Source organism: Saccostrea cucullata, unplaced genomic scaffold (assembly GCF_032062105.1).
Source record: "Saccostrea cucullata isolate Sc308-1 unplaced genomic scaffold, CSIRO_AGI_Scuc_v1 ctg1949, whole genome shotgun sequence".
Lineage (NCBI taxonomy): Eukaryota > Metazoa > Mollusca > Bivalvia > Ostreida > Ostreidae > Saccostrea > Saccostrea cuccullata.
Window position 1 is genome coordinate 1 of NW_026941305.1, and position 130,865 is coordinate 130,865.

A 130,865-nucleotide genomic window follows, 5' to 3' on the forward strand; every position below is an offset into this window, starting at 1 on the left:
GTAACTTCACACAAACTAGAATCAATTTTAATTCCGGGCCTTTTGGGACAAACATACAAATAATCTTTGACTTGATGAATTTTGCCTTTATAAAAAGCAAAAAAGTTAAAACAACAGAAATACCAGACTTTATTGACACTTTTCTTGAATATTTGCATCTATTAATAGGAACTTAGAACTATAATTTGATATGTCACAAAATGAAAGGTTCATTTTTACGTTCTAACTTATGTGCCCCCCCCCACTTTCTTCCTAACCTTACTTATACTATAAGAAATGTTTACTGAAAACCTGGTTGGCCCCCAACATTTAGACTTTTAGGGATGTATTGAAAATATAAGTATTAGAATTGGTACTAAAAATCGTTGACACTGAGAAAAAGTTAACCTACCCCCCCCCCCCACGAAATATGATTTTCGATTTAGGCAAACTTTTCCCCTTTTTCTTGGTTGTTAACATTTTCAGGAAAGAAAAAATCTATTTCTATGGCTGCCCCCACCCCACTTTAAAAAACGATGATACGTCACTGCCAATATTATTTTTCATTCACATATTACATGCTAAGAATTTCCAATTTTTTTTTTGTTTAGTAGTAAGTGATCCATCATATAAAAGCAAACTCTCTACCCGTGCTTAAAATCTCTCGAATGAAATGTCTGTTGTATGTGATTAAACTATGATACATGTACATGTTTATTGGTAATGATTTTGTAAGCTTCAGCATTTATATCAATAAAGCTGAAAAATCATAATACTAGTACTTGTAGCTTCATATTAGAGATTTTCATACTTGTTCACAGATTAAAATCTATACACAGATTCCCTTCATTTTGATGGGGATAAGTTTGATTTTATATGATATGCGTAATAAAATAACTTTGTATGTGTGTGTGTGTGGGGGGGGGGGGGGGGGGTGAGGATGAGATGGTGTGTGTGTGTTTCGAGGAAGTTTGGTTGTACATTTTACACGTAAAAGAATGTGTCATTCTAAACATATAAAAACTTTGCAGTTGCAACACTTAATGAAATTTCTATCTTCAAGTGGATTTTAATATTTTCGGATGTACCAAAATTTCTACATGTATATGCCTTTATGATAAAAAGTATTAAATTAAAATAAATGTGGTATTTGAAATTTTAACATTTTATATGCAATGGCAGTGGAATCCTAAAGATATTTCAAACAATATATTTATATATAGATGCCAGAATGTCATACAATGGGTTTGAATTTGTGGTGGATTCCTGTCCTTTAAGTCAGGAGAAGACAACTGAGGCAGCTACCAGACTGAACTGTAGTGAAGATGAATATGGACGGAGTCGTTATGTCTGTGTCCCAAACCAAAACCTCACAGCCTTAATAGAGTTCTGTTATACGAAAACAATTGTTGGAATTTACCAGAAAGGTAGTCAGTTCTTCAGATATAATCTTGGATTTTAGATCTATGGACATAAACTATTATATTACAAACTGATACGTTTACTTTTTTTATCCTTGAGTCATACATGTAGATTTGTTTTTTTTTTTTTACTTTGCTTTGATATCATAATGGGCGATGTTTGTATCAGCGTTTGAATCTAGTGGTCATTTTAATTTGTTCTCGTTGAAATACGGTGGTTTAAGGTTAATATTCCTTTTTATGGTTGTCCATTGTCATTCTTTAAGATTCTGGCTGAGATCCTACATGTTCGAGTGTTTAGTTCTACAAAGGTGTTTAGAGCAAATAAATTCCATTTTGTTCCTTTAAAGTAATATACGCTATAATGTGCGCCATTTTAAAATACGGCTTGAAATTTATATATTTTGTTTACCAATAAAAGTTACGACAATCCTGAAAATTACACCATTTAAATAAAATTCGTAATAAAGTTATCAAATTATAATTATTTATTATCCTGCAAGGAGAAGAATGTCTATTTTTAAGTGAATCCACCACGTGACGCCGTCGCTACTTTTAGATTGATAAACAAACACGGCGTCAAGAAAACGAGGTAAGCCCTTTGAGATACAACTCACTTTTTGACGTAGATGGCGAGTTACTATTAATATAACTTATCTTTAAATGTAATCAGTATCAACCATCTATACTCTGTTATGACGCATATAAACCTTTTATTAGTAATCGTTGTCAAAATGCAACGTGCTTCGTTGTCTATAATTTCCCGTGGACAAACGTGTCTATATTTAGACCTACTATTTACGCACTTCCTTTATCAATATTCATGAAAAGACTGAATTCTTGATTGCAGATATTGCTTTATTGTTCTGTTATTACAACGAGTTTTATAGTTAAATTTTGTGGAAATATTATTTTTTCATTACACTTTATGTGTTTCAAATCATTTAATCATTTTGTTTCACATACAAATCGCATCCATACGGCGTATATTACTTTAACATATATATATGTTGATACTTCAAGTTTATGATGTTGATCAGTATTATGATGAGAGTATAGTATTATGTACATTTAAATTACCTTCTACATCTGTTCACTGTACATTTTAATTTCTCCACACCATTTTCCTGTCCTGGAGTTCCAATATTTTTTAACAATAAGTGAATCGGTATTTGTAGTATACTTCCCCATAATCATCTACCCAACATATCATCAATTTCAGTAATGTTTCCAATTAAATAAGGGTTTTTCGCCAAAAGTTACGCTCAGCGTAAGCGATAATCGGCCTTGCTGTGTGAATGGTCAACGCATTTTGTCAACATTAACACAGAAGTAGTTGTTTGCACAAATAACCCTTTAGGAGTACAAAGGAAATTCCATTCATGTAGCTTAAATGACCTAAGTAAGCGTGTATTATTTACTTTGAGCGCAGTTGTCATCATGGTCTTTGACGCAATGCAAAAAAACATTCTTATACTATATTAATTAGATGTATATATGCAAAGAATCTTTGTTTTTGCAATCTTGAAATTATCAAAAACCATTAACTTTATATTTTCTACTCAGGTCACTGTCTGAGATCGATAGGGAATGGATTTCTAGACCAGATTAGCTGCACTAACTTTACAGAGGGATGTCCTAAACAGTATTTCAGAAGCATTGACCTGTATAAATGTAAGGATTGATAAAATTATTTAATCCACAAATATTTTAGTATATATATATATATATATATATATATATATATATATATATATATATATATATATATATATATATATATATATATATATATATATATATATATATATATATATATATATATATATATATATATATATATATATATATATATATGTATATATATATATATACGAGGGTCATTCAAAAAGTTCGTAGGTTCGTAGACTTTTGTCAAAACTTCTTTATTTAACGTTATATTTAAACCAAAATTGTTACATATATTTTAACAACAGATTCAAAATATTTTTAGCAAAGAAATTGGAATATATCTTTATGTTTGTCAAAATTATCAAAGATTTAAGACAGCAAAAATGGGGTCACGGAGCAGGGTCAAAATTGAGTTATTGACTGATTATTCACTTTTCATATCTGAAGCCATAACTCTTGAAAATTGTCCTTAAATGAAATAAAATTTACGTGCTTAAATTAAAAATTGTTTCATTTCTTCAAAAGCAAAAAGTTAATGTAATACATTACTTTGTTTAAAAGATATCCATTTCTACAGACAGATAGTCTTGATTTAAAAAAGCAAAAAATCATGACGTTGAAGGATGTCACAGAACAGCGAGTAGCAATAATTTTGTTTTGCATTTGGAAACTCTTAAAACAAACTCCAAAAATGCTGGAGAGACGAGGAAAAATACATAAAATGAGCCGTGTATCTGTATTTTAATGGAACAGACAATTTTTGATGGGTAAAGACTTTAAATTTGGCGATGGGCTTTCTGCAAAAAACAGATTATAGTTCTAAATCTTTTCAAAAGAGTTAGTAACGTCATGAAACGTGACATGCACTTCACTGTTGCGGAACCTGTAAGAGCAGAATTTCATGGTAAAGGATTTAAAAACATTGACAATCTTATTTAAATTATATTCAAATTATTGATAGCATACTAGGTGTAAAGTGTTGTGGAAAGGTTTTAATGAATGAGGAATACGATACAAACCATGTATAAAATGAAAAGGGACTGTGAGTTGAGAAATGTTCTTTAACGTTCTTTTTGACATACACTGTTTTTGACCGTGCTCCGTGGTGACAAAACATCTTACATTTAAAATTGTCTAGTATGAGTTCCGTTTAATCAAATAGCATGAAACTTCAGAAATCTATAAAATATATCTTTTTATATTTAAAAATGTACTAAAATTAAGATTTGTAAAAATAATGTGATGATAAGGAACATTGTCTACGTATTTTTTGAATGACCCTCGTATATATATATACTTATTACCCGAGGACATCAATTCATATATTTTTTTTTTCTAAAAAGATCCAGCTTGTCTTCATCTTAACACAGAAGAAAGATGTTTTATTGCAGAAAGCTCGTGCAATGCGTAAGTTGTGATATATTACACTCCATATGAAAATTAGAATTGTTTCTTGAAAGATTTCTTGAAAGAATTAAAAGAATTAGAAGACATTTAAATTATCAATACCTTTACAATTTATCTTAGTTTCATGAAACCGATTGATTTGCTCATAACTGTTTTCATACAATCTATATCTACAGAAATATAAGTGTCCAAAAATTTATATTGACAGACCGAGGTATTACAGTGATTCATTTAGAAAAATATGTATATGACTTGTATCAAATAAAGTCAAACTCGATTGAGAATCATTATCTGAAGGAGTTCAAAGCTTGATTTCAGAACAGTTATTAGGCATCTATCCCATACTCTCGTAGTTAAGATGTGCACACAGCCCGCTTGACCGATTGATCGTGCCAGCCAAAACGTCGGTAAAAGCATGTGTAATACATGTATTTGACTCTCTCGATTTCAGATCAAAGAGAGGGTTTTTAACAATTGATAATTTTTGGTAGAAGTTGGAAAAGATTGTGTATCAAACATTATATTAAGGAACGCACTGTAGTCAATATTTCCAGTTGATAGAATATACGAATAGCAGTGACCTTCTTGTGTGCAATAATATACACACTTTTTTTAATGAGTAACAATGACCCCAATCGAATAACGACCAAACAACAAAAAATGACACCCCCCCATTCCCGTAGAAAAAAAATCATATTATGTAGTAAATGTGTCCTAGAGGTCATTATTTTATATGCTAGTCTTATAAAAAATTGACCCCCATTGAAAAATGACTCCTTTTTAAGTGAAAAAAGATTCTTTAATTGTCAAGTAAATAAAATTTCTTTTAAATATTTTTCCTTATAGTGTTTGCTTAAAGAATGATATTCAACTTGTTTTTATAAATCAAACCATGCAACAATCAGGTTCCAATTTTCTTTATTAAAAAATAATTTTTCCCTTCATTTCAACTTTTAGCTGGTATAAGTTTGGTAATCCCCATTTGACAATGAGAGAATAGGAAATTTTTACCCCCCCCCCACCCCCAAAATAATAAAAAAACAAAAAAAAAAACAAAAAAAAATTACGTTAAATTAAAACCAACAAAAATAAAATGAAAAGCAAAAATATAAATAAAACTCTATACCTTTCAATAATACTGAAAGCTGAAAGAGGCTCTAGATAAAATATTGAAATGAAGTTAAGCCTTCACACAAGTTCAATCATGATCATTTAGAACCTAAAATGTTGTTGGTGGTATACTTGAAAGTATTGTGGCAGAGTGACAATTGAAAATTAATAGAAAAGTAGATTGTTATTAAGCTTATTCTTTGCCCCCCCCCCCCCCCCCTTATAGAAAAATAAAGGTAGGGTTTTTTTGTTATTGTTGTTGCTTTTCTTGATAATCAACTTACTCCTAGGTGGGGTTGGAATAACACCTAAAATATGCTCTGTAAAGCTATAGGCTAGTGTAAAACACACATTTTAAAGCAAAAACTATACAGTCATGCAGACATAAACTTTTGATTTGGCACACAGTATTCATTACATTTCTTAATTCTTGTTTTACTCCACTATTTTACCCAGTTCTGAGTATATTTTTCAGAGAATTTAATATGAAAATCAGAACAAACATTTTCATTTTTGTCCGTCTGTATGTCTGTCTGTCTATCTGCCGGTCTATTTCTCCGCAAAAACTTTAACCTCTACCATAAGTTTTCATTTATTGTAGCTTTGTCTTTAATTTTCAATATGTGTACATGTGAACATTCCTTGTGAAAAGACCTTACTCTGGGTACCACCAAATTTGACCTTTTGACGTCTACCTTGGAGTTTGTCCCATTTTACACAAAAATGCCAAAGTTTTAATTAATTTACTTTTGGCTATAACTTAGATTTTATAACTTTAAACGATAGATACTAGAACTCTCATACTTCAAAAAGGTTATCCTTGTTACATTAAACCTTTTCTTAAGAAACCATCAACTTTGATCCTTTGACCTTTGAGTTTGACCTACCACTCAAATACGTATTCTTAGCCATTAATTGTGAACAAGTGGTGCAAGGGCTTTCATGTTTGCTATTGTATTTCCTGTAAGAAGACCCTGCTTTTGGTCCCATTTTATTAAATTGCCTTTAAGGAAAGTTTAATTTTCGCTATGTTGCCATACAGGGGCATAGCTGTTTTACAAATACATCTTTTATGTATAAGAGGAGTTGCGGATAACAGATGGATACCCTAAAGCGTAACAGACGAACGGACATCCCAATCACTATATACATGTACCCTCCCGCTTTTCAAGCAGAGGATAAAATAATATATGATACTGCTGATTTTTTTCTGTCGGTAAGATGATTTCCACCATCGAAAAACAATGTTCACCTAACCCTTTAGGCTCGATAATTCTTTTACTCCTTTGGATTCTGAATCATTGCATTGACCTTAAAATATAGCTATAATCGTATGTTATGAGATCAACATATCATCAATTTATAAAAAAAATAAGCTCAGGTGAGCATTTTGGCCAATATGCTTCTTTGTCTAATTTTCTCTTTTGCCCCTACACATTTCAGCTTTAATCAACATGGAGTCATAATTCTACGGGGGTCATTTTTCTTCACGTGGTTTCTGCAAATCTTTAGGGTGGTGACATTTTTTCTATGGCAAAAAGGGTCATTTTTCTACGTCGAATAATGACCGGGGGTCATTTTTGGCTGTCGAAAAATGACCCTGGTCATTATTCGATGGGGGTCTTTATTCGTCTTTACAAGTGGCACTGTACTTTTCAGGTCATCCATTTTATTTTGAAGACCAATTGCAATTCCAATTCTGAAGCTAAAAATTAAATTGTTTTGATTTAAGGTCCAAAATAGTAGAAGCATCAACAAACATACTGGGAGCCTTGAATATGACAACTGACTACACTAGCTCTTTTAATACAACAAGAACAACTGTAAATGATGAACCTGTAAACGTAGGAGAAATAGCTGGAATCGGAGTCACTGTTTCTCTTTTCTTCCTGATTATATTAGCCATTATGGTAATTTGGAGATACAAACGACGTCAAGGTATCTCAAATTTGTACACTTATGCAAAATTATACTGTATTTAAATTAACATTATATTTGAAGAATATGGTATTTTGTCTTTTGAGTAGATATTTTGTACAAAAAATCATTCCATTTCTATAGAAAATCTGGTGAGCATTTACATGTATCAACCGAATCTTTTGGTTCGAAGGCAATAAAAGCGCACTTTCAGAAGAAGTAGTCTACCATGCTAAATTGGCATTTTTACGTAAAACCATTTGACAGTTTTAAAAAGCATAAGTTTTAGATTTACAATCATAGATTCTTTAGTTCACACTATTTTCCTTATCCTTTCATTTCTTAAATTTAAAATAAAATATTTTAGTATGTTTAAGTATTGTAAATAATATCTGATGTTATATTTTGTGAATTTGATAAGTTTGTGAGTGTTTTCGTTACTGAGGGCATTATTAGAATATTTATTTCATGGTATCCGAGAAATATAGTAATTCATAAAGTATTTTTATTTGGAAATTAGATATAAACAAAAATGAAACCCGATCGACATGAATTTAAAAATGCAATTTATACTCAACAAAAAAAGAAACGCATATTGTTTTACTCGTCAAAGAAATTTTTAAAATGTACATGAAACAACTATTTTTTATATCATTGGATACCTGTGACCTATTTAAAGGACAACATGGGGTTTTAAAACCCAAGTGTTGAATTATCTCCCTTGATTAAACATGTTTATGAAAGTAGTGTTTTTCATGATTTCTTCTAAATCAAATGTCTATTTTCATTGATATTGTGGATTTAGAGAAACTTTTAACACTTCTATTAAACTCATATTTAAGGTTTGATTGCAATGTTAATACTGCAATGCCACGCCCTAACAAAGATAAATACGACCAGGCTAACGATGATACTAAATGGAGCTACGCAACAGGAAGTTGCAACTGTATTTGAAATAGATCAATGGGCTTTGCAAACTTAAAACTAACGTCTGAAGACCACTATCTGGCCATCCGCAGATAATCACAACCAGGCAGGACCGTCAGACACCCCCCCCCCCTTCATAACCTCATGCCACTCAGAATTGGCCGTAAAAACTGCTGCTACAATTGCTGGATGGAAAAATCAGCATAAAAATGCATACATTGTTCGCCTGAGACTAAAATGAGATGATATTCCCCCACGATATCGTACATTGGAAATCCACTAACACTGAGACTTTGCACAGTCAATATTGTTATGCCCCTTGAATTTGGGGGCAATGAAAATGACATCAACTTGACTTTTCAATTTGCAACATTGATTTTTATCACAACACACTTTAAAATCGCTTAATAATACAAGGTTTAAACTGAAATCTTAGAAGTTCAAATTATTCTGATTATGCGTTTCTTTTTTTGTTCAGTATATATACTCTTGAAATTAAAGTAGAGAAGAGAAGATCTATTAAAATGTTGGAATGAACACAATAACAAAATGTCTTGTTCTCTTTCAAGTGTATCAATATTTCAATATTATATTTTAAATGTGATATTTTTGATTGTTACATATAACATTTTGCTATTATATGCTGATAGTTTCCACTTAAAATTTTTGTTATATAATTTAAGCAAAATGATTGCAAACAATTATAAATGCTGTCTCTCTTCCCTGAAACTGTTCAATCTCCATTGCAAAACATAATATTAAGTATCTATAAGGAAGAATTATTGACTCTACGTCTTCTTATTCTCTTTCTCTATTGTAAAACCTTTGTAAAGCAGTAAGCTTACTAGGTTAATTATAATATTGTATAATGTAATGGGACCTTAACCATTTTAGCTTACCTGAGCCAAAGGTTCAAGTGAGTTTTCAAAACCAAAATTTGTTCCTTCTCTGCCGTCGTCGTTGTTGGCCTTGCTACCGAAAACATATCAAATGTTCATCATTCTTCTCCTCAGAAACTATTTGAACAGATTCAACCTTTATTGACAGTTTAAAATCTTTTGTATATATACCATTATGTAGCGAGCAATTTATATGGAATTTTTGTTTATATACAATGGAAATGTAAATAAAAAAAAAAAAACCTTTATTGACATAATGAGCACACAGCCATGACACCTTATCCCACCTCTGGTGTTTCGGAAGGATTTGTTTGTTCAAATAATGATCTCTAGGAGTAGCTTGGAGAACTGTAGGAGATTAAAGTTTTATATGGGAATACTATTCATTATCTCTACACATGTATATCTACACATAATATCTTTTAATGTATAGAAATTCAACTTCCTAGATTTAAATGTCCAGGCCCAGAAAAAAAAGGCATCATTTGAAAATATTTTCAAGAACCGCCTGTCTAGGGTAGATAAAACTCATGTTGAATCATTATCAGCAAAAGTAGATTCAAGTTTGATTAAATAGTGACATATGGGTATAGGATAGGACTACAATGACCGATCACAGTTTAACATTGGAATGTTAAGGAAAAATCTTTGATAAGAACGACTTGATCAGAAAAGATGAAACTATAGTAGCATTATCACTAGGCAGTGATGATTTTACTCTGTTAAAATCTTGACCCCAGGGTACTGTTGAACATCAATGGATCATCAAACATTTACTAAACAAAATAGAGGAAACATCTTTAAAACTCATTTTTCTTGAGAACGACCTTACGAGTAATGGTTTAGAAAACTCAAGGATGGTATATATGACTTTGTTCAAATGATGATCTCTAGGAGTAGCTTGGAGAACTGTAGGAGATTAAAGTTTTATATGGGAATACTAGCTGCTAAAGACAAAAGTATTTTTAAAAAAATTTTTCAAGAATACGAGGGATAATCAAAAAGTTCGCCAACTAATTGAATAACTTCCTAAGAAGAAAGGATCTAAGGTTTCAGTGTTGAAAATATTTTAAAGTCCCTCTGATCTAAATGCGCATCTCAGCAACCATATGCATGCTGCCCATTTGCGGATCAAGTGATATTGGTGGTCACGTGACCTGCTCCTCAGCGTTCTGTCATAGAAGCTTAATTTTTTTCTAACTCATATTTGTTACCATGCAAGTAATTTTTTGGATCAAAATCGGTCTTGTTGTAAGAAATGGCCTAATCTCGCCAATAGTATGAGTGGATAATGATATCCTTTGGCAGAATGAGCAAAGTGACTATCAAAACCCAAGTCCTCAATCTTTTTAGCGTCGTTAATTCATGTGGATAAATTATGGGTGCCTTCACTTTATCATATCTGATACGTTTAAAGTCTAAAGTAAGCGATATTTTAGGAATTTGACAATTATATTATTTTAAAGATTTTTATCTATTTTTCTAACTTAAAGTTAATGACATTTCCTTTCATTTTTTTTCAAAAGACGCATCTCTCTGTCAGTATGCTTTGACTGTACAACAGAACAAACGTAGTTTTTAAACATCTTCCTCAATTACTTAAAGAATCAATCCAATTAGTGACTTTTGTTTTCGTTAACCGTAAACAAATTATTAAAAACTTCTACAAAGGAGTTTCCAAAATAAACCTTTAATTTTACAGCCGTCCATTACTCGCGTACGACTGAGTCAACCTTTTTTGTCATGAGTGACTTATTTTATTACGTCATTTTCACATCGTGACGTCACAAACAAGGGAAAAGACGTTCAATTACATTTTCTATTTATAGAACACATTAATGACTTTATGTGTAACTAATTGCGTTCTAATCTTTTTTGTGGTCTTGTAAATATAGAGATCGGACGCAAACTTTTTGATCACCCATTGTACCTAAGTAATGATTTTTGATATCTATATTGAAAACATCCTCGGATAGTGGAAAAATCAAATTTGTTTAAATCATAAATCCTGGTAAAGAAAAATCCTTAAGTTAAAACACAAAAGCTACGTTTACTAATTCTTAAATATAGGTATCCTCAAGTTATCCAAAAAATGACCTTTTCGGGGTATTGAGTGGCCACATTGAAGATGAAAATTTTACAAAGTAATATCTAGCAACGAAATCTTTAATAATATTTTTTTCTCATAAACAGTAAAGTTTTAGGGGATATTAGCATGGTAAAGTGCAAGTCCAGCCTTTAAACCTCTAGTACACTTGATTGCTTTGTTTTCTTAGCCGATGTATCCAGTAGAGCCATTGGCCTCTTTTTTTATCATACATCACGGTTGCCTTGAATTGGTTTTACTAAGGGTAAAATTTATTACTCGAATATGTGTAAAAACATGATTTTTGTTTAAAAATTTTAGCGTTTTTGCTGCTAAACTTTTAGTAGGTGATTTTGTTTGCGTAAATAAAATGAAGAATTTCTTTGTCAAAAATCTGATATTCTTACCCAGTTAGTGTATGATTCAGATAAAAAAAAAATGGTACATTGTAAATATCAAAAATCCATTTTATAAATTATAATCACTTTCCCTTTAAGAAAAATCCAGTGTTAAAATTGTATGATTTTTACGAATCAATGTAAAAGCGTTTACAATATAGTAAATCGTAAAAGGCAATAGGTCGATCAAATACAGACCAATACAGCCTATAATGAAATAGCATAGCTTTTTTGACAAATTACAGCAAAAGTACACTGTAGTAATGTTAAATGTTCATGTACATTCATTACAACAACAAATTCCATAAGCAAGCAAACAAAACAAATAAATAAAAAATATGTTTTCAGATTTCCTATAAACATTATTAACACACTAATCAAAAAATGTCCTCTGTATACTGTATATCGATAATGTAATACTGTAAAAATAAGAGTGGATGCAATATATATCATATATATTTATTGATTTTCATTTGAATTACAGGATTAAAAAGGAACACTGGTTCTTCTGAAGAAATGAAGCCTTTAATCAATCAAGGTAAGAAATTTATATCAGAGTATTCAGAAAATAAGATAAAATAAGATCAAGAGATAAAGAAAACACATCTATAAAATTCTTTCTGTTAAAGTATGGAGAAATTGATAATACAATGAATCGTTAAATAATATTGCTGAGTAGCATCACAACCTCTAGATCTTCCTAAAGTACAAAATTCATTCAGGATATGTTCTAGGCAAAGCCTGTGAATTTTCTAATTATTGCTCTTTTTGTGGTGGATAAATAAAAAAGCTAAATTTGCGACATTTATGATCTATATGTACATGTATACTTATGGATGTATGTTTTTGGTTCTAACATTGGGCTAAGTTGTTTATCAAAGGAATATACTAGTAATTAAAGTTTACTTGAAAAGGATAAATCATTTTTATGAGCCCTGGTTTTCACGGGTTGTAACTCCATTCATGAATACAATAAGTAATTAACTATTAACCAAATCTAAAAAAAGCTCTGGACTCATGTGACGGTACATCTTGTTGTTTTGTTTATAAATTTGTCACTGATTAAAAAAGGTAGCAACCAGCATAGCACATATTGTCGTCCATCGGTACATATCGTCGCCAGCTGGAAGTTACAAATGCATACATCTACACTGTAGCCTGCGACACTATTTTCCTTACATGCTCCCTCACTTAAAGTACTTCTTTTATCTGTAACCCCCCCCCCCCCCCCCGCCCTATTACACACATACGAACATGCGCGACCATGCAGTAAATGATTTAAATGCATATTAGGACTGTGCTTATTGCACAGAAAAAGTTGAATCTTGAATCTTCCTACAAAGTAACATCCACAAATCAATCTACGCTATATTACATTATATGACTATATACAAAACTACCAATTTGAGAAAGGGTATTTAATATCCTTTCATATCTCTAATTTAAAAAAATATGTTATTGAATTGTAAAGATAAACTGTTCAACAATCTTATTATAATTTTAGAATTTTTAATCACTGCATGTTATTTAGATTCCTTTCAAATGTTCAAGGGTATGTCATAACTTTGATTCAAGGTCATTTGTGCAAGGTTAAGGACACTGACAGAAAAAAAATTCATAATTAAACTTTTTTTATGGATAATTGTGGTTCTTACTTAACGAAGATTGTTCAAGACCTAAAGGCGTGTCATGACCTCGACCCAAGGTCATTTCAGGAAGTTCTCGGGCACTGGAAGATAAATTTCATAATTCGTGTATGGATCATATCTTTCTTATGGATACCTGTAAAAGGTAGGACCCTTTTCACACAAAGATTCCTCATGACCTAAGGGTGTATTATGCCGTTGAACCAAGGTTATTTTGGGAAGTTCAAGGTCACGGAAAGAGGAATATTATAATATGTGTTCGGTCCATATCTTTCTTAAGCACAAACTTAGTAAGATCTATTTCAAACAAAAGTTACAAATAAAATACGGATGAATTTAGACCTTGACCAAAGGTGATCAAGTTGAAGGTAACCAAAATCATAACTCATGTTTTGTACATAACTTTCTTAAAACTTTCATTTACTACTTTACACAAAGATTGCTTATGATCTGAGGATGAGTTTCTGTCCTGAGCTGAGGTCATGTAAGTTCAAGGTCAATGAAAAAAAAATCATCATTCATGTCTGGTCCATATCTTTCTTAAGGATACAATTTATAAGTTCCTGTTTGAAACAAAGATTGCTTAATAAATGCATTGACCCTAGTCCTAGATTATTTGTGCAAGTTTAAGGTCATTAAAAGAATTAAGTTTTTTTTTATAATTTGTGCCTGGTCCATTCTTATGAATAAACTTTGAGGGTCCCTGTTTTACACAAAGATTGTAACATGTGGGTACTTCATGAAATTGGCTCAAGGTGATTTATACAAGGTCAAGGACACCGAAACAAAAAAAAATCATAATTCATTTTTGGTACACAATTTTTTTTATGAATAAACGTTGTGAGTTCCCATTTTATACAGATTACTTATAACCTGAGAGTGTGTCATGACTTAGAACCAAGGTTATTAATGCAAGTTCAAGGTCACTGACAGAAAAAAAAATCATAATACGTGCATGGTCTGTACCTTTAGTATTTATTCTTTTCTATTAGCCTGCACTTTCCTTTCATTCATAAAAAATATAATGAGCCACTATATTTGCACTTAAAATGTTTTAACATTTCTCTTTTCTCTAAGATCTTTAAATTCTTATTTCACCTCTATTATTTTTTTGATTTATATTTTAATGAGGATTGTTTTATATCTCATATATTTCTGCTTTTGATACGAGGGTTGATCCAAATGTAATGTCAAAACTTCAATAAAATTGCTACCAGTCGACGTAAAACAACAAAATTATTAGTGATGAAAGTTACATTTAATTCAAATCAAACCTGAAAATTTCAACGCAACATGATTTATACTTTTTAAAATATCGGATTATATACAACGTGCGATTATGTTAGTCGCCGCACCTAAATTACGTCATTCGCCGTCATACACTTAAACGCTTCCTTTCGTTTCATTAAAAATTATTTGAGATTCACGAACGCGTTCACAAATTTAACTTTTCTACATAAAACATGGTATCCATCGTACATCCACTCTTTTCATGATTAATTCCTATGTCAAAATTCCTTGAACAATAGTATAAGACCAACTTACATTTATTTGCCGCTCTAACCGTCTGTCTTTTTTGACAAGGTCACAGACCATTGAACGTTTCCGTCCACTCTCCTATTTCTCGGTCTTCTTGTCAACTACTTAGCATTCAATGATCCGTCACCAAATCAAAATCTCTGAAACCATCCAAATAAGTCTCTTATTTGCATTTTTGCCCCTGTGATTCTGATGAATCAACGTAACTTTCTCTACAACGATTTCTCCATTTTGAAGCAAAAATGCATTACAGTTTGTAGAGGCGTTTTTTTTTTAAAACCATTTTGACATTTTCCTTTTTCAATGTAACTGAGTAAAACAGCGATATTTTTTTTATAAAAAAAATAACAATGATGTCATGAATAATTTTCAATTTATGTCTAGAAAATAATGTAAATGTTTGTCTTTTCAAATATTGGGCGATTAGGCGCTTTTAAAAGATGCTTTTAATTTTTTTGACTTTTAATATAAAATAGTAAACTTTATGACGTTCGGTTGTGACGCGGCGACACCCCCTTTGTTCTATGTTTTAAACATCTGTAAAATAAATTAAATAAGTTCAGTTAAACATTATGAAATGAAAAATTCAAGTTTAATTAGATTTATATTTTTGCATATTCTGGTATATTATATTTGATAATATGACATAAATGTAAAAGAAATGGACACAGTGACATTACTTTAGGATTAACCCTCGTATCATGATATTGTTCCTGAAATAAAAGTAGATAAGTTTTTTTTTATTTTAAATGTGAAACTTAAAGCAATTGCTAATATGTTTTATTCACCTTAAATTGATGAAAATAGATAGGAACAAAATGTACACAAGAACTTGATTGTTGTTTTTAAACTAAAATGAAATCATATGATATAATGCAGTTGACATCTTCTTTGTGCATCTTTGATGTATCTTGCAAATAAAAAAAACTAAACAAATTAAATTTCATCATGTGACCGGTCGGCAGGGGATGATCACTCCTCCATGGCACCTAATCCCACCTCTGATGTTTCGGAGGTCCGTGTTTGCTCTGCTCTGATTTTGTATATTGTTTAATGGACTTTGAAATTGAATACTGTTCGTTATCTCCATATCCTTCTTCATACTAAGGGAACGGGGCAAAAGAAAACCTTTTTGTTCTAAATTCTTTGTATATCAATATGTATATCTCCCAGTTTTTTGATTTATGCTAAACCCTTATAAAAACAATGAATATTTTCATATCGATAATATTTTTATACAAGAATGAATAAGTTGTCCGATATCGAAAGATATTTGTCTTTTATATTTAATATGTTTAACAGTGTTCAATGACATTTATAAAAAATAAACTGCGCTGTGTAGTTATGAAACTGTTGTAAATTTCTTGAGTCTGTAGCATTAGGGTCACTCAGTATCATATAGAGTCATAACAAGTTGATGTCCTTTATTGAAAGACTGCAATACGTGGACCATAATCAGGGTTTTCTAACTGAAATTCATTTTAAGAAAATTTTTTAGTGTATTGAATAATCATGTAGGTTCCTTCACGTTTTCTACAATGATCTGCCTACGTATGACTGATTGTAGTTTCAAAGAAAAATTGTTAAAATTTATCTCCGAATAGTCTTTACTTTTTTCAATAAAAAAAACGGGTTATTTTATACATGTAACCCATGATGGCTGAGACTTCGTGTTCTGGATTTATATGGAAAAAATCTATCATGAGAAAATAAATCTCATGGTACACGTGTAGCACAGCTCTGAAGTACAGCTCTGAAGCAACAAACAGTACACATAACCTACATGTGTCTGCAAATCCAGTTAGCATTGGTCTACACATGTGCAATTTATTAAACGCATCTAGTGACCTCGGAAAAACACGTTTTGTTTTGCCGAAAAGATACGATTGCAGAGAAGAATTTTTTTTTCTAAATAAGAACACATTTATACGAATTCTGAATAATAATAAATATACAATCCCTGCTAAACTATTGTACTCATTATATTTTGTTTTAACATTTGCATCTGCAACAAACATTTTCTATCCACAGATGTTGTTCGCGCTTCACTTAAACATACACACACACACGAGCAGAATACGGCCAGGGATTGAAAATACCGTCATAAAACATTTAGTAATGCACAAACGCAACTGAATATGTTTTCTCTAAGAAGAAACTATATGATAATTAACGAGCAATTAACAGGAACTTAATAAAACTGTTAAAATAGTACTAGTATTATAAATTCATCGGTGAAAAAACATCAATCGAAGAATGACCTAGATATTCTCTGTTATTGTTACAGGGGTGGTTATATACATGATTAAATTACAAGCAAACTCCTTTCCAATGGTTCATATACGTTTAATATAATTACATGTATAGATGTTCAGAAAATAAATGAATGGCCCTATATTTAAAATAAAACAACAATGAGTAATACATGAAAAATAACAAATGTACACATGTGTTTTATTTAACTTATCTTAATGAACAAAAGATAAATTTATCAGTTAAATGTTATCTCTCCTAATTTAAATATTTAACATACATATAAATTACTGTATAGTTAATTTTTACACGTATATTTTACAATCACATTTCAATAAATATAATGATATGATATTATTACTTTGAAATACATGTGACTCTCGATCTCTCGAAGTTCAAGGGACCGCAAGAAAAGTTCGAGAGATCGAGGGGTTCGAGAGATAGAAAGTAAATAAAATCAAGAATTTTCAGTTTCGATCATCGAAGTTCTACTTTTATAGATACCAGAAGTACAGTACCGACCGAACACAACCTAACAGAAAGCGAACCCGTAGCGGACCCCGGGTTCGCTCTCTGGGTCCGCTCTGGGTTCGCTCGGGGTCCGCTAGGGCTGACCCCGAGCGATCCGGAACGGACCCAAAGCGAACCCGTAGCAGACCCCGAGCAAACCCGAGGCGGACCCAGAGAGCGAACCCCAAATTCAGTAGCGGTCCCAGCGAGCGAACGCGGGTTCGGTATTTCTTTACGGAGCTGTCAATCAGGATTAGCGATTAACCAATCAGCGCATCAACCAATCAAAATAGCATATTGATCTGTCGATTGGGATATAAGATCGAACGTGTTGATTTAATTTGATATAAATCCAAACACTACATACAAGCAAACCGTGTTAATGTGCTGTGTAAATCTATTATGATGATTAAAATACGATTTGATATTATCTATTTTAATTCTCCGGGATGTATTTTATATTCATATATTTACTTCCTTTATTTTATTAAAGCAATTAATTAATTATATGTTTTAATTTTTTCCACGTAGAATTATACATGAATTGTACATTGTTTCATTCTCTGAAAATGGCGTAACTATACTTGACAAAGAATAATCAGATAAAAATAATATAGAAAGGATATTTTAACATATGAATTATGATCTATTATATATTTTAAAATGTTTTAGGACTAATTATTGGGGAAAAATAATTAATAAAGGCGTAAGCAACATAGTTATGTGGGTTGTTCGAGAGTTGGCAACGCAAAGTAACTGTAGAGTTACACTTAATTGCAAGCATATTCTTGTTAAGTATCATCAGGCATTGGGTCTAATTCGCGTTCATTTTTAGCTCACCTGAGCCGAAGGCTCAAGTGAGCTTTTCTGATCACATTGTGTCCGTCGTCCGTCCGTCCGTCCGTGTTTACGAGAGTGCATTTATTGGGTATTTTTCATGCCAAGATTGTACTTATTGGGTACTTTTTGCTTATTGGGTATACCCAATAAGAAGTGTCGCTGAATATGCTTAAAACACCCTAATTGGGTATTTGCAGGTTAGTACCCAACAAAACTTGGACACGACGATTTGTCCAAAAAAGTGTCCAAAAAAGTTGCTTTCACGGACGCACCGTGTTTTGTTGTTTCAGTTTTACATTCGGAACTCTAAATTCTTGAGAGTTCCGAAAATCAACTTCCGTTGATCCTGATCATGACAACGTTTGTTTTCATGGAAAAAAAATATGGCGACTAAGAAACAGTTAATGTCAACAAGATTTTCTGATTGACAAGAGAAAAGGTAAGTTTATTCGATTAATATTTATCTATTGCTGGGTTCTTGTTTAAGGAAAATAGATTTTAATGTAATTTTGAAAACAACTGTGCACAAAATTAAAATAGATATATCGGAACAATTAATCCTAAGTTGCACTTGTTTGTATTTTGAATTTTCTCTGTCTTTTTAACTCTCTTGAGGGCGAGAAGTATTTAGTAAATGATCGTTTATTGTTAGATAATCTTTAATAAATCGAAAGTGTTTATTATTTAATTTTATATCATAACCAACTAAGTATGTTCTGACAATGTATATTGGAAAGGGAAATGAAAATTTTAACAATCGTGTGTTCATAAATCAGCTGTAAATTATCGGTTCATGTGGACAGTATTACAATCGCAAAGTGAGCTGAGATGATGATAAATAGGATAATTGACAACAACTAAATAATTGTATGTAAGTTTATCTCATCTGATATGTAACTTAAGAGATTCATTGTATTACTGAAAAACTTTCAGTCAAAACAGTGCTTCTTTCTGTCTTTGATTTTGACTGAGTGTCTGCTTTATTTTGATTTTTTTTAAAATTATTGTTTTTGTCATTTGTTTTAATTAATTTAAAACAATACTGAAATTGATATAGGGCTACTATAACTATTTCACATGATGGGTGTGTAATTAGCATCGCGCTACACCCGGGGCTTCCATTTTTGAGGATGGGGCTAGTGGTTTTCTGCACTGAGGAATCCCCTTTGGCTATTAAGAATTTTAAAATACACATGTAATGCATGAAAAGCACCACTGGTATTTTCACTCTTTTTTGCTATTAAATTCCCTAATATGGAAATATTCCAGACAGCATGCTCATATTATCCATAAATCTCCACAACTGCATCCATTTTGCAGTACTACAAGACTGATTTACTTAAAAATGATCTTTTATTTCCTAATTTTAATTCCCCCCATTTCCTTCGTTTTATATAGCAATATTTGCTTGTACATATATGCCTCACAGATATCTCATTATTAAATTATATACATTTACTCAATCAGCTTAATGATAAGTGTCATGCAATTATGTAGCGTTTTTTTAAAGCCATATATGGCCTAACTGATCAAAAAATATATTTTTGAAAAATACAAAATTAAGTAAAGAAATATAGTTAATACAATTAAATTAAAGCTTTTCATACAATTCGGAGCACGGAGAACACCTCGTTTTATCTAATAATACGCTTTTATCTTTTCTGTAATATGTTATTCAAATCTTTTGTATTTTCTTCCAAGTCGGAGAAAATTCCGAGAATCCAAATTAAATTTTGATATCTTTATAACGCAATTGACTTAGATTTTGTAATTTACGGAAAATTTCTATCTTTATCATGTTTATATAAAGTAATGATACAGATAATAAGTTCTTATAATTTTAGTCTAATAATTTTCATTGTACATACGCCATATATATAGGGAGCCAATCAAAGCGCGTTTTGACCAATATTTGGGGGCGGTTTTGTAGCATCATTTTACTGTAAAATTCTATAGAGGGCGCTTTGACCAAGATCAGGGGACGCTTTGACCAGAATCAAGGGACGCTTTGACCGGGACGGTTTTATAGGGGGCGCTTTGACTGGATTTCATAATTATATATATGGCTTTAAATGATTCAAGATGAAAACAAAATGATTTTTGCTTCGTTTTAATTAGACGAACTAGTGAATGACCAGAAAAGGAATATTTAAAATCTTTTTTTCATTTTTTTAAATCATTAATTTATATATGATTAAATTTTACCAGCGAAAATTAAATTAAACTTTAATTTTAAAAAGAATCATCTGTAGTTAATACCCTGGGGCCCGTTTCATCAAAGGTCGTACGCCCAGTCGTAGCGCTACGCCGGCGTAAAGTCGGGACTAGCACGAATATTTGCATTTCATTAAAGAGCGTATCGTTACGCCTGACTAAATTTAGGCCAAAATTTTACGTCTACTCATGGGTAGGCGTAAGTTAGGGCGTAAAGTTAAAATAAGGCCTTTTTATTAATTTTACTGAGTTCTAAAGAAAAAGTAAGGTTCTAAGAAGAATTTAAAATACAAACAATGCATTATTTAATTATACATATTATGAAGAGGGGGAGGGGGGGGGGTGTTGTTACAACTACTTGGGGACGTAGTTGATTTGAGTAATAATGTACTCAAATAATATTTTGATAAATTTCTGCTGAGAAGAAAAGATTGTCTTATTAGAGATTTCTTACGTTTTGACAATGCATTCATACACATTTGATTGTGGTATTGTATGTCTAAGGTATTGTAAATCAATTTACATATATAACTGTATTTCTACACCCCGCTTGAAAAGCGGGACGGTACATGTATATGTACATGTATATACTTTTTAGTAATCGGGATGTCCGTCCGTCCATCTGTTACGCTTTGGGGGTACCCATCTCTATCCGCAACTCCTTTCATATCACTGATTGAAATTTGGTGAAATTTTCACAGAATCTTTATTATATATTGCCATTGTGCCTTATTGTACTTTTCACAGAATTTTTATTATATATTGTCATTGTGCCTTATTGTACTTTTTGATCCGATACATATTTTGGGTTTCCCACAGCAAAACATGGACACTGCCATTATATTTATATGGAAGGCGGGGGGATATCTTTTATTGAACTCATTGCTTACGGTACCTCTAGTTTCTTTTGCATTTACTAAAAAGAGACCCATTAAAATTGTCTATTTTGAAAAATATTTTCCAACAGCATATTTTCTGAAAAACAAAAATTACAACAAAAAAAAAAAAAACAAACAAAAAAAAAAAAAAAAAAAAAAATCGGTTTCAAAAGCATAGTTATCATCTTTCATGTAATTTTCTACATTTAAGAAAAAAAAATCAAAAAAATAACCCATCTTAAAACCAAATAGTTTTTGTCATGTTTGAAGAGTCCATTTCTTATTAACTTCTCGTCCACATGCGTGGATCCAGAGGGGGTCGGAGAGAGAGTTCAGAATCTCCCGAATTTGCAGATTAATTAACATTGAATGTACAGATTACTTAGTTAAGGACGAAGGTAATCATTTTCCTAGGTATCTGGGACAAGTGATGTTCCCGGCGAATCATAGACCCCAACCCAGGGAGGGGGTTGGGGTCTCATAGACAATAAGAGATTTTTGAAAGTGGTAATAAATTATTGCTTTTATAATATCGATGTACACTGTAAGACGGTGATAATTACACAGTTAAGTTCAAGAATGAATTATTCCTAAAAATTTTTTCTCAGACAAACATTGATGCAGAAGACATCTTTAATGTTCATAATTTTGTTTAAAAGAGCAAATCTTACATAGTATAAGATAATGTGAGCGCATATAAAGCACATATAAGATGAAAATATACATGTTTTTGATTTCCTGCATTACTTACATTTTAATGAAAACAAAATAAAGAGTAGCTGTAACTAAATTTTAAAGACACAGACCACACAAGCAGAGAATTTTTGTAAGAATATCTTTGTAGTCATTTTTTCTCTCTCTCTCTCTCTCTCTCTCTCTCTCTCTCTGCGTACTTTTAATTGGTACATCACATTTAATCTGCAGATAGTAAAGAATTTTTTTCTATAACTGAACAATTATGAATCAATTGAATTGACAAAAAATTAATAAATATAGTGAGGATTATCTTACATGTACCATAGTAGTAAACGTGTAAAATTTATTTCTTGACTCAAAATGTGTTCATATATATTTACATCCGCTGAATATATTCTCCTTTATTTCTTAAGAAAACCTATTGCGTTTATCACTGCATGAACTACAGTCGGCATGTCGCTTGTACAGATTTCTTGATCAGTGGGTGTTCCATCAATGAAACGTATAAAGACGTTCGCATCATTAATACAATAATTAATCTTTTTAATCCTACTTTAAATAATTATTTAAACAGATATAAATATAAACAATAAAATGTCTTTCTTTGATTGTTATTACTGGAATGAACGGTCGCAGCTATTGCAGAAAAAATTTACATAACCCGCTTACGCGGGTTATGTATTTTTTCTGCAACAGCTGTTTCCGTTCATTCCAGTAATAACAAACAAAGAAAGCATTTTATTGTTTAAGTAAACCGTTTGCATTTTGTTTTCATTATTTTTGCTTGCATATACATTTCTTATTAAAATTTTTAAAAATCTTATTCTGTCTCAAACTTAATTATTAGTATTTGTCAGTAGAATCAGTATTTATCGAATCATGAAATTTATTATCAAAGGCGAAGTTATTAACCTGTATCAATTTCGGGAAGAGGGGATATGGCTGTAATTAAATTTCCAAAATGAATAGTTTTGCTTAATTCCGAAATACAAGACTAGTACATGTACTGTCCTTTTCATTCTTTCAATTTATTAGACTTTTATTATTGAAATATTGTAAAAAACTAAAATTGGTTTCTTAAAAGATGCATGTCTCTTACATAACACTATAAACCCATGCATGTTTCAATTAGTGCAAGTATTAATTTATCTATAACTTGTGTTATTCTGTACTTTGACGTGCTACAATTTATACATGTTTGTACGCTTTGGGCAATGTTTATGTTCTTGCGCCTGCGCAATGCAACGTTGTCAAGGACATAGTCCTGTGACTAAGCGTATCTTTTACGACTAGACTTACGCCACTTGGTGAAACGCAAATTACGCCCGACTAAATTTTGGCGTAATCCCCGGAAGTACGCCTAAGTTAAGGATTAACTTGACGACTTTTGATGAAACGGGCCCCTGACTTTTTTCACGATGAACTTTTTTTCAATGTTACTTTTTAATTTTTGCCTCTATATTTGGGCTTGTCACTTTTTACTCGGGGATAGTAACTTTATTGCTACAAAGCTGTGGATTAGTACTTGATTTCCTTTATTGCACAGCGATGACTATGATTTAATAGCACAAAAAGCTAATGGGTTTACGTATGTGAATTTATATGATTAATGCTTACTTGTGATAGGATAACTGGAGATAATGATTCCTTTTTTCCATTGATATTACATAAATATTTTCCTTACAATAAATTGGTTTAGATTTTTTTAAATAAAAGTAATCAATAATTACAATGGAAATTAAAACCATAATCATGTTCATTGAGGATTTTCAATATGTAACAGGTCAAACAGCAACTTCAATTGTGAACATTGCAGAGAACACACCCATCAGAAGATGACCCTCAGAAACAGGACAATTGTAAGTAATCAGTAAAATGAACAGGAATACTTCATGCCAACCATAAGATTTTTAGAGACATTTTCGCTTCTTAAATTTAGAAGAGATAGAGGGAAAAACTTGTACATACTACATAACTACTAGGCAACCAACCTTTAACTGCAGGAAAGCCTTTGGTATGTGCAATACAGCTACATAAAACCTCTTTAGTATTCATGTTAAGTTAAAGTTAGTATTTTTTTCTAGTGTTTGCCAACATTTTCATGCACATTGTTTGCTTGTTTGTACTATCATTTTATTTTAAATTCTTCAGATGCCCTTTACCTTTGCCAGTTTAGAATCATTTGTTTTAAGGGCATCTGAGGGTTGGTTCCAGAACTTAATTAAATTGTAAAGTACGGTCATAGGTTATGTTAATACATGTATAACATTTTGTTCTGATAGAGGTGGCATACAGGAAAAGAAACAATACTAGATATCACTTCAAAGGAATAAAACAGCTTCATCTTGTAGGTGTATTTTATTTAAGGATCACTATTTCATGTCTGATGTGCTGAAAGTTATTCATAATCTGTTTGACTGTAATTTTTCATATTTTCAACTTCTATCCAGCTTAGTCAATTTTAATTAAATTTTGTGCAAAGCATACCCCAGGAAGGGGGGATGGAGTGTCAAGTGTGTCTCTGTCCCTGTCAATATAATTTCAAAGCAGTTAGTAAGGTTTGGGTCAATTTTAAATCCTCTTTAGCAGAACCATTGGGCTAAAAACAATACTAATGTGAAAGCTTTATCATTAAGTGTAGAGATGTTTTTGAAGATTATGTACCCCAAATGTACTGATAGTGTTACATTAGAAGTCTAAAATTTGCAAGGAATAGGTGTAAAATCTTTTTGAAATCTACTTCTTAACACTCAGAAACTAACATACTGTCTAATTAATATGCAACATCGTTTTGTGTGTTGAATGATGATTCCATTTTGATAAACTTATGGCGGATGGGGGGTATGATGAAGATGCAGTTAGACATAGAAGAAAAAAAAAGAGTTGATAGAATTTAGTTTTTCTTCCATTTTATTTATCAATACATATTTCTGAATAAGAAATATACTTCTACTTCTTGGTTGGGTTTGATCAACATAAAGGGTGATCTTGCTGTAGTCAAGAAAAACATGTTTTATACGGCAAAGAAATGCCTTTATCTAATTGCAGAATGAATAAAATGGACAGAGGCAGAACTGAAGGAGATGCATGAAATGAGGAATATTTCAAAGATTGCCTGAGCATAACCACTGCTACTGGATAAACACATGGCAATATAAAAGAGCAGGGTCAATGGAGGTATCATACAGTATAGGCCATGAGAGACCCTGAAGAAGAAAGTATTGAACAGAAACAAAAATAAAACCATTTTGACATTTATTGAAATATAGGATCAAAGTCTTACATGTAAAATTTGGGCATGTAATGACTTTTCTCTAGCTCTAAGACTTATAACAGTGATGATTTGATTTAATATCTTTATCCCGATTTGTCGAGAAGATTTGGACATAGTGCATCAATTATTTTAAAGTTTTGATACAACGAATTCATTCATTGTACTTGTAACTGAGTTTTCTGGTGCGACACTGTTTTATCGGCTTCAAAACTAAGTTTGTGATTTCCAAACCAGATTAATGAGATCATGTAAAATCTTTTAACATCGGTGACTGTTTAATCCATTCTTTTACATCCCAGAAGTATTTTTATTATTACAGGGAAAATATGTGTTGTACATGTATCTGTAATAAACAGGATTATAGAAATTTTCCATATAATACAACACAATCTTAGCAACTGAAGGCAAATATTTTATCAAGGGTGTGATCTATTTATCAATATGGTTTTCAGCATCTTGCTCTACCTGTAATGACTTGCTCCAAGTTCCAATATTTAAATTTAAATTTTGCAAACATGGTTATAAAATTCTTTAAAAGCCAAATAGTTTAGGCACAAAATGCTTATATATTTCCTATCATTTGTAAAGTGTACACTGAATGAGATGTGGAATGTTAGAATTAAAGTATTAAATATGTTTTGGACTTATGTATGCTTATGCAGATAACTTTGAATTCAACTAGGGAAGGTAAATGTCATACTTATTGGGTTTGCAATCTAATGCAAGAGTATAAACATCCAAGACAAATTTGACAATTTTAATGAAGGGTATAAGTAACCCAAGAAGAATTGGACAGGTAAACATCACCTGTTGGGTTTTATTCTAATGTTGGAATGTAATATCCAAGAAGAGTTGAACCAATGTCCAATACCTATTGGGTTTTCTTTCTTATGAAAAAAAATTTGAGTAACCCAAGAAGAATGTCCAATACCTTTTAGTTTATATACTATTGAAGGGATGAAGATATCCAAGAGGAATTGGACAGGTGTCCATTACATGTTGGGTAGTATTCTGATGAGGGGATTCTCAAGAAACCCAAGAATTAGACAAGTGTCCATTGCCTGTTGGGTGGGATGTAGATATCCAAGAGGAGTTGGACGGAGGTCCATTACCTGTTGGATGGTATTCTGGTGAAACAATTCAAGAAACCCAAGAAGAATTGGACAAGTGTCCATTAACTGTTGGGTGGGATGTAGATATCCAAGAGGAGTTGGACAGGTGTCCATTACCTGTTGGGTTGTATTTTGATGATGCAATTCAAGAAACCCAAGAATTAGACAAGTGTCCATTGTCTGTTGGGTGGGATGTAGATATCCAAGAGGAGTTGGACAGATGTCCATTACCTGTTGGGTGGTATTCTGATGAAACAATTCAAGAAACCCAAGAAGAATTAGACAAGTGTCCATTACCTGTTGGGTGGGATGTAGATATCCAAGAGGAGTTGGACAGATGTCCATTACCTGTTGGGTGGTATTCTGATGAAACAATTCAAGAAACCCAAGAAGAATTGGACAAGTGTCCATTAACTGTTGGGTGGGATGTAGATATCCAAGAGGAGTTGGACAGGTGTCCATTACCTGTTGGGTTGTATTTTATGAGGAGATTCAAGAAACCCAAGAATTAGACAAGTGTCCATTGCCTGTTGGGTGGGATGTAGATATCCAAGAGGAGTTGGACGGATGTCCATTACCTGTTGAGTGGTATTCTGATGAAACAATTCAAGAAACCCAAGAAGAATTGGACAAGTGTCCATTAACTGTTGGGTGGGATGTAGATATCCAAGAGGAGTTGGACAGGTGTCCATTACCTGTTGGGTTGTATTTTGATGAGGAGATTCAAGAAACCCAAATAGAATTGGACAATGTACACATGTTCAATTGTTCTTGGGTAGTTTAATCCCTTCGTCAAAATACAACCCAACAGGTATAGGACACCTGTCCAATGCCTGTTGGATACCTTCATTCTGTCCAACATGTAATGGGCATTTGCTAATTATTAATTGGTCATGACTCAAAAAGGTTTCTCCTTAAATACTTAATTTTGTTATTCAAGAAAGGTTGAACAGAGTCTGAGATGTGTTGAGTTGTGTTTTTTTTGCACTTAGGTATTCATATATTTTAATATTAGTTATTTTGAAATATACAGGTGTATATCCTTATTGCTAAGAACAAATTAGTTAGGTGTTACAATAAAAGAGCTATATCACAGAAATTGACAAAAATATGGGTTCAAAACCAAAGGTTTTCAGTCTTGTCTGAATTTACCAGCAAATATTAAATATATAATAAATTTGAAATGAATAAAAATCAATAAGAAAAAACCCAATAAAATATGGACACGAGGATTAATATCCAATAAGATTTGAACAGTAACTATCCAAATAATGCTCTCTCGTGTGTACACTTTTTTTGTATCCAATAAGCAGTATCCAATAGGACTTGGACTTGATGTACCCAATATATAACCAAATGTGTGTCCGTCCGTCTGTCCGTCCGTAAACTTTTCACATTTTCGACTTCTTCTCAAGAACCATTGGGCCAATTTTGACCAAACTTGGTGCAAAGCATCCTTGGGTAAAGGGGAATTTAAATTATTAAAATAAAGGGACATATCCCCTCGCAAGGGGAAATAATCAAGAAAAGACAAAAATAGGGTGGGGTCATTAAAAAATCTTCTTCTCAAGAACCACTGGGCCAGAAAAGCTGAAACTTATGTGGAAACATCATAGGGTAGTGTAGTTTCTAAATTGTTCAAATCATAACCCCCGGGGATTGGGCGGGGCCACAATGGGAAATCAAAGTTTTACATAGAAATATATAGGAAACATCTTTGAAAAACTTCTTTTCAAGAACCACTGGGCCAGAAAAGCTGAAACTTATGTGGAAGCATCCTGGGGTAGTGTAAATTCTAAATTGTTCAAATCATAACCCCCGGGGATTGGGTGGGGCCACAATGGGGAATCAAAGTTTTACATAGAAATAAATAGGAAAAATCTTTGAAAATCTTCTTCTCAAGAACCACTGTGCCAGAAAAGCTGAAACTTATGTGGAAGCATCTTTGGATAGTGTAGATTCTAAATTGTTCAAATCATAACCCCCGGGGATTGGGCGGGGCCATAATTGGGAATCAAAGTTTTACACAGAAATATATAGGAAAAAAACTTTTAAAACCTTCTTCTAAAGAACCACTGTGCCAGAAAAGCTGAAACTTATGTGGAAGCATCTTTGGTTAGTGTAGATTCTAAATTGTTCAAATCATAACCCCCGGGGATCGGGCAGGGCTACAATGGGGAATCAAAGTTTTACATAGAAATATATAGGAAACATCTTTGAAAATCTTCTTCTCAAGAACCACTGTGCCAGAACAGCTGAAACTTATATGGAAGCATCCTGGGATAGTGAAGATTTTAAATTATACAAATCATGACCCCCGGGGATTGGGCGGGGCCACAATGGGGAATCAAAGTTTTACATAGAAATATATAGGAAAAATCTTTGAAAATCTTCTTCTTTAGCAAATGGGCCAGAAAAGCTGAAACTTATATGGAAGCATCCTGGGGTAGTGTACATATCAAATTGTCTAAATTATGATCAGTGGGGTAGGGTGGGGTCACAATATGTATTACAAGGGGTAAATCTTGTAAAGGACAGAATTGTCAAAGCTTCTCAGGTGAGCGATGTGGCCCATGGGCCATTTGTTTTTTTACGAACTTTTAATGTGTAACTACAATAACAATAACTGAAATGTAAATATACCAGATGTACACAAGGTTACATGTAATTTATAGATGCGATATTATAATTCAGGTGTTAAGCAAACATTTAAACTACGATTTAGTAAAACGTAAGGAATAACAAATGATTTTTTTAACTTTGTTAGCATGAATTAAAAGGTAATTAGTTAGTCAGTTTCACTTGTACACTATTCGATACTGAAAATCAATTCAACACTCTTTTTTGTTTTCTCATTACAACTTAAGAAAAATAAATGCCTTATAACCCGCTGTTAAATAGTTTGAATTTCTCGGGATCGAGAAATCAATAAAATCAATTATTCATGTACATGTAAATCTATGTCAAAATGTACAGTTGAATTTAAGAAAAAATATCAATGTTCTCCATTATATCGCTGTTTACATGTTCAGTGTACATGTCCGCATCGTCGCATAAACAACAATGATCGATCAACAATACCATTACTGTATTGGGATATACAAGGGGCGGGGCTTACTGGCGGTAAGATTAAAGCGGGTCCGCTTCACGCATCAGAGCGTAAAGCGGTCCCAGGAAGCGAACGCCGGGTTCGCTATAGCGGACCCAGAGCTGACCCCGAGCGAGCACGAACCCGGAGCGAACCCGGAGCGCACCCAAAGCGCACCCGGAGCGGTCCCAAAATTTCTGAAAGCGAACCCGAAGCGGACCCCGAGCGAACCCGGGAAGCGAACCCGGGGTCCGCTCCGGGTTCGCTCTGGTGTTAGGTTGTGTCCGGTCGGTACTGTATATGTAAATAAAGTCATAGCATGTTTTCAATCGTATTTTACATGTTATTTACTTGATATCAACAACAATGATCGTATTTCTAATAAATAAAACGAATTCCTAAAGTTTCAATATTTATTTGTCATTATTTCATGATTACATGAAACCCGAATAGCAATTGTTGGTTTGGCTATTTCGCGGCTTGATCGGGCCCTTCACCAGTGTTTACCAGACTTTTGTTAATCGGTATATTCAGTCCTTGAGAAAAGAATTTCTTGTGCAATATTTGTCATACTGGGATTATGTAGACTATAAATAATCATAATGAAAGTTCATACTCAATGGAACTTACTGAAACGAACATCTATAAATTAATATCTAAGAATAATTGTCTCGGATTCATTTCAAAATGGGTTGTGATTTTGTTTATAATTTACCTTGTGAATAATAACCAATTCATTATATCAACACATGGACGACCCAGGAGGTGTAGTGTCATCTATGTAAACACCCAATTAACACCTCCATACCAGCCCAAGCCGTTCAATGTTTCCAGGTAAGTCCAGGCTGAATTAATTACACGCTTGATTGGCGTGTATGTAATCAAAAGTTCGAGAGATAGACAGTAAAATTCAATGAAATATGTGTCACGGGGCCCAGGTTTTGGTTCGAGAGATAGAGAACTTCGAGAGATAGAAGTTCGAGAGATCAGGAGTAAAGTTGCTTAGTTATATAGAGAAAAAAAACGGGACCGGAGGTTCACTTCGAAAGATCGACAACTTCGAGAGATCGGAGTTCGAGCCATCGAGAGTCATCTGTATTAAAAGGTAACATATGCTTATAACCTCTCTTTGGGACAAGGTCCTTTCCATAAAACACCAAAAAGAACGGGATGTTTCAGCTTACAGGTCTAATATGAAATACTTTCAAACAGTCATATTCACTAAATAAAGTATTAAAAAGATATAGGATATTAATAAAGTTAATAATTACTGCCAGGTCTGGTCTTAAGGTCTCAAGACATAAAAGTCTTTAAATTTTTGCCTATAAATTCTGTAAATTTTAACACACTGCCAACCTGGCCAAAACCTCTGGGTAGTCTCTCTGAGAACAACGCAACGGTAAATTACTTAAAATCATTCGTAATATGTATCAGGGTATGAAGTCATGTGTGCGGTCTACAGAAACTTTGTCAGAATTTTTTAAATGTAAAACGGGTCTTTTACAAGGAAAAGTATTATCTCCGATATTGTTCTCACTGTATGTAAATGATTTTGAAATGGAGTTTTTAACAAAGGGTAATGTACCATTACAAATATTAGAATTAAATCTTTTTGCACTCATGTACGCTGATGATATGGTAATTTTTGCAGAAAGTGTAGATGAATTACAATCTATGTTAAATACATTGTATAATTATACTACAAAATAGGACCTTACAATCAATATAGAAAAGACTAAAATTGTTATATTTAGAAATGGGGGGAAAATTTGTGATAATGAAATATGGAATTTGAACGGAGAACCTATTGAGATTGTTGACAAATTTATTTACTTGGGAATGCTTTTAAATTATAATGGAAAATTTAATATTACACAGAAGCAACTATCTACACAAGGTAGAAAGGCTATGTTTTCTTTAAAAGCTAAAACAAGTGAATTGTATTTGAATACAGAGACAATGTTGTCTTTGTTTGACACTTATGTTGCTAGTGTTTTAAATTACGGATGTGAAATTTGGGGTTTTCATAATGCAAAAGATATAGAAAGTGTACATTTGCAATACTTAAAATATGTTCTAGGTGTAAGAAAAAATACAAACTCTGTAATGATTTATTGTGAAACTGGGAGACTCCCACTGAAGGTGGTAAGGTTACTTAGAATTATCAAATTTTGGTTCAAATTGTTAAAAAGTGAAAATTGTATTCTCTTAGCCTGTTACAATATGTTACTAGAGGAATGTGAAAAGAGTAAGAAAAATATAAATAATTGGGTTACAAATATAAAAGAAAAATTGTTTGAAATTGGACTAGGAGATGTTTGGTATAGTCAGGAAAGTATTCAAATGAAAACAGATTTCCCTATCATCAAGCAGCGGATTGTAGATATTTTTATTCAAACAAGTTTTGAGCATATAAATTGCTCATCGAGGTGCAAAATTTATAAGTACATCATTGACAATTTTTCTCTCCAATATTACTTAACAAAAGCCATTCCTACTAAATATAAGAAGCAATTAAGTAAAATACGTATGTCGTCCCATAACCTAGCCATTGAAAGCGGTCGCCATAATAATATACCAGCAAATGATAGATATTGTGAAATGTGCCATTTAGATATTGAAGATGAATTTCATTTTATTTTAAAATGCCCTCAATTTAGTGATATAAGATGTCGATACATTAAAAAATATTACTGGAAAAAACCTTCAGTTTTCAAATTAATACAACTGTTAAGTGTAAAAAATTTTAAGGAACTGTGTAATTTAGGTATTTACCTCCACCATGCTTTTGAAATACGTGAAAGTGTCACAAAAACATTTTCTGTCTAAAATATATGCATAAACCCTATATTGTTGAAGTTTGTTACTATTTACCATAATATACTACATTTGTTTATATTACCATGTCACGTAACCTATTATTTGATGTTTGTTACATTCTATTATAATGCTATAAGATGTATGTCTTGGGCAATAAAGATATATATACAGAACCACAACCAATAAAAAGACAGAAGCCCAAGAAAATAACCTTGAACTTTATACCTCACAAGTAAAGGGGTGAATCAAGGTTTTATATCAAACTAGAAATTCTTATTTGATTGCATTATATCAATAATACTAGTATTTATTGAATATTGTATGATATACACGTATGATATATACAATTACACATGTAAAAACATACGGCTACATTATTAAACATGTTACAAACAAGCTAATTCAGAGAATCTGTATCCCCCGCTTAAGGAAAAAAGTAAAACATGCACAGTTCGGGGGGAGGGAGGGAGGGGGTCGGCTCTTTCTCACAGAATTTGTAGAATTATTAATTTAAAGTATACATGCATTTATACTGAAGCAAATAAAAATACTATTATGGATATAAAGATTTGATTGCTTATTCTTTATTACGTGTATATAGAATATTGTTTTTATATGGAATGTTTATCACACTGAAATGATGATTTTATGAGTTTTTACAAGCCAGACCTCGTTATTTTTCACTTTGCGTGCTGAATGCTATTATTTAGTTAAAAAAGTATTTCTAAAAAAAAGGGGGTCCGTCCGAGACTTCATCTCGGGACCTTTCACATGGGAAGCGAGAAACATTCCACAAGACCTCGGAAACGCTTTAGAGGAAGTCAAGTATATGCAGAAGTGAAGTCACATACATGTATATATTCATGTTTTGTATTGTCAAAATTTTACACAATCGATGGTGTTTGATTTATTAAGCCTTTATTAAACAGTTCTAATAAATGTAATAAGAACATAAAGTCCGCCGAGAACCTGTTTCACATGAAAAATAACTCTGCTCCTGCCCCTGTGCTAAAAATAGCGACATGTTATACTATAAATACAAATAAAACAAACGGGACAGGGCACTTTGAAAGGAGTGAGAGAGCTCATAGGGAGTTTTGGTATAGAATTACATTGCAAAAGCTCTAAATCATCTTGAAATATTGCCCGGAAATGATAGTGTATTCACACACGTCGGGCAGAATGTTTAAATATACGACCTTGAAGTTTGACCTCAAATTCAATGAAGGTCTTCATTAGGCCACAGGGAGTTTTTACGAGTTGATGGACATCAACTAAGTTATGTTCTTACAAATGTTGACCTAATTTTAAATAACCTAAGAACACACCACTTTTATTCAGTTCCTTTTACGATAAATTGTATCTCATCTTAAGAAACTCTACATAAATTAAAGCAAACATATATATTGAAGACTTGTCAATGTTTCTTTTTGGAAAGGAAATTTAAGAGTAAGTAATAACATTTTCATTGAAATGCCTTATTGTGTCGGTCCGACAAAATTCTTTTTTTTTCATTTTTGCATTTTAAACCGCCGAAGAATGAAAACGTAATTCATCACTTCTCATATTCCTATACGTGCATATATGTCTTGTCGATTTTAAAAGTTTTTCAATCTAATTGCATGAAATATTGATTAGTTTTCTTGTGCAAAGTTCGTTGGGGTTTATACAAATGACATATTAGGCCTAACATAAGTCGAACTACTTTTTCATATACGTACATGTACGTATCATGCTTCTGTGTTTTGTAAACTAAAACACGCAAAATTGACAGCACAACAGTGACTTCAAAAGAAATTGACGGGACTGTGGAGGCTTGTCAGGAAATTTTTAGAAGGTAAATACATGCACATTTACGTATAGTTGCGTGTGTTCCTCTGAAATATAAACTTAGCCAGTAGTTTATCGATAGGACTTCGTATGGTACTGACCGAGTAAACTTTAGCGCCACCTTGTTTTCGTGGCTTAAGGGGCCTGATTCTATATATATATATATATATGTTTTGTTTTTTTTCCGCATAAGTCGCTTTCATGGTGGTAATGAGGCAAATGCTTCACTAGAAATATTATTTCAAGTCTTTGAAAACACACAAAACAGCAGTCGTGCGACAGGACATGCCATAGAATTATCGACTAGATTTCCACTTTCTTGAGAGAAACGGTCATATTTTAGTGAAAATCGAATGAATATGTTTCTGTATGCAATGATACTAAACGAAATTATCCAAGATAATATTTCTACTTGTTGTATTACACGAAAAGTACGATGAGAACGAAGCATCTCTTGAAACGACGCCATTTTTAATTAGCCAGGAGCGGATCAAAATCCACCACACGCACCTGTTCATAATAAATATGGATTAAGTAATTCTAATTGATTTATATGTTTACTCATATCGCTTCCGAAAAATATAGACAACTTTTTTAATGTAACATAACAGGGTGAAAGTGTCTTATTTATTTATTTTCATTATAAAATAGAAAGAAATATTGATAAGTGGGAATATGTGACAAAAAATACACATGTTCCGGATGGCATGCGAGTACAAAGGCATCCTGTGTCATAATACTGTGGAATCAACAATTTGAAATGTAAAAAATAAAGATCAGATCAAGATTTTGATGATCTTAAAGAAGGATATGGAAATAACGAAGAGTATTCAATCTCAACGTCCATTAAACAATATACAAAGTAAGAGAAGAGCAAACACGCACATCCGAAACATCAAAGGTGGGATCAGATGCCATGGAGGAGTGAGCATCCCCTGCCGACCGGTCACTCCCGCCGTGTGCTCGTTGTCATAATCAGGAAATAATGGAAAAATCCGTCGTCAATTCAGAGTATAAATAATGGACTAACAATTGGTATGAAAAACGTCTGTTAGCATTTCATTCAATGATAAATTGTATTTGCTGACAAGGTCATTGTATCGACCATAGAAATTACGAAATGATGACTTTAAACGAGACTGTTGATATTCTTGTTTCATTAACTTGCTTGTCGATAATTTACCTCGTTAAAGAAATTGTTCATACGCATGCTCTTGCGTATCGAATCAACTGAGATATATATACTCCGTATGCAGGTGATGAAGGTATATTGCTGCATAAGTAAGGGAAGTTGACGATAAAAAAGTTAAAGTCATCATGTTTATCATATAGCTTGGTTGTTAGATTACCATTAGTGTCTTTTCAAGTAAAATATCCAAGTATAAAGCAGAAGTGTCGGACTCTGTGATATCTTTTATTTCACGCTGACTAGGATATATCTTGTCGACGTAGGAATGGAAATTATCATTATTAATTGACAATAAGTCGTTGAAATATCTAAATGTCAAGTTGAAGGCCACAACAAGCGTTTTCTTCTTTTCACGCATAAGATTTTGCATAAATTCTGCTTCATATGAATATAAAAAAAGTCTGCTAATAACAGATGATTATTTTGAAGACGTCAAGGGCCAGAAAAGGAAAAGACAAAACTTCCTGGGAAATATCAGGTTCAAAGAGAAAATGATGATTTACATTTAAGATGTAATAATAAATGAAATACCATTCAAATCCTCCATTTTACTTTTATATGTTGTTTTAATTAGAATTTAAAATTTGTTTTATTTTCTAGAAGTATAAACCACAATGGCCAGAGCAAAAAAGATTTCTGGAAAGATATGTTTACGAAACCTTTTTCACGGCTTTTGGAGGTTTGCTGGTTAATTTCTCATACCGGATAAATTTAACTCCATCACTATCATGTTGGAGGTTCCCTTATGCCGGTGTAACGTTGAATTTTGACCCGGGTTGAAAATTGACCCGGGGGTCATTTTTCAACGTTGAATACTGAGACAAAAGGTGTTGAATTTAGACCCTAATCCGTTGAAAACTGAGCCGGGTCGTGGAATTTTGATCATGAAACCGGTTCAAAATTCAACAGCATAAAAACACATATTTATGATTGGGTTTTCACTACTTTGATTTAATTCCTAGGTATGAGGCTCCGTTTTGGTATCCTCTATTTAAATAAGTAATATCACCTGTTCCAATAGATGATATCACCTATTTGATTTGAAATTGTGATATCACAAATTCAAAAAAGTGATATCACTTATTCGAATTGGTGATATCGCCTATTCGATTGAGTGATATCACCTTTTCCCGTCGAACAGCCGTAGTTTTTTTTTTTTTTGCTTACAAATTAATTTATTTTACTTACATATCATGTATTCAACAAGAAAATTGTAGAAAATGCATGAAAACTGGGTAGTCCGAATTTTCTTGGTTCCAGTGTAGTATAATGTATATAATAGGTAGCATTCATTAATGACTGTTGTAAGAAACTCAAATAGGTAATATTACCTTTTCGAAAAGATGATACCACTTATTCAAATAGGTGATAGCACCTATTTAGCACGAAAAGGTGATATCTCCTTTTATTCTTAGCTCTCTGATTGGCCCAAACTTGATCACATGATTAAGTACATACATGTAACAACATAAAGACTTGAGTTACTATTTATAGAATCTGAAATGCATATTGACTTCATGTTCTATTTCTTGTGATCATATAGCTTACTATATTGCAGGAGTCCTTTTAGAAAATTTCATTAAAGTGAGTGACACCCCCCCCCTCCCTGCCTTGAGATATTTTTTTGTAAAACAGAAATAGTATTGATTTCTCAATTAAAAATAATACAGAGTGTAACTTGATGTTTCTGAAAAAAAAAATACAAGTCGTATTAATGTATTTTAATGTTCCGTAATAGACGAATTTCACATTCCTAAGAGTTATCTCCCGTTGTCGGCGTAATGCTCATTTTTACCTCTTTGTCCTTTGTAAGTTACCTGTTGATATTTTTAAAATTCAAACGTTCTATGACAATTTCGATCTGTACCTGTATTGCCAGAGTATGGGGCAATATGAAAAACATAATGAGAATATTCATATAGATTTTATTTCTAAGATACTGACCCATAAAGTTGGTAAGGTTATAGAGGGAAAACAGTGTCTTACGCCGGTTGACCCCGGATTGACCCCGCGAAGGGGAATAACTTTTGTAAATGTGAAAGTCGTCTATTGATGAGGCGTAACAATGTCTTAAAGTCTTGAATTAGGATCAAAATGTACTTTAATGTTAAAACATATTGGATATATTTTTCAAAAATTTATACAAGACATACATGTAATTTATTAAATAAATTAGTATTCTGAATAACTAAATCCTCTATAATTACTCCATCAATGTATAAAACGAAACACATTTATTTAATATTAATTATATTTGATAATAATGTTAAACTTTACCTTGCTATTTAATTGAGTTTACAACCAATTCTAGTTTAATTTGTCATATTTCACAGAATGTAATCATGGCAATTATTGAAAAAGAATTAACAAAAAAAACAACATCGCATAGGAGACCATAAAGATAAAATTATGTAATAAGATGAAAAGTTTATCGAATAGGAATCGTATTTTTTCGAATAGAAATGGATGCAAGCATGTTTTCGAACAACAACTTTATTGCATATAACCAAATAATTATCGAATGAAAAAGATAAAATTATCGAATAGGAATGACAAAATTAGCGAATAGCAACCGATTGTTTGAAATATTAATGACATCGAATAGGAAACGTGCGACGGCGTATTCGTGCCATTTTAACAATGTATAAATTTATTTAAAAATCGTTTGAACGATTTAAAAAAAAAAACGTTTGTACGATTTAACGACGTTCGATCCTATATTAAAAGTCTTAAACTTTTTTTGTCAAGTATATTTTTAGTTTTTACATAAATATCTTAATTTAATTTCAAATAAAAAAATGGGGGTCAATACATTTCTTTTGGCGCTACGGAAGATTTAATATGACCTTCTTGCACTGAAATTTGTGTCTTAATTAATAATTAACTTTTTGACGTAAAAAAGACTCTTGAAAATTGTGACTAAGAAAAAGTTTCAAATTGCTTCGCATAAACAATAATTTGTTTGTTAAATCGTTAAATCGTTTGTACAATTTACTAAATCGTACAAACGTTTTCTTAAATCGTAAAAACGGTTTCCTAAATTGTTAAAAAGATTTATAAAAACGTACAGACTATTTTGATAAATCGTAAGAACGATTTAATAAATTGTGCAAACGATTTAACAAACAAATTGTACATACGATTTATTAAATTTTACAAACGATTTAACAAACAAATGGTACAAACGATTTATCAAATTGTACAAACAATTTATTAAATCGAACAATCGTACAAACTTTTTTTTAAAATTGTTCAAACGATTTAAAACAAAAATTACATTGTTAAAATGGCACGAAGACGCCGTCGTACCTATGTGTTGTTTTGTAGTTATTTATGAATGCCATGTTGCTACGCCCCTGCGGAGATAACTGAAATCGTGCACTGATCAAAATGTACATATATACACGGGGTGATACTGTATGTTTATTATGTTCCCCAAACGAAGTTGGGGAACATATTGTTTTTACTCTGTTTCTTATTAAGGTCTTCCGTCTTCACGGAAGACCTTATAGTGATTGTATTGTTTCTTATTAAGGTCTTCCGTCTCCAACGGAAGACCTTCTTGTTATTCTTCGGTTTCTTTTTCCCTATTATTATTATTATTATTTTTCTTACCAATTTTGTGCACGCGATTTCTCGTAAACTACTGAACCGATTCTCATGAAACTTTGACATCTGATAGGTACCTATCTGAACCTTATTGGAAATTTTTTTCGTCGATGACGTAACTTCCGGTCGTGAGATATGGACAATTTTCTGATTTCAAAATGCAATTTTGTCTTGATTACTTAGCAAAAACTGCTTAAGATATGAACTGAAAATTAATTGGAGATGATAGTTCATGATTTATAGCGTTGCAGAATCGCCTTTTCGTGCGTCGTCAATACTTCCGGTCGAAACCGGAAGCGAATTTAAAAAACGCAATTTTTCAACTTTTCTTTTTTAATATTTTTGTTTTAGAATTGAATAAAGACCCCTTTTCTGAATCCAAATATGTAATTTGTTTGAAAATCGACCGAAGCCAATCTCGAGATATTTGCATTTGAAAACGCGAAGCGGCGATCCCGATGGCCGAATGGTTAGCGCGTTGGATTGTCACGCGGTCGACCCGGGTTCAATCCCGCTTGTGACCAAAACATTTTATCATTTTTTCTGCTCGATTTTTCGATTTTTATTAATTTTAGACCATTTGCAACAACATATTTTCAACTTTTAAGTATATCTTACGTAATAAGGGGCCACAAGGGGCCAGAATGTTAAATCTTTGACACTTCATATCTTGAAAAGAGGGAATATTTTGATAAGCAATATTGAACAAAAGTTGGTCAGAATAATAGTCTAAACAATATGCAAACTTTGATTTTTTTGTAAAATGGCCCCATTAAGGAATTGTAGGGGTGGCCCCTAAATATTTATATGAATCATATCTCCACAATGAAAGGAAATCCCTGAATAGGTGTTGAACAAAAAGTCTTTGAAATCACAAGACCTTTCATTTGATATCAAGAAAAAAGGGCCGGCCCCTTCAAATAAGGGGCTCAGAAGGGCCAAAAGTTTTTCATCTCTAACTTTTTGAGGATCAATATTTTCGGATACATTATAGAAGCAGAGGTATTCATCTTAACAATTTGCAACAATATATAATACAATAAGGACCATATGTTACGTAATTAGGGGTCACAAGGGGCCAGAATGTCAAATCTTTGAAGCTTTATATCTCAAAAAGGGGGAATATTTTGATAAGCAAAATTGAACAAAAGTTGGTCAGAATAATGTTCTCAACAATATGCATACTTTGAATTAGTGTGTTATGGTCCCATTAAGGAATTGTAGGGGTGGCCCCTAAATATTTATATGAATCATATCTCCACAATGAAAAGAAATCTCTGAAAAGGTGTTGAACAAAAAGTCTTTGAAATCACAAGACCTTTCATTTGATATCAAAAAGGGGCCGACCCCTCAAATTAGGGGCTCAGAGAGGCCAAAAGTCTGTCATCTTTAACTCTTTAAGGATCAATATTTTGTGATACATTTTAGAAGCAAATGTATTCATCTGAACGATGCGCAACACTATTTGACACAATTTCTGAATAGGTGTTGAGCAAAAGGTCTTTGAAATCACAAGACCTTTCATTTGATATCAAGAAAGAGGGGCTGACACCTTGAAATAGGGGCTTAAAGGGACCAAAAGTCTTGCATTTGTACCTCTTTAATGAGAAACTTTAAATTCATTGAAGGAAAACTTAGTGTCATTCTCTTTTAACGAATATCTCAGTCAAAATCACATCTCATCTTATCGAGAAATTCAACGGAAGACCTACTCGTTGCTCGCAACGAGATCTCATCTAGTTATTATTATTATTCTTTTTTTGACAAAATTTTGTGCACGCGATTTCTCGAAAACTATTCAGTGGTTTTTCACGAAACTTTCACAAAATATGCGCCTTTACATGAAGTTGTGCAGTCTGTAATTGTTTTTGGAAAATTCGCTTCCGGTGCCAAGTTATGGACGATTTCCTGATTTTAAAATGCGATTTTGTCGCGCACTTTAATCAAAAATGGTAGAGAATATGAACTGGAGACTTATTGGAGATGATAGATCATGACTTTGTGGTTTGCAGAATCGCCTTTTCGTGCGTCGTCAACACTTCCGGTCGTTACGAGATGCAAATTTAAAAACTCGTATTTTTCTAACTTTTTTGTCTTTCAACATTTTTTATTTATTTTTGGAATGATAATAGAGACCCTTTGATCGATGCTTACTATATACGTTGTTTGGATTTTGGTTAATCAGAACTCTAGATATTAATATTTGAAAATCTGAAGCGAACCCAAGATGGCGGCTGTCTCTGTCAACTCCGCCATTCTGCGAGTAGGGGTTTATGGAGGCACCTGAGCGTTTGACTAAATGATAAATGAAAAGTAAAAAAACTACGTGGACTTTCACCTAGTAGTACGCTGCAATTCAGTGACAATCTTAAAACTTAATTTCCGTTTTATTGCTTAAGTGTAATTGGGCTAGATACGTGTGTGCAATGTGTTAAATTCACTTTCTTAACGTCGAAATAAAATAAAAGCGATAAGTGGAAGTTGTTTTATTTAATATTTAATTTCATTGAAGCTATCACACCTATTTGATAGATCAGTCCAAAGGATAGGCACGAATATTTACTCGTAGTGTTTGTCGCCAGATTATGAATAGTGAACCGCCTTTTATGATTCTTAGACTGGTGTACTGTTGCAGGTGTACTGTATTCATAACTATATTTAGAGCAGTATTCAAAATTTATTAGTTTTTCACAACGTAACCACTGTGTTTCCCATGCACACTTGAGTCATATTAAACTAATACAAAAGACAGAAATAAGAAAACCTTTTTTTAAATAAGATCGTCTAATGGAGTTTATATTAATATTCTTTTCTCAAAGATATTTAAAGTTGAACATTGAACATAAATGAAATCTGATTCCTTGACCGTCGAAGGGTGAGACATGTCTTTCATCGAACCATTTCTACTTTTTCATGAAGGTGTAAAGAATCGGGTTAGTTCACTTTGGGGATAAACGGGTAATTAAAAAAAAATAAAAATGATTACCATTTCACTTCTTTTGTGTTACTTACCTATATAAGATATAGAATATGTACAAGCTGTTAAATATACTTTCTAAACCTCGCAATTTAGGCTTAAAGAACTTTTTTTCTTTTTTCTTTATTCTATTGAAGCTATTTCACCTATTTTATGAAACATTTCAAAGAAAAGGCGCGCAGATTAACTTGTGGCGTTTGGCGCGAAATTATAAATAGTGGCGCGCATTTCGTGATTCTTAGACAGGTGTATTGTTGTATATTCAAGTACATTTATAGCAGTGGACTAAAACGCGTAATTTAAGCGTGTTGGGAATAAAGAGGAAAAAAGCGCGTTGGATTTTCTTTGTGACCCAATTTATTTTATCACTTTTTCAGCTCGATTTTAGGTTCTTTTCCTGAATCGGACGGAAGACCTCTCGTTGCTCGCAACGAGATCGTTTCTAGTTATTATTATTGTTTTTTTTTCTTACCGATTTTGTGCACGCGATTTCTCGGAAACGGCTGGATAGATTTTCATGAAACTTTCAGGACTGATAGAACATCAAACAAACCTGATATATAATTTTTTGTTTTGATGACGTCACTTCCGGTTTTGAGATTTTTGCGATTTAGTGATTTTTAGAGGGTCACTTTGTCCGGCAGTTTTCTCAAAAAGCACTCAACACAGAAGCATGAAATTTTCAGCGATGATAGAGCAACATGTGCTGATGTGACACATACCACTCTTTTTCTCCGGAAGTGCTGCACGACGGCGCTCGCTATGGCCCGAAAAAAGTCCTATCGCGAATTTCAAAATTTTTGACACCTTTTCTAAAATATCTTTTTACCTGCAAATATTTTTTAAGACATATAGAACAAAAGAAGTGTAGAATATCAATATCTTTCAAATGGTATCTTGAAAAAAGGGCTGGCCCCTAAAATTAGGGGCCTAGAGGGGCCGAAAGATTTTCCTTTATATCTCAAAAAATATTGAGAATTTGTATTACATCAAAGAAGCAAAGTTGTTTCAAATGTCAAGTTCTATCTATTGAAGTCGTCAAAATACGTCCGTCGTCGTCACTTCCGGCCATACCGGAAGTAGTCGAAAAACGCGTTTTTTGCCGTTCTTGACAAGTTTTTGGGTTACATATGTCTATGGGAGCATAAAAAGTAATTGTTCCGTCCGTCGTTGTCACTTCCGGTCAAACCGGAAGTAGCAAAAAATGGCTTATTTTGAAGGTTTTGATGCAAAATTGTAATTATAAAGTCACAGGTGAGTACTTAGCTCACTGCTTTCTTTTGTTCCGTTACTTCCGGCACCTCCGGTCAAAACCGGACGGAAGACCTTCTCGTTGCTTTGCAACGAGCTTTGCTCTAGTTATTATTATTATTGTTTTTTTTTCTTACCGATTTTGTGCGAGCGATTTCTCGAAAACGGCTGGATAGATTTTCATGAAACTTTCAGGACTGATAGAACATCAAACAAACCTGATATATAATTTTTTGTTTTGATGACGTCACTTCCGGTTTTGAGATATCAGCGATTTAGTGATTTTCAGGGGGTCTCATTGTCCATCATTTTTCTCCAAAATGCCTTAAGACAGAAACATGAGATTTTCAGCGATGATAGAGCAATGTATGGTCTTTTGTCACACACCACTCTCTTTCTCCGGAAGTGCCGCACGTCGGCGCTCGCTATGGCTCGAAAAGAGACCTATTGGGAATTTAGGAATTTTTAGAACTTTTTTTGCAATATCTTTTTACTCTTAAATATTTTGAAAAGACATAAAGAACAAAAGTTGTGAAGATTGTCACGATCTTTCGAAAGATATCAACGAAAAGGGGCTGGCCCCTACAATAAAGGGCCGAAAGGGGCCGAAAGTTTTTCCTTTATATCTCAAAAAGTATTGAAAATTTGTAATACGTCAAAGAAGAAAAGTTGTTCTAGAAATCAAGCTTTATCGAATGGCGTCGTCAAAATACGTCCGGCAACGTAACTTCCGGTCAAACCGGAAGTAGTGAAAAATTGCTAATTTTTGCTGTTCTTGACAGGTTTTTGGGTAACATATGTCTCTGGGAGCATAAATCTGAATTTTCCGTCCGTTGACGTCACTTCCGGTCAAACCAGAAGTTGCAAAAAATGACTTATTTTGAAGGTTTTGATGCAAAATTGAAATTATAAAGTCACTGGAGACTACTTAGCTCATTGCTTTCTTTTTTTCACGTCACTTCCGGCACATCCGGTCAAAACCGGACGGAAGACCTACTCGTTGCTTTGCAACGAGCTCGGCTCTAGTTATTATTATTTTTCTTCTTGGGAAAATTTTGTCCGCGAATGATCTTGTAAAGTACACATCCGATTAAGGGGAAACCTTTTTAGGATAAGTAGGCATGTTATGTAGATTTGCGGAACGAAGGTCATTTTGCGCGCAAGAGCGCGCACGTGCAACACGTGAAATGACCAATATACTTGAAATTGCCGTAACTTTAACATTTTTTAATGTAATGCTTTGATATTTAGAATATATAGACATATTATAAATGTAGATAAAATGACATTGTCAACATGCCATTTTGCGCGCACGTGCTTGCAAGAGCGGGCACGTGCAACACGTGAAATGACCAATATAATGGATATACCCGTAACTTTTCTATTTTTTGATGAAATCTTTTGAAATTTATAATGTAAGGATATATTAGAAGCGTAAACAAAATGACATGATCAAAAAAGCAAGATCTCGCGTGCATGCACGTGCGCTTCGCTCTGATTGGCTGAAACTAAAGTCTCAATATCTTTCTGGTTTTCTGACCAAATCCTTTGAAATTTTAAACATAGGCATGTATTAGGATATCCTACAATAAGATTTATAGCAATTATCACGAAAACACGTGCATGCACGTGCGCTTCAATCTGATTGGCTATTGCTTTAAATAGCTATAACTCCCTTGGTTTTCAACCAAACAGGATGGGATTTGGAACATGGATAGATATAATGGACTTCTACAAGAAGATACGGTCACCATGCATATGCATACACGTGCATGTACGTGCGCTGCAATCTGATTGGCTGAAACTTTGAACAGCTATAACTCCCTTGGTTTTCAACCAAATGGGGTGGGATTTAGAACATAGATAGGTGTAATGGATTTCTACAAGAAAGTATGGTCGCCATGCTCATGTGAGCACGTGCGTGCACGTAAAATGAGTAAAATCAAAATTACACTTAAATTAGCGTATTTTTTAATACTTTTGGATTAAATACTTTGATATTTAGTATATTAAAATCTATAGATTGTGAAGACAAGATTATATGGTCATTACGCACGTGCATTCACATGCGCACGCGTGCAATGCTAAAATTTGAATGAAATTGGTATACTTCTGGGTAAACGATGTTAAAATCTCAAATGCATAGAGTTTGTCTTATTTAATGAAGCTTTTAGGGAATATGGCACCAAAATGAAGTTGGGGAGCGTTTGGGGAACATCTGTAACGGTCCCCGTTACAATTAGCACTAGTTTCTCTTATTCTTGAAAAGGGAAAAATTGAAACCGAAATATAAATAAATTGACACTGATAAATCCCGTTAAACAACTTCCCAGCTTAAAAAATTCAAACTTTGAGGCGGGGTCAATATTCAACAGGGTCAATTTTCAACTTGTTGACGTCATCAGGTGTAAGAAAAAAAATATCAAGCTGTTGAAAAATGACCCCGGGTATAAATTCAACGACTTTTAGTCTCAATATTCAACGTTGAAAGATGACCCCGGTTCAAATTTCAACGTTGAAAAATGACCCCCGGGTCAATTTTCAACTCGGGTCAATATTCAACGTTACACCGGATGGCATCTCCAGAACAGCAAAGAGGTACTTTTAAAATGTAATAATAAATAAAATACCCTTCAGATCTTTAATTTTACTTGTTATTTATAGGTCGTTTTAATGGTAATGTAAAATTTTTATTTTCCTAGAGTTATACACCACAAATGAACATAAAGGATGGCTGGGGGAGGGATTTGATATACTTACTGTTGTATGAGAACAATTTCAAGAATTGATGTATATAAGAAAATTATGCTGTCAGTCTTTTGTATGTTGGAGGACAAGCTCCCCCTTGAAATCTGGAACAAATGTGAAATTAAGAATGTGTATATTCATATTGTGAACTTTTCCTTGTAAGATTACCTCTGGGAAAAAGTTTATTTCATATCAATTTATTGTGTTCATTATCTGGTCTAATTTTATATTTATGATTGTTTTAAAATTTCATGGCAAAACATATTTTTGCTCACCTGGGTCAAAAGCTTAAGTGAGTTTTTTCATCCGATGTCTTTGTTTTCTGTTGTATTGTACACTTGTTACAACTTAATTTTTGTTCAAATGATGCCCCTATCCCCCATGGGAGCTTGAGACCATTTATAAAGTTAAACTTTTCAAATGAAACTGATATCTTCTTTTTTTGAAGCCGAGATACTGTAAATCAACTTTTATATACGATGATTTTATTTCGCGATTAACAAGGGATAAACTAGTTCGCGATAAAGTATTTTTAGATCTGTTGTAAGTAGACACATACACTTTAAGTACCGGTTTGCGGCGAAAAATATTCGCAATAAGGAGGTTCTCGTAAACTTTGCAAAAATTTATTGCACGCGAATAAAAGTTAGTTTACAGTTTTCACGTGAGTAGTGTGGCAGATGAGCCTCTTATTATATTAAATATGTACATTGTTTCACAAGTATGTACTTTGAAGTGATATCAATTAGAAGCAATATCATTTTTAAACCACAGTTTGATAGCAGAAATTTTAATTTCAAGAAAATGTTGGAAGCATATGTTTATAAATATCTTATTAATTTCATGTTTGTGAATTCAAAACTCCTTTTAGCTACAATTTACATCGGAAAAAATGCAGTCATCCAACTTGTGTCTATTGTGTGTCATGAAAGAAAAATCTTACCGGTTATTGTGATATGCATCAAATATTTCACCGTGACCAATATGTTTTTGCAATAGTTGTGAAGTGTTTAAGCTCAAGAATGTAATTTACAGTTTTCTCCAGTATCCCAAAACTGTGTTAGTAATTTTATTGCTAAAGCATTTATTTGTAAATCAGGGTCCTGTGTAAAACTTCTGATATTAAGATTACACACATTTTGCATTCTTAATGCTCGTTACACTTGTGAGAAAATTATGAACAAAATTATGGCGGCGACTTTCTCTTTCTAAAAAGAAAATCATTTTCTTGTATTTTACATGTACTGTATATTGTGCTATTACACATTCAAAGTAGAAGACTGCAATGTTACAAAAATCTTATATGAAAAGTATAACAATAGTAATTGTCAAATTGATTATGAAAAGTATTTTTAAAGGGATATTACCTTTGGTGTATCCACGTTAAGGACATTCAGACTGTTGTACCATGATAATTATGAAAGAGTGTTTCATTTTATTTGTTAAAATAGGACACATTTATACACAATAAATGTTTAATTATAATGTAAAAATAAATGCTTTCCTTATTATTCCACACGACATTATTTGTTAATGAGATTTAATAATACAGTGTATCATCTCATGAAATAGACATCAGAAATCAAATGGAAGTCTAAATTTCAGCTATTTTTTTTTTTTTTGTGAATTGTAGCTAATATCGGTTTTGAAATTCACAAACATGAAATTAATATAATTTATTAAACCAGATAATGTACACGATAAATATTGATATGAAATAAACTTTTTCCCAGAGGTAATTTGACAAGAAAAAGTTCTCAATATGAAGATACACATTCTTTATTTCACATTTGTTGTATTCAAGGGGAAGTTTGTCCACCAACGTACAAAAGACTGACAGCACAATTTTTTAACATATATCAATGCTTGTAATTTTTCTCCTTCAAGAATGTTTATGAAATTTCCCAGCCATCCTTTATGTTCTGCCTTTGTAGTGTATACCTCTACAAAAAAATATTTTATATTATCATTAAAACGACATATAAATACCAAGTAAAATTGAAGATCTGAGGGGTATTTTATTTACTCAAGTATTATGACATTTTAAAAGTACCTCTTTGCTGTCATGGGGATGTCATCTGGCATAAGGGAAACCCCCAACATGGTAGTGATGTAGTTAAATTTCTCCAGTAAAAGAAATTAACCAACAAACCTCCAGAAGCTGTGAAAAAGGTTTCGTGAACAAATCCTCCCAGGAACCTTTTTGCTCTGGTTTTATACTTCTAGAAAAATAACAAATGTTAAATTCTAATTAAAACAACAGATAAAATAAAAAGTTAAATGGAAGATTTAAAAGTTATTTTATTTTTATAACATCTTAAATGTAAATCATCATCTTTTCAAAGCAATAAATAAAGAGAACTTGAATTCCAATCCTCTGTAGGAATTCGAACCACTACTTTATACAAAATGCTTACAAGTGCATTAGCAACACGTACACTGTCTACCTTTACTATCTTCTGAGAAATTGTTTGATGCTTGATGCATATCTGCTGCAATGCAAGAAATACCTGAGACTTGCTTTGACAATTTTTCTTTGAAGCTGATATTTTCAAGAATATTTTGTCTTTTTTTTTGAGCCCTTGACATCATCAACATTATCATCTTTAAGATCATCAAAATCTCGATATGATCTTTATTATTTTACATCTCAAATTGTTAATTCAACACTATTATGACATAGGGTGCCGTTGTACTCATCCAGAACATGTGTATTTTTTTTAACATATTCCCATTTATGAATATTTCTTTTGTCTTATAATGAAAATTAATAAATAAGACAGTTTCACCCTGATAAGTTACATTAAAAAATGTCTATTTTTTTTCTGAAGCGATATGAATAAACATAAATAAATTGAAATAACTTTTTCCAGATTTATTGTGCTTTTGGTGGATTTTGATCCGCTCCTGGCTAAAATAAAAATGGCGTCGTTCCAACAGATGCTTTGTTCTCATCGTATTTTTTGAGTAATACAACAAGTAGAAATATTATTTTGGATAATTTCGATTAGTTTCAATGCATGCAGAAAAATATTCATTCGATTTTCTCTAAAACACGACTGAATCTCTCAAGAAAGTGCAAATCCAGTGGAAAATTCTATGGCATGTCTTGTCGCACGTACGACTGTTGTTTTACGTGTTTTCAAAGATTTGAAATAAAATTTCTAGTGAGGCAGTTGCCTCATTACCACAATGGAAGCTTCTTATTCGAAAAAAAACAAAAAAAAATCATATAGAATCAGGCCCCCTGAAACTGCGAAAACAAGGTGGCGCTAATGTTTACTCGGTCAGTACCATACTGCATGTGAAGTCCTATCGATAAACTACTGGCTAAGTTTATATTTTTGAGCAACATGCGCAACTATACTTAAATGTAAATATATTTACAGTTACGTACTTTCTAAATATTTCCTGACAAGCCTCCACAGTCCCGTCAATTTCTTTTGAAGTCACTGTTGTGCTGACGATTTTGCGTGTTTTTGTTTACAAAACAAAGTAGCATGGTGCGTATGAATACGAAAAAGTAGTTCGATCTTTATGTTAGGCCTAATATGTCATTTGTATAAACCCCAACGAACTTGGCACAGAAAAGTACCGTATATACTCGCCTATAAGTCGGATTTTTGGGAGTTACATGTAATTTCAGGTCCAAAACTCTATGTCCGACTTATAGGCGAGCTATAAAATGAATTGTATTATATGAAGTCAGTCCCTCTGATTTTTAAGCTTATTAAATACAACCGACTTATAGGCGAGTATATACGGTAAACCATTATTTTATGCAATTAGTTTGAAAAATTTTAATAAAAATTAACAAGACATACATTTATATAAACACACAGGAATATGAGAAGTGACGAAATACACTTTCATTCTTCGGCGGTTTAAATGCACTCTCTTTTTTGTCGGACCGTCTCAATAAGACTTGTCAATGAAAATGATATTGTTTATGCTTAAAATAAATTTTATCAAAAAAGAAACATTGACATGTCTTCAATATATAGGTTCGCTTTTATTTATGTAGAGTTTTTCAGGAAATGACACAAATTATCGTAGAAGGAACTGAATAAACGAGGTGTCTTATTGGGTTAAAATTAGGTCAACATTTGTAAGAACATAACTGAGTTGATGTCCATCAACTCGTAAAAATACGCTAATTCTAGTTTCTTTTACGCTGCATTATTCTTATCATGAACAATTATGTTGTATCTACCTATCATGATGGAACTTCTTTTGTCGGAAAAAAATGTTTGAGTCACCGCTGACTACAGCAATATGAAATGGGGTTCGTTTTATGAATAATGACAAACACCATGCTGTCGTTATGGATAAGTGTATTCACAATATTATCACAGCTTTGCAAGATATAAACAATATATTAGATATTTTATAACAATACATACATGTAGATCACTTGCCAGATAGCACGGTCAAAATAAGAGTTATTTCCCTTTAATTGTGCTCATGGATAAAACATCAAGAGTTATCTTTCTTAATCAATAATATGTACAGAGTATAAATACTGGAATTTAAAGATGAAACAATAAGATCAAATTATATTGAACTTTTCCATAATTATATAATTATATGGACAATATTCAAAATATATATACATCATACCTATAGGTGATATAAAGCCATTCTCCAAATATACAATATGATGAGTGAAATCTTACTCAGTGATCTGCATATAAATAAAACACAACTTTACTGTATTGCTCTCAAAAATATAAAATACACTGATATATGAAATCATTACTTTTCATTATTTACAAAGTCATAAAATAATCACAAATACTGAATCTTCATACTTTATATTAGGATATTAATATTTGGGAATTAAATAGATAAACAATTATATTGAGATAATGAAATTAGTAAAAGTCAACTTACATTCTGTCCAGTCTTGGTCATGGTCGTAATTAAGTCAATATAGACAAACAAATACACAAATACCAAAATGTCTGCTGGTCAGACCAAGATCTCCAACAAAAGTAATTAACTAAGCTAAAACCAAAAGAGAGGGAAAACAAACCAACCAATGAAATCCAAGTTGGCCCTGACACTACACAAGATATAAATAGAAAAGGGACAGGGGTCTAAATGACCACTGTGATGTCATACATATATAAATAACTCAATGAACACAGATTGATGTAAATAATTCCATGTGGATTTATTCAATAAATGAAATGCTGAAAAGAAATAAACATGATAATTTAACTGAATTAATTTAATCCTGAAATATAATAATTAATATAAGATATAAATCACCCTATCACAAATATATCTTGAACTGATGGTAGGCACTGATCGTATATATTAAAAACTATTACTGTTTGAACCCAATATATATTTTTTAGATCAGTTCTCCACACTGACTGATGACGAGGTGTCGGTGTTATTCTGTTATCTGTGTTCTGACTCCGGTCCTCCTGACTTCACTGCCACAGAGTGGCTGGACTTGCTTAATAAGATTCGACAGGATGTTTACTATAGAGCAAATCCTGCAACACGTGAGAAAGCGCAGCAGACTCTGAACAGACTGAAGTCACGTGATTTCCTTTTGGCGGATCAAAATAAGGAACACCTAACCAAGGACTTGCAGGATGAGATCATATCAAGTCTTGGTGGAAATAACAATACACTCCTGTTTAATTTATCCAGTTTTATCATAGCACAGAAATACCTGAGATCAGACAAATACACCAGAGAAGATGGAGAGAAGTGTGTCATTGGTTATTACATTGTCTGTGATTCCTTACTGATACGTCGTCTACAGATGAATATACTGACGCACGTCACCATGAGGGACACGAGTATCTGTGTTGATGTGTCTGAGATATGTGAGTATAACATGTCTGGTTGGCATCCATTTGTTTATTTTTAAACACAGTATTAGTTTTAAATAGAACTTAGAAGGACACGCGGATCATTGATAATGCAGCTAAGATTTATCAGTTAAAGATAATAATGATTTTACTGTGTATTTACACAAGATTTTTACCAGAGCATGCACTACGTACATTCACTATACTTCCTAAATTAAGATATATTGAAGTAGCAGTCTTTTCATTCTCTTTCCAGAGTTGTCTTCCGCAACGCTCACAACACCTTTGTCAACGCCCATTGTACAAGATTCTTGTACAAATTTTAAAAAGCGGAGATTCGAAATTTAAATAATAAATAATTTTTGTGAATATTGATAAGGATGATAATTCATTATTTATTTTAAATCTATAATCACCCAAAACGACTTTATTCCAAAGATTTAAAGGAACTATTTTGCAGAGTAAAAATGAATATCTTAATTAAAAAAATCCTTTTAAAGTGTAAAAAATTAAAATGAAAAATAATTTCCGATAAGAATTATAATTACACACAATTATAATTAAACCTTTTTATCAAAAACATCTTTTCAAGAATCTTGTATACCAAGTGTTGACAGAGGTATATATGGAAGAGAAACGGGAACGACAACTCTGTAGAAGAGAATGGCAGTCTTTTTCCTGTTTTTTCATTTATTCTTAAAGACTATAAAATCTGGTTAATTTTTTTTACTTCTGTACGGAGTTTAATAATTTATGCATGTTTCTAATGTTTTTCTAAAATTCCTTAAAAAATTCATTCCAGTATTTTTATTATGACTGTTGTATCATTAAATCAAATAATATTTACGCATTTATAACCATGCGCTATCGTATATGTATTTCACTTTAATACGCTACATGTATATGTACAAAATATTTTTTTCTGCAATAAAGTTTTATGTGCTCACTAAAGCATGTTTTGTTTCTCAGTCTCTTGTGTTTAGAAATATATTTGTAATATTTTATAATATTTTTATTCTTATTCTAGTAAATGTTCCTATTAACATCGTAAGGGGAAGGGGACAAGGACGAACGGATTTTCTAGAGAAATTAAAACAGACTGGGGGGAGAATCCAATGCAGAAAAGCAGCACAGGACAGTGTAGATCACGTGACGTGGCTCTGGAGATATGACCGTAAAGCGAGACCTGACATCTTGAGATCCTGTATAGGTCTACATCCACACTGGGACATTTACATCATCGACAACAAAGCTTACAGGAAACCAAGTACTTGAACAATGGAAATTATTTAATTTTCACGGTTTCCATGTTATAATCTCACATGTACTAATTGAACAAGTAAACTATTAATAACTGATGTACGTGTTAACATGTAATGGCTTGTACAAAACAAGAGTAAAATAGCTAAAGTATTAAGGGGTGTGCTAGAATACGGAACGGAAAACAGTACATTTATATCAAATGAATAAGTAAGATTCATGTAAATCAGATATAAAAAGCAATATTCTTGATGCAAAAAATCATATCTGTTAATTAAGATTTATTGTAATCTATAATACAAATATATTCACAGTCTTGCACAACCTCATAATTAGCACTTGAATATGCAAACGTCAATAAAATACATACTAACTAGAATCAGATGCTAACTATCCCTCTGAACGTTTCGTACTAGGAAAGTTTTTTATTAATAAATAGGTCTTGAAATAGGCAGAAGGGAAAGAAGACTCCTAGTATGTACAAAAACACGTGTATATCTGTAAAGACGAAAATAAGTAGTTTTCATATTCAGATATGCAAGCAGTGGCAAATCCAGGAAGGGGGCAGTTTTGGGTCGGGGTTGTGGTTAATTGCAAAACTCACAAAAATTGATTGTTTAAATTCCATGAATATATTGGACATACAAGGTTGGTAGGATCTTTTGCAAGTTCTTAGACCTTTTCTGATGAGCGGAAAAAAACCTCAAATATTTAACGCATTTATTTATTTCGTATATTATTATTATTATTACCCCTTTTATATTCTGTGGATATGACTCATTGGATATCATTTACGCACCCCAAAGTTAAGTTTAGTTTTGACGTCACAATGGTTTTGCGTTAGCGTAATAAAGTAAAATAAAGAGGAAACTTGAATTGAATAAAACAGTATAACACATAATTTGTGAAGTATAAAACATGGGATAAAAAGAATCTCCCATGATCTGCAATTTTCCCGCAATCGAGCTTTAATATGATAAAAATATATTTTGAAACTTAGCCAATTCAGACATTCAGGCAGAATTATACATTTTTAAACACGTTTTTCTAAACTTTTTCTATTTCTAGGTCTTCTGTACATTATTTTTAAAAATTATTTTTCTTCAAAAAAGAAATATTCATTCGTTAAAAAAAGGAGGGAGGACCAAAATACCACGAAAAATGAAGTTTTCCCCAAAAATCCTGATGTGTGAATGCGTCGCTTCTTTAAAATTGTCCTTTTAAAATCAGTTGTAGCGGTTATAATTCAGTGCGTAAGGCTATCTTTTCCGTGCACTCGAAGCAATTTTTTTTTCGAGCTTGGCATGAGACGTTATTTTTATGCGCCCGGATCGATAGATATAATTCAGTGCGTAAGGCTATCTTTTCCGTGCACTCGAAGCAATTTTTTTTTCGAGCTTGGCATGAGACGTTATTTTTATGCGGCGCCCGGATCGATAGATCCGAGGCGTATATTGTTTTTGTCCTGTCTGTCTGTCTGTTTGTTTGTTTGTTTGTCCCCAAAGTTTAACCTTCGCCATAACTTTTGAACCATGAAAGGTAGAAACTTCATATTTGGTATGCATACTTCACTAACTAGGTGCTTTCAAATGACACCAATATTAATGACCTTGTTACCTTGAATGTGACCTATATGCTAAAAATAGCTTTTCTGTCTGCAAACTTTAACCTTCGCCATAACTTTTGAACCATAAAAGATAGAGACTTCATATTTACTATGCATACTACACTTATAAAGTTCTTTCAAATGACAACAAGGTCAATGACCTGGTGACCTTGACTGTGACGTAGATGCTAAAAATAGCTTTTGAGTACGTTTCACCATAACTTTTGAACCATAAAAGACAAAGACTTCATATTTGTTGTGCATACTTCACTAATCAAGGTCTTTCAAATGACACCAAGGTCAATGACCATGTGACCTTGAATGTTACCTTTGCGAGTATGCTAAAAATAACTTTTTTGATTTTTGTTGCCGCCGGGCGCATAGTGTTTCACAAACACATCTTGTTTTTTCATGCAAACAACCAATTATTTTCTCAGTTTTATTTTATATACTTATGTATTTAAATTTTGAATTTAATAAATATTGGTCAAATTTGTTTCTCGAGCGAATTCGAAATCAATTCCGATCTTCTTTAATTCTATGTTTTACATGTACATAATGTACACGTTTTATGCATCTATGCATTAATTTTTTTTGGTGTTTATTTTTTGTGTAACATTACAATGTTATGATATCCCCTAGGTAAAAAAGGACGTAAATGTTACAATCTCACAAGGTCTTTCATACTAAATGAAAATAAAAACATTCATATCACACGTCAAATGACCAATATTCTTTAGAAAAAGTTTACAATGGTTAATGTCTGGTACCAATAAATATTTAAACTGATTATACAGGAGTTTAACATCCCAAATCCCCTTTACAAAAGGAATATTGTTGAAATATTAATACAGGACAATTTAGTATGATACACAAGATACATGTACCTCTGGTAATTTAAGATAGTATTAATATCCTTAACATGTTTTCAATTTTAGATAATCCATGGTTTGAGTGAATCATCATAAGTATGAACTTGTGTTGTGTTTTTTCATATAATGTCTCACCAATTTATTTTCTTATTCGTCTGCTATTTGATGGAAAAAAGTACGAGCGGGCCAGCGGTTAAAAAATATTATTATTATTTTTTTGAAGGTAAAAATTTTGGCGGAGCGTAAAAACATTTTAGCGGACTATTATATTTTTATCTGATTTGCAGATTTAGCAGATTAAACAAATGATTAAAAGAGCGGAAATGGAACAAAAAATAGCCGATATTCTTTTATGGTGCGGGAAATTTTAATATTTTTGTATAGTTTTGTATAAATACGAGAGAGCGGGGCCGACGAACTAGAAAATTTATTGGTGTAGCCTAAATACTATATATTGATTTTATGCTCAAATTATTATTAATTGTCCCCTTTTTGTCAATCTGATAAAATTCAAATCTTTCGTATTGAAAGTCTTAATTTTGGAGTGCATAACAAGGATCTGATTTTAATTGCTATCTATTTTTAGGTGAGTTCCACACCTATCCACCTGATATGAGAAGCCTACTGTACTGTGTTCTCCTGGTGGACAACTATTCTTTTGATGCCAATAACCAGTCCCACAAAGTACTTATGTCTGAACTACGCGAGAAATATTTCAAAGATGTCCATTTAAGGGACGAAATAAATTTGACGGTAGATATTCGGGAGAAAGTTATTGATAAACGGGGAAGCATCTATAAATTCAAATCAGAAGACATCAGACATGACGTCATGTACGCCTTTGTGACAGAGTGTGTTGTTGAGGACAATGATCTGGAGTTTTTCCTGACCACGGCGTCACGTGACGTGATCTCAGAATACTGCCGGTCCTGGAAGTATAAGAGGAGTAATACAGAGAGATGTTTGTACATACCAGAGTGTCCGGGGAAGATGTACGACCTCTTCATAGACAAACTACAGCTGGACATCATCACACACTGTACCGTGTCTGACCCGGGGATTCGTGGCAGTGTATGTAAACGTTGTGAGTATTTATATTTGAATATCAGAATGTATCATTTTATTCAGTGATTTTTATATTTTCAGCAAAGGAATGATGAAATTTATCAATAGAATATTAAAGATATCTTTCCTCAGTTTAAAGATAATTTAAAGGATATCCTAATTTCACATTGTGACAAATGTCAGATACGAGGTAATAATGGAGAGATTTTGGTTCTCATAACGAAGAATGTTTTAAGGATATACGATCCTCAGCCATGGTGTACAATTCTTTAATTTATAATTAAATTCAAAAAGTCTTCAAATAAAGCTTGAAATTGAAATTTTTCATGCAACAATTTTCATTTTATGCCTCTACCTATGATTCAATGTTCTGTAAAGTTTTAACAAACTTTATTTAAAAAGTTGACATTTGTACCTCATGAAATTAAGTAAAACTTGCATATTTTAAAAAATTCAAATTTCTGTTATTTAGCCTTAGTTACCGATGATTAAAAGCATGAATTAAAATTAGAAGTTATCTACAGTGTTTTCTTTGAAAGGAAACACTTCATATACTATGAATTTTGAAACGATGGAAGTACATGTAAGTAGGAGAAAGTAAAGTATCAAATAATTGTAAAATTCATGCAATTTTCTTCATAAACCTGGATACCTAGGATTTTTATTCCTAAAATGTATTTCTTGATCAATTACCAATTAAAAAAAAATATAAGCAGTAGTTAGTTCATATCGCACTTCCTGAAAATTATTTGATATTTACTAATTTCCCCTATACATGTATAATATGATTAAATTTAAAGATGAAGGTTAGAGAAAGACCGTGGGTAAATACATTTTAATTTGAAAATTTCGAGACATCTTTGTGAGCATTTTTAATTACTCAATGCCTGATTTTCAGAGCCCGAGGATCGGATAACCTTAAATAACCTTTTTTTTATAAGAAAGTGGAAAAAAGAATTCCTGCTAAAACTGTAAAATTCGATCCAAATACATGTATCACAGTTCTCAATTACTTGACTTCGACGTAGGGTTTACTTTGATACTAACAAAATAGAAAACTCAACACTGTTAAGGTTTTAAGAAATTTTACCGACAAATGTGATAGTATTTTCCTCTGAATATCGTCATCTTAATTAAAACAAATCTATTATGTATTCTTCCCAAACAAGATTCACTTAGATAAAAAAAATTGCTCTTTCACAAAAGGTCCCCAATGAATCTCAATTAAGAACTTATTGAAGCTTCTTTTATATACATATTATACATTAAACTTTGATTCAAGAGATGCAAAATAGACATATTTTCGTGTGCATTTTGAACGTGCCAACTCTTAGATATGATTACGGGCTTTTACAATGACTTTTTACGTTGTCACTTACTTTTACACTAGGGTAATGTACGTCTAATCTTTTACGATAAAAATAAATAGCTCAATATTCAATTAAACGAGAATAACGGGTTATCTATATGCAATATATGCTGTCCTTGAAGTGAAACGAAAACCACATTACCCTTAACTCCCGGCCTTCACATGTAAGTGCCCTAAACACCATATCTCTGAAGGCAAGACCACTAGAAAGGTTTTCTTATGTATTATCAATTCTGTATCTCCATACACGATTCAAAGAGCAGGTCATAGAGTGGTCCAGGTGGAGGGGTCCTTATTTCACTATGTTGACTTCAAAAGGAGTAATCAGTTGTTTTATTATACCAATAAATTTTGAAAAGTATGAATCTCTAACCATTATCAATTCTTCTTTTGATCGATATCGGGATTAATTACACTTTGCTTAGTAAAGTTGATTTAATTGAGCGATTGACGTCTGCAAGTCGGTGTAATATTTTGAATCACGATTTACTGAATCCAGATTAAAACAACAATTTGTTAAAAACTACACACATTGTAATAACAAACGATTACTTTTTCCTCTATACGGTTAAAATCTATCACAGAATTCAACTCTTTAAATAGCCGCAACTTCCTACCATTAAACTTTAAAATAAGTAAACCGTTTGAGTTAACGATTGATATGGAAATAACGAACAGTATTCAATCTCAACGTCCATTAAACAAATATACAAAATAAGAGCAGAGCAAACACGGACCTCCGAAACATCAGAGGTGGGATCAGGTGCCATGGAGGAGTGAGCATCCCCTGCCGACCGGTCACACCCGCCGTGTGCTCGTTGTAATAATCAGGAAATAACGGAAAAAATCCGTTGTCAATTCAGTGTATAAATAATGGACTAACAATTGGTATGAAAAACGTCAGTCAGCATTTCATTCAATGATAAATTGTATTTGCTGACAAGGTCATTGTATCGACCATAGAATTTACGAAATGATGACTTTAAACGAGACTGTTGATATTCTTGTTTCATCAACTTGCTTGTCAATAATTTACCTCGTTTAAGAAATTGTTCATACGTAGAGCATGCTCTTGCGTATCGAATCAACTGAGATATAAATACTCCATCTGCAGGTGATGAAGGTATATTGCTGCATAAGTAAGGGAAGTTGACGATAGAAAAGTTAAAGTCATCACGTTTATCATATAGCTTGGTTGATAGATTACCATTAGTGTCTTTTTCAAGTAAAATATCCAAGTATGAGGCAGAAGTGTCGGACTCTGTGGTATCTTTTATCTCAAGCTCACCAGGATATATCGTGTCGACGTAGGAATGGAAATTATCATTATTAATTGACAATACGTCGTCGATATATCTAAATGTCGAGTTGAAGGCCACAGCAAGTGTTTTTTTCTTTTCACGTAAAAGATTTTGCATAAATTCTGCTTCATATGAATATAAAAATAAGTCTGCTAATAACGGAGCGCAATTTGTACCCATGGGAATTCCAATAGATTGTTGGAATACCTGATAAAATATTCCGTATTCTTTAAGGTAATGCAAAACTAATAATGTGCAATTTTAAAATATATGTTTCATTTATTTTGAATAATATTTTTTTTATGCATAACTTCACTTTAAAAGGAATTTTTGATTAAGAGGTCATTTTTTAGCGGTTATTTATAGCAATGACCTGGTCATTATATCCCACGAGCAATGATTCGTAGGACATTATGGCTGTAAACAGTACCATTTGGAGTCATTGTTGTGTTTTAAACTTTTCTTACCACCCAATCAAATTGGAACAATTTCAATAGAGGTATAATATTTATGATATATTGGTAGATATAATAGATCCATGTACATGTATGTCCATGAAATCCATGTTAGTCTTTCAGATATCAACGTTTAAAGGTAGATTGCCATGTATATTTCAGATGCAATTTTTTTTCTTAATATATTATGATAAAGTTGATATTTTTAAACAGTTTAAGGTGCTACATCTACTAGTAGAACATACATTTTTCATTTAATCATTGAATTAAAATATTAAAAGTATAAACAATATCATGAAGTTATTCAATTTACGTGTTCTTTAATCATTTTCTTTATTTAATTAAAGAAATATTTACTGATCAGTTTTTCTTTATTTCCTGTTGTTCAAGGGAAGTACATCTTGTTTGTACGTTGAAATAATTGGTCTTTACTTTGAAATTCTCAAAACAGATATCTGCAAAAATGAAGGAAAAATGATAAAACTATTGCCCCAGAGTGGGCTGATGCGCAGTAAATTTTAAATTATACATCTATTTCCAACTTAACAGGTCTCAAACGTGCTGAAGGACACGAATTTCGAACATTTAATATTTTAAATTTGAATCATTTTTATCAGTTTTGTCTTTCTTTGCTATAATTGATCTATGGACTTTCAATATAATAATTTACAATAAAACTCTTTTTTTCTAGTAAATATTCCGCTTAAAATACTCTTGAAGAATGAAAACGAACGAAGAGTGTTTCAGAATAACCTGAAACAGATAGGAAGGATTGTGGAGTTCAGAGGAATATCTCATGATAATGAAAGACACTTAAATATTATTTGGAAATACGGAAGACCTAGCATCGTAAGATCCTGCATAGGTCAACATCAACACTGGGATATTTATATCATCGACAACAAAGCTTACAGACAACAAAGTAGGTATTGAGTTTCAAACATACATTTACAAGGGCCGCTCAAATATTACGCGGACTGTGGCATTTTTTACTCTTACAGACGTCAAGTAGTTATGAAATTTCACAGAAATATGTATCTTAAAGATTCTCAAAATCTATGGGCAAAATTGCTGTATGTTAAAAAAATCCTACCAAAATTATCGATATGTTGATTTCCCTGATGGAGAGGTACGAAGCACGACAAAGAATTTGGAGCAAAAGCATGCGGAATCAAATTTTCAAGTCAATAATTTACTATAATTTGCGAAATTTTGCGACATTTTTTTTCAAATAGATCGTTAAAGTAAGTATTTAAAGTATTTCCACTCTCACAATTTTAATGGTTCAAAGTACAAAAACATCTATTTTCATTTAATATACTCTAAATTTACCAATTATTGCCAATTATTGCTGAAAATGTATAGGTTACCATATCATTTGAAATGCGAAACAAAGATAAACAGAAGAATAAAGGTTTTCCTAAAAATCGCACTTTTTATAAACAGTACTATGAAAAATATATATACAAACTGGTTTAAATGCATTGTTCTGATGCTGAATGTTCCTAAATATTTCATACTTATAAGATACCCTTGAGTTGTGGATATTAGGGAAACTATTTTACATTAGAAGTAAAATAAAGCATACACGTATGCCTAAATGAAGAGACCATAGGTGGAGTTATTGCCCTTGTCAACATTTTGTAAACTTTAAGATAAAAGATTTGATTAAATAAACAAAATATGCTTTTTCTTTCAATTCTTTTACTTTTCACTATTTATCATTACAACTATTGTAAAACATTCTTCCACCAGATAGTGTTCTATTAGGTTTGTATTTAAAACTAATTACAGTTTTTGCAAAAACCTATGACATCATAGGAGGGTGGAATTACCTTAAATTGATCTATTATTATGCATTTAGATTTCTGATGTGATACTTGAAGTACTAACAGGAATATGTTTTTTTTCTCTGATGGGATTCCCGTGAAAACGACTGTGAAAAAGACGTCTCCTGAATTGACAGCGCATCACACTTTTGTTAAATTATGTGTTACGCTCGAGATATCGCCAACATAAATCCAAATATGCATGATAAAAAAATGTAGAAGACTAGGGTATTCGAGACATTTGTCCACAAAAAGCATATTGAAATCTTACACCGTTTGATCCCTGTAAATAGGCTATAAGGGAGGAATTGACAAAAACTTTATCCGGACTATAAAGAACGTGATAGAGAGTCACTAATATTACACTATATCTCATAAATACCTGTAGTTTGTGATTTTTAAACAAAAGAAAGAATAGTCTTTACTTGTTAATAGATTTTTAGCTTGACAAGAAATGATGTTTGGATGTTGAGTGGATAAGGCAACTCAAACTGTACAGGTACTCTTGGGTAAATATTGAGAAAATGAAAGCTCAATGTATTTTTTTTATTATGCTTGTGACGTCAAAGATTTTGTTGCCCCATGACTTATTGATATGTCCTGAAAAATCACTAAAAATTGATACACGTATATTAATTTACAACATTTTGATATGAGATTTTGAAGATCGTATAAGTAAAGATTCTTCTATATAATTTGGTACAATTTTCGGGGTTAAGGCGCCAAATATTTTTTCTGTTCAACAAGTCAGCGTAAATTTTAAACAGCCCTCGTATATCCATTTTTAATTCTCTGAAAAATGTATCTATTTTTTCTGATTTCTTGTAAAAGAATCCGAGAATGTATAAAGAGATATCTTTGTTGTAAAAAATCATTAAACAACATAGAGTTTAACAAAAATGCCAGTGGCTTATTCTAAATTTAAGTTTAAGGATAGTCCTCGGAAATTCTCTTTCGGGTATCGTTTACATTTAATTAAAGTGCTTGGAATAATTTAGCATTTCAAGTACTTTCAAGTAATTTGGAATACTTTTACTTGAAGTATTTTGAGCAAGGAACTGCAATGTCAATTAATCTACCCAGAAATGTTTAGAATTCCCGAAGCTTAAAATGTGTTGAAAACGTACTAACAATGAATTGCTGGGTCGAGTATAAATTTTAGTTTTTGTTATGTAGGCTATATAAAATATATATGTCACGATATCACGTTACTTCGTTGATCACGTGACGGTATATATAATATATAGTAATCAAAATTTCTAAGTCCCCACGTAAGTATTTGTTTTACACTGTTTTATAATAAATAAACAAGACTACATCAATTTATACTTTTCCAGGATAAAAAGTAGCAAAACAATATTTTTACTTAATCTTATTTTTTGTATTGAAGGACTTTAACACAAAATGAGGAAAAGTGAAGACACCCTAGAATTAGAAATTCACAACGTTCAATGCTACTTTTACCCTCCATTCCAACAAATTAAGATCAAGATAATTGCTTCTCAAAGAGTTGACACAATTAAAGTAAAATCTTTATTGAAGGTCATTCCATTAAGGACTAGGTCGTTCTCTATATTTCCACTAGATTCTGCTGCTGGAAAAGCGCTCATTCTCTGGTCCATCTTGCCCCAGTCATGTTCTTTAGAGTTGAGATGTCTATGACATTGAAGCTTACTGAAATTGTTTGTACCCGACAATATTAACCCTACAGTACATAAGGTCCCCTTGCACACATTCCCCACTCTTCCAATTTGTTTCTATTAATTTTGATAATTAAGGTCGCTTCATTTAGTTTTTAATGAGTGCAGGGCAATTGCACGTGCAGATAGGTTCCTTCCACAAAAGTTAATAATTCTTATGTAGTAGTCCTGTTGATGTTTCTTTGCAGTACGTGTACATGTATACGCCTTGACCATGGGCACTTCCAGTTCCGGTTTCAGTGAATTTCCGGTTAAACCCTAGGATGGTTTAATGGTATTTGTTAAAAATCTAGCAATTTTTAATGATCATAAGGGAAACAAGTAAGCTCTCACATCTTCATGACGGTATTTGTTACGGTTTTCAATAAAATAAACCAAAGCAAAAGAAAGAAATACAACTCTCCGTTACTACCATCAGCTTGGACCATGTCAACTTCACTTGCACATTGTCGTTCGTACATACACGGTATTTCAAACAAGATTTTTTTCTGTTTTTCCTAAACAACTTAAGATGGAGAACACATGGAAATTTAAATAAATGAAAAGTACACCCGAAAACATATGAAACTTGCACTTCACGCTTTTTAACAAAAACGGTCATAGATGAGTAATTACACATTCGATTCCAATTTTATTTTAGCCGTTACAGGCAAACATTGAAAAATTAAGTCAAAATGGCGAGCAGATATTTCATTAATGTTAAGGTTTTTAAATACTTTAAATAATAAAAGTGGGGACTTAGAAATTTTGACAAGTATACTTGTCACTGTATCACGTTACCTCGTGATCAAGTGACGGTCATTTCTGCTTTTTTCATCATACATTTCTTCCAAGCAAGATTCAGTAAGCGGGTATGCTTCTCTTACTGATTTTCCACAAAATTTCTTAAATAAATCCTCATTATTTATTAGCTCGAGAATTTCTTACACACGTTTTTTTTTTATTTTTGCTTCTATCCAGGGGTATAAAGTGGGTAAATGCCTAACGTATATTATCTTATATATTTTAAATTTTTTCACAAGAGTAATAGATCAAAAGTATCAAAATTATTCAGATACATAAGATTTTTTTAAAGAAAAGACTGAAGCACGTTTACGTGTATTTAAATCTAGTTTTCTAACACTCTATATGCAGGTTGAAATAATATGTAAAGTTTCTGACACTCTTCCCATCATTAAAGCCCAATATGGCAGCGATTTGACGTCATTTTCAATTATGATCCCTACATTTGTAGTTCAGAGAAGTGAATGCACAGAAAGAGTACACTGCAATAATTTATGGGAAGCCTTAACTTACCTGCACATATAATTAGTAAGCAAATTTTATGTGGTCGTGTTAAAGATTTTGTTTCGGGCTGGACGCGGTTCAAACCCAGCAGGTGTGTCTCATGGTTACCTTCTATGAATTATATATAATTCAATAGTGATAATTTACATTTTCTAAGTGTGGGGGTCCTATGTACAGTGATATTTTCATTTAAAATCGCACAGCATGTTGCAGATCTCTAATTGTTTTCAAATACAAATGTAAGCGAAAATGTTAACGTGTCATCACAAAGCAAATTCAAGAATTTTTGATGTCGTACATTTGTATATATATATATATATATATATATATATATATATATATATATATATATATATATATATATATATATATATATATATACCCACTTCCGCCCCAACCCGGGGTTGAACTCTCGACCTTCGGAATCTGTCTCTTAGCAGTGCAGGAACAGCGCGCTAGACCGCTCGGCTATCTAGGCAATTTAAAAACTTGCTTCCGATGCCGAAGGAATTCTCGCGGCGCTGTCCTACACTACACGGTCATTGAGATTAGAAGTGAGATACAGTTATTTTTACATTAGTTTTAACAGAGGATTGTTACCAATAATAATGAAATTAATTATTATTTATAAAGCACAGTTGTTGTAAAATGTGCTTTATAATTTATAATTAATCTAAATTCTGAAATTTCATTGTTATAATTATACTTGTATGACCGAATGCTACATGTATATTTTTTGCTGGTCAGCGGCATGAAATATTAATATTATTAAATTGGTTTTAAGATTTCACCAGCACTTTTCAGATATCTTAATAGTTCTATTGTTGAAATGTAAAAGCTTACTTTGATCCATAGAGTGTATGCCCTTGCACTAGATCGTTGCTGTAAAATATTGATGAGAAAGCAGGACACCTATTGATTTGTAAACTCTTTTAAAGTGATGCATGCAGATATTAATGTAAACACTTTCACCAGTTTCAATTTTATTTTCACAATCGATTATATTTCATGGTTATTCAATTATTATTTTAACATTCATTGATGGAGTTGGCGACTTTCACTGACATTAGTTTCTCTTCCTGTGCGTCGGGGGAAGGGGCGACGACGTCCTTGTAAGGGGCCATAACAAATAGTCGAATAAATTTTAACAAGTATTCAGCTCTCTTTCGGCTCTATCCAGCTGCTGGAATGACATTGGGAGGTTGAATGGTGCATAGATCGATCCCCTGTTTTATGTTCTTTGCTGGGTGAATCTGGTAATTCTTTGGCTAAGACAATACCTTAAAAAATCAAAAATGATAGGCGAAATGGAGAAATTGATTAGAGGGGAAAACAAAGAAAATTCAATTCAAGATCATCGCTTATAGATATTTTGGAAACCAAGACTTTGGTCAATCTTATATTTTTGGGGAAGGGGGTTGTTAACCCAAATATATTACTAAGAAATATAAACACATGAATTTATTTTTTCATTCATACCTGGTTTATCTGCCTGGAAGACAAAGTGTCTATATTTCCTGATGCCCTTGAAGGAAACAAAGTACTCTGAAGTAAATGTCTTCCAATCGAGCCATTCTCCGCCAGCTCAACCAAACACAATAACTTCATTGGGCATCGCACTTTTCCTAACCACGGATGCTAACTGTTCCAAGGAGTCGACCTCAGCCTATCTTTATAACTTTTTGATGTAGGCAAATCCAGCATCTACCAGGCTTTTGCCATGATGGGGAACTTGCATATGCAAATTTATTTTGGAATGCTTTCCACTCAGCGTTCTCCACATCGAATATGCGAGCATGAATTTGTTTTTGTTTTCCCCTGAAAAGAGAATTATATGAATTTTTCATTTCCCCCAACGAACTCAATTAATTTCATGGTACCTTTTAAAATTTAAATCTTTATAATTTAAGTCTGACCTGAACCATTATCACAGTGTAAGTGACATTCTTTTTCACCTAAACCAAAATTCTCAAAACAGTAATGAAGCATCAAAATAACTCCAATTGCGCCCTTGACCTTGGTTCCGTTCTCCCCTGGTGTGGGATCCTCGTCTATAAGGAAGTTAAAATGCTTCCTTATACCTTTGTAAAATGCAATCATTATTGTTAATATCCCCTTCTGATTTTTTTGGGGTGGGAGTGGGTAAATAGCGTATTTTATTTCAAATACAGCATCGATTATATAACAATTTTAAATTGATTGTATACAGAAACTAACCTTCCATAGCAACTCCAAACACCTGGACCTTTCTGGGTGTTGCGAAGTTTAAAGGTCCGACTTGACATACGTGATGCGGAATAAATACAGCTTGAGAATAGTCGAATGTATAATAAACATTCTGTAAGTCTGTCGACATCCCTGGCGCTGCATTTACTGGGACGGGTTGCTCAGCTATCTCAGCTCTTGCGTGTGTAACACACTGGTTATACAACTGTCATTTAAAGGGAATAAACATGTAAAATATTTTTTAAAGGAACTGAAATCGTCTATAATATGCAGACAGAAAGAGAAAAATATTATTTGTAATGTAATCTAATGTAGATTTTATTAGAACATCATCCTTTAAATACAAAATGAACAAGTGAATTGCACAATTTATATTAGAATATTTTAAAAAGTAATTCAAAGAATGTGAAATCAATTATGTGGAACTGTAGTACCTGACGTTCTGCTTTAACTTCTTGCAAGTGTGCACTATATCAGTCGAGCGCCGCTAACTTGTCGTTTTCCGTCATCGCCTATTGAAAATCACCTTTGTGCTGTTCACAGACAGGAAACACGTCAGTCTGTGGGGACATGAATTTTATATTGGGACAGCTACTCTGCCCGCCTCCTTTAAGGGTTTTAAATTCTACTGCTGTTTTGTTGTTATCAGTACAAATATCCTTGTATATTTTATACAAAGACTGTTTGCTTTCACTGCATGGTAGAAGTAGTGCCCTCCAATATATCTGTTGACTGCTGCCGGCTGGGGTAGGTCATGCTCCTCAGCATTGTTGGTAATGAACTGGGCAGCATCTTTCAAAACATAAAAACTGTATTCATTTTTCGGCCGCTTGTGTTTTTTTTCATGAGTTCTCGAAATCAACCAATTTGTTGTGAGTTGACGAATCAGAGATTCTAACGTAAATTTGCCAATGTTATGGGTGATCAGAAATATTTCTCGACAAACTTCAACTTCATTGAATTCATAGAGGTATCGAAGACTTTTTCTTGTTGAACTTTCATGTTTTGACTGTCTGCTCCTAGCCTTTACCTTTAATTTCGCCATGATATAGAAATCTCTTTCATTTCTCGTCATCTCGTATAAGGGAATTATATGTTCTCTGATATCTGAAAAACTAAATGTAGAGATACAGTTTTTCGCACATCTGCATCCCTTTTCAATCAGAGAGCGCAATTTTATATCCTCGGTGCATGGATTATCTAGAATGTTGATGTCGCCTTCCTCTTCGCTGTTATCAGAGAGATTTTCATTCATCTGCTCTTCGACGTACATGTTGATCTGTGCATCTGGATTTGCTGAATTGTCATCTGATTCGACATCATCGCTTGTATCATTGATAGAACATGTATCTTTGTTCTGATTACTAGGATTTCTTAAAGAAAAATATTCTGTGTTGATATTTTCTAGGTCCTTAAATTGGATAGAATGCACTTTACCGGTACGGCCGCCATTTTGATTTTAGATCCGCGCGTGACAGTGCGCAGCGTAAAAACTTAGCAACGTATCAACTATGATGGGCGACACCATTTTGTTGTGTAAGAAACTCTCGAAGCGAGAAAAAAAGATATCTAAATAGGTTTTCGCTTTTTTAAGCGGGGGTGTGGGGGCGGCAGCCCCCAATACGTAAAAAAAAATTAAAACAAACTTACCTTAGTAGTTAGATGATTCTGCGTTAAGACTCGGGGCCATACGTACGTGTCACTATACATGTAGAACCATTGTGTCTTTTTTTGATGAGTTGTAAATACGTTTTTATGGGTGATGAAGGAGATAAACGTCAATTTTTAGTTATAGCTACTATCCAAGTGCATTCTTGTTTTAGTACAGATTTCCTATATAACTGCATTCCATGTGGTCTCAATGATTGTAAAGTATCCAGTGTTTTGCAAATTGAAATAGATAAATTTTAGTTCGTAAATCCAGGATTTAGTGCAGCTCATTTTCCAGAAATCTAAGATGTGTCTCTTACGTTTCATTTTTCTGTTACTGCCGATTGCTGTTTCACAAAACAAGACAGTCCTCACTGCATCTTTACAAGTTTTGCCCCTCCACTTATTCAACATTTCCATAAACTAAGGATCACATTTATCGCTAAAATTTCCAAAAATTCTAGAATGTTGCAGTCAGTCAATTAAAAATATCCATTCATAGAAAACACAACACAAATCATCTTAAATAAGGTGCATGATGAATCACTGTTTACAATCAAATAGAGTGGAAGTCAAACTTTCTATTTCACGTCACCTACCCTGACCTATCACAGCACTGAAATAAGTCACGTGCTTAACAACGTCACGACTTTGGAATGTGGCCGACAAAATGAAAGCCAAAGGTTTGTTTTGAAAGTGCTTTTAGTTTTAATTAATAACTTCGTTAATTAAACGTAGTTTATTAACATGAAAAATGACGAGGAATTCAAAAAATAGGTTATTTTTGCATTTTATTGCCTTTTTAGCGAAATCGCCACGCTGACGCGTGACTCTCTTATAGAGAAAGAGCATGTGCTATTTCCATGTTATTTGGACGTACCGGTAAAGTGCAGTTGTCACCTTAAATTTGTATAATACAATTAATTTCAAAAGTTAGAATGTAATATAATAAGCGGATGCAATAAAAGTGGGGGGATTTTTTTTAGAATAAAATATATAAGATAAAAGCAAAAGAATAAAATAGAACCCCACTCCTGAAAAATTTGACTATTCTCTCATATTTTAAAAGCAGGTTGTCCAGCTGTAAAAAGTCACAAAGACCGGTTACATACTACATTTGATTCTACGTATCAATAATACACAGTCTTTGTATATATATTGCGATTAATATGTTTGCAAATCAAATTATATATATATACATGTATTTATACATGTATATATATACTATTTTGGCAGTCTTACATGTATATTCCCGATTAATGATTAAATACTTTTACCTTAATGAATATTTTTTCCTTAATTTCGAAACCTGTCCGTTACGTTCCTGTCTTATTTTCTACTTTCGTTTCTTTTTAATTTACCCCCCTCCCTTTTGCTAACGTAAACAAACCAAATTGTCTGCATAACAACAATAAAGTTTTGGGAAAGAAGGAAAGGAATCGGCATACTTTCGTTAAATGTTCGACTTTAAGATATCTGGAATGAACAAGATAACTCTGAAGAAATATTTTAATTGTACAAAAGCGGGGAAAACCGTTAATCTTTTAAATCTTGGGAAACGAATAAACGAGAAAAACGACACCGTGAATGAGGACGGAATTCTTTTAATTTTAAATAGTCGGTAGCAGACTATTTCGGGTTTTACAGCATTGACAGGTTGTAATACGTATTTATATGTTCAGTTTGAAATTCAGATAAAAAGATGCACAAACGAAATCCAAAATTTCTGTGACCCAGACCTGATAGGATATTGGAGTAGCTTCCCTTTTCACATACGAACTAAGAAAACTTACCAAGGAAAATATACCCATTGGGATAACACAAGACTAAGTATGTCCAAAAAACTAATTGATCTCAGAGAATGTTAGTAATGACACAATGATATTAAGAACGTTTTTTCGTTATCTACCCATTTCGAAAGAGGTAGGGCCATTTTGGGCCTTATTTGGCCTTGAGAATTTCGGAAAATTCAAACCGCTCAGTTTAGGTTGCAAATGCAGTATTTATCACTTGGACTATTGGTGACCACGTATTTATTAATTGTGACGTAATTTCAAACCTAGTAAACGCATTATGACGTCATAGAATGTGTCATTTTCCTCAAATCCTGCAAATTCTTTTGAAAATGGCCTAAAGTTGAAGAGTTATTTTTTCAATATTTCATATAGAGCACAACCTCTGATCCAAAATATGCCAGTACATAATGAAAGGTCTATTTCTGAAGATCAAAAAACATGTTTCATTTTTTGGATCGTAGGCCGTGCTCATATTTTAATTCTTTGCTGAAGGTAGTCAAATATGCATATTTTCTGCAAATTTCAAGAACATTGCAATTTCTCAAAGCCTGTTTTCAAAACGAAATTTCATTATAGAACATGAAAGCACTAAGTGTGTACTTTAATTTGATATATAAAAATGGAAAGAGGTTGATAGTTAATTAATTTATAAAAGTACAGGGCCATTTTATGCATAAGATGGCTCTTGCTCTTTCAGCATTGAACTAAATGATACCCCGCCCTCCATATGAATATATTGGCAGTGTCTATGTTTTGCTATGTTTAACCCAAAATATGCGTCGGGTCAAAAAGTAAAATAAGATGTGCACAATGACAATATGTAATTAAGATTTCATCAAATTTCATTTAGTGGTACATTATGAGAGAAGTTGCGGATAAGAGATGGGTACCCCAAAAATTAACACACGGACATACTAAAGTACAAATGGACGGACATACGGATTACTTTTTACCCACTTGCTTTAAAAGCGAGGGTATTAAAATCTCATTAAAAGACCCAAATAATATAATTTGCGATTTTTCCCCATTTAATTCTAGTAGACATACAGTAAGCTTTCTGTAACAATCCCTGTTTTATTAAACAATTAAACATATTGAATAAATAGGTCGGAATTGCTTATTGGAGAGGTGTTCTTTCATCACTATATCATAAAGATTTTTTCAATGATTTTTGAAAATATTGTCATATAGAGATGACTGCAAACTTTATTTTCAGGTGAATACCACACGTACATGTACACGTCAAGATGTCTCCTCTACTCTCTGTTATTCTTGGATGAGTATACACTCGATATCAATGAACAAGGTCATAAAGAAATGTTCAACGCAGTCAGAGAGAGGTATTTTAATGATCTGGAATCAGGTAACGAAATTAAGGTGCCAGCTGAGCTACAGGGAATCGTCAACAAACAGGAAACTTGTTATATGTTTAAATCAGAAGAAGTCAGGCAAAACGTTATGTACGCTTTTGTGACGGAATGTTTAGTTGAGGACAGCGATCTGGAGTTTTTCCTGAGAATGGCATCCAAACACGTGGTATCAGAGTACTGTAGGTCCTGGAATTATGAAAAGAGTGATAATGAGAAATGTTTGTATATACCAGACAAACCAAAGGAGATGTACGATCTCTTCATAGATAATTTACAGGTGGATATCTTAGTACATTGTTTCATGTCAGAGAAAGAGTGCCATAGTAATATCAGGAAACGCCGTAAGTACATATTAAATAAAATATCCCCAAACCTTTCTTGTATCTGAACTGATTTTACTTAAAGGGGCTTGGTGGTCGTGGCAATTTTCATCCTAGTTTGATCTCCTTCAGACGAAGCTTGCCATATGAAAATGAAATAATCAATGAACAAGAGCTTTATTCGACCCTTTGAAAAATCAAAACCGCTCAGTTTATGTCGCAGTATCTATCACTAGGAGAATGAGTGAATATGTATCTATCAATCGTGATGTAATTTTGCAACTAGTAAATGTATTTTGACGTTATAAAATTCTTTTTTTTCCCATATCCTGTCAATTGATTTGAAAATGACCTAAAGTTGAAGCATTTTGTCCATATTTCATATCGAGCACAACTTATTATGCAAAATATGCAAAAAAATGGAAGCCAGGTGTGTTATAGGACCAACGACATCCCAAAATATTAATTAAAGGGTAATTTAAAGTTAAAAGATAAAAATATCTAAATTTAAAGGATCTAAGTGTTAATGTTTTAGGTCAACTATTTTAAATAATTAATAAAAATATTGGCAATAGAAACTAGAAATCACCATCTAAACATTAGAATAGGTTCGATTGAGTTGACCATAAAGTGGTCCTAGTGAATGAAATCTATAAAAACTGACATGACAACTCATGATCATTAATTTGCATAGGAAATTGTCTTCAGAAAGTTATCTCTCTGAGTAGAGGGATATTTTCCCTTAAAAAATAATTGAAAAATTAGCAGTTGCAATAAACTTATGAATAGGAGAAATAACAATACGTCTGTGAAGATTTGTTAACTACTATTTCATTTCAAATTTATTATAAATATATAAACCCTTCATTTTCAAGTTAACAGATATATTTCGATTAATGCTCAGTTTGAGATTTGACATTCAAAAAGATATGAAAAAATACAGATGTTTTAAAACAACAAGCAGTCTAGCTGCTAAGTGGTCCGTAACAAAATTCTCTATATCATACAGGTATTTAATAAATGCCCTAGGACACCATATGAAAGTTCCGGGAATGTAATTGGATTTTTGCAAGAATTGATTTTTACAGACGAATTTTTACGTGGACATTATCTTTCTTTCTTTTTCTCTTTCTCGCTCTTGAAGGCAAGAGGTGGGAATGCTCATGAAGTATTTTTAAAGTGTTCATCACCTGCTTACGGAGTATATACATTGTAATTATAATTATCTCAGTTGATTCGAGACACAAAAGCATGCTCTACGTATGAACGATATTTTAAACGAGGTAAATTATTGACAATCAATTTGATGAAACAAGAGTATCAGCAGTCTCGTTTAACGTCACCGTTTCGTCAGCAAATACAATTAACATTGAGTCAAATGCTGACTTACGTTTTTCATACTTATTGTTAGTTCATTCATTATACACTGAATTGACGACGGATTTTTACTGATCATGACAACGAGCACACGGCGGGTGTGACTGGTCGACAGGAGATTCTCACTCCTCCTTGGCACCTAATCCCACCTCTGATGTTTCGGAGTTTCGGAGTGTGCTCTGCTCTTATTTTGTATATTTGTTTAATGGACTTTGAGACTGAATACTGTTCTTTACCTCCATATCCTTCTCTATTTCACCAGCAACTAACAATGCATGTAAGGTTGTTGTAATATATACAGATACGGTATTTGTCCTTAAATATCTATTATTCTGTCAACTCTATTGCATGTTGGAAAACTTTTTGGCAAGCACTTTTAATGTTTTGATAGAAATTCTGTATAATTCAAGATACGTGCTAATGACTTCTCTTGAAAAACTTGAAAATCTACAACATATCAATATATTTTCATCATAAAAGTGCTTTGATGCTTCTGATTCTTTTTTATTATCTATTGCATTAGCATATGATTACATGTAATCATGTAGCCTATCCACTTATTATCTGATATGTCCTGACGTCTTTTTCAGTGAATATACCCGAGGAAATTTTTTCTTGGGATATCGATGCAAGAAAACGATTTGTTGAAATATCCCGGGGGAAGAGAGTTGAAATGTTTCACGCTAGAGGAATGATCGTTGGATGTGCTGGTGCTGGAAAAACAACTCTCCTTGAAAATCTAAAAAGGGTAAAGAGGGAAAATGAACCCGAAAAAACTGAGACAACTGTTGGCCTGGATGTCCACGAGGATTTGTTCGAAATCATAGACGACAAGTTAGAGGGTGATAGTTCTTTTTCATTACAAAATGTTCTATCAAAATAAAGCAAAAAAATGTTTTTAATAAAAAGGTCGTTTAGGCATTATAGGCGGTATAATTGTTGATACAAATCTGTTAATTTTCTTTAACCCAGGTAAACTCTGTAAAACATCAAAGGTTTTGTTTTTTTAGGTTTTGAGTGCATGTTTAAAACAAACGAGTCTAACAGAAATGATTTATTCCACTTTATTTATTTATTTTGGAAAATATACATATACCAAAGACATCAATTTGATGCTCCAATAATTACAACTGATTCATAGTTTTGTCTGGGTAGACGTTTTAATCCATCTGCCATGCTCCTTTGTGAGGACCACACTAGCGAAACACAAAAAAGCGTTGTTGGGATTGCTTGTCGTATGTTATTATTGTACCCCCGTATACGCTAAATTTACTCCGCATGGCTGACTTTAAACATTTTTTTCAATGAAAATATGTCTTTACAATTTTAAGGCGGACGCAGCATATCAATGCATGTCTGATTTCGGTATCATTTACTAAATAATTTAAAAATGATTTGAGATAATTATAATAGAAACACCAATGAAAACAAATTATTGAAGCCATCCAAAAATTAAGGACTGCGAGAGGTGAGAAAAGCTGTGCAACAGTTAATATTTCACTAATTAGAGTATGTACACGGCCATTGGTGATAACAGGTGTTTTACAGGCGTACAATGTAGGCGACGGTACTCTAATTATCGTATGCACAATTTAGTTATTTTTTAATGTTTTTGATAAATAAATGTATTTAAGAATAATAAATATAAATACAAGTACTTCCGAGAAACCAGTTTTAGTAAGTGTTCGGTACCCTGTTGACATCCCTAATTTTCTGTTAAATTTTTTGTTGATAAAAATATGCAATTGTTCTACCAAGAATACATGTATTCAATTCAATGTCTTTTTCATTTAATCAGAAATCATTTCTTTCGTACATGTATTTCTAAACAGATTTCAGTACCAATGAAGATGAGCTGCCCGTCAGAGGAATTCATTATGAGAGTAGTCATGGGAAAAAGTTGATAAGCATGACTGACTTTGCAGGACAAGTAGCTTATTATTCCTGCCACCAAGTTTACTTGTCAAGAAGAGCGTTTTATCTTATAGTTATCGATATGTCTAAAGACCTTAAAGAAAAAGTTTGCAAGCACAATGTTGACCGTCATAATCCAAAAGGATCTCTATTCCGTGCATGGAGATACAAAGGTAATAGTTGAGATGAAAAAAGTAAAAAAAAAAATAAATAAAAATAAAACTACTTGTATGTTAAACCATTTCAGCTTATTCAAAAGGGTTCAAAACATTTCTTTTTACAAATAAATGATTTTGTTTTTCGCTTTAAAGAATATGAAACATAAAATTATTGCATTATTCTTAACAATTTTTCGGATTTTTCGCAGGCAAACCATTTTAAATTTGTAATAAATGAATTAGAGTTTAATGAATTCTTTTAGAATAAACTGCAGAAAATTATGTTTTTTATGCAAACGCCGTCTTCCTTGAACCTCTCCTACATTTTACATAGTAGCCTTATTATCTTTTTGGAGATGGTTTGTGGTGGTATGTACATGTAGATGTGCAGTAAAGTTTTTGAATTTTTATTTTGCCCTTTGGGTCAAATGGGGGTCGAAAATGACATTTTTTATGCAAAAGGCACCGTCTCATTCAATAGATATGACAGTGGTGACCAAGGTTAAATTTATTGAGACAGATGGACAGACTGACATACTAATGTACATTTTTCTATGTGATTTGGTTAAAATTGGCCCATTAGTTCAATAAAGAAGTTAAAAATATGGAAACTTTCCAGACAAACAGATGGACAACAGACGTAATGTGATAAGGAAATCAGAAAAGCTCAAATGAGTATTTTGAAAAGGTTACCATGGTTACAGTATTTGAAAAGCATTTTCTTATGCAATTATTTGAGAAGCTGAACATGTATATCACATGTATCCATTGTTTAAAAAAAATGTTCATTTCAGAAAACAATATAATTGAAAATAGTTAATCAATGAATTTTGAGAAGCAAATTTATGCTAGAAAACTTTTATGGCTATTTCAACCACAGTCAATTTTAAGATGCACAACTCTTTCAAGTTTTTAATAATTATTTTTAAAGTATTTATATCATCATTTATGAATCAAGGGAAAGCACGATACTGTAAAATCATATATTTTCGTGGTGTCAAATTTTCGTGGTTTGAGGAAAATTTCTTAGTTCGTGGGGATTTGATTTCGTGGATCAAGAATTAATGAGTACTTATATGTGTGAAATTTTTCATTTCGTTGTGGACATGAATTCGTGGGTCTTGTCATACCACGAAAACAACGAAAATTAAACCCCTCGAAAATTTGTGATTCCACAGTATATGACAGTATATGACCAACATGTTGATGTTATATATATATTTTTAGTAATTTTTATTTATTGTGAAAACATCGTTCTCGGGAAAACACATGTGAAATAAGAAATCCCTAGTACTTCCTGTTCAAAAGTTATTAGCCAAGTTTATTTTTTAAAGTGGGTCAAACTCTATGGTCAAGGTCAAACATATTGATACCTGTTGAAAGTTCACAATGAATACACATCTTAAGCATGAAAGCCCTAGCACATACATGCACTTATCAAAACTTAGGCCAAGTATAAAGTCTAGTATAATTCTTGTAAAAATTGGTAAAAATCGAAAGTCAAGGTCAAGAGATAAAAAGGTCAAAATTGGCGGTACCCAAATAAAAGGTCTAGTCACAAGGAACATACATAATGTAGAAGCCATGAGTAAAGCCCATCCCATATAAAACTAAACTTATAGGCAAGGCTAATGTTTCTGCATAAAAACAGACAGACTTAATATTAACACACTATATAAAATATGTATATAGTCAAATGGAAAACAATCTACTATTTTGGAGTCACAAGATGTATTGTAATTTCAGAAGCAAGGAGTGGCTACACAGGGAAAAGTGGCTCGCATGATTTTCATGCGATTTGCTTTTCGCATGAAATTCATGCGAAAATCATACAAAAATCGTGCGAAAAATCACACATGCGAAATTCATGCGAATGTCCTCATACGATATTTATGCGAAATTCATGCGATTTTCATGTGACTGAAATTTCGCATGATATTCATGCGAATTCCAAATTATCAGTTTTTCATGTAAAAATCGTGCGAAATTCGCATAAATATAATGTGATATTCATATACAAGATTAAAAAGCAATTAACAAAGAAATTGAACATTTCAATGTTTATTTAGGTTTTTCTGCCACATCGAGTGATAAAAATTGCCAGTCTCTGATAAAGTGATATCATATTGCTTGGATGCTCCTGGGTAATCCATTGACTTCAATGATATCTGTGTTTACAGGCAGTTTTTCAGTACGTCTTTTTCAGTCTTGTGTCCTGACATTGACTAAGCTTTCCTACAAAGAAATTTTGATTATTATAAAATAGTCTACTACCCATACTAATATTCCAATTGTTTAGGTCAAAGGGACCAATTCCTAAATTAGGAAGACATACAATGAATATACAAATTCAATGAATTCAATCATATCACTTGAAAAGTCAATGTTTTAGCAACTTGTATTACTGAGTATGTTAAATGTTACTCTATGTTTATAGCAAAAACAAAAGACCATGTGTTAAACACATTCATAACTGCATAATAGACTTCAACACAAACAGTGTCTTATTGACCTACTCTATATATCCTGATATCAGGCTGCTATTGAATCAAATGAGATAAAATGTTTTATTTTAATTATGATATTCCTATTGGATGGCAATAAACATGTCATTGATGAATTTTCAATAAATTACTTACAAAAGTACTATACTGAAAAGATAGATTTTTTAAAATCTGAATAGAATAATTAGATAGTTCTTAAATTGTGAATAAATCAAATACAATAGTTTAATCAGTTATATTTTTTCCATGGGCCTCATATTAATCCCCTAGAAGGTGGAACCTTTTGTTGGCCTATCATCCTATGTCTAAGTTATTTTTTAGGATACACTCTGTTTATGTGTTATTCTCTTTAAAGAACCGGACAAGCTATCGCCTACATCCACCTCGATGTAGGCTATAGCCTGTCTGCTTCTCTAAAGAGAATACATGTGAGTCGGAACAAAACACACAGTCTGTGTATTTTGTTCTGACACATGACGTTGTAGAGACTGTAATGAAAGTTAGTTAAAATAAAAATGAATTTAAATTACTTACTCATAATTTGGTAAAATTTCAAATAAATTTCTCTCAGCATAAAAAGACCATTCGATTCACCTGGCTGCGTTACGTAGAACTTGAAATGAGAACGAAATCCGAATTTACTCTGAAAGATTTCGTTGCAAGTTGAATTATCAATAAATATGTGCATTATAAACACAAAATATGACAAACAATTAACAAAACATACATATTTACCATTGTTTTAAGGAATTAGATCACAATCAGTCAAAAGGAAAGTCTGGAACAAACCATAGAAAGGAGCTCTCGCTGACTCGGTTTTTTTTTTCTGTAACAGGAAGTGGTGCAAATGGAACCTGGCTATTCAGTTTCGTATTCATCAAAGAATCGGGAAATACCTTAATTTTTTAATATTCGTCGTTCATATTTTAATCTTGAAAATGTATCTTCGCTTCAAAGACGAACGCTAATGACTAAGTGATATAAATTTACTTTATGGAACGAAAGCTTGTTTTTATGGAAGGCCGTACGTCACAAATTACGTCATCATGCGGATCAGAAACAGACTAGAAAGAGCAGAATGTTTTCAATTGCATATTTTCTGTAAGTTTGTAAGATTTCCAACTACTTCAGCTTTTATACCAGAAACAGTGTATATGTAATAACTTTATTTGGGAATATTTGTTGACAGCTTAATAATAACAGATTTAAGTGGATCTAACATCTATGGTAAGTGTTGAAGCTGAAAGATTTGCCTGATACCACAGGCGCTTGTTTCATACAGTAACTTAAGCTTAGATTTCTACGTGTTATTATATAGTAGAAATCTAAGCTTACTGCATGAAACAATATCGCCTGTGCCTGATACAGGTTCTCTGCTCTTCTATATTATTGAAAAGGCCTAGTGAACTAGGGTAGGTCTAATGTTTTGGTTTGTTTTTAGATCCTGTTGTACATTGATCTGGTAACAATTCAGCAAGCAAATAACACACATAGTGGCGAATCCAAGATAAGGGGGGGGTGCGGGATTGTAGATTGAATGTTCCATCGTTATGATGATTAATGTCCTACTGAACCGGTCACTGAGGGCTTGTCCCGGGGTACCTGTAAAGTGCGAAACGAAATAGAAACGAAACGAACTGAAACGAAACGAAATCGGCCGAAACGAAACGAAATCTACCGAAACGAAACGAAATCAAGACGAAACGAAACGAAATCAAAACGAAACCCGCCGAAATGAAACGAAACAACACTATCAAAATGTTTTTTTTTAATCAAGGTACATGTATATAATTATAAATGTGTAACTACATGTGGACTTTTTTTTTACTTCAAATAAAATTCATATACTTCAAGCACTTGTTAATATAAAATTTAATTACCGATAAATTATGCTCCCTTCTCAGTCTCTTGATGGATTCACATGTTTGCAAGCTGCAAATATGCACGAGCGTACTATGCATGTATAGTTTCAATATGTGCATTATTTTCAAATGTTTATGTCTTACTCTTATTTTCAGTCCTTATTTATCTAGATTCAACATATCTATCAAAATTGATGTGTTACATGTAAAGGCTCGTTTATGTACGGGTCGAAATAAAGTCACTGTGCTGTTGTATTGCGAATGTCTTAAAACATAGGATAAACCAGAGACTTAGAGTATTTAGTATTCCATTCCAAGGTGTCTGGATTTTTTTGTTCAATTATACATGTAACTCCAACAAAATTCTCGTGTATCCTTTCTACGTACATACATTCCTATCTTTATCGAGGTAATTTTCGAGGAAGAAAGGAGTGGTTTTCAATAAAGAGGCTTGACTATAGACGTCTTTAATGATTTAACTGACAAGTAAAAGGTCTCTCGAAGCGAACGATGTCATTTTTAAGTAGGTATATTATTCAGTAAGATATTAACAAATATAACATCGGTGTCGGAAGCGGCGGGGAGGGGGAGGGGGGGTTGCCTCCATCCCCACTTTCTTGCAAAGATATATATTACATAGGCATTGAAAACTGGGGTTTACCTTTTTGTTGGTTAAGCCCCCCCCCCCTAACTTTCAATTTCCTTCTGACGCCTGAGCTATGTAGGAATTTGAAGCGAAACAATTGCCTCTGGTGCTTGAACTATATAAATTTCATATGAAGTAAAAATAGACCATATAAACATTCTGAAAGTTTTGTTTCGTTCGTTTCGGCAAGTTTCGTTTTGATTTCGTTTCGTCTTGATTTCGTTTCGTTTCGTTTCGGTAGATTTCGTTTCGTTTCGGCAGATTTCGTTTCGTTTCAGTTCGTTTCAGTTCGTTTCGTTTCGTTTCGTTTCTATTTCGTTTTGCACTTTACAGGTACCCCTTGTCCCGAGACAAAGTTAGATTATAGATTATTCTATATACTGGGGTTGCAACCCTCCCATTGACTTTGCAAAAAAGGAATAAGAAGAAAGTTCAAAAGTTTTATTTGTGTTTTTACCATAGAAAATGTTGAGTGAAAAGCTAAAGTTGTAATGTGTAAAGAAATGTGGTCCTCAAATACAAACCTAACCCCCTTTAACAATTAAAATACTTAGATTCTCAGTTCTGAGATATATTTTCCTTTCCTTTTCAAAATCCTTTCTGGTAATCCATACTGTTTACAAATACCTTTACCCAGGTTTATGAACCTCCTACTTTAAAACCCATGCACTACCAAGTATCCTATTGAGTTATTTAACTACATGTATGTGTAAAATATCTTTTCCTCTTCATATCCCGCAGTAACGGGGTCATTCACCCAATCTACCAGTTCCCAGGAGTCTGTTCGTGCAGAGTCCGTTCATCCGAAATATTTTTTGCCCAATATCTACATTAAATTAGACCCTGTGCGAACAAGATTTAGGGCAAGTAGAGTCTGGGCGAATGAAAAATCGGGCGAACGGGAAATGGGGCGAACAATTTTTAGGAGGAATAAACGTGGAACCTAAACACCCCCAACCCCTTGAAAAATCTTTCAACCCCTCAACAAAAAAATACCCAACTATCCTGTCCACAAGGACCTGTGTGAATTCCAAAATATTTGCAGATATATAAATTCAGAGGCTTATATGAAAATGAGTTGTACTGTACATACAATAACATGTATATTTACAAAATATTTATCAGTTTCAAAAATATTTATTAAATGTTGTTTTCTGTACTTGCAGGTATTTGCAGGGCACTCCATTATACCACACTGATAGCTTCTCCAAGATTATAAATATGATACATGTACACAGGTAAAAAAAAATCTAAGAGAGAAATTTAAAATTTGTTGCAGAGCCTGAGGTGCTGTTAACCAACTTTTATTTGCGGCAACTTTATTTCACGATATACCGGATACCAGGGATAAACTAGTTCGCGACCTCTGATTTTCGCAATGAAGCCTTTTTCGTGGACAAATACCCGGTATACGTTTAGGACAGGTTCGTGGGGAGAAATATTCATGATGACAAGGCTCTCGCGAAGTTCGGGAAAGTTTCTCATACATGAATAAAAGTTGGTTAATACTGTATTCATTGTTTTATATAAAGGATATTGTTATTACATGTATAACAATTTTGTTATTATACATGTAGCAAAACCATAACTATTCAGCTTATTTTTGCTTATCTTGCATTTCTTTAATGTAAATATAATCTTCGTTAATTTGTAAAATACATGTTTTAAATAAAGTGACAAAGGGATAATGAACTCATTGTTATTAAACCTACATTATCTGACATTTTTGAGTTTCTCTGTAGGCACAGTTACTTGTCATCACAAGGATCAGAATTCAAGTACCAGAATAGTCCTAACTCCTAAATCATCCTGATTTGTCAAAAGCACATGCAAGTATTTTTATTTTTTTTTTTGAAACTTTTTTAGCTCACCTGAGCCAAAGGCTCAATAACAGAAAAGCTATGTTAAGTCATATTGACATGTTTACAAGCATCCTCATGTATTGAAGATGTAAATTTGTTCAAATCATGAGTACATTTTGCGGTAGGGTGGGAAATGATGGGGAGTCAAATTCCCTCGCCACCCCGCCACCACACCCTTTCAGTAAACTTTCAATTCTGATCTGATTTATACATTTTCCTAGCCGATGTGCTCAGGTTAGCGATGTGGCCCCTGGACCTTTTGTTTAAAATTTTGACAATTTTGACTACGCTGGAAATATTTCATTTAATTTTTCTCATCTAAGCCAGAGGCTTAAGTTAATTAGCCCTTTTTGCAGTCAAAATTTGTCTGTCATAATTTTTTTTTTCATTTTCATTGTTGATCGAAACTTTAAACACATTTTACTTAAAAAAATAAACATTGTAAAAATACCAGCTTATAAAAAGTTATTAAATTTGTGAGATTCTCAATATGATACATTTCAGCTACTGACACAAGGGATTAAGAATGTGGAGCAAGTGCCAATAATGGGGTATACCTGACTTCTCGGCATTCTGGTTATCACCATCCGATTCAGACATGCCAGTGAAGATCAACTTCAAGGTGAGGATTGAAATCCATGAGGACACTTGAGGCATTCATGTGTCAATTTATTGTTATTTGTTTTTACACCTATTGCTTCTCTATCCACTAGTTGTTGTGTGTCATCAATTGTTCAATACTGACTGAACCATTATCAACCAAATTTGCATTTCCAAAATTGTACACTATGTTGCCCCTGGGTAATAGATAGGTTCTGATGTTATGGTAGAGATATCAAAAATGCAGTAATTCTTTGACAGTCATCTTTTCTGATCCTAGCTTAGGTACTCAGCAAATAAACTTAATGCATACATATATTATATTATCCTATGTTAAGTTGTTTACGCCTTTATATATACTGTATACAGGGTTATTTTCGCCCCATCTAATTTTCGCCCTTTCACACTTGCAAACAATTTTGCCCCGTTTTAAATTCGCCCAGTCATAGTTTTGTTTAAGAAATTATACTGTATTCTTTGAATTCGCCCCGTTTTAAATTCGCCCAAATGATAATAGGGCGAAAGGGGCGAAAATAAAACGGGGGCGAAAATTTCCCTGTATACAGTATATGCCTATATGACAGCTTAAAGCAAGTACTGAAGTTTCTGAAATGCAAGGCAAACTCAAAGGTCAAGGTGAAAAGGTCAAAATTGTTAACATCTGAAGGATTTAGGTTTAGTCATATGGAATAAATCTGTGAAATATGAGACATTTAATATTAATTGTTAAAAAGTTATGGCCTAGATTATAGTTTTTAAAAGTGGGTCAAACTCTTAGGTCAAGACCAAATGGTAAAAAAAAACTCTTTGAAGGGTCCTGTCACAATGATTACAAAATAATGTGAAGTATCAGATTGATAGCACTAGATGTTCAAAATTATATCCTAGGTCAAAGTTTAGGGATTTTTTTGTTGTTGTTGTAAAAGTGGATCAAACCCTAATATCAAGGTCAAGAGGTCAAATTTTATAGTACTCCAAAAAAGTTCTTGTCACAAGAAATACACCTGGTGAATATGAAGCCATAGCTCTACCCACTCATAAGTAATGGATAAGATTAAAAGTTTTGCAGACAAATACTGGTAGACAAAGAGATGGACATACAGTGCAAAAACAAAATAAACCTAAGAATCTTTGATAATGGAAGCAAAATTAATGCATAATTATTTTTTCATGACCGTTTATATAATTACAAAGATTCAAACTTATTGATTTTACTTTAAAAAGTTGACCGTATTATTTGATTTCATAATAAGAAAAACTAAATGAGACATAAATTAAATTCATGACCAGTCTTAATAATATTTTTAGATTTATTTCTGTTCTTTGCTTTACAGTGAGCTTTTGCTGATGGACGCAAATTGTTCAGAAAAAATCCAGCTACCACATTAATCACAGCCTGATAGATTTCTGGCGAGACTTCAGAAGAAACATAGATGCAATGGTAGGTAAATTTTTCCTTTAAATTCCCTTGCGACACATACAAATTGCATCATCAGATCTAGGTTAATGAAAAAGAGACAATATTATCTCAAGGTTTGTTTGAAAACTGACACAAGATTATACTGTTTAAAGTTTAAAATCATTTGCAGGAAAAAGTTTTCAATTTTAGATCACCTGAGCCGAAGGCTCAGCGAGCTTTTCTGATCACATTTTGTCTGGCGTCCGTCTTCTGTCTGTTTCACATTTCCAAACTTCTTCTCAAGAACTACCACTACTGGCTTTTAAAACCCCTGTCCGTATGAAAATCCACTGTCTTTCTCTGTATCCTACAGCATTTTCACAGTAATCTACGGTATATCTACAGTATGCTACGGTATGCTAGCTCTGTATGTACAGTAAATCTCTGTATGCCACTGTATGTATCCCCAGCATGCCACAGTTACATACAGTAGGCCCCGATACGCCTACAGTATGCCACTGTATGGCTACTGTTTCCTACAGACAACTACGGTAAACCCCAGTGTATGTCCCAGTACGCCCCTGTATATGTTCATTGAAGCAAAAAGAAGAAGTTTACACACTCCCAGAGCACTGTACGGTTACCTAAGATGTGGGATTATCAATTAAGTACACAGAGTTACTTACCTAAGAAATTTTTGAACATTATTTTAAACACATAGTAGTATTTTTTTTTAATTTGTTAAGAGACTTATTGTGTTTTTTTATAACTCTGAAATGTCTATTAAGAATTAATAAATCATTGCTTCAAAGATTATTTATCTATCAATTTTTAGAATTAATTATTAAATTATTCTTTGGTTGATTTATTAGTTAATTAATTTATTTATTCATTTTGCAAACACCTATTTAATCCATAAAATACTTTGAGTGACTTTGTAACTTTTGAAGAAAAAAAACGCGACCGGGGTAATGCTGCATTTTGGAAAATTGCAGCTTTTAAAATTGATATAGTTTCTTTGAAAAAATAAATATAATTAATTAACAGCATGAAATTAATCATTTTAAAAATAAATCAATCTATTTCTTGACAAATGCAGAGCTGCAGAGTAGACACGGCACAAAATAAATAAGGTGAAGTGGTAAGTGAAAATTAAATAGAATAAATGACTTTAAAAATACAGAATTAATAAATGAACTAATTATTTATCTTATTTATTTAATCTGTTTATCAATTTATCTACAAATACATAAATAAACAAAAAAAATAAAAAATAATTTATTTATTTTTGTAATGACAAGACAACAGTGATTAAATATACACCCCCACCCCCCAATTGATTTTTTAAGTTTTATTTTTATATGCTACATGTACAAAGTATTTTTTAAGCATATTAAAACAAATTTCAATAATTTTTCGTCCATGATGGATATCAAAATAATCGTCAGATTATGCACAGATTATGCACAATTTTAATTTGTCAATTGCAATTTCATATTTTTACTTTGTTTTGTTTTCAAAACCGTAACACGATTATGAAAGAACTTCAAAGCCATTGATTGTTTACAAGTGACATGGGGGACACAGTAATGACACCTATTGTCTTTTTCACTGACCATTATACCTTGTTTATTTTGTCGCAGAGAGCGACAGTAACCACTCTGCGGCTGTTTGAAATAACATTTTCTCTTTGTGAGAAAACCGTTTTTTGTCAAACAAAACAAAACAAAATAAAAGTATCAAAAAGCTATTGACGGGTTAAGATTGTGCATAATGAGACGATTATTTTGATATCCAACACGGAAGTAAAATAATTAAAAGTAGTATAAATATGCTTCAAAAAGACTTTGAGAGACATTTTAGCAGAAACTTGTTTACATTGAATAAGCCAAATAAATCCAACTTTCAGTATTATAATTAATTAATTTGTTTGTATCGTCAATTTTAAAATCAAATAGATAAATATATTGTTCTTTTTACAATGATAAAATACGAGGGTTGATCCAAAAGTTCGAGGAATTTCTTTCTAAAATTTTATCGTGATTTTATAAAAGCAAACAATAGGCATATTTATAAAATAGAGTCATAATGCAACAATACTGGAAAATTTCACCACGTTCCAATTACCAATAAGGTCACACGGGCTTTCTGAAAATGGATAGTTGTGCAACCCGGGGGAGACTTCGACGTAACGTCAAGTAAGGTATGTCACGTCACGTTATAGAAGCATCTCACCCTAATGTCCAATTCGAACACTTAATTCTATAAAATGCTGCATTTTTTTTTATATTTTTTTTTTTCATGAAAAGCCTGGGTATCCTCTCGCACAAACTGATCTTCATTTTTCACTCATGTTTCAAAATATCCCCCATCTTTCCATATGATGTTCCGATTTCATTAGCAATGTCAAGAACAGAACGTCAGTTGACAACGTCTATTATCGCTTTTAATTTGTCTAGGGGGATAAACACTTAAAACAGAGCCTCAAAAAGGCGGTCACACCTTGAATCAACGTCCATGGAAGTTCTATTTTTCTTCAATTTTTTATGACACTGGAAAACCAGTAACTAAATGTATTTTTCCTCAATTTATGTCAATAATAGACGCATTTTAGATAGAGTGATTCCGGGATTTTCACAAAACTTATGACTTTACCGAAATTTGACGTTGTCTAAAAACCGAAAGATTAACAAAAAATTATCAACTAATAAACAAAATATCCTTTAAAATCAGTAAAACTCACATACAAAGGTTTATAAAAAATCAAGCAATAATAATGATAATAATGACATAATTTTCATTTTCTATAATACATAGGGCGGTTTTATTCTCATTTCAAGTATTAAGAATTAAAATGATAATAAACGCGTTGATGTCTCCCCCGCATTTCCAAACATCCGTTTCTATGGCAACTGCTATAGACTTTTATCACAAATATTTAAAATATTTTTTTTTATTTAAAATATTCCAAACGTGTCTATATTCTCATTTGTAATTTTCAACCAATTTCACTTATAAATAAATAAAATATAAAGAAATTCCACGAACTTTTGGATCAACCCTCGTACGTGCTTTAAATCAGTTTTATTTATTTATTCACTAACCATTTAAAAATCAATTATTGAATTGATTTTAAAAACTTTTTTTTTTTAATGCAGCATTACTCTTGTTGTGTAGGTGTTCGTTTGTGTAATTTTTTTTCCAAAAGGAACAAAAAAGCCATTCCAATTATTTTATGGATTAAACTGGTGTTAGAAAAATAAAAAAATGGTAAATAAATAAAATAAATAATTAATTTATCACCATGAAAATGTCAAACTCATTAGTTATATTTTTTTAAATTGACAAAACAACAAAATAATCAATTATTTATATCCCCGAAAATGAGATTTCTAAGGGTTTTTTGTACTAATATTTTTATCCTAAACTATGTTACAAAGTATTTTTTAAGCATATTAAAACAAATTTCAGTTATTTCACGTCCATGATGGATATCAAAATAATCGTCAGATTATGCACAATTTTTATTTGTCAATTGCAATTTTATATTTTTACTTTGTTTGATTGAAAAAAAAATCGGTTTTCAAAACCCTAACACGATTGCGAAAGAACTTCAAAGCCATTGATTGTTTACAAGTGACTCTGGGTACACAGTAATGACACCTATTGTCTTTTTTTCACTGACCACTATACCTTGTTTATTTTGTGACAGAGAGCGACCGTGTCCTTTCTGAGGCTGTTTGAAATAACATTTTCTCTTTGTGAGAGAACCGAATTTTTTCAATCAAGCAAAATAAAAGTATCAAAAAAGCTATTGATGGGTTAATATTGTGCATAATGAGACGATTATTTTGATATCCAACACGGAAGTAAAATAATTAAAAGTAGTATAAATATGCTTCAAAAAGACTTTGAGAGACATTTTAGCAGAAACTTGTTTACATTGAATAAGCCAAATAAATCCAACTTTCAGTATTATAATTAATTAATTTGTTTGTATCGTCAATTTTAAAATCAAATAGATAAATATATTGTTCTTTTTACAATGATAAAATACGTGCTTTAAATCAGTTTTATTTATTTATTCACTAACCTTTTAAAATTAATTATTGAATTGATTTTAAAAACTTTTTTTTTTTAATGCAGCATTACTCTTGTTGTGTAGGTGTTCGTTTGTGTAATTTTTTTCTCCAAAAGGAACAAAAAAGCCATTCCAATTATTTTATGGATTAAACTGGTGTTAGAAAAATAAAAAAATGGTAAATAAATAAAATAAATAATTAAATTATCACCATGAAAATGTCAAACTCATTAGTTATATTTTTTTAAATTGACAAAACAACAAAATAATCAATTATTTATATCCCCGAAAATGAGATTTCTAAGGGTTTTTTGTATTAATATTTTTATCCTAAACTATGTTACAAAGTATTTTTTAAGCATATTAAAACAAATTTCAGTTATTTCACGTCCATGATGGATATCAAAATAATCGTCAGATTATGCACAATTTTTATTTGTCAATTGCAATTTTATATTTTTACTTTGTTTGATTGAAAAAAAATCGGTTTTCAAAACCCTAACACGATTGTGAAAGAACTTCAAAGCCATTGATTGTTTACAAGTGACTCTGGGTACACAGTAATGACACCTATCGTCTTTTTCACTGACCACTATACCTTGTTTATTTTGTGACAGAGAGCGACCGTGTCCTATCTGAGGCTGTTTGAAATAACATTTTCTCTTTGTGAGAGAACCGAATTTTTTCAATCAAACAAAATAAAAGTATCAAAAAAGCTATTGACGGGTTAATATTGTGCATAATGAGACGATTATTTTGATATCCAACACGGAAGTAAAATAATTAAAAGTAGTATAAATATGCTTCAAAAAGACTTTGAGAGACATTTTAGCAGAAACTTGTTTACATTAAATAAGCCAAATAAATCCAACTTTCGGGATTGTAATTAATTTTTCAAAAAAAGAAATAGATAAATGTATTGTTCTTTTTACAATGATAAAATACGTGCTTTAAATCAGTTTTATTTATTTATTCACTGACCATTTAAAAATCAATTATTGAATTGATTTTAAAAACTTTTTTTTTTTAATGCAGCATTACTCTTGTTGTGTAGGTGTTTGTGTGTAATTTTTTTCCCAACAGGTACAAAAAAGCCATTCCAATTATTTTATGGATTAAACAGGTGTTAGAAAAATAAATAAATTGTAAATAAATAAAATAAATAATTAATTTATCACCATGAAAATGTCAAACTCATTAGTTATATTTTTTTAAATTGACAAAACAACAAAATAATCAATTATTTATATCCCCGAAAATGAGATTTCTAAGGGTTTTTTGTATAAATATTTTTATCCTAAACTATGTTACAAAGTATTTTTTAAGCATATCAAAACAGATTTCAGTTATTTTACGTCCATGATGGATATCAAAATAATCGTCAGATTATGCACAATTTTTATTTGTCAATTGCAATTTCATATTTTTACTTTGTTTTGATTGAAAAATAAAATCGGTTTTCAAAACCCTAACACGGTTATGAAATAACTTCAAAGCCATTGATTGTTTACAAGTGACTCTGGGTACACAGTAATGACACCTATTGTCTTTTTCACTGACCTCTATACCTTGTTTATTTTGTGACAGAGAGCGACAGTGTCCTATCTGAGGCTGTTTGAAATAACATTTTCTCTTTGTGAGAAAACCGAATTTTTTCAATCAAAACAAAATAAAAGTATCAAAAAAGCTATTGATGGGTTAAGATTGTGCATAATGAGACGATTATTTTGATATCCAACACGGAGAAAAAATAATTAAAAGTAGTTTAAATATGCTTCAAAAAGACTTTGAAACACATTTTAGCGTACAATTGTTTACATAAAATTAGCCAAATAAATCCAACTTTCGGGTATAAAATTAATAATTTTGTTTGTGTATTCAATTTAGAAATAAGAAAAAAGTTTTTATGCAATGATTGATTACATGCAATTAATAAGATTAATTCTTTTTTAAAAGAACATCAAAAAGTTAAAAATAAAACAAGAATTACCCCGACTGTGTTTTGTTTTTTTTTTTTTCACAAAAGTTACAAAGTCACTCAAAGTATTTTAAGGATTAAATAAGTGTTCGCAAAATAAATAAATAAATTAATTAACTAATAAATCAAACCAAAGAATAATTAAATAATTAATTCTAAAAGTTGATAGATAAATAATCTTTGAAGCAATGATTAATTAATTCTTAATAGTTATTTCAGAGTTATAAAAGAACACAATAAGTCTCTTAACAAATTAAAAAAAATACTACTATGTGTTTAAAATAATATTCAAAAATTTCTTAGGGTAAGTAACTCTGTGTACTAAATTGATAATCCCACATCTTAGGTAACCGTACAGTGCTCTGGGAGTTTGTAAACTTCTTCTTTTTGCTTCAATGAACATATACAGGGGCGTACTGGGGCATATACTGGGGTTTACCGTAGTTGTCTGTAGGAAACAGTAGCCATACAGTGGCATACTGTAGGCGTATCGGGGCCTACTGTATGTAACTGTGGCATGCTGGGGATACATACAGTGGCATACAGAGATTTACTGTACATACAGAGCTAGCATACCGTAGCATACTGTAGATATACCGTAGATTACTGTGAAAATGCTGTAGGATACAGAGAAAGACAGTGGATTTTCATACGGACAGGGGTTTTAAAAGCCAGTAGTGTACTGGGCCAATTTCAACCAAACTTGCCACAAAGCATCCTTAGGTGAAGGGGATTCAAGTTTGTTCAAATCATGACCCCCAGGGGTAGGGCGGGGCCACAATGGCTGACCAAATTTTATATAGAAATATATAGGAAAATTCTTTAAAATTCTTCTTAAGAACAGCGAAGAAATAATTGGTCATATTTATATGGAAGCATCCCCAGGTAGTGTAGATTAAAGTTTGTTCAAATCATGACCCCTGGGGGTAGGGCGGGGCCACAATGGCAGACCAGAGTTTTATATAGAAATATATAGGAAAATTCTTTAAAAATCTTCTTCCTAAGAACAGCAAAGCCATAATTGGTCATATTTATATGGAACCATCCCCAGGTAGTGTAGATTCAAGTTTGTTCAAATCATGAGCCCCTGGGGTAGGGGGCCCAAACTTTTGGATTTAAACTTTTCAATAGTATTGTAATCCAATTTCTCCTTTTTCCTAGCCAAAATGCTCAGGTGAGCAATGTGGCCCATGGGCCTCTTGTTTTTCAATAATTTTATACTTAAAAAAACATTGATGTATGATTTTGAATTATAATTTATGATGTATGATTTTGAATCTTTTAAAAATCATTTACAGTGAAAGTGATATGAGTTCAACCTTATACTGGGATGATATGAGTTTGCTATACATGTATCTACATTTGTTCATATTTTATGTTATCTTGATAAATATGCTATGAAAATATTGACTTTGGAAATGCAGTTGTAAAATTCATGACTGCATTTCATTTACCGGTACCAAGTAGTCATTACAATTATTTTCTTTTGCAGATGTAACATTATCTCCAGACATTTGGGTGTCCCTTGAGCAGAGAATTGTCAAAAATTGAAGCATTCAATAAAGAAGATTAAGAAACAGAATGTGTCCAGTTGTTTGTTCATCAAAAGAATAACTTGGATAATCATAGTGGTGCTTCCTCAAAATCTTCATGTGTTCAAATTAAGATTAAGATAAAGCTCATTAAGTCATTTGCTGGATCAGATTTTGAGATTGTACTTATTGCATCTTTTTGAATATCAGTAACCGTGAAACCTTGATGATTAGTTGTACAAATTCATATACAGATATAATTATTAGAATTTCCTAATACTTTTCCTCAAATGGATTAAAAGAATTGAAAGTCCTATGTACTGTGAACATCACATGGATTTGATATGAATATCACATAAAATTCACACGAAATTCATATGAAAATCTGTAAAGAAAGTAGCAAAATATTCATATGAATTTCGTGCGAATTTTTTTTCACATGATATTCATGCGAATTTCATGTAAAAATCACATGATATTTTTATGCGAATATCATGCGACTTGTTTTTCGTCTCCTTTTCATGCGAAGAATTCGCACGATATTCGTGCGAATTTCATATGAAATTCATGCGAGCCACTTTTGCCTGTGTAGGGAGATTGTAATCCCCAACCCTTCTTTTGAATTTGCATTGTTATTTGAATAAGACTGCATACATATACTAAAAATGACTTTGAACATCCCCCCTAAGAAAACATCCCCCCTAAGAAAACATTGACCCCAATACCCCACTATTATTGTTTTTTTTTCATTTTTTTTCCCTTGCTTTTCAGAAAATTCTGGGCTTGAATTTTTTTTTGACTTGGATGTGAACCCCCGTTCAGAAAAAAATCTAAATCTATTCCAGTAACTATTAAAATGTCACATCGACAACGGTTGATAACTTCACAATCTGACTGTGGCATGCGATCTTTGACCCTTTTTGATCTTTAACCTAATCATATGCGGTTTATTTTACTCCAATCTATGCTTAAACTTGTACTTACCGAGTCTGTCATAGGTCCTGTCAACACTATAAAAATATTTAAATGCAATTAAAACACAAAATGAATTATTTCAATGCACACCAAAATGTGCCATATGCTTATAATCCCATTCAGCAAACATTCAATCGCCTTAGCAGATGAAGTTGCAATCGGCCGAGGTGTGCCGAGTGATGCCTAGTCTAACAATATGATAATGTGTGACGCAACCCAATGTGGTGTAGATATTTTCCAAAAGGTGTTTAGATGTAAACAAAAAACATATTTTAAATTAACTCACAATAAACAATGTTTTAACTACTTTCCCATCGAGCCTTTGAAGAAAACGTACGTATCGTGTGTTTGTGGTGTTGGAGTGGGGGGTATAAGTAAATTTAAAAAGCTTTTATTATGAGCAAAATATTTATCAAAATCTAATTCACACCATTAAATTACTTCTGTTTTGTCAGACTGGTAATGAATTTAGCATATAAAATACACATAAGATGTTCTGAGTCATAGGTCACATAGGTCACAGGGTCTGAGAATTTCTGCATACTTTATTTGACGAATACATGTTCAATGTAAATTATATAATTATTTTTTCCTTGGAAAGCCCAATACGTAGGAGTGTGTATTTAGAAGCAAACACATTAGTACGGCTATTAATGTCTCCTGAGAGCATCTAGTTTTCAATATAATGTGATGATTAAAATTTGTTTTACCTATATCTAAAATTCAAATGGTAGATTGAGCTTTGTTGATCTAATCTTCAAAAAGGCAAATATGACAGCCAAAATTATCTATACATGTACTTCCTGTTGCACAATGGCACAAGTAATATACCTAAGTATATTTTTGTATTGAGAAGCTGTCTTTCATTAAATTTGTCAATAGATTTTTTTTTTCAATTAGGTCAGTATCCAAAATATTTAATTTATATGTTTGTTTTATCTATGATAGATTATTTTCACTTTTGGCTCCAGTCTATCAAGACTTACTGCGATGAAGGCAACACACATCCAACAGATCTTGGTACTGCAAGCCAAGGAGTTTTCCATCCTGTAATTCTTGTTGCCTCCCATAAAGATAAGCAGGTGAATATAAGTAGTTATAACAAATAGGTACTAAACATTTTAATGTAATTTACATTCAGCAACAGTATTCTCTTTTTCAAAGAATCTGTAAAAAGTGGGAAAACGTTAGTATGTGGTAGTATTCGGTGCCATTTAACAACTTAAACATTGTAAATGAATTGTTTTAATGCTGGAAAATATACCAGCAGAGCAATTACTATAAAAATCAAAGTACTGAGAGTACTGAAAAGCGGTAAGCATGCTTTCATCTAATATGTACCAAAAAAGTGCATGAAATGATGATATTTAAGTATTCATATTTTTGTCCAATGTCATCAGAGATAAAAAAAAAAGACATTCTGTTTTTGTAATACTTTACTTAATAGTAAAACCAATAACATTCCAAACTGATGTCACATATGGATGAAATCTGATTAAAATTAGATGTTTCGAATCTCCTACTGCTTCTCGAACATCTAACAACATCCTATTTGGGGTCATAAAGAGTGAATCTTTGATTAGCCGAAGAAAATGGTTCCTCCGAAATCCTGGCTTATAGTTCAGATGGGTTTCTTGTTTTCACCACCGACCCAAAACACCCAAGGAGTTTTGAAGTAAACAAAATGTGCATTGCAAAAGTTGTGTTATGTATATGACGTGTGGGGTATCATGTAAAGTTTGTGCTCTTTCGATTGCATTATTCACGTTCAGATGCTAGACTGCAGACTATACATGAAATTTATTCCAAAATTAATTTAATTCAACGTAAGACAGTATCAATAATAGCATCTATTAATTAAAGAATAGATGCCTTTATTTTATAAGGAAAACTTTGTTGCTGCTATTTGAGTTGGGTTAACTATAAATTAGATCGGGTTCGGGATATCTAAAATTCCCCCTCTTTGCCCTGGATCCGAAGAACGAAAGGTATACGATTTTTTGTAGCAGACAGAATTTTCAAAAAATATGCTTTCAATCACGATTGCTGCCAATATATTAAAATAAAGGTGTACAAAATCATGTTTGTTTTATTTTCCTCTATATAAATAATGATGATCTGTAGGCGTGGGATTAATTTGAAAATTGTTTACCGAGGCTTGAATCTACATGGCCAAAGTGTTTGTGTTTACTAGTACATGAATTCATAATCGAAAGGTCGCTCTGATGTGACCCCAAATGGGATGTTAGATGTTTGAGAAGCGGTAGCTGATTTGGAACATTTAAGTAAAATTTAATTGAATTGAAATGCATGTTTCATAATTTAAACATGTGATTTCTTCAGTTTGAAAGACAGGAAGTGCATTTTTAAAAGTTCTCTCTTGGTGGCATCCAATCGATCTCTGGATGAAAACAATTATTTTGATGCTGAAAATTTAATTGTCTTTCATGCTCTATTGAATCTGAAAATAGGTAATTGTAAAGCCTACTATATCAAACAACTAAAAAAAATGACAAGTTAAATTCTTTAGATTAATGGATTTGGAGTAGTGTAGATGTACAGTAGTGTACAGCTGGCTAGTCAGAAAAAAAGGTTGGCTGAGCAGAGACGCAGTACAGTTAAGGTGCGCAAAGGAAATATCGACGAAATTTTGTATTTAAAAATGTATTCGTAATCGGGATGGTGATTATTTTTAGTACATTATTTATATCGGATAATTGTAATTATGATTAATAAGTACATATCGAGGACAATTATATTTTATATTTAGACTAGTCACGTGATGCGGCAGTCACGCAATTTTAGTACATTGACTAGAAGTATTGATGTTACATATAAATATCACTAGTGCAAGGGCATAACCAAGTTAAATTTCCAAGTTTAGTATATAAATATTCTCAACACGCATTATAGTTTCTAAAAAGTGCTGCGATCCTGTCTAGATTCTGCAATTTCATTCTTGATATTATATTTGTATAATCGAATGCTATATTTTTTGCTGGTCAGCGGCATAAAATATTGATATAATTAAACTGTTTTTAAGATTTCATCAGGATCGAAGCACTTTTCAGATACCTTAATAGATCTTTAGTTGAAATGCAAAAGCTTACATTGATCCATAGAGTGTATGCCCTTGCACTAGATCGATTTATTAAGACCCCCCACATTACCATTCGATGTACTTGCATACAAATATACGGCAGTGTCAATTAAATACGTAATGTACAGAAAATATATTAATAAAACAGTGAAGAAGACATTAAATTCAAGTTATTGGCCCATAGAATATCTTTAAATAATATTTCATTCAATTAGAGAATACATACTTTTTAGAGAAAATATTACTTGATCTGTCTCTCATTGCATACATACTACGTCACGTTGTAAGAAATGACGTCATATTGACAAGTGCATTGCGATCAGTGACTTGTTTATAACTTGTTATGTGGAATTTAACTAACGACAAAACAACACGCTGTAGTAAGTTTTTATGTAGTTTGATGATTTCTTACTGGTTAAACTAGCAGATAAACTCATTTTGTGGTATTTTAAAGAAATTTGTATGACGTATATTGTGTATGATGTCATAGTCAAGTTTTCCCATACAGATTAGACTCCTCCTGCTTTTTGTAACCTTAACTGTGTTGCGTCGACTTTGTAAATGATTTGATATCAGAGAGCTCCAGATGTGTAGGCTCACTGCGGGTGTAACCTGTCAACGAGGGATTCTTACTTCTTCTAGGCAACGGATCCCATCTCTTGAACTTTCAGGAGTCAGCTTTTCATCTTAAATCGATCATTGATCATTCCGTATTTTGATACAGATACTGAATACTTCCGTTTAGTAATATTATGAACTGCTACTTCTTCGGGAAGACTGGCGAGTGAACAAGATTATCAAGCTTTATGAAATGTACTTTATTGACTTTTCAAACAAGTAGATGTTAGAATAAAGTAAATGATATATGAGAATCATTTAAAAGAAGTCTTTCACAATATGTCTAGATAAGGACAAATAATGTGTATTTGCCATTTACTCTTCATGCAACATTGTTCTCAAATAAAACATGTGAAAAGGAAAGTTGTCTAATCAATCAATTATAGTATTTAAAAATTCAAATGTACACTAAAAGTCAGTGTAACTTAAGGAGTTATCAGTGTCACTTTCTTCAATATGTCGGTTAAACAATATACAATGATTTCTTTTCTATCAATGTGCCTCTAAACACCTGTATTTTAATTTAATCCTTCTTAAACGCTCAAAATGATAATCGACAAATTGGACAAATTCAAATTTAAAAGTATTTTCTCAGCTAATAATACGTTCCTAAGGAATTGATCAACTTTTCAAAACTTATAAATAAGCATTAAGTATATATTTTAAAATTTTTGCTAATTGCCAAGATTTTTCATACCTTATCCATCTGTGAATAATAATATCAGTTGATTTTTAGAAGAGGATCACAATGCCGATTAAAATTAATATATAATTGTCCATTTTTTTTTTCAAAATTAATTTTACTGCTTAAGTGCTTAGTTATTTTTTTCAAAACTAAAAGTAAGTGTTCCCTTGTGATCGTTTGTCATAAATTATCAAATAATAATAATAATAATGATTGGATTTATATAGCGCTTTTCTAGCATAAATGCTACTCAAAGCGCTTTACAATCATTATTACCCCAGCAGACCTTAACAATCCAGAATCTTTCTCAGTGCAAGCTGCCGTAATCAGCGCTAGAACACTAACATTCTGACAATATCTTTCACTGTCTATAGCCAGGTACCCCTTTTACACTTGGGTGGAGTGAGGAAATTCGTGTAAAGTGCCTTTCCCAAGGACACAACGTCGACTTGCCGCGGCCAGGATTCGAACTCGCAACCTTTCGGTTTGGAGTCCGGCACCTTAACCACTAGACTACCGACGCCACATTTCAAAGACGGAGTAGAGAATTTACCCCTGGGAGCAGAGCTTTTATAATCTGTTTATTAGACAGAGAAGAAAGAAAAGAAAACAAACGGTACATTGTGGAGGTAATCCTATTGTTTCCATAAAAAAACGTTCAAAAAGGGTCAAACGTACAGATGTATTCGGTGATTTTATAAAAGCGTTTTTCATGTATTACTGAACTTTATAAATGGTGTTTCTTAATACTTTGGGAAGGAAAATCAAACTCGATCGAGAGATTTGCTGATGTTTTTCCAGTCTGTAATACCCTTCAACCTGCTGTTTAATTAACCGTATCGTTCAACTTTCATAAATAAACTAACAGTTGCTATAAATCGCGATCGCACGATGTACATGTAATAAGGACCAGATTCTCAGTTCTTTGAAGTTAGTGTTCTAATTATTGTCAATGCTTTGGTGAATACTCGTAAAAATTCGATTTAATCGTTATAATAGCCACTCTTCGTACACAGCTTATTGTCAATCTCTCACCAGGGGGCGTATTACGCCAACAGTATACAAATCATGGGAAGCGCTTTGCTGAAGTTACCGTTGTCGAAGTCTCCGGTTTTGGTTGCAGAAGGATAAGGTAACGTGCCATAAAGTGATGTCGATAGGTAGCACCTTATGAAAATTTCCGGTTTTTGGAGGCCCATACCATAAAGCGGTTAGCTAGCTAACTAGCTAACGGCTTAAAAAAAACATGTTCACGAAATAATCTTTGTTTTTACAATGTGATGTCAGAATATTAGTTGAAATCCTATTTAACATTTGGGCACGGCTTCCTCTCTTCCTTTCAGTGAAGAAAAGTATCATCTTTTTGCTTTTTCAACCATAAATATTTAGATACAAGTCTGAGTGTCGTCTTCAAATTTTCCTTGACTTTGTTTAGACGTACTTGTCACGACGTCCTTCAATGTGTTGAATTCCTTTGGAAAAAGCAATAATTTACTTACATGTTTCTTATCGCTTTAGAAATATTTTCTCTCTGGAGTTCCAAATGAACGATAAATAAATACTGAAAAAAGATGACCAAAAGTAATTAAACGGAGATCGAACACTTTGTGAACGATGAAAGCTCAAGGAAAAAGTGAACTCAAAACTGTGAAATGTAAGCATACAGTAACAGCACGCGGAATCAGCATGAAGCGAAAGGAAAATGGGAAAGTAGAATGTTTTTGGTACTGTACATTACCCTGCGGTGTTTTCGAAACTTACATTATACCTTGTGTAGAAAAATCTCAAACTGCGAAGTTTTTATTTATTTTTTTCTGATTTTGTTTGTCAATGAACTAAATATATAATTGTTGTATTAAAAAAAAGTTAATGTATAGGAGCATTTGATGTCGAGATTAAATTTCCGTGACATCAGCTGATGGCGATCGGGCCTTGTGACAAAATTCGAAGTCAGCATGGAGTTTAGCAGATAAGATTATCAACGCGTTAGAATTAAACTTTAGGAAGAAATGTTTAGCGAGAAATATCATATTTGAAGCCAATGCTACACGAAAACAAGTAAGCATTTCCGATTTATGTGTTAAATTTAAGCCTGAATCGAACAGGTGGTCAAAATGGCGTTGGACATCTTGTGTATTTATATATTTAAGGAGTAGAATGTTTCGATATTTGGCTAATTTAGAGACTTACTGAAAAAAAATTCAGGTGCCTGTGATTAATTATACGGCACCCCTCATGAACAATAAATATTTGACCGAATTATGCCACTGGGCACAGGGAGGACAGGTTTATTACTGGCTACAGGGGTTTAGGGTTATTACTGACTGCAAAACATCGGAGAATCTCTCGATCGAGTTTCAATTTCCAAAATATTAAGGCATCCCTTTCACTAACATAGGTAATACTAGTACACGAAGAAAGCCTTTATATAAAAATACTGAATACATCTGTAAGTTGTACAGTTATGGATTACTTCCTTAATGGAACGTTTGTTTTCTTCTCCTTTTTTAGCTCACCTGAGCCGAAGGCTCAAGTGGGCTTTTCTGATAACATTTTGTCCGGCGTCCATCTGTCCGTCTGTCCGTCTGTCTGTCTGTAAACTTTTCACATTTTCGACTTCTTCTCAAGAACCACTGGGCCAATTTCAACCAAACTTGCCACAAAGTATCCTTGGGTGAAGGGGATTCAAGTTTGTTGAAATGAAGGGCCACGCCCTTATTCAAGGGGCGATAATAGGGAATTAATGAAAATTTAGTGGTATATTTCAAAAATCTTCTTCTCAAGAACAACTGTGCCAGGAAAAATGAAACTTATGGGTAAACATCCTCAGGTAGTGTAGATTCAAGTTTGTTCAAATCATGACCCCCGGGGGTAGGGCGGGGCCAAAATGGCCGACCAAAGTTTTACATAGAAATATATAAGAAAATTCTTTAAAAATCTTCTTCTAAAGAATGACAAAGCCATAATTCATCATATTTATATGGGAGCACGCTCAGGTAGTGTATATTCAAGTTTGTTCAAATCATGACCCCCGGGGGTTGGGCGGGGCCAAAATGGCCAACCAAAGTTTTACATAGAAATATATAGGAAAATTCTTTAAAAATCTTCTTCTCAAGAATGACAAAGCCATAGTTCATCATATTTATACAGAAGCATGCTCTGGTAGTGTAGATTCAAGTTTGTTCAAATCATGACCCCCGGGGGTAGGGCGGGGCCAAAATGGCCGACCAAAGTTATACATAGAAATATATAGGAAAATTCTTTAAAAATCTTCTTCTCAAGAATGAAAATGCCATAATTCATCATATTTATATGGAAGCATGCTCAGGTAGTGTAGATTCAAGTTTGTTCAAATCATGACCCCCAGGGGTAGGGCGGGGCTAAAATGGCCAATCAAAGTTTTACATAGAAATATATAGGAAAATTCTTTAAAAATCTTCTTCTCAATCATTTTCTAAAAAATAGCAAATCCATGATTGGTCATGAGACTACTTTTGGATTTAAACTTTACAATAAAAAGCCGTTTTATACTAGTCCTACCCTTGGTACTCAGGTGAGCGATGTGGCCCATAGGCCTCTTGTTTCAATTGAAATTATTTAAAAGATGATAAAAGCTTTGTTTCCAGGGAAAAATTGATTTCCAAAATGTGTGAATAGGTAGAATGAACCCACCTGCTGACCCGCAGTGAGCCTACAAAACTGGAGCTCTCTGAAATTACCGTAATTATTCTCTGCTCGTCCATCCGGTTTTTTTTTTTCAGACTAGCCAGCTAAAGATCTATGTACAGTACCCCAAATCAATTAATCTAAAGAATTTGAATCATTGTTTTATTTTCGTTTTTTAGTTGTTTGCTATAGAGCCTTAACAGTTACCTAATTTCAGAATCAATAGAGCATGAAAGCCAATAAAATTTGCAACATCAACATAATTTTTTTTTCGTTCTGAGCACTTTTGGACGCCACTAATGGAGACAATTAGGGATTTTTGAAATTGAACTTTGTGTATTTCAAACTGAAAATTGCAGGTTGATATACTGAAAGGAAAAAGAAACGCAGGGTAGCATAATTTTCGAAAAAAAATTGACCACATGACCGAAAATTACGAAAATTGGAAAGAGGGGAAATTGAGTTACTGTGCATCAAAATCAGTATTCAGAACTACCGGTACTTAACCGCAAAATTTATGACGTTACGTAGGGAAAACGCTAAAAAGCCCTAAACACGTGCAATTTATTTACGACGAGTTTGTCAACAAATCTTGTTGCAATATTTGATGCATATGAGGTATGCACATCGTTTTTCAATGTTAAAACACATGATGAATTTATGGCAATCTTGGCACAGTTAACGGAAGTTCAATGGGGTCTTGTTTTCGAATTGCCTAATTAACGAAAAAAGGCAACAACGGTTTACTAAGCAGTCTATTGTACATTTTCCCACATAAAACTTTTTACCCGTTGTGAGAGAGGGTCTGGAATGGTTTTCAATCAACCGTGACGATGACGATAACGCGAAACAGAGCCATTTTACGAGCGAGTTATTCGTCCTGCCATATCTTAAATCGTCACCTTACTACCACAAGAACAGCCATTTATAGAGAAGACGATTACTAGTATAATCATTACATTCATACGAAATTTGAAAGAAAACAATTCCGCAATTTGTTTTTTTTAGCCAGTCAACTTACGGTTGTATTGCTCTCACTGGCGCATGCGAGCGCCGTTTGACTTATTTTTTGCGTGGTTACCCATGGTAAATATAGCCAGGGTTTAACGGATAAACACTCTGATGAAATTCCATGCAAAGGAGAAACAAGACTCTGACAAATGCACGAGATGGACATTGAAGATAATGCGAGTTTTCGATTTTCACTTTTGGGGGATATCGTCATTTGAGATTCAATAACTCATGAATTATTAGACAAAATCGTATGAGAACTTGGTTATATCTTTTTGAAAGATGATTTTAAAAGTTAGATAGGAAAACTAAAAAGTAACTCAAGAAAATCAAATTTAATTCACATCAAAAGTTTACCCTGCGTTTCCTTTGCCTTTCAGTATATTTTGAAACAAACATTTGTGACATAACTCTGGGATGTTATTGATTATACCATTTACATGTAGTTAAGTACTACAAAATTCATTGTGTTTGCTTCTTCGCTGATGACACTGGAAAAAGATATGCATGCCTACTTTAATATCAGCATTCAATGCATTTTTGTTATTGTACACTGTACATATTCGATGAAAGCATGCTAACCGCTTTTCAGTACTTTCAGTACTTTGATTGTATCTTAGTTTTCAATGATTTATCATTAATTGATTTTCATCCTATGATCATTATATGACTGCATACTTATATGATACATGTACATATATCTATTAAAGAGCTGGTGGAAGAAAAGGGGATCATTCTTTGGCCAATTGAACAAATGCTTGTCTGAAAGTCAAACTTTAAAAGAACTAATTTCTCCCAGAAGATATTTTGAAGTCGAATGTCCAGGAAAGACATTGACAAATGATCAGGAAGAAAAAATTGAAGAAGTGAGGAATTGTATAGTTGAAACTGTAAAACAACTACCTCATTGGGGAGAAAAAATTCCACTAAAATGGGCAAATCTTGAAGAATTTCTTCGGATGAGGAAGGAAGAGGGAGTCAAAGTTATTAAAAGACAGGACCTTAAAGCCAATGGCGAAATTGATTTATCTGATGACGATGACCTTAATGATGCACTCAGATTCTTTCATGAAATAGGACAACTTATCTATTTTTCTGAGAAAGAAATGAAGAATGTAATTGTTATCAACGTTCAGTGGTTTGTTGATGGCTTTAAATACATCATAACAGACGAGACTCATCTGGCAAGAAAGGACTGTAACAGTACACTTATTAAGGCGGGAAAAATAACTGGAAAAGAAATAGAAGAAGTGTGGAGAAAAGTCGATTCAGAAAAATCCTATATTCATCATAAACAAGATATTTTGCCATATCTGGATAAACTCGGCTTAATGACAAAAATTCAAAGCAAAGACAATGAAGCTTATGATGAGCTGTATTATATCCCAAGCATGAACAGAATAGATCTTGCAAAAGAATATAAGGAAGCAATTAATGGAGGACAAAAAACGTCCATCATACTGTTCCATTTCAAATCTTATTTGCCTCATTTTTTCTTTTTTCGATTAGTTGTCAAATGCTTACATAAATGGAAAGCCCTCAATATGGAGATGTTTTGTAAAAATGCAGCATTTTATAAGATGGATGATGCAGGCCATTACATTGTAATTGCCGTTAACAAAACATCTATCCAACTGCAGGTGTTTACGCCTGAGAAGGGAATGGATTTGCAAACCGAGAGTGCCATAGAAATAAGAGAAACAGTGAAGAGTATGATCCATGAAATAACACAAACTTTCCACAGGCAAACTAAGTATGAGATAGGGTATACCTGTAAAGATATAAACATTACAGAAGAAGACGAAGAGTTCTTTTTGACAGAAGAAGAGGTTAAAGCGCTAAAAACAGAAACAGGAAAAAGACGTTGTCCGAAACATATAATGGGAAAACAGATCCACGACATCGATAAAAATGAAATACTGCGTTTTTGGTGGAAGGAAGATACTGCTTCTTCTCCAAGAGACAATCATCAAATTATTAATGAATCTGAATAGGAAGCAGACCCTTAAATTATTCAATGAATAGAATACGATGCTTAATAATTACTTACGTATATTGTATTCTTATGAGAATTCCTACTATATTTATTTGGCAAGTGATATCATTCAAATATTCATTGTACAGTGTAAAATTATTGTCCGATCAATGTTATTTTATAAGTATTTATAATGTTTTATGCTTTATCTTACTAATTTGCTCATGAATGTAAATACTGTAGCACATCATGGCAAGAGTGTTCTTTTATTGCTAAAAATTTGTCTTGTTTATGAAAATATATATATATTCACTACGCAATCTTTCAATTACAAAATAACGATAAAGCGGATGAAATTCTTAAAAATATGATGACTAATTTGTAAAGGTATGACCTTTTTTATTCTCGTGTTATATATGTACATATATGTGCTTTAAATTTGCGAAAATTGTATATGCGATTTCAAAAAAATGTACTGACTATGTTCTAAAAAACAGACCTTTTGCAAAAGAGAAGCGATGTGTGAAGGATTTGGATTCATTTCATGTGTCTTCTGCAACCTAAAAAATAGATTGTTCAGATAGGAAATGGGAACCCATTTTAAAGTAAACAGAAACTCACGCATTACGTCACTTACAACTCGTAAAACCGTAATCACGCTTTTTTACGAGATGTAATTCTTGAACTTTATTGGTTTTACTTTTACTTGGCGTTATAAATATCCGGAAATGTTTTTGCTCCGAATTGGTCATGTCAACAAACTAACAAAAATTGATTTTACAGTTTTAGATTAGTTCATAGAGTTCAGAGAATTCATTAAGTATTAAAGATAAATATAACGACATTTCTGTGAATGAAACATGTTTGATATGCCGATTGTATGGAGCAACTTTTACTTGGCGTTATAAATATCCGGAAATGTTTTTGCTCCGAATTGGTCATGTCAACAAACTAACAAAAATTGATTTTACAGTTTAAGATTAGTTCATAGAGTTCAGAGAATTCATTAAGTATTAAAGATAAATATAACGACATTTCTGTGAATGAAACATGTTTGATATGCCGATTGTATGGAGCAAGGATATGCTGTATGTATCAAAGTTGAGGCGATTATTGTCCACGGACAAGTTGATATAAATAGTGATAATACCTAAGAAAAGAATTGACCTAGACAAATTGATGTTTTTTTTAATTTTATTGATCGATCATTGCAACAATCTCTTTGAATGGTAATTATTACAGAAGACGCAAATTACCCCTCCCCCTTCAACCTGCTTACCAATCAATCACAAAGCAAAATCATTTTTTTATATTAGTATACAAAAATAGTTCATTCACTTGAAACATACAAACCTTCTGTAGCAAAATTACCCAGTTTGTGAGATTCAACCAATAACGTTCAGATTCATTGCCTCTAATTAATTGACAAGTTTGTTTTATTTTTTTAAGTTAGGATAAATTTTATCAAAAATAGGTTTTGGTGTGTATTTTGTTGTATTTTGTTGATAAAAGTATATACTCAAAGTTTAACAGTACTATAATTGGAAAGTGCGGCAATATATATTCATTTAATTTAATCATTTTTTTTAATGTAAGAGTACATAATTGGATTGGACTTCAGACATTGACTATGTAAGTCCTCTCCAAGCAATATATATTACTTTTGGAAGCAAAAAAAATCAATGGGGTCCCACTAATGTAGAGCTCATACCATAAAAGTAATGCGTCAACATCTATATTTAAGTTCATTTGTTTTTTTTCTTAAATGTTATTTGGTAAAAATAAAAGTTTTTCAGGAGTCCATAAAATTTTTTATTATTACCGAGATTGAACCGTGAAGAATATTTTCTCATGCTGAATTTTAATTCGTTAGCCCAACAAAGTGCAAATATTCATATTAATCCACACAAAATAATGATTATGTATGGTTTATATTCAACGAAATCTGGGATAAGTTAAGGTAATTCAACCCTTCTATGATGTCAAATATTTTTGCAAAAACTCTAATAAGTTTAAAGCCATACCAAATAGAACAATTTCTCCTTGATGAATGCTTTACAATAGGTGAAATGATAAATATTGTTTATTTAAAGAAGTTTAAAAAATGCATAGTTTCTATATTTAATCAATTACTCAATCTTTAAAGAAAATTTACAAGGGCAATAACTCCTCTTAAGGTCTCTTCATTCAGGCATTTGTTTTATGGTAAAATAGTTTCCCTGATATTCATAACTCAAAAGTATCTTTTAAGAAGGCAGTATTAAGGAATTATGCATTTTAACCAGTGCTATAGTGTCTTGAGTTACAAAAACGGTTAATGACGTGTATCATTAGGGTGAACATATAAAAATTGTATAAAGTTAACAGCAAAATGTTTAAGATAATGAAATTACGTAAAGAATTAATGTAGTAAAACTTCCCTAAGTTATTTTTGTGTAAGTATTTTACACAGACACATGATATTATATGTTTCTTGATATGTTGAAACACAAAATCAAATTTCTAAATATAAAACCACATTAAAGCTACACAAGACTCGTACACATACAAATGTTGGCATAAGTCATATACAATTATTATATCCGTTTGATATTTTAGATGTATGTTCAGCTTTAATTCACTTTACTATCTAGCTCTCATAGAATTCTTTTTTAAAGATATATTATTCTATGGTACACTTGCAGAGGAAGTCTTCAATGAATAAAGAATTATCAAGTACGTTTCAATGACGGTAGTGATTCGAATACACAATTGTTCGCAAAATTCCAGAAAGTTTCATGATGAAAATTCCAATAACAACGGAAGTGACGACAAGGCTACGTGCACGTCTCGACTGCGCTTGTGCTTCTACTTCATCTCCCTCTGCTGCTGCAGCGTTGGCCTGAATTAGAATGACAATTACTTGAAAATATATGACATTTTTTACAATTAAGTTTCTTTCATAACTTCTGTCCAAACCCAGATTTACATATATCCCTTTTCTCCCCTTCCCAACGATGAAATTTTTTATGTAAGCTGCAATTCCCTGTGCTCAAGTTAAAGTTTAAATTTGATAATGATGTCTTATAGAAAGAAGCCATTAAAAGATATTATACTTTGACAGATTAAAGTCAAATCGATTACAAAGGTGCTTCTGTGTTCACATACTGTTAATACATTATGTAGTCCATTCAATTAGCGAAAATAAAAGTTCACTCCAAAAGAAAACGCTAAAGATTATTATATTAAATTAAAACATATATTACAACATTTAAGTCTAATTTTGCCCTAATTAGATTAGCTGTGGATACTTCTGTTGCAAAAGAGGTTATGTCTGAGTTTGAGATAAATAATTTGAATCTAACTTTTTGTGCGCCCATTTGTTAATTTTAGCATATTTTAATATAAGATATTCACATCCGACTCTAAATATTCTCTCATTTTATTTCTACAGAAAGCCTTTGTTCTTTATCAGTCAATACACCCCTAGCATATCAACCGTACGGATGTCCTGAGCTGTGCTCCTCCATTATGACACCCAAAGTCCAATATTGAATTTAAATGTACTTAATACTGTTTTAGATATATATTTGTATGAATATAATTATAAACAAGAAAATGTCTTTTGTTAAATGTACCAAAATTAATGTTACAGCAAGTGTAAAAAAAGATTACCTAACCCGTTTTCTTTTTTACAATTTCTTACAGATGCAACAACTATTTGCCTATTAACAAACCAATGAAAGCATTTTATTATTATTTTTAAAAACCGTTAGATAGGATTGAAATTGAATATGAATAGACCATTTAGACCCTCATACATGAACTGAAAACAGAGAGACATAGAGACAAACTTGAAGGGTATCTCATATATTTCAGCCATCTAAAAACGTTTATTTTAGGGCTAAATAAAACTAAAATTTATATGCTTAAATAATATTATAGCAATATTTCTATATCTCCTCTGATTTGTGAAATTCTTTTCTACATATATTCATTACAAAGGATTTCCTATAACAGATAGCTTGATTTTTTTATCATAAATATACTACATGTAGGCAATATAGATTGCACTCAAGTTATACACGTATTTACTTGGCAGCCAATATATGAATCTCTTGTCTATTCTTCATAGTCATAAAATAAGAGTACTAAATTCACATACGAATTTTAATATCAATGCTTCAATTCGCCTATCATAAATGCAAAATAAAAAGCAGACCAAGAGAGCCCTTGTTTAGGAGAGTATACGAGAGTGATATTTCATAATTTTTCCATTTCTATTTTTTTTCTCTGTGATAACTCATTGAAAGTTGACAGAGTCGATTCCTTGATAATTCTAACAAAATGTAAATAGGCGATCGATAGGAGCTAAGGAGGCCTTAAAGGCGTGCAAATCTCGTGTGCATCTGTCTCTCTGTCTTACGATAAGGAGGTCAAATATGCATAAATCTCGTGCAGATGTCTTTGTGTTTGACATCAGTCGGCAAGCACTATTGAAATTTGCATAGGAGTCATCGTGTGATTTGTATCTCTAAATCAACAAGTTTTACAATAAAGTGGAAACATAAGGAAACTCTGTCTTGCTAATATAGTATGCCAGGGACATCAATGTTATGCAAATTATTCCATGTTTCCCACTATCGCTGATGCCCTGGCATACTAAACTAACTAGACAGTGATTCCTTAAATAACGTATACAGCTGCCTCTACGTTACTTATGATTGAGAAACTCGTCTTAAAAATAGTTATTCCTTTAAATGCTGAAATCACTAAAAATGCAAGTAAATTCATTTCTCCAAATACCTTGCAAGCTGCAAAAATGGCAAAAATTCCTGTTGGCCAAAAACAGCATTAACAAGAAAGAATGGCAGGCAGTGTCCAATCCTGTCTGACGGGCCGAGATATCACCATGGTAGTAGAACCAGGCTGATTGACATAATAAGAATTAGCAGAAATGACTTTTTGAATAGTTATCTTGGTTTTAATATATTAAGGCTACATCAAGGTATCCAATTCACCTATATACAATATGATATCATAGGAAGCGGTAAATATTGAACTTTATCGATACTGTTTTCTTAATATGCGCACGTACATGCATGTGCATGACTGACTACCATACCTTCGTTTAGGTATTAATTATGTCTCTGTTCTAAATTTCATCTTGTTTTGCTGAAATTTCAATTTTATGTTTTAGGCGATCAGATTGTAGCACACATACATGAGCGTCATTACATTTTTTTTTTTAGAAATATATATCATATGGTAGAACATCTTAGACTATAAATATGTTTTAAATTTAAATGTATTTTCAAGTTTTCAGAAAAACAAGAAATGTATTTCGATTTTCATTTTAACAGGAAAAAAGGATATCATAAAAATTTCTTGATCGAATACGTATGTAAAAATGTAAATAGTTAGGCAATGTTTCATGCTAAACTTTGGAATTTTGTTTTCAGTGAAGAAAAAGCAGGATTTTAGCAGCACTTTTCATGACCAAGTTATATTTATTATTTTTCTTGTTACCTAAAAAATGAATATTGTTTAAACTAACTAATTATTCAAATGGAAAATCAAAATTTACCAAAAAGCTCTGGATACTAGCTAAACACAGACCTGTATCTATCATGTTTTTTTTTAATTTCCTTAAAATAACACCTTACCACCACATTGTGATTCAATCCTTGTGGAGCACCCGGTACGTGTTGATATGGATAGGGACCAGGAGAACTACACTTTGGAGGATATTGGTAACCGGGATACTGTCTTGTAGCGCCACCTGGCGGCTGATACTGGCTGTACTGGTTCTGATGTGAAAAGAGGGGCTGGGATTAGGATTGGTTACCTCGTCGTAAGAAGGTGGAGCTGAAAATAACAAAAGAAACTAATAAAAGCAAATAATCATTGTTATCATTACGAGGGTTGTTCAATAAATAATGTTATCAGGTTGATGACATTCAACATAAAAACCATGTGACATTAAGCTTTACTTTCTTCATTATTAAATCTTCAATTAATTGAAAACACTTTATGTGACCACTTTCATCACATAGTTTTATTGTGGGAAGTTATAAAACAAGGGCTATTCAAGTCATTGCTTTAAAGTTAAGGGTAAAGAATCAGTAAACTAGGGCTAAATTAAAAGATCAATTCAAGGTGTTGTAAATCTTATTTAAAATCCAAAGGAAACTGAATTCTACTTAAACATGTCAAATGTGCAGCAACCAACGTCTCTTTTATACACATATAAGCAGGTGGATTTCAATGAAAAGAAATGATAAAAAATGCATCAAAAATGTGCACCATATTTGGCGACAATGTATTGTTTGAAACAATTCAACAAATTATCACTGATTATGTTTGATTGACTTTAAGACACTTAGCAAATTTGATAGGCATCAATCTGGTAGTTCAAAATATTTTCAAGAATTATATAAAAAGGTTGAATACTCAAAAATCAGCATACATGTATGTTTTGAAATATGGACGAAAACGGCAGCGTGTAAGAATGTCTAAACATTTATTTTAAAAAATCAAAAATTATACTTATCTACGTTTGTGTGAAAATAAAACTTATAATGAATCTTACATGCAAATCCATTGTTTTAAATCCTCAAATGAAATTTACATTAATAAGATAAACTTTACAAAACAGCAAATGCCTCACGAGAAGAGCAAAGAATTGCAAAAACACAAAAACTAGTTTAACTGCTATTTTCGTAAAAATTAGTGGTCTGATTGTTCAAATTCTTATTTGGGGAAGCGTTTTAATTTCTCAAGGTGTCTAGAAAGCAATTTTTGCAAAACATGGAGAGGTTTTTTTTAGAGAAAGAAATCAGAATCAGTTATCCACTACATCATTTTTCTTCACGTTAACATCAAAACCCACAGACCAAGAAGAGTAATGGTGGTTTTGAAATAAAAAAAACAAGTTAATGTTTGGTCACATCAACAATTGCAATATTCACCAGATCTTTCAACCTCTGACTTGTTTATGCGGATATTTCCTAAACTTGTTAAAACTTCTTTCAGAAAGAAAATAAAACATGAACAGGAAGTCATAGGATCTTCTATATTCCAGTTTGAAAAAGGCCAAGCTCAAAAATATGTTCTGAAAACAATAAGAAATTGAATAAAAATGTTACGGACAAGTAATTTAATTTCAAAAAAGTAAATTTAAGTGAAATCATCATGGCTAAATCATTAAAAAGCCTTTATTGTTTCTTTCCGAGCAATGGTGACATTATTATATTGCAGTATTGCAGATGGCCTATAATCTAAAATAGATGTTCCCTATAAATTACAGAATAGGACAAAATAAATTTATGATATGTAGATGCATTAATTCTCAGAATTTGTTTATGAAAGACATAATGGTTCTCGTAACAGTTAAATTATGGTTCACATTTGGTTAATACTGATATAAATTGCATGGTGTGTCTATCATAACAAAAATTGCACTAAAAATAAGAGGATAACATATGCGATGAACTTGTATTGGTCAGCTCAGCGTAATTGACTTGGGGGAGATGGCGCACGTGGGCGCGATCTTATGGGGGCGGTTGAAGAGGTAAACAAATAAATGTTGAACTTCGCAACACTGTTAAGGTTTACTAGAAGAAATCAACGGAAAATAAAAGTGCAAAAAAGGGGAAATTTTTAAAATTGAATTTATTTTTATTCAGCAATTTTATTATCACAGAACATAAATACTTATGGAAATAGCATAGTATAACATACTCTGTACTGTGTAGAGTTTGGTCCCATCGATGGACAGTCATGTGATGAACGCATAGCAGGTACACGGAATGTAGGTCAATAACAAATTTCAATATCGCAAAGGCATACCCTAATGAAATTAAAAATTTAAGCTATTAATTGTTTCTCTGTACTTTGTAGATTATAAAAAGTGCTGCTGCTTTGAATAGAATTCGCGTTTTAATACTTAAATGTTTTAGTAAACAGGCCAATGTCGAAATATGCTAGAATTTTACCAAATATTTTGTGCACTTATAAGATCACGGCCTCGATTTAAAGAAAGCAGCAGCACTTTTTAAGCGGTTAGCTTCGCTAGCCGCTTTATGGCATGTATCGACACCGGAAACTTCCATAAGGCGCTACCTATCGACAACAGAAACTTCAACAAAGCCTCTACGTATGATTTGTTTTTAACACATGTAACATATGTTTAAATAAAATCAAGACTATCAAAACAACATAATCTTTCGGTTTTTAATTTTTCTTTGATTTTGTTTGTCAATGAAATAAATTATAATTGTTGTATTAAAAAAGTTTATGTATAGGAGCATTTGGTGTCGAGATTAAATTTCCGTGACGTCAGCTGATGGCGATCAGGCCCTGTGACGAAATTCGAAGTTAGCATGAAGTTTAGCTGATAACATTATCAACGCGCTGGATTTAAACTTAAGGAAGAAATATATAGCGAGAAATATCATATTTGAACCCAATGCTTCACGAAAACCAGTAGGCATATCCGATTTATGTGATAAATTGAAGCCTGAATCGAGCAAGGGGTCAAAATGGCGTTGCACACCTTGTGTATACTTTATATAGAGGGGGTAGAATGTTTCGATATTTGGCTAATTTAGAGACTTACTGATTAAAATTCAGGTGGCTGTGATTAATTATAAGGCACCCCTCATGAACAATAAATATTTGACCGAATTATGCTACTGGCACAGGGAGGACGGGTTAATTACTGGCTAAAGGGGTTGAAGGTTATTACCGACTGCAAAACATCGGAGAATCTCTCGATCGAGTTTCCTTTTCCTTGTTAAAATATTAAGGCATCCCTTTAATTAACTTTAGTAATACTAGTACATGAAGAAAGCCTTTTAAAAAAAAACTGAATACATCTGTAAGTTGTACAGTTATGGATTACTTCCATAATGAAACGTTTATTTTCTTCTCCTTTTTTTCTCAATTGAAATTATTTAAAAGACGATGAAAGCTTTGTTTCCAGGGATAAATTCTGTACTCAGTCTAATTATTACAAACGATTATAAACGATCATATTGTTATTTAAATATTTGCCGACTCTTTTTTAAATAATTGTCATATACCATTTAATTATTCGAACATTTAATTGTATGAAAAGTCAATAATGTACATTTCTTAAAACTTTATTATCTTGTTTACTTGTCTTTCTTCCTGTGAGAGAAATACATGTAGTTCATAATATTGATAAACAGATGTACTCAGTATCTGTATCAAAATACAGAATAAACAGTGATAGGTCTCAAAAGGAAAACGGATCCTTGAAAATTCCGGTGCCGAGGAGAAGTAAGCATCCCCAATGACAGGTCACATCTGCTGACCCGCAGTGAGCCTACGAAACTGAAGCTCTCTGAAATTAATTAATTTACCAATTCTCTGTTCGTCCATCCGTTTTTCTCAGACTAGCCAGCTGAAGATCTATGTACAGTAAATCAAATAAATTAATCTAAAGAATTTGAATTATCATTTAATTTTCTTTTTGAGTTGTTTGCTATAGTAGCCTTTATATTTTACCTAATTTTAGAATCAATAGAGCATGAAAGACAATTCAATTTGCAACATCAACATTTTTTTTTCGTTCTGAGCACTTTTGGACGCCACCAATGGAGACAATTAGGAAGAAATTTTTGAAATTGAAGTTCCTGTCTTTCAAACTGAAAATCTCAGGTTGATATTTTGAAACATACATTTGTGACATCAGTCTGGGATGTTATTGGTTTTACCATTTTGTTAAGTACTACAAAAGTCAGTGTGTCTGCTTCTCCGCTGATGACATTGGACAAAGATATGCATGCTTACTTTAATATCATCACTCAATGCATTTTTTGTTATTACCGTCTTCCTTGGAAGACGGTATTGTATAGTTGAAGTTTTTTACATTCTTCGGACTATGCACTTCCTCTCTTTTGTGATTGGTAGAAATTGCATGATGAGAAAATTTTCAATTATTTCATTGGTTGAAATGCTGTTCAAGGCAAGGGAGATAACTTTCTGATGATCTATTTTTCGTACGACTTAACAATTTTGCAAGATTTCCAATCTTAAAAAAATGACAAAACGAACAACAAAATCAGCAGTAATTATTTCTTTTTATTTCATGATAATTTTTATAGCAATCAATAGAAAGGTCTTTTTAATTTCATTTTAAATAAAATTTGATAGTTATTGCTTGCAGGCTTTACAATTTGTTATTATTCTTTTCCCCTTTCTTGTTTGAAGAGTGAATGGGAATCAGCCGAGGTTTGCCGAAAGCTCTCGGCCAGTCAAAGTTTACGGAGATGACCGGGCGACAACCGTGGAAGGCCCGTAAAAAAGCTAATTTAGAAATACAAAATCAAGAAATTCAAAAGAATTATACGGCCTGTTAAGTGTAGATCTGTTTACTGTTTGAAATTGTTGCTGAAGACGGTAAGCTTTTTTGAAAAGCTCTACTTGTTCTACTCTGTACAGTCATATTCCATGAAAGCATGCTAACCGCTTTTCAGTACTTTCAGTACTTTGATTGAGTTAAGGAATATATCCTTAATCTATATTTTAAAATGGTTTAGATCTATGCAGTGTATGCCTTTGAGAAAGTACGATTTTATGAGGCACCTCGATGTAAAATATACGTAACCTGTACATAAAACACGACATAATTAATAGAATACATTCTCTTTGTAGTTAATTAAAAATCGCACTAAACAAAGGCTATACCTTGGTATTAATCGACTACTTAAAGTCTGTAAATAAAAATCCGTTTAATTATAAAACACATTTTTCATTGATAAACAATTTCTCAATTTGCCTCTCACAGCACACGAAGTACGTCATTTTTTAACAATATGACGTCACGTTTACAAGTTCATCGCGATGAGTGCTTAGTTTTTAACCAGCTACAAGGAATTTAACTAGCATCTTTTTTAATGCATTGATAAGTTATAATGTTGTTTATTATGCTAATACTGTTCAGCGTTGCAAATTATGTCATTTACACATATTTTGAGAACTACATAAATGTCATACTTTTGTGTGACGTCATAGTATACTTTCCCCGTATAAATAAGGCCCCGCCCCCTTATTCAAGCCTTAACAATGCTGCATTTGACCTGGCCAGTTCCAAGAGGTGAGTCGTTTATTAGGAAAGGCATTTGGTTGGGAGGAAGGAGCGACCAATGGCATTTGAGTGACCAGGGGTCAGTTATTTAAATAAATTAAATACATTAGGTGAATTTTTTTGCAAGAGACAATAAGTAATTTTTGAAATGTATTGGTCAGGTAAGGGTGTTGAAGGATAGAGAAATAATTATTAAAAATTCAAATTTGAAAATAAAGTAATTCTTGGAAATTTTGACTGCAATCCGAATATGGAAACGCAAATCTGCAAACGTAAACCTAGTATGAAATGGACGGCCGGGATAGACAAGATTTCAGTGGAAAGCTGAATCTTGACTGTATTGGTTGCATTTCATACAGGTGAGATTATTTTGTAGACTTGCGCGCGTTTTGGTAAAAATTCTTAAATTTTCACATGGCTTAATTTATTTACAGGTTAAATGTTTTATATTATAAGTATTTACATTTATAATAATGTTTAGTATCTTGTGTAAAATTATTAATTGTAATTAAAGATATTAAAATGGATTGTTTAATTTAATAAAGAGTGGAAAGCTGAATCTTGACTGTCTTGGTTGCATTTCATACAGGTTGGGTAACATCTCCACTCCCCAACTAGAAAGAAAATGTCAAGGAATTAAATAAATATAATAATAAAAAAAAAAACAAACTGGAATGAATCCATTCCGGTACCTCCACAAATTAAGCGAGAGTTCAGAAGATCGGTACCTCTTCACGAGTCACAGTGAATGAAGGTACCTTATAATGGAAATCGAAGAAATTAATTATTTATTTTTTTTTTATATAAAATGTCTCTAAACTTTGAAATGAAGCAAATGACTTTTCTTTTATTGCAAAGCTCATAAACTAGTATATAATTAGTATTTGGTAAAGAAGTTTTCCCGTTTTTGATACAGTTATAAAAAGTCTTGATAAGTCAAAAGTTTTCAGTTAACTTTTAAAAATCTAACAGTGGCACTAGTTTTAAACAGCTTTTTCGGCAATATTTGAGCATTTAATTATCACAGTCTTCAAAAAAATTAATGTGTTTAGACATTTACATTGCATAGCTTACAATCAAATCGAAACAGTTTTCTTGTCTTCTTGGTCGTCTCAAGATTCTTTAAGTGAATGATAAAGTGAACTTCTAACAGTTAAAATGAAAATTAAACAACAAAAAAAAAATCCGTTGTAATGACCTACTTTTGGGTTGCAGTAAAACTGTATTGTAAGTTAAATATACATCAATCATTAAAAAATGTGAATGAGTATAAAAAGATACTTATCACATATTGACCTAAAGAAGTCACAAAACAAAGTATTGGGATAATATTAACCCTTTATTACAATAGTATGCAATGTTGCTTAGTTATAGTGTACACATGCATAATAAGGGCCAATCTTTGCTATGAAATAGTCGCCGTACACCAGTGTGTAATGTATTTGTTTCAGAAAAAAAAACAATAGTGAGATAAGTTTGTGAAAACTAACTAAAGCATATATGTATATATATCTTCATGTATGTGTGTCTGCATACAGTTTCAATAATCATGTGTTCAATGCTGGTGTAATTAAAGACACAGATTTGAAATTAATATTTTCTCTGTTATTAATATTACGACTTATATATTTTAATAGCGTTTCACACAAAAATTAATTAAAAATCTTATTTCGTTTAAAAGTTATTAAAACTTTAAATTTTTGGCAGGTTTCATTGACAAATTCTTGCACCTTCACAAATTTATCTTTATTATTAATCATTTAAAAAAGTGGCAAGTTTGCTGTGTATTTATGAAAAATATTAATGCTACAAAATAGAAAATTCAGAGTAGACATGTTCCAAAGCAATGCAAACACTTCAATATATTGTAAGTCCGTGTAACTGTGGTGAATAGACTTTGGCGATTTAACGCACACGGTGAATCGTTAACACCAAACAATAACCGAGCTCTTGTCCTGTTTACAAAAACTGTGTACATAACAAGAGTGTGGTCGATTTGCTAAACTATGTACACAAAGGAATGACGATACTTGTGAAGGTGTTTAGCTTTTTTAAAATTTCTACTCTGAATAAAATTATTTTTCTTGATTATATTTTAATATTTCTCATTAATACACGACAAGATTGCCATTTTCCCTAAGGATTAAGAATAAAGTGTAAGGATGTGTCAGTCAAACCTGCCAAAAAATTTAAAGTTTTAATGACTTTTAAATGTAATAAGATTTTTAATATTTTTTTGTCTGAAATGATATTAAAATACTAGTATATAACTCGTGATAAAATACGGAAAATTTTAACTTCAAATCTGTGTCCAAGTACCTTGAAAATGAACTATCAAATATCTTTATAGGTTATTACTAGTATATTTTCCAAGAAAAGCTTGATCGAGCGATCATATTAGCGACATTTATGTTATTCCATTCATCAGTATGAGATCAATACATACTCCCAGAACCTTCTACGCTACTCTAGATAGTCTTCATGACACTACACATGATAGAATGTGTGTGTGGATATGTACATTATGTAGTCTTATATATGTCAGCAGCAATAGTGTGAAGCTATGCAGTTAGATTGCATAATTTAATCACATGAAAACTTTAGTTTCAATTGCAGCGTTCTTTAAAAACACGCACGTGTGTATATGTTTTTGTTTACATCGTATGCAAGGAGATCTTGATTCAGAGAAAAAAAAATGCAAATAGAATTGATGACACAAACTCATTTGAAATACGACAAAACTTAAAATGCTGAACATTATATATGCATACTTTCGTCCACTTTTATCATCAGAAGACATATTGACACTGTTCAATACGCAATAACCATCATATTATCGCACGGAAGTACTGAAAGATCAGCAAAAAATGCGCACGCAATATTGAATTCCCACTGAATTATTAGATCCGCGCAGTATACACTGGCGTATTGTAATTTTCTCTCTCTCTCTCACTCGCGCTCACCGACTTGTGGGGAACTCACACCTGACAAAGGACCTTTCTTATGGGGAAAGTTCAGAATTGTGGGGAACTCTCTCGTTCCCCACAAATATGGTCATGGGGTTTTTTGAATTCTACGTGTTCTACTGATAATATTTATTCGATTTGTGGTCATTTTTGAAAAAATCCCCATAAGTCCGTAAAATTGACTCGCAGTAATTTTCTCACTGCACCGTAAAACGAATGTTTGAGGATGCTGGGAAATGTTCATTCGGAACGCTTAAACTGGTCCCCAGATGATACCAATTTATTGCGGGCAATGGCTGCTCCGAGAATGTGGTAAGTAGATTTTTTATCATATTTAAAAGATATTAGGCTGAAAACTTATTTAACTACGTAAATCATGCATGCAGTTATATCTTCTAGACGTTCGTAAAGTAACATTTAATAATGAATGCACGTGAAACTTTGGGAAAGTTTGACCCGACCTAGACCTCGTTTTTTTTAGTCAGCCCGCGGGCTGACTAGTTATGGTACGAAGAACTTCCAATGCGCTTGCGTGACCTGGAATTCTGGGAGTGGTTCTGCAGTAAATCACTCCTGCTAATTTTATTTCAGTAAAATCAGCATAGATTATAAACCAACAAATACCTGTTTAACACGGAAGCAATCTGTAAATTTAACTCAAAAAGGAATTTCCCGATGCTTATTGTTGTTTAGAAGGTTTCAAACAGTTCACTGGTTCGCAGTAATTTAACTGGTTCGCAGCTGATCATGTGTTCTACGCAGCAAAGCATACAGTTACTACTCTTGGATGAATTTAATGTTTGACGCGTCAATTGAAGCTCTTTTATAAAATATATTGAATGTATTTTACTTATGTATTTAAATCTACAGCACAAGCATTGGTTTATTACATATTTTTAGCTTTTCAGCTTTACTGCTTTTACTTTCGTTTTCACTACAAATCATTTCGATCCCGATGCTAAATAGCGGACATACTTGTTAAGTCATACAAAAGATACTTCGGAAATTAAACACAACTGGCTAAGCTTGCTCGTTTGTTGCCCCCCGCTGATATTAGTGAATGTCAATTTCAGTCTGTCTATCCGTTCCTCTATAGTTCTGTCTGTCTGTAACACTTTCATTTTCCCACAATATTGCGTGAAGTCTTTGGGCTTTTGCAGTGAAATTTTACACAACTGTTTAAACCTTATATGGCCTTTGGAAGACCCTCTTGATTTTGAGGTCAAAGGTCAAGGTATTAAATTCAGAAATCCCGTCTGTTTAAACACTTGTTTTCGCGCGATATCTCTATAAGCCATTGAGCTTTTGCAATGAAATTTTATACAAAAACTCCCTATGGCCATATATATGGCGTAAGGAATACCCCTGTGTATTTTGAGGATCAAACGTCAATGTCATAAATTCATACTTCTGTGTGACTCTGTGTTAAACTTTCATTTCCAGTCAATATCTCAAGAAGGTTTTGATTTTTTGCAATTAAATGTCATAAACCATAACTCCCTATGGCCATGCCCTGGAAGCCCCCCCCCCCCCCCCCCGATCTGCGCATGCTTTTTTACCCGTAAATTGGCTTGTTTTTTTTTTTATAAACTACGACCTGATGATCTAGGTTGTGCCAATCATATTTATGAATTAATAGGCTTATTATATTAAAAGAGGTCTGATAAATGAATTTATTGCCAAAAGTGATTCAATCAGCGGCATGATAAACTCTAACAAGGATGAGAGTGAAGCTTATTGGACCCCGTTTTGTTAAAAATGGCATATATAATGTCTATATATCCCCCTCCCCCTAAAATATTATAGATCTGATAATGAGATTGTAGGTTTATAACCTCTTTGAATTATGTTAAACGTAAATTGGAACTTCAATGTTTATACATACTTTCCGTTCTTTTGATTTTGAGATAAAAAATGCAAGAATCTGCATGCACAAACGCTTTTGTTCCTATGCAGAAAAAATCTTAAGACGATGTTTCAATTTTAGTGCCCAACTCTGCTACCAATTAAAAAAAAAAAGATTTGTTTTTAAAAATTTAGAAATTTATTTTGTATATTGTTTAAAGGACGTTGAAATTGAATACTGTTCGTTATTTCCATATCCTTCTTGAAGGCATTTTTTTCAGTTCTCTATGATTCTTTAAAATATTATCACAGAGAAGAAAATCCACTGGCTGACTCTCTAAGCTTTTTTTAAAAGCTAAACTTGTTTTAATTGTATCATGTTTAAAGGCCTAATGGCTATCCTGGAAAAACAAACCACGGATTTATATGAGTTCAGCACCCCCGGGATATGGTTAGCGGTTAAGGCTTGTCCCCATTTTTTGTGAAACATGTGCCTATCCTCCTCATGCCCATACAAATGCTAGACGGTGCGACTGTCTGGTCTTTAGCTGTTTAGTGAGGCCTGTGTGGGCGAATTAATTGTAAAAGTTGATAAATAGGTAGTGTTTCCTATTAAAACCTTAGAAAAGATAGGGTAGGTAGGTAGGAAAAACATTTTTATTTTATTTTAACATTTTATTCAGTTATTGGCAGCCACGCTGCCACTTTCCCCCAGGATTTCACTGTCAAAATATTTCTGATTAATATGTGTAAGATATGCATTTCTCAAACATGGAAGTGATCAAGATTGGGATTTCATTTCTAATTGTAAACTGGAATACTGTAATATGTGTATATAATTTGGTGCTCTCAAAATTTTAGCATATTAAATCACTGGGTTGGCATAATCATAAATTAGCACTACACATGTATGTGCGGTGTATTGTATATATGTAAATGATTTCTTAGCGGTATTCATGAATTAGTGCATTGTTGTCTGCACCAAAGCCGCTAAAATATGAAGCCTGCATTTTAAAGTATACATACAGTAGTTTACTCATGGAAAGATATTAGCAGAAAAAAATTGAGAGCCGGCTCCTATATTTCTTAGAGTTAGGCGGGAGTGAACATGCTGAAAACACACTACTTATTTATTTAGGCCCAATTAAAATGTCTAATAAATTCATTTTAATTAAATACTTACTGTTAATTAAAGATCACCTTTTATTTTTAGAATTTGTTTCAATTCAAACCTTGGCCTTGGGGTTTAGATGCTGATGGAATAAATAAGAAACAAAATAATATGTAAAAAATAAGTAAAAATCCTTTTCAAACCATCAGTTACTATTGAATTATGATTGGACGTGGTATACAAAATAATGCGAATTGGAGGAAATGGAGAAACATAGTAATAACAATTAGATCAGCTTTTATGATAGGTAGCATATATAAAATTTAAAATTGGTTATAAAATTGAAAGGTAAGGCCATAATAAAAATATTTTTAGATTCTCATCCCCGCCCGCCCTGATTTTAAACCCCCGCCTCGATTTTTTTTATTTCTGTTTTTCTTCGTCTTAATTCTGATCGGGATCGGTATTCATCTATCATTCTACTTTCGTTTTAAATCCCGCGAATGTCAACATGATTTTGACAGCTGAAAAGATGGTAATTGCTGTAGTACACGCGTATATATTTTAAACAAGGGTCATTGGTTGAAAAGATTGGTGATGATGTGAAGTAAGAGATAATGGAACCTTTACTATGTCTTTTATTCAGGTATTGTAGATAAAATTACACCGATTGACTAGGTCAATAAAAAATCTGCAAAATTGAAAAATTAAAATTATAAAATAAAAGCCGCCCACCCGCCCGTCCCGATTTTTAAAAAAATTCGGATGAGAATCTAGCAATTTATTTATTATGGCCTAATGTTGAGATTTTAAGATTCAATATCTATTATTCAAAATTATTTATATTTGCTTAACTCAAAACTGAATGTATACCTTTTTAAATTTAAGTACACATAACGATCGCGCTCAAAGTTTTGGGTCTGATAATGCTTCCTGATTTTGGTCTTTTTTTTTTTTTTTGAAGAAAACAATTTGATTTCTGCACCCACTCCTCCTTTCTAAAAATTTTTAATCTGCCTCTGGTAACTTTACACTGCATATAAAACAGTTTCTGCTCATCAAACATCCACGAGAAAGTGTTCTGTTTCGCAGTTATTGTACGGTTGACTTTAAAAGGAAAGCTCTCTGGGCCATGTCACAAGAAGGAAAAAAATAAAATATTTTTCATACCTACCTACCCACTGTTAACAATATGGATCAAAAAAGGGCATACATTATTTCTTAATTTTGGCATGCCGCATGGGGTCAAAAATTACTATTGAGAGATGTGGAGATATACCTGTCTTGTAATTATAGGTAAAAATATGAACACTTTAAAAAAATATATACAATGAAATCTTTAAACTGAAAGAAAAATTATCATTGCAGGTTTTGGGGTTTTTCACCACAAGAGCAAATTATACAACTTTATTCTAGAAAATGTTAGAGACTGAGACTTGGAGTCAAAGGCAACAGACACGCTTGCATGGACATGAAGGATGTAAAGAACTAGAGTATTATAACTGAAAGCATTTTGTCTGGATTAGTTTATAATGGAAACAGAAGGATTTAGTATTGGTAAGTCAAGATAGCTGTAAAATTCATTTTGAACTCTATATGTGAGCAGTACTGTAAACCAACTACCAGATAGTACCCTATTTGTGTCATCTTTTATTTGCATATCTAATCTATGTTGATTAATATCCGTGACTATTGAAAGGAAACATTCTCTACAAATACAAAGCAAAATTAATAGTTCAGGGCAATTAATAATTTAATATTCACTAGTAAATGTAGGTCATGAAACTGGCTAATATTTCTTCCACTCAAATAAAAGTTGGTTTACAGTACTTCCGTTGCTCTAAAAGCAGAAATAAAAAAAAAGCATGCTGATATCTTGTATGTTATGAAGCCTAATACATGTACATGGAAATATAGAAACCGGTATATCTAAAATAAAAAAAAAAATTTGGTCCTTGTTCATGATTTCAAAGTAGGTTAAGCCTCATGAATATGCTGAGAAGTTGTCAGAAAATATACATGCTAACCATGCTAACTGTTTAACAATAATCAGAAAATTTTACAAAATGTAATCAAAATTTGGTTAATATTAATTAGTCATTGGCCGATTATATCCATCAATGATTAAATTATAGTACTTATATATACCGTCTCCTGATTTTATGACTTTTTATCCTTTTCAACATACTTATTATTTTTAGCTCACCTGAGCCGAAGGCTCAAGTGAGCTTTTCTGATCACATTTTGTCCGTCGTCCGTCCGTCTGTCCGTCCGTCTGTCCGTCCGTCTGTCTGTCCGTCTGTAAACTTTTCACATTTTCGACTTCTTCTCAAGAACCACTGGGCAAATTTTGACCAAACTTGGTACAAAGCATCCTTGGGTGAAGGGGAATTTAAATTGTTAAAATGAAGGGACATATCCCCTCGCAAGGGGAGATAATCAAGAAAAGACAAAAATAGGGTTGGGTCATTAAAAAATCTTCTTCTCAAGAACCACTGGGCCAGTAAAGCTGAAACTTATGTGGAAGCATCCTGGGGTAGTGTAGATTCTAAATTGTTCAAATCATGACCCCCGGGGGAAGGGCGGGGCCACAATGGGGAATCAAAGTTTTATATAGAAATATATAGGAAAAATCTTTGAAAATCTTCTTCTCAAGAACCACTGGGCCAGAAAAGCTGAAACTTATGTGGAAGCACCCTGGGGTAGTGTAGATACTAAATTGTTCAAATCATGACCCCCGAGGGAAGGGCGGGGCCACAATGGGGTATCAAAGGTTTACATAGAAATATATAGGAAAAATCTTTGAAAATCTTCTTCTCAAGAACCACTGGGCCAGAAAAGCTGAAACTTATGTGGAAGCATCCTGGTATAATGTAGATTCTAAATTGTTCAAATAATGACCCCCGGGGGAAGGGCGGGGCCACAATGGGGAATCAAAGTTTTATATAGAAATATATAGGAAAAATCTTTGAAAATCTTCTTCTCAAGAACCACTGGGCCAGAAAAGCTGAAACTTATGTGGAAGCATCTTGGTATAATGTAGATTCTAAATTGTTCACATCATGACCCCCGGGGGAAGGGCCGGGGGCCACAATGGGGAATCAAAGTTTTACATAGAAATATATAGTGGAAAAATCTTTGAAAATCTTCTTCTCAAGAACCACTGGGCCAGAAAAGCTGAAACTTATGTGGAAGCACCCTGGGGTAGTGTAAATTCTAAATTGTACAAATCATGACCCCCGGGGGAAGGGCGGGGCCACAATGGGGTATCAAAGTTTTACATAGAAATATATAGGAAAAATCTTTGAAAATCTTCTTCTCAAGAACCACTGGGCCAGAAAAGCTGAAACTTATGTGGAAGCATCCTGGTATAATGTAGATTCTAAATTGTTCAAATCATGACCCCTGGGAGAAGGGCGGGGCCACAATGGGGAATCAAAGTTTTATATAGAAATATATAGGAAAAATCTTTGAAAATCTTCTTCTCAAGAACCACTGGGCCAGAAAAGCTGAAACTTATGTGGAAGCATCTTGGTATAATGTAGATTCTAAATTGTTCACATCATGACCCCCGGGAGAAGGGCGGGGCCACAATGGGGAATCAAAGTTTTACATAGAAATATATAGGAAAAATCTTTGAAAATCTTCTTCTCAAGAACCACTGGGCCAGAAAAGCTGAAACTTATGTGGAAGCATCCTGGTATAATGTAGCTTCTAAATTGTTAAAATAATGACCCCTGGGGGAAGGGTGGGGCTACAATGGGGAATCAAAGTTTTTTATAGAAATATATAGGAAAAATCTTTGAAAATCTTCTTCTCAAGAACCACTGGGCCAGTAAAGCTGAAACTTATGTGGAAGCACCCTGGGGTAGTGTAGATACTAAATTGTTCAAATCATGACCCCCGGGGGAAGGGCGGGGCCACAATGGGGTATCAAAGTTTTACATAGAAATATATAGGAAAAATCTTTGAAAATCTTCTTCTTAAGAACCACTGGGCCAGAAAAGCTGAAACTTATGTGGAAGCATCCTGGTATAATGTAGATTCTAAATTGTTCAAATAATGACCCCCGGGCGAAGGGCGGGGCCACAATTTGGAATCAAAGTTTTATATAGAAATATATAGGAAAAATCTTTGAAAATCTTCTTCTCAAGAACCACTGGGCCAGAAAAAGTGAAGCTTATATATATATAGAAGCATTCTAGGGTAGTGTAAATTCTAAATTATAGGAATCATGACCCCCTGGGGAAGGGCGGTGCCATTATAGGGAATCAAAGTTTTACATAGAAATATATAGGAAAAATCTTTGAAAATCTTCTTCTCAGGAACCACTGGGCCAAAAAAGCTGAAACATATGTGCCCATGGAAGGATCATGGGTTAGTGTAGATTTCAAAATGTCTAAATTATGATCAGTGGGGTAGGGTGGGGATGCGTTATGTATTACACGGGGGAAATCTGGTAAAGAACAGAATGGTCAAAGCTTCTCAGGTGAGCGATGTGGCCCATGGGCCTCTTGTTTAATTGAAAACATTTTTTTTTTACTCGAGAAAATTAAAATTTGCAATAAATTTGCAATTTGTTTTAAATCTAGTGAAGGAAAAGAAATGTTTTAATTAATGTGCTTTGATTTAAGACTTGTAAACATTAGCTTAGTAATTCAGTAGTTTCAATACATTTATTAATTAGTATTGATGATTGATTTTTAGCTCACCTGAGCCGAAGGCTCAAGTGAGCTTTTCTGATCACATTTTGTCCGTCGTCCGTCTGTCCGTCCGTCTGTCCGTCCGTCCGTCTGTAAACTTTTCACATTTTCGACTTCTTCTCAAGAACCACTGGGCCAATTTTGACCAAACTTGGTACAAAGCATCCTTGGGTGAAGGGGAATTTAAATTGTTAAAATGAAGGGACATATCCCCTCGCAAGGGGAGATATTCAAGAAAAGACAAAAATAGGGTTGGGTCATTAAAAAATCTTCTTCTCAAGAACCACTGGGACAGTAAAGCTGAAACTTATGTGAAAGCATCCTGGGGTAGTGTAGATTCTAAATTGTTCCTATCATGACCCCTGGGGATAGGGCGGGGCCACAATGGGGAATCAAAGTTTTACATAGAAATATATAGGAAAAATCTTTGAAAATCTTCTTCTCAAGAACCACTGGGCCAGAAAAGCTGAAACTTATGTGGAAGCATCCTTGGGTAGTGTAGATTCTAAATTGTTCAAATCATGACCCCTGGGGGTAGGGCGGGGCCACAATGGGGAATCAAAGTTTTACATAGAAATATATAGAAAAAATCTTTGAAAATCTTCTTCTCAAGAACCACTGGGCCAGTAAAGCTGAAACTTATGTGAAAGCATCCTGGGGTAGTGTAGATTCTAAATTGTTCAAATCATGACCCCCAGGGGTTGGGCGGGGCCACAATGTGGAATCAATGTTTTACATAGAAATATAAAGGAAAAATCTTTTAAAATCTTCTTCTCAAGAACCACTGGGTCAAAAAAGCTGAAACATATGTGGAAGCATTCTAGGGTAGTGTAGAATCTAAATTGTTCAAATCATGACCCCCGGGGGTAGGGTGGGGCCACAATGGGGAATCAAAGTTTTACATAGAAATATATAGGAAAAATCTTTGAAAATCTTCTTCTCAAGAACCACTGAGCCAGAGAAGCTGAAACTTATATGGAAGCATACTGGGGTAGTGTAAATTATGATCAGTGGGGTAGGGTGGGGTCACAATATGTATTACAAGGGGGAAATCTGGTAAAGAACAGAATGGCCAAAGCTTCTCAGGTGAGCGATGTGGCCCATGGGCCTCTTGTTTTAAAGATTTGATAGTTATTTTATTTGTTGAAAAATAGTTCTTATTTGTAATGTTCTTGTATAATTAAATAATGCATTTCCAAATAAGTGATAAATGTTTCCCACAAGTCAGCAATATACACTGAAGTGTACATTTATTGGTTGGGCTCAAAGGCAACATTTATATGGAAACAAATTTTTAAGGGTAAAGCAATGGTCAATACATGTGTATTCCTCACAAGTGAACAGTGAGAAATATTCCCCACAAGTCGGCAATGATAAATATAACCTACGTGAGAAATATTCCCCACAAGTCGGCAGTGATAAATATTCCCCACAAGTCAGCAATGAAAAGTATTACAAGTTAACAGTGAGAAATATGCCCCACAAGTCAGCAGTGAGAAATATTCCCCACAAGTCAGCAATGAAAAGTATTACAAGTTAACAGTGAGAAATATGCCCCACAAGTCAGCAATGATAAGTATTACCTACAAGTCAACTGTGAGGAATATTCAATAACAACATACAATTATTTTAACCCATTCTCAATCAAATTTGGGGAGTATATTGGAATTAGCATGTCTGTCTATCTTTCTATAGGCATTACATATTGAGGGATAATGGTTGGATTAATTTTTTAGCAAATCTCTCATCAGCTTCCTGTTTATCTGTGCGTAAATTTTTATGGGTTTTTTTCAGCAACTACTATGGTAGCAAGAAGTTTGAAATTTTTTAACACTGTTTGTCGAGGCATATCATATACCGGTAGTGTCATTTTTATGCAAATTCGATGTCAACTTTCTATATATCCATGTGTCTCAAGATGTGTACACAATTTTAGTTGCAGTTTTTTCACCAACTGACTATCACAGATATAAAAATGTGGTACATGTATCCATTAGATTGAACCCTAGCAATAAAAATCCTGAGTAGCATTCTCTACTGAGACTAGCAAGCTAATAACTATGCTACACAAGTCCTGATGAGGATTGGCATTTAAATCATGTTTGTGATATGACCATTGACTCAATGGACTTCCAAGTTTTTCTCGAAAAGATACAAAAGTTATGTCATAAAATTATAATTTTTTAAAAGGTATAGTGGGTCTTTTCTCCATAATTTTGGAAACCAAAATAGTATATTTAATTTTGTATGCAAACTTTGAGGATTAACTTGAAAAAAAAGTGGAGTGAAGTTCAAGACCAACTCATGCATTTCAAAACATTGTTTTAAAAGTGTCACAGTGTGAAAAAATGACTCAATTAGCCCTTTTTCGCATGTGTATTATATGTTACAGACTAAAAACTTCAATCTTCACGAGATATGTATAAGTTCAATGTAGAGATTTGACAGATTTACATAAAGTATACTTTAATTTTAGATGAAATATTTAGGAAAATTTTGATACAATACTTGATATCGCGATTACTTAACTTAGCTGAACTCTTTCGTGAAGGAGGTAGGAATCATCTGTTGGGTGGGGGCGATGTGCTATTCAATACAATTAATGCAAGATCAATCATTCAATTTGTAGCATTTATAAGGACAGATAAGTAAAAAATCCTGGTGGAATACCTAGCTAAACAATCGCTGAACCAGCCTAATATATTTTTGAGAGGAGCCAATCCTAAATTGTCACATTTTTAAAGATATTTTTAATTAAGTGGACTCTTGTAGTTAAATTTTCATTGAAAATCGTTACATTTTTCAGCATATAAAGTATTCTAAACTTTCCTTATTTGACAATCTACTATTTGGAATTCAAAATCTGGCAAAACATCGTGATTTGTTCGAATCATTCGATTGTCACTAATGTAAACAATGTCATTTGCCCCCAGAAATTTAGACTTTTCTCGACTCCTCGCAAAAGAGCGTAGGTAAGTTAGATTGGTACTCATTGGTAGTCAAGACATAACGTATTGAGATTTAATTTTTTCACCTTCATGTTTGTTGCGCTGTAGACTTATCGCTCATTATGTTCTCGGACTCCCATCTCATTTATCATCCAATAATAAAAATACATTTCCAAAGCATGTGAATTATATTTAGATGATAATCAGATACATATGATAAACAATTGATAAAAATTGATATTTTGGTCCTATCTTCTCTTCATGCATATAGTAACATGTATAAAGTCCACAACAATAAAATGATTCATTTGATTTTTATTAGGATTTGTTCATCGACATCCAACATATTGTTTACATGTTTATGTTACGTTTGTCCCAGAAATCTTGAAAGATATGTACACTCTGCAACTTTTTTACTTAAACTCTTTCATAGTGGAAATAAGACATATTGGTAAATAGATTTTGCCCTGTAGTCCATCTGGCTGTTTGTCCTCAAAAACTTTAACCTTGCTCATAACTTTAGAGTGAGTGGGACTATAGCTTTCATATTTCACTGCTGTACACTTGTATTCCTTGTGACAAGACCTTTCTTTGGGTACCACCACCACCAAATTTGACCTCTTGACCTTGAAGTTTGACAACTTTTACAAAAAATATCACTCTTCAACCTTAGTTATAACTTATAACTTTTGTACAGTTGGTGTTAGGGCTTTCATACTTCTCATTGGTATGTTCAATAACTTTTTTGACAGGTCTGCCCAAGTTTTGTATTAAAACGCTTCTGAAACTCATCTGTAAAAAAATTTAATGTTTTTGGCCGATTTAAACATTTCGGGAAAATGCAAAAAAAATGAAAACATGAAAAAAAACTATTAGGTTCGGAGAGTAAAATGGAGGATAGGTCGGGTGACAGGAAACATGAGTACAGTCATGTATATTTTTTTTGCCCCGGTATAATGTCATATTTGATATTTTAGGGAAAATGTGATTTGCAGCACATTCTTACTGATATTTCTTTAAATTACAGGTATCCTGAATTTGTCAACTTCTACCCAAGATCCTGTATGTAAGCTGAATGTGGAGGACAGATGTACACAAAGTACTAGTATAGAGGGTAAGTAGACCATAAAAAAACAAGTTGTGTTTGTGAAACACTATGCGCCCGGCAGCAACAAAGTTTGGAAAAAGCTATTTTTAGCATTAAGGTCACAGTCAAGGTCACTAAGTCATTGACCTTGAAAGAGGTTGATTAGTGGAGTATGGAGTGGACTCCATGCCACTAAACTGGAAGTGAACACCGCAGTGAATATTTGAAGTAATTGAAGAAAAGAAACAAAAAAATTGCATGTAAATCTTCATGTACAATAATATGTTTCCATATGTGATCAATTAAAAAAGAAAAAAATTTTAAAACAAATTAATGCCTCATCAGGGCCGTAAGACAAGCTGTTTGGCATTTTGTTGACTTGGCTTTTCAATGATTTAAATTTGGAACCGTGTAAAAATAGATTTATCTGTCCCTGGTACATATCGTCTTACAAGTTAAAAAAAGAAAAAGAATTGATAACTTTTTAAAGTTTTCTTAAATATATTTAAAATGACTGAATCAAAATATGTTGAATAATTATTTATTTTATTTTATTTAAACAAGCTTTCATCATGTTCAAAGACATCAAATATACACTGCGAGATTTACTTCCAGTTTAGTGGCATGGAGTCCAGGATGAGCTGTCAAATTGGAAAAACGGCCAGAAACGGCCTGTAGTCGTCAAGCAGATTGGCTTTCTTAAATTGAATAAACAGTAAAACGCTCCAAATACTGAATTTATTGCGAGATTTTTTAGGCCAAGCCCAGATCTATTTGTTTAGGTGGGTCCCACCAAAACATTGCCATCCTGGTGTATTTTAGTTGAAGGTAGGAAAATTTTTTTCCGGATTTTTTTTTTTGACAATAAGAACTTCAGACTCCTGTCCTATAACATTTTAAAAAATATTTATTGATTTTTTTTTAAAGTCACTTGCCCACGG

The 130,865-nt window shown here is 32.6% G+C and overlaps 2 protein-coding genes and 3 long non-coding RNA genes across 5 annotated transcripts; 4 read left to right on the forward strand and 1 right to left on the reverse strand.

The window, feature by feature from the left end:
* The first annotated feature begins 1,208 nt into the window (after nucleotides 1-1,208).
* On the forward strand, nucleotides 1,209-7,661 carry LOC134257599 (uncharacterized). Its single transcript, XM_062740186.1, has 5 exons — nucleotides 1,209-1,406; nucleotides 2,967-3,074; nucleotides 4,415-4,478; nucleotides 7,321-7,498; nucleotides 7,650-7,661. The coding sequence occupies exons 1-5, from the start codon at nucleotides 1,211-1,213 to the stop codon at nucleotides 7,659-7,661; spliced, it is 558 nt and encodes a 185-aa protein (XP_062596170.1). The 5' UTR covers nucleotides 1,209-1,210.
* An 11,333-nt stretch (nucleotides 7,662-18,994) lies between these two features.
* On the forward strand, nucleotides 18,995-26,301 carry LOC134257594 (uncharacterized). Its single transcript, XR_009989955.1, has 3 exons — nucleotides 18,995-19,042; nucleotides 24,175-24,250; nucleotides 25,440-26,301. It is a non-coding gene; the product is annotated as an uncharacterized LOC134257594 (long non-coding RNA).
* Nucleotides 26,302-65,938: 39,637 nt separating this feature from the next.
* LOC134257598 (uncharacterized) lies at nucleotides 65,939-66,921 on the reverse strand. Its single transcript, XR_009989957.1, has 3 exons — nucleotides 66,781-66,921; nucleotides 66,344-66,682; nucleotides 65,939-66,144 (listed from the first exon to the last, which is right to left on the reverse strand). It is a non-coding gene; the product is annotated as an uncharacterized LOC134257598 (long non-coding RNA).
* A 4,844-nt stretch (nucleotides 66,922-71,765) lies between these two features.
* LOC134257597 (probable serine/threonine-protein kinase pats1) lies at nucleotides 71,766-104,984 on the forward strand. Its single transcript, XM_062740185.1, has 5 exons — nucleotides 71,766-72,247; nucleotides 74,194-74,445; nucleotides 75,436-75,690; nucleotides 94,063-94,196; nucleotides 102,905-104,984. The coding sequence occupies exons 1-5, from the start codon at nucleotides 71,770-71,772 to the stop codon at nucleotides 104,186-104,188; spliced, it is 2,403 nt and encodes an 800-aa protein (XP_062596169.1). The 5' UTR covers nucleotides 71,766-71,769; the 3' UTR covers nucleotides 104,189-104,984.
* Nucleotides 79,155-82,465, forward strand: LOC134257596 (uncharacterized). Its single transcript, XR_009989956.1, has 3 exons — nucleotides 79,155-79,280; nucleotides 81,854-81,925; nucleotides 82,430-82,465. It is a non-coding gene; the product is annotated as an uncharacterized LOC134257596 (long non-coding RNA).
* Nucleotides 104,985-130,865: the final 25,881 nt, after the last annotated feature.

Excerpts from the sequence above, each read along its gene's own strand:
- LOC134257599 (XM_062740186.1), top strand. The coding sequence starts at position 1,211 with ATGTCATACAATGGGTTTGAATTTGTGGTGGATTCCTGTCCTTTAAGT. Across the intron at positions 1,407-2,966 it reads TGTTGGAATTTACCAGAAAG|GTCACTGTCTGAGATCGATA; the intron begins GTAGTCAGTTCT and ends TTTTCTACTCAG. Across the intron at positions 4,479-7,320 it reads GCAGAAAGCTCGTGCAATGC|GTCCAAAATAGTAGAAGCAT; the intron begins GTAAGTTGTGAT and ends TTTTGATTTAAG.
- LOC134257597 (XM_062740185.1), top strand. The coding sequence starts at position 71,770 with ATGTACACGTCAAGATGTCTCCTCTACTCTCTGTTATTCTTGGATGAG. Across the intron at positions 75,691-94,062 it reads CCGTGCATGGAGATACAAAG|ATTATTTTCACTTTTGGCTC; the intron begins GTAATAGTTGAG and ends TATCTATGATAG. Across the intron at positions 94,197-102,904 it reads CCTCCCATAAAGATAAGCAG|AGCTGGTGGAAGAAAAGGGG; the intron begins GTGAATATAAGT and ends TATCTATTAAAG.